General features: G+C 30.6%; 11 protein-coding genes across 23 annotated transcripts; 9 read left to right on the top strand and 2 right to left on the bottom strand.

Annotated features, from left to right (window-relative positions):
* Positions 1-2,500: 2,500 nt before the first annotated feature.
* Positions 2,501-5,864, bottom strand: LOC124941147 (putative disease resistance protein RGA3). Of its 4 annotated transcripts, XR_007099604.1 has the most exons (3): positions 2,977-5,863; positions 2,764-2,894; positions 2,501-2,661 (listed from the first exon to the last, which is right to left on the bottom strand). XR_007099604.1 is itself a non-coding variant. In XM_047481413.1 (2 exons), exon 1 carries the CDS (start codon positions 5,812-5,814, stop codon positions 2,773-2,775), a length of 3,042 nt encoding a protein of 1,013 aa, XP_047337369.1. In that variant the 5' UTR covers positions 5,815-5,864; the 3' UTR covers positions 2,501-2,657; positions 2,764-2,772. The 4 variants fall into 4 exon arrangements, 3 of the variants coding, with proteins under 3 accessions (XP_047337369.1, XP_047337368.1, XP_047337370.1); XM_047481413.1 differs by having other exon boundaries at positions 2,501-2,657; positions 2,764-5,864; XM_047481412.1 differs by having other exon boundaries at positions 2,764-5,864.
* Positions 5,865-7,873: 2,009 nt separating this feature from the next.
* Positions 7,874-13,221, bottom strand: LOC124944129 (putative disease resistance protein RGA4). 2 transcript variants are annotated; one of them, XR_007099801.1, is made up of 3 exons: positions 9,879-13,221; positions 9,693-9,735; positions 7,874-8,215 (listed from the first exon to the last, which is right to left on the bottom strand). XR_007099801.1 is itself a non-coding variant. In XM_047484603.1 (2 exons), exon 1 carries the CDS (start codon positions 13,119-13,121, stop codon positions 9,888-9,890), a length of 3,234 nt encoding a protein of 1,077 aa, XP_047340559.1. In that variant the 5' UTR covers positions 13,122-13,221; the 3' UTR covers positions 9,520-9,735; positions 9,879-9,887. The 2 variants fall into 2 exon arrangements, 1 of the variants encoding a protein (XP_047340559.1); XM_047484603.1 differs by lacking the exon at positions 7,874-8,215 and having other exon boundaries at positions 9,520-9,735.
* Positions 13,222-23,488: 10,267 nt separating this feature from the next.
* Positions 23,489-26,977, top strand: LOC124942957 (F-box protein CPR1-like). The gene is made up of 5 exons (XM_047483525.1): positions 23,489-24,639; positions 24,727-24,757; positions 25,053-25,124; positions 26,668-26,726; positions 26,794-26,977. The coding sequence occupies exons 1-5, from the start codon at positions 23,489-23,491 to the stop codon at positions 26,975-26,977; spliced, it is 1,497 nt and encodes a 498-aa protein (XP_047339481.1).
* An 11,893-nt stretch (positions 26,978-38,870) lies between these two features.
* Positions 38,871-40,013, top strand: LOC124942958 (F-box protein CPR1-like). The gene has a single exon (XM_047483526.1). It carries the CDS (start codon positions 38,871-38,873, stop codon positions 40,011-40,013), a length of 1,143 nt encoding a protein of 380 aa, XP_047339482.1.
* A 1,754-nt stretch (positions 40,014-41,767) lies between these two features.
* Positions 41,768-44,160, top strand: LOC124942959 (putative disease resistance protein RGA3). The gene is made up of 2 exons (XM_047483527.1): positions 41,768-44,099; positions 44,156-44,160. Exons 1-2 carry the CDS (start codon positions 41,768-41,770, stop codon positions 44,158-44,160), a joined length of 2,337 nt encoding a protein of 778 aa, XP_047339483.1.
* On the top strand, positions 44,142-51,212 carry LOC124941168. 9 transcript variants are annotated; one of them, XM_047481454.1, is made up of 13 exons: positions 44,142-45,367; positions 45,502-45,809; positions 45,890-45,941; positions 46,309-46,401; positions 46,482-46,533; positions 47,748-48,148; positions 48,358-48,892; positions 48,975-49,026; positions 49,462-49,807; positions 49,947-50,058; positions 50,145-50,609; positions 50,737-50,808; positions 50,910-51,212. In XM_047481454.1, the coding sequence occupies exon 1, from the start codon at positions 44,210-44,212 to the stop codon at positions 45,356-45,358; it is 1,149 nt and encodes a 382-aa protein (XP_047337410.1). In that variant the 5' UTR covers positions 44,142-44,209; the 3' UTR covers positions 45,359-45,367; positions 45,502-45,809; positions 45,890-45,941; positions 46,309-46,401; positions 46,482-46,533; positions 47,748-48,148; positions 48,358-48,892; positions 48,975-49,026; positions 49,462-49,807; positions 49,947-50,058; positions 50,145-50,609; positions 50,737-50,808; positions 50,910-51,212. The 9 variants fall into 9 exon arrangements, with proteins under 9 accessions (XP_047337410.1, XP_047337407.1, XP_047337403.1 ...); XM_047481451.1 differs by having other exon boundaries at positions 49,462-49,581; positions 49,725-49,807; positions 49,947-50,609; XM_047481447.1 differs by having other exon boundaries at positions 49,947-50,609.
* Positions 51,213-72,550: 21,338 nt separating this feature from the next.
* Positions 72,551-99,777, top strand: LOC124942960 (F-box protein CPR1-like). Its single transcript, XM_047483528.1, has 6 exons — positions 72,551-73,550; positions 73,605-73,705; positions 91,924-92,001; positions 92,282-92,338; positions 93,388-93,817; positions 99,743-99,777. The coding sequence occupies exons 1-6, from the start codon at positions 72,551-72,553 to the stop codon at positions 99,775-99,777; spliced, it is 1,701 nt and encodes a 566-aa protein (XP_047339484.1).
* A 4,697-nt stretch (positions 99,778-104,474) lies between these two features.
* Positions 104,475-105,373, top strand: LOC124942961 (F-box protein CPR1-like). The gene is made up of 2 exons (XM_047483529.1): positions 104,475-104,830; positions 104,932-105,373. Exons 1-2 carry the CDS (start codon positions 104,475-104,477, stop codon positions 105,371-105,373), a joined length of 798 nt encoding a protein of 265 aa, XP_047339485.1.
* A 6,963-nt stretch (positions 105,374-112,336) lies between these two features.
* Positions 112,337-115,813, top strand: LOC124942962 (putative disease resistance protein RGA3). Its single transcript, XM_047483530.1, has one exon. It carries the CDS (start codon positions 112,337-112,339, stop codon positions 115,811-115,813), a length of 3,477 nt encoding a protein of 1,158 aa, XP_047339486.1.
* Positions 115,814-122,303: 6,490 nt separating this feature from the next.
* LOC124944043 (putative disease resistance protein RGA1) lies at positions 122,304-125,687 on the top strand. The gene has a single exon (XM_047484499.1). The coding sequence runs from the start codon at positions 122,334-122,336 to the stop codon at positions 125,502-125,504; it is 3,171 nt and encodes a 1,056-aa protein (XP_047340455.1). The 5' UTR covers positions 122,304-122,333; the 3' UTR covers positions 125,505-125,687.
* Positions 125,688-126,399: 712 nt separating this feature from the next.
* LOC124942964 (disease resistance protein RGA2-like) lies at positions 126,400-127,961 on the top strand. Its single transcript, XM_047483531.1, has 2 exons — positions 126,400-126,817; positions 127,258-127,961. Exons 1-2 carry the CDS (start codon positions 126,400-126,402, stop codon positions 127,959-127,961), a joined length of 1,122 nt encoding a protein of 373 aa, XP_047339487.1.
* The last annotated feature ends 16,218 nt before the right edge of the window (positions 127,962-144,179 follow it).

Here is a 144,179-nt window from a genome sequence, read left to right on the forward strand (position 1 = left end):
GACATGAAGAATTAAGTATAAATTAATGTTGATTTATAATTTTATTTAATACCAAATATCAACATCTTACTAGTTAAAATCTGGAATGACGAAAATGCCATTACCAAAATCACCTAGTCTTTAGTGACATGTGCAAGCAAAGACTTTAAAGGTGGTGTGAGAAACATTAAGATGAATGAAGATAGATAAGAAGTCACAATTTATTATTCATTTAAATGAAAAAGTCTTTGTCAAAAAATAAAACAATTGACTACTTTAAATAACTAATAAATTTATATTCCAATTCTGTTCGAGATATTAAACGATCTTTCACATATAGGAAATGTTTAAATTTAAGTTAAAAAATATTGGTCAAATACTTTTTTTTTTTTTTTTTTTTGTCATATTAGGAATTTAGGAGGCACCTCTTTGTTGACCCGTTCAAATTTAATTAGGTATACCATGTCCATAGCAAGACTTTCTCTTTTTTTTCAATTACAATATTAGCTTTCATAGTACATTTATATTTTGTCTCAAATAATTTATTTTCACAAAATATATATATATCATCTTTTATTAATTGTTTCATTAGTTACTTTATAGTATCTAACAAAATAAGAAACTTATAGTTTACATAACAATAAAATCAATACAACCGACTTGTAAGTTGTAAGAACCAAATAACTACGATTTTAATTGATTTAAACATTTTTGAGCGACTTACAAAGTCATGTTACTAATATGTAGCAGATTTTGCGCATCAAATTGCAATGGATTTTAGAGACTAAATTTGCAACTAGTATGGTTAGCCATTTCACAACCGGTTTTACTGATTGCAAATAGAACTAGTACGGATTTTACAACTTTTTGTTACAACTTTCTTTTGTATAAAAATGGCTCGGATGTGTGAAGTCGGCTCGAAGCCATAAATTTCTGAACAAATGTTTTTTCACTCTACCTAGAGTCTTCCATCAACATCTTTCAAATATTATTCCTACTAAAAGTTTTCTAACTCACAATAAAGTTTTAAAGGTCTAACTGAAAATAAAACATGTTTAGGAACTCGTATAATAAAAAAATACTTATTTATATTTTTCTCTCAATTTAAGACCAAGAAATAGACAATACTCTTTGTAGAAAAAATAAATTGCAATGCATAAAATGTTTGTATGAGACAAATATAAGTCTAAACAAAAGTTTACTAACACTCAATAAAATTGTAAAGGCCTAACTTATATAAAAGCAAAGTTGTGGAGCTTGTATGATAAAACATAATTATTGAAGTTTTCCCTAAATTCAGTGCTAGTGCTGCATGTGTGGACCAAGAAATGGACAACAATCTTATTAGAAAAAATGAAATTTAAATTTATAAACGTTTGATACATAAATTTGTTCTTGTGTGCAATAATATACATTTCTAAGAAGTGGATGGTCATTTCTATTATATTTTGATAGGTGATATAAATGAAACCCAATATAAGAATTTTTTGAAACAAAATGAAAACTTTCCAAAATACTTAGAACAAAATCTCATCCCGGAAAATAATTCACTAATTATAAATCTCATTGTGATCTTGAAAATATATCTTCAAAATTCAAATTGTCTTTCCAAAACTATAAGTCATGTATCCAATTTGGATCAATCTTTCTTTTTCAGTTTCACTGTTATTGGGAAATATTCTCTAATGAGATATTGTTTCCGCGACTAACATGTTAATGAAATTGTTTTATCATTTTCTTAAAAAAATTATCTTTTGGAAATACCAACATAACTACATAATAAATTTTTTTTATAAGAGAGATGATAATAACTTAACCTTACATAGGAAAAGTTGTTATTTCTTTTTTTTTTTTAATTTTCATATGGGACATCTCCCCTTTATTGATATCTTCTATTCATCTGGATCATTTTAGATCCCAAACTAAAAGAACATTTACATTTTCTAGCTAGTTTTTTTGTGTGCCCTTTTAAAAATATGGGTTGGGCCTGTCTTGGACGGCTCTGGTGCACATCGAGGTGGACTCATGCAGTCATGTACTGATCCTTAGCACAATACTAAATACAATTTAACTTTCTCTTGGGACTCTTTGGTTTAGGGTTCTTGGTCAATCCAAAGATCAAGATTGAATTTGTTCACATTTTTCTCTGATTTGATTTACTTTGTGCATTGTCCTGTCTGTACAAAATGTCTCCGTTGCCGGATGAGATTCTAAATGACATTCTTTGTCGGTGCCTGTTAAAGTGTCTGCTTTGTTAAGGTGCGTTTCTAAATTTTGCTTTCTCTAATTGAATTATAATCGAATTGTATTGGAGATATTAAATGATATTCACATATAAAAATTGTTTAGGAACTTCTCATGTAATAATGAAAAAAATATTTATTTATGATTTTTCTTCAATTCAATGCAACCACAATGTGAACAAGAGTACTCTTATAGAGAAAATAAATGACAATGTATAAAACATTTGAATTCAAGACTTTTCATAACAATAATATGAATAATATTAAGATAACAACCTATTTATTTCAATCAATCATAAATCAATCAAATCCATCATAATAACAATCCAAAAGAAAGTTCTCAATAAACATCTTTTGATCAATAGATAGAATTGATTATATATAACATTGTAAATAACTTACCCACTTTCTATAAGCAGAAGATGCCTGAATTTTCTTCCTGATGCAAAAGATCAGAACATAAATATTTTAGTAATAAATATTTGGTTACAAAGAAATCAGAATCAGAGAAAGAAAACTACGTAGTTGTTTGGTTACGTACCAAATTTGCTTATATGGCCACTATGCTCTGTTCCTCCTCTTTCACATCCAATAGAATATCTACTGTGAACTTCTCGCGACCAAGTCTGGTTCGAAGGGAACGTAGGAGTGTCATAACATCGTCCACTTCTTCTGAAGACACCAACTTAGGACAATCAGTAATCCACAATCTCTGTAGTGAATTATTAATATTGAAGTTTTCAAATTCCTCAACTGATATCATCAACTCCGGACAATTCAAAATACGCAATTCCGTGAGAGAGTTCATGAGTCCTTGTTGGTTCTCGCAGCCACTAATCTTTAATGTCTCTTTCATTCCCTCATCAAACAAACGCCTTAACTTGCGGCAATGCACAATATGGAGACATTGAAGAGTTTGGAAAGTTGAACGTACTCCTAATTGTGCTTCATTATTATTGTCCGCAAGTGTTGACGATGATGGAAATAAAACACTTCTTTTATTGATATAATCAACATAGAGATGCGTGAGAACACTAAGATTTGAGATGCTATGTAACAATTCATCCGAACATTCACCAAACACTCTTACTTGTTTGAGTGCTGCGAGATGCGGTGGTAATGCCCCTAGGTTTGGGCAAGAAGATATATTCAGCTTGCATAGATTAGGGAATGCTCCTGGACTAAGAGACACCAATTCCCTCAAATTCCCCATGTTACCAATAGTAAGTTCCTCTAGCAAAGGGAATGGAAAAGGAGATGACATTCCCACCCATTTAGGGGGATTCACACCTTTGTAACCACTCATTCTCAATTTCTTCAGACTCTCAGTTGAAACCTCTAGAGCTTCACCTATTTTCTCATGTCTATTACTCTTAGTCTGATTATCATCATATTCATAGTGCCATATCAACTCCAACTCATTGATATTCGACTTTTTAGCCATACTTATCCCTCTTGTAATAGATGCATCGCTAACTCTTTCAAGGTTCTTAATTTTCAATGTTCCGCGGATATCCAATTCTTTTATTTCATCTAGTTGGCCATCTCTTTTCTTGTTGCCTATCACAAACAAGCTTAACGTCTTGAGATGTTTCAATTGTCCCATCCCTCTAGGCATATATTTTAGTCCATCACAATCCTCCAAATAAAGATGACGTAGGTTAATAAGGTCTCTCATATTTCTAGGCAAACTTTGAAGCTCAGAACAATTATTGAGTTTCAGAGTCTGTAAGTTTAAGAGATTACAAATACTATTAGGCAAGGTTGTTATCCAACTATTGGAAATGTCCAAATATTTAAGATGTTTGAGACATTTTCCATAACTCAAATATTCATATTGCACATGGCCTTTTAATTCAAGGACACGTAAATACGGGAATCCTTTCCCGACACTAAAGATCTCCTTTGTGACACATGGATCATAATATTTGCCAATGAGAATTATTGATTGCAATCCTCCAGTTTCTTTAAAAGAACGAACTGAGGTTTTGAATAACTTATCAACAAGTACTGTTAGATGACGAATTTTACGTCCTAAACCATCACTTGAACTATTAGCATTCATCATATAACATTCATCTTTCATAACTGATTGGGTAAGATCGTGCATAAGGTCATGCATCTTACATGTTTCATAAATTTCATACCGATCTGATTTCTCGTCTTGAAAAAAAGATCTCCAACACAACTCCTTCCAAATTGTATTCCCAACATCTTCCACTTCTTGGTTTTTAACTGCAGGAATTAAACCATGGGCCATCCACAATTGAATTAATCTCTCCTTTTCAATTACAGTATCCTTGGGAAATACAGCACAAAACACAAAACATCTTCTCAAATGATAAGAAAGGTCATAGTAACTCAACCTTAGAATAGACAAAATTGATTTTTCATTTTGTGAAATCTCCCATATCTCGCTATCTCTTATTCTGCGCCATTCCTTTTCGTCACTTGTGAACCCCAATTGACTTGCCAATGTCTTGGCAACTAAAGGAACACCCTTACATTTTTTAGCTATTTCTTTTCCAATATCAATCAACTTTGGAGGTTTTGGTGTTTCAGGCATGAATGAACGTTGTTCAAATAATAGCCAACAATCATCGTCAGAGAGGGACAATAACTCAAAATGTGTAATCGTTTTCATAATTCTTGCCACATTTCTTTTACGTGTCGTGGTAAGGATAAAAGCACCATTTGATCCACAATCTAATACAGATCTCAGCTGAGCCCATGCCTCTTCATCTTCGTTCCACACATCATCCAATACAATCAAATATTTTTTCCCACTCAATTTTTTTTTCTGCAATTCTTCTAAGCAAGGTTCTCCCTTTTCTTCTAAGATGGATTTGATCACCAACTTAATATTAAATTCATCAGAAACACAAACCCAAATTTTGGGATCAAAATGCTTAGAAACCTTCTCGTCATTGAAAACCATTTGGGCAAGTGTTGTTTTACCAAGACCCCCAATTCCAACAATGGGAAGAACAGATAGTTCCTTAGAAACATTAATAGTACTAGATGTATTATTATTGAGTAGAATATCAATAATCTGTTTCTTCTCCTTATCTCTCCCATATACTTTACTACTAGAAAGAGACATGGTTTCACGCCAATTACTAGTAAATTTGTCTATTTTTGAGTCATGAATAGATTCACGCAAATGTAACTTTTGGCGCTCGGAAGAAATTTGGTCTAACTTCTCTTGAACATCTTTAATTTTGTGACCAATTTTGAGACGCATCTTAGTATTGCTAAAAGGATGGGTGATAAAGTTGGTTACCTGAATCCGGGTTGAAGAGGAGGCATTACGCCTTTTTACTTGAAGACGAAGATCTTCAAAGGTGCACTCATCCATGATGTCTCGAGCCTCATATGCCACATGTTTGAGTTTCCGCAACCAATCTTCCGTTTGTTTGTCCTTCTCCCGTATGTTCTTTCTCTCAGCATCCTCAAGTAAGGCACTAATTGAAGATAGTGTGCTCGATAGCTTTTGAAACTCATTCTCAAATCTCCAAAACAACGAGAACTCATCCTTAATTAGAGGTACCAAGTTTGAAAGCAAACCGTTTATTAGAGCTGCATCAACCATAGTGATTTCTCTCTCAATCGATCAGATTTTTCGCTCTCAAAAATTGAAATAGATCGCATACAAATTTGACTGCACTTTCCGTGTGGACCATAGCTTGCATCACCCACAATTTCTTTTGAAATTTCTGAGAATTAGATTGACAGATCTTAACTAAGTTAACAATGTTACTTTATTAATTAATCTAAACTTATGTAACCATTTTAGATAACTTATTGCATAGAAAGAAAACATTTCACAATTATATATTCACTTCAACTTTTTTATGAGAGTAATGAAAAATATTCATGAAATTGTAGCATACATAACAACATCATGAAATTAATAGCTAAAGATTTATACTCATGACTTTGTCGATATGGGTTTTACATTTTACGACGTAGCTATGGCCTATGAGTCTCCGAACACCATCTTTCATTCCTACTCGACTCTAGCACTCCCCCTTTTGTGTGGATTTTTTTTTTGTCTAAACCAAAGATTTTGTAACTCACAATAATGCTTTAAGGGCCTAACGAGTAATATGAAAACAATGTTAAGGAACTTGTATAATAAAATAATACTTATTTGTAGTTTTCCCTCAAGTCAATGCGACCACATGTCAAGTGGTCCAAATAATGGACAAAACTCTTGTAGATAAATTAAATTACAATGTATAAAGCCTTTGAAATCCGAAACTTATGATAGCAATATGAATAAAAACTTTGTTTGACATACGACTTTTTCTTCGAAACCTATTGCGTATAGAGTGGTTCATGCCCTCTTCTTCCATGACTTATTGGGAATCCTTTGATCCATGCAAGGAATGATATCTAGAAATATTATAAGAATAGAAACTAGAAACACCATGCTTGATTCATCAACTGAATATTTTGTAATATTTAACTTTGTTTATCGAGACATGTGTCTGCAAAAGTGCAAATATAACACAAAAAATAAATAAAAGATAAATGGGAAAGTTCTTCCTAAACATATTTTCTTAGAACTTTTATCTTTAATAGAAATTTCAGATCTCAGAAGTTAGAGAGTTGTGATCAATTCTTAAAATAAAAAATCATTTGAAAGATTTTCTCTCTCAAATATCAGGATTTTAAATAGATTTGTGGAACATACTAGATTGGAATAAACCACATCCAATGGACCACACCTTCCGTGTGGACCATACAAAAATAAACCACAATTTCTTTTGAAATATCTGAAAATGAATGATTTCCAGATCTCAAGAGAATCTTAATATTTGTATTAAAATTATAATTATAATCTATTCTTATATGAAGAATTAAGTATAAATGAATATTGGTACCAAATCTCAACAACTTACTAGTTAAAATCTGGAAGGAAAAAAAAATCATTGCGAAAATCACCTACTTTAGTGATTTGTAAGCAAAGACTTTAAAAATGTTGTGAGAAACATTAAGATGAAGAGAAATAAGAAGTCACAATTTTATTATTCATTATAAATGAAAAGTCTATGCCAAGAAATAAAACAATTGACTACTTTAAATAACTACTAAATTTATATTCTAATTTTATTGGAGATATTAATGATCTTCACATATAAGGAAATGTTTAAATATAAGTTAAAAAATATAACACTATTGTTAACTGGTCAAATACTTATTTTACTTTCTTTTCTTCTTCTTTTTTATCGGTATCATGAATTTAGGAGGCACCTCTTTGTTGACCCTTTCAAATTTAATTAGGTATACCATGCCCATCAGTCTAAGACGTCTACTTTTTCAATAACATTAGTATTCATAGAACATTTATGTTTAGCTTAATTTGTCCACTAAACATGTGTACGATGTAGTTGTCTCAAATCATATATTACCTTCATCTTTTATAAATTGTTTCATATTTTTACTTCATAATGTCTAACGAAATAAGAAACTTATAGCTTACATAACAATAAAATATGAATACAACCGACTTGTAAGTTAAATTTAATTGATGTTACAACATTTCTTGAGAAACTTACTAAGCCATGTTACTAATATGTAGTGGATTTTGCGCATCAAATTGCAATGAATTTTAGGGACCAAATTTGCAACTAGTAAAATTAAGTCATTTCGCAGCTGTGGTTAGAGCGATTGCAAATAAAACCATTATGGATTTTGCAACAAACCTAAGGAACTTGTCTTCCCATTTCAAATCACTCAAAATACTAACTATTGTTCCAATGAACTGTTATATAGCATCTCAAATAATCTTAGTGATCTTATATTGAAGAAATGGATGAAAGAAGTGTTTTTTTCAGCTGATAAAGCATTAATGTTTGATCATGATGAGATACCATCATCATCCCTTCGAGCAAGACTTGATGTGCCCTTTCCAGAGTATGGTATGCAAGATATTCTTGAATTACACATTTTCTTAGAAAGTCTTGTCTCTGTCGATGTTGCAGCAGCTGTAACAATGCTAAGATAATTAGAAGAATCTTCAAGGAAAAGAGAAAAAGAATTTGTGAGTAAATAGTTATATGTAAAATTTTACAAATAAAATCGTTTTTTTTTATACCCAGATTTTGGTTTTCCAGTAAAGATTTCCTATCAAAGGGGTTCAAACTGGTGCTATAATATTCCTACAAGGTAGATAAATTAGCAATACTATTTGCTCATATGTTTTGTTATTGAGAAAGTGTCTGAAATTTGATTATAAAGCTACAATCTGTTGATGCATGATTTGGAAACAACTTTTCAGTTGCTCCCATTTTAAAAATTTATTGACAAATTCTCATTCAGAACCAGTGTTTATATGTTCGATACTTAGACTTATTGCGGGTTAGACAACACAAGCCAAGATTTGAGGGTTTGAGTCTGAATTCAAAATGTGTGTCGTACATTGGAGGGAGGTGGATTTTTGCGATGAAGAAACAAATCAAATATTAGCTATCAGATAAGAACACGATCTACCATCAGAAAATGACTGATCTACAATTGATTGAACTTGGTTAACTAGTAAACTCCCCACCTTCACAAAACATTAACATTTTCCAAACATGTTTTAAGAAAAAGAAATAAAAAAAGGTTCAAAATTAAACCCTAAGTTAAAGTGAGGGTCATAAGTGTGGATGGTCGTGCTAATTTCTTAAATTCAAAAAGAAAAAAAAGGCAATAGTGACAGTTTGTTCAAATCATTACAACACACTTACACATTCATTTAAACATACCACTTAAGTAGCTGTTTTTCAGGCTCTTATGATTGGAATAAATTGTTTTTTTCAAATCTAGGATTTCTTTTCTTTGATAATTATGTTGTTCAGAGCATTTCTAATGAATGTATGTTCTGTTTCTTGCTCAAGACTGTTTAATATGGTCTTTGATTTCTAAAGTGAATGTTTCTACTATTATTGTTTCAGTCAGTCTAGAAAGGTATGTTGGATTCGTACCGCGGGTAAGCCAGAATAAAGGAGTCACTAAATAACATACTCTGCACATAACATCATATGTAGCATTTTTAGAACAATGGGTATTTAAAAAAGAGCATCATATCAGTACCATTAACATCTGAAAATATAACACATTTCTGTAAATTTTATCATAACTGAATTTCTAAAGTCGTATAAAAATGACCACAATCCAATTTTATGCTCACAAATAGAAAAACATCCCAAATCATTTAAGATCTAACAGTCTAAATTTGTACATATATGAAACTAAATAAAACATAAATTTTAGATGTTCTATCAATCATTTAATCAAGAGTCCCAATAACAACAGCCCATTTACATCCTTCACAAAACAAGTGTTCTAACTCAACAAACTGTAGACATTTTCTGATCAACAAGTAGATATAACTATATATGCATCAAATCAAATATGTAAAAGTAAAATTGAAATCCAATTAAACCTGCTGCAAAGAAAAGATCAAAAGTGTAAACTTACGCGGTTTGAGGTTTGGCTGTACCGACAATAACTTGCCCATTTTCTACAAGCAGAAGATTAGAACATATATGTTATATGATTAGCCATAAGTTTAAAGGATATATAATGCAAACCAGATAGTAATAAATATTTGGTTAAAAATAAATGATAGAAAGAAAGAGAGCTCTGCAATGGAAGAATATGTACCAATTTTGCTTATGAGGACACTATGCTCTGCTCTGTTCTCTGTCTTCCTTTATGCAATAGAATATCTACATGGAACATCATAGGATCAAGTCTTGCTCGAAGGGAACGTAAGAGTTCCATAACATCGTCCGCTTCATTTGAGGACACCAACTTAGGACAATCCTTGATAAACAATCTCTGTAGTGAATTATTAATATTGAGGTTTCCAAATTCCTCAACTGATATCATCAACTCCGGACAAAAATGAATATCCAAATCATTGAGAGAGTTGATGAGGTTGATGACAGGTCTTGTTCTTTCTGTTTGTTGTCCTTGAAGTAGTTGATGCTTTTGTTGGTTCTGGCAAGCACTAATCTTTAATGTCTCTTGCATTATCATTCCCTCATCCAACAAACGCCTTAACTTCTTGCAGCCCCAGATAGACAATGATTGAAGAGATTGGAAAGTTGAGCGTATCTCATCATCAAACATTAATGCCTTACCAGCCCGAAATAAAACACATCTTTCTTCCATATGCTGAATAGAGAGATGAGTGAGAGCACTAAGATTTGAGATGCTATATAACAACTCATCCGAACAATCACCCCAAACAATTACATGTTTGAGGGCTTTGAGATGCGGTGGCAAGGCCCCTAGCTTTGGGCAATAAGATATCTGCAGTGTGCATAGATTAGGGAATGCTCCAGGACTATGAATAGTAGGAGACACCAATTCCCTCAAATTCTTCATGTTACTAATAGTAAGTACCTTTAAGAAAGGGAATGACAGTACTACTTCAATTCCATTCATGTCATGGCTAGTAGCAATATTATTCACATTGTCCAAGCCCTTAAGTACAAGGCGTGTTAGAGAAGGAGATGGCTTTCTCACCCATTTAGGGATATTCACACCTTTGTAACCATACATTCTCAATATCTTTAGCCTTGTAGTTGAAATCTCTAGAGCTTCGCCTATTTTCTCATGTCTAGTACTCTTGCTCTGATTATCACCGGCTTCATCATCAGATGTCCATTCCAACTTCAATGAATTGATACTCGACTTTGTAGCCATACTTATCCCTCTTGTAATAGATTCATCCCTAACTCTTCCAAGATTCTTAATTGTCAAAGATCCTCCGATATCCAATTCTTTTATTTCATCTAGTTGACAATCTCTTTTCTCATTGCCTATCACAAACAAGCTTAACCTATTGAGATATTTCAATTGCCCCATACCTCTAGGCATATATTTTAATCCATTACAACCCTCCAAATAGAGATGTCTCAGGTTAATAAGGTCCATCATATTTCTAGGCAAACTTTCAAGCTTAAAACAGTTATTGAGTTTCAGAGTCTGTAAGTTCAAGAGATCACAAATACTATTAGGCAATGAGGTCATCTGACTATAGGAAATGTCTAGGTATCTAAGATGTTTTAGACATCCCACATTACTCAAATCTTCATATTGCACATGACGTCTTACTTCAATGACACGTAAAGACGAGAGTTCCTTCAAGACACTCCAAATATCCTTTGTGGAAGTTACACTCCAAATATCCTTTGTGGCATTACAATAACTGCTTTTGAACATTATTGATTGCAACCCTCGAATTTTCTTAAGAGAACAAATTGATGTTTTGTCTAACTTATGAACCATTATTGTTACATGATGAATTTCTTGTCTTAAGTCATCACTTGAGCTATTAGCATCTATTGTATAAGATTCATCTCTCATAATAGATTGCGCAAGATCGTGCATAAGATCATGGATCTTACAAGTTGTATAAACTGTATCATACCAATCTTTGTTATCATTTTCATCTTGAAAAAATGATCTCCAGCACAACTCCTTCCAAATTGTATTCCCAACATCTTCCATTTCTTGGTTTTTAACTTTAGGAATTAAACCATGGGCCATCCACAATTGGATTAATGTCTCCTTTTCAATTTTAGTATCTTTGGGAAATATAGCACAAAGTACGAAACATCTTCTCAAATAATAAGGGAGGTCATAGTAACTCAACCTTAGAATAGGCAAGAGATTAGATTCTTCATTTTGGGATATCTCCCATATCTCGCTATCTCTTATTCTGCACCATTCCTTTTCGTCACCCTTGAACCCCAATTGACTTCCCAATGTCTTGGCTGCTAAGGGAACACCCTTACATTTTTTAGCTATTTCTTTACCAATATTAATGAAGTTTGGAGGTTTTGGTTTTCCATGCTCAAATGCACGTTCTTCGAATAATAACCAACAATCATCTTCAGATAGTGATGATAATTCAAAATGTGGAATGCTTTGGTTTTTCATTATTTTTGCCACATTTCCTTTACGTGTGGTGGTAAGGACAAACGCACCGTTTGATCCACAATCTAATATAGATCTCAATTGATTCCATGCATCTTCGTTTTCATTCCAAACATCATCCAATACAATCAAATATCTTTTCCCTCTCAATTTATCTTGAATCATTTTCTGCAATATCTCCAAGGAAGTTTCATTATTTGCTCCTATGATGGCTTTGATGATCAACTTAATATCAAATTCATCAGAAACACAAACCCAGATTTTGGGATCAAAATGCTTAGAAACATGGTCATCGTTGAAGACCATTTGGGAAAGTGTTGTTTTACCTAGACCCCCAATTCCAACAATAGGCAAAACAGATAGTTCTGTAGCAACACTAACACTAGATGTATTATTGAGTAGAATATCAATAATCTGTTTCTTCTCCTTTTCTCTCCCATATACTTTACTAGAACTAGGAAGAGACATGGTTTCACGCCAACTACTAGTAAGATTGTCTATTTTTGAGTCATGAATAGATTCACGAAAATGTAACTTTTGGCGCTCTGAAGAAATTTGGTCTAACTTCTCTTGAACATCCTTAATTTTGTGACCAATTTTGAGACGCATCTTAGTATTGCTAAAAGGATGGGTGATAAAATTGGTTACCTTGATCCGGGTTGAAGAGAAGGCATTACGCCTTTTGACTTGAAGACGAAGATCTTCAAATCTGCAATCATCTATGATGTCCCGAACTTCATACAATACATCTTTAAGTTTTCGCAACCAATCTTCCGTTTGTTCGTCCTTCTCCCGCACGGTCTTTCGCTCAGCATCATTGAGTACGGCATTAATTGCAGATAGAGTGCTCGATAGCTTTTGAACCTCCTTCTTAAAACTCCAAAACAAAGAGAATTCATCATTAATCAGAGGTGCCAAATTTGAAACCAAACCACTAATTAGAGCTGCATCAACCATGGTGATTTCTCTCTCAATCAATCAGATGAATAAACTTCTCACAAATGTTATTTTGGTACTCACGTATATCTGTGTCTACTGAAGAACATAAATTGAAAAAAATCACATACAAATTTGACTACACTTTCTGTGTGGTGCCTACTGAGACTTATCACATACAAAATGGACCACACTTTCCGCGTGGACCATCATAGCCTGCATGACCCATAGCACATTTTTTTTGAAATTTAAGAAGTAATGATTGAAAGATCTTAATTAAGTGAACTAAGTTATTTTTATATTAGCACAAATTAATCTATTCTCACATGAAGAATTAAGTATAAATTAATATTAATGCTTTATAATTTTATTTCAAAACAAATATAAACTATTTACTGCTTAAACTCTTTAGGGACGAAACTAAGATTGTTTAAAGTAGTACTGACATGTAAGATGTCTAATTCTATTTAATAACTATTTTTATTGTGTTTTAATAACTACTAAATTTATATTCTAGTGGACATATTAAATTATCTTCATATATAGAAAACATTTTAATACTATTTTACATCTTTTTTTGTTGTCATGTTAGGAATTTAGGAGGCATCTCTTTGTTGACCCTTTCAAATTTAATTAGGTATGTTACGACATCGTTTTTTAATAACATTAATTTTCACCGTACATTTATGTTTAGGTTGATTTGTCCAATAAACTTGTGTAACAGTATGAGATAACTTATTTCGTAAAAGAAAAAACTTTTTGCAATCATATATTCACTTTCTCTTTTATTAATTGTTTCACCTTCATAGTGTAAGGAAATAAGGAATTGTAGCTTACAATAATAACATTATGAAAAAGTTAATAATATATAAGGGTTTTTAGCAATGTGAATGTTCGAACTCATTTGTGTAGATATTAATTTTTACGCTCTACCACCTAACTATGAGTTTCTCTTCATCATCTTTGATTTCTATTTGACTCTAATTCTTCTTTTGTGTAGATTTTTCTTTGTAATAATGAAAAAAATACTTATTTATGATTTTTCTTCAATTCATTGCAATCACAATGTGAACAAGAGGACTCTCACAATAAAAAATGACAGTGTATAAAACATTTGAAATCCGAGACTTATGATAACAATGATATGAATAAGAGCTTGGTGTGGGTCATGTCTTCTATCTTCGGCCATAGAAATCATGTTGCAAGGGCCATTACTAAATTGTGGATGGCCATCCCCAATTCCTTTATTTTAATATTTTTCGAGCTCGAGTTTGAGTACAACACTACTCGGACTCGACTCGTTTTCTTAGGTGGTCCCTTTAGCTTCATTTCCACACGGCAATTGTATCATGTGAATCTTTTCAAATTAATTAATTTGTGGTGTCAAAAAAATAGAATATATAAATCAAATCGAAAGAGATATTGTCAGAAAACAATTACAAGGATATTTACACATGATCTAAAGTCGAAATTTTCCTAACCCAAACAACTGAGAGTATCTGTCTTTTTATTTTGTGCTCATATTTTTCACAACTATAATAAATCATATTATTCTACCCAAAAAAAAAAAACAAAAATATGCTCTAGTTAATTTCTAATTAATATGAAAAAAGAGGGGGCAGAAGTTTACAATGAAAGTTTATATTTAATTTTTCTTTTCTCTCTTTGAATGATCATCAATAAAAACCACAAAATATAAGCCACAACTAAGTGTCATTAAGTGTCATTGTTTTCATATGACCACACATCATAATATAATAAATCAAGTATACTTGGTTTTTGCGAGTGAGGAACATTCTTGAAGGAAATTCTTGTCTGCTTCTCTATTAAACAATTAGTACACTTCTTCAAAGAACCATTCTTCACTTCATAGAAAAGACTTTTCTTAGCCAATATCATCAAGCATTTTTCGCTCATATGACTAAGTCTATTTGTCAAAGCTCAATGTTTTCTTCATCATCAATTGCATTGAATGAAGAATCGACAATCATTTCCTACGTCGTATACAATTAGGAGCATTTTTTCTCTTTTCCAATATCAATGAGCCTTTAGTAAACTTCCATTTCCCGTCACGAAAAGTATTGCAAAAGTCTTCATCAACGAGCTTTCCATTGGACATCAAATTCATGTGCTTCACATTCTTCAAAACCAGTGTATTTCCATTTTCAAGCTTTAGGCACCCATTTTCAAAACCAATAACTTTGGCAATGCCATCGTTACCAATCCTAACCCTTCCACAATCACTGGAAGTGTAGGATGTGAAGAAATCCTTCCGCGATGTGGCATTTATTGAAGCACTCACCCGACTAGTCTTTTGGAAAATGAGATTAACATCATTGTCATACAAACTAAAGAAATCATTGGTGGTCACACTTATTTTCTCATGTTTGTCATTGTCATCGATTTTCCTTTCTTTATCATTTTATTTATGTTCTCTCTTAGGAATGTTCGGTAAAATTTCTTGATATGACCATTTTTTCCACAATGATAACACTCAGTATTAATATTATTATCAGATCTACTTTTACTTCTACTTTTCTCATTCGGGCCTCTACTCTCAGTCCTCCATTTATTTCAGTAAGTAGGACATTAAAATGCGAAGAAGTTGAGATTTTATTCTCATCTCTTCATTAAGGACACTACTCTTCACTACCTCCATAGTACACATACTATTTGTAGCTGAGTTAGATAATGACGTTTTGAACTTCTCTCTAGGGCTGCAAATGAGCTAAGTCGAGCTCGAACAAGCTTGAGCTCGAGCTCCACTCGATTTAGTATTTATTTGCTCGACTCGAACTCGAGCTCGAATGAGTTTATAAATTTGAGCTCGAGTTTGAGCTCGACTATTAACCTACAAGCTCGGCTCGACTCGAAAAGTTTGAACTAAAATTAAATTTTCAAACTCAAGCTCGAGCTCGAACTCAAACTAAAATTTATTTTCGAAATGAAAATAACAAACTTTCATACATATTCAACTTTTAAAACATGATATTTCAAAATAAAAATATGAAAAAATCATAAATATTCAAAATTTAAAAAATGATAATCCAAAAGCATCAAACCACCATTACTAATCAAAATTCTAAAACATAAAATTTCAAAATTAAAATACAAAATATTATAAATTGTTTGAACATTCAATATATTAATCTTTTTTAAATTTATAAACACGTACTTACCTACCGTCAATAATATTAAATGTTTAAGCTTAAAAATAATTAATATAAAAATACATGTTAGAAAAATATTTAAAAATTAACTTATACATTAAAAAGTAGATACTGCCAAAAAAAAATATATTAGACAAGTTTTATATTAAATTTTATTATATATATTTAAATTATTTGGGTTCAAATATAACAAAAATTTATTAACTTATTTATAGCTAGAATCTATTAATTTTTTTATACATTATAATATATTATTAATCTTATAAATTCATTTTTTCTCTCATCATTTTATATGTAATATATATACTATCATTTTTTTATCCCTTCATATTATTTATAAAATATATAATAACATTATTTTAATTTTTATTATATATAATATATTAACATTTTTTTATCTCTTTCAATATTATATATAATATATTAACCTTTTTTATATCCTTTAATATTATATAATATTATATATAATATAATAATTATATCCTTATCTATGCATTTATTCTATCATTAATTCAACCCTAATATAAATTGAAAATCATACATAAGATTCTATATTTATTCAACCTCTAATATAATTTCACATATATATATATATATATATATATATATATATATATATATATATATATATATATATTTGAGGGAGGGAATAGGGGAGAGAATGATATGGCGCAATTTGTAATTTGATTAGCCAAAAAAATTACAAAATTTCTCTATCTTCTCTCCCTCCTCACCTTTTATCATTTTTCCAACCAACCATGATGTAGTGACACATCAATCCCTCCCCATTTCCTCCCTCAAATTCTCTCCCCCTATCACTCCTCATATATATAATAGTCTTTTTCTATATTCATCCTATAACATAAGCTTCTCATAATACAAAAAGAAATAAAATAGTGAAAATAGACAGATTTTAATTTACCTTGTAAGCCTTGTGAATGAATGAGAGAAATATTGTAGATGAAATATAATATAAAAAATTGAATCAACCTATTATTAATGAGTAAAAGAAATAGTGAAGACGGAAAAATAAGAAGAAGATGAAATGGTGAAAAGAATAAGAAGATAAGAAGATGATGAAATGGTGAAGAAGAAGAAGAAATGTCGATAAAGAAGAAGAAAAATATTGTGAAGACAGAAGAGAAAGAAGTAAAAGAGACGAAGAGTCATGTAGATTGATACGCTAAGAATTATGATTTTTTTTAGATAATATAATATAATAATATGGATTGGGCCTATTATATGAGTTTTGAAAAGAGAGAAAAAAGAAAAAATATATTGTTTTAAATTTTAATATGAAATAAATAAATAAATAAATTATATTATTAGACTCGAAAAAGCTCGACAAGTCATTGAGTAAGCATTATATGAGCTCGAGTTCAGCTCGAGCTTGGCTCGAACTCAATCAAAGTCAAGCTCAAGTCGAGTTTTGACCGAGCGGCTTGCGAGTATCTCATGAGCGACTTGACTCATTTACATCCATACGTCTCTCATGAGTCCGATATTATACCAAGAAGTCATAATCCTTTCACTTCATCATCAAACTTATACTCATTCTAGCTAGCTGATTAATAATCCCCTGAAATGTATTCAAGTGATCGGACATGGTGTTTCCATCATGGAATTTCAAGCCCATCATATGTTTAAGAAGAATCAGTTTGTTGTTACCAGTCTTCCGAGCATATAATTTAAGTTTTCTTCTTAGACCCTTCGCGTGTATCTCTTCACTGACATGGTTGAGAACATTATCATCCACCCATTGCATAATGTAGCTACACACTTGACGATGAATCAAAGTTCATTGCTCATCAGTTTTGTCTTCTGTATTTCATTAGCAAACACATATAAATAATAATTTTTGACATAAAGATGATCTTCCATATTTCATTTTCACACATTATAGTTAGACTTATTAAGAATAATCATTCTACTCGTATTACTCTTCATTATTATAAATATCACAATGATTACAACATGCTCTAATATCACTTGTAGATAAAAAGAATCTAATGTGGAAAGATTCTTTTTGTTTTAGTTTTATGTTTATAACCTATCAGTCTTTATTCAACCAAACAAACAACCAAAGAAAGAGACGCAATATTTAACATGAAAAATCCTTCAACAATATTAAAATCATGGGACCCTTATGCCGTTTAAATCATCCACTATAATATCATTTATAATGGATAATACAAAGTTTTTACAAAATAATGTTTACTATCAGAAAGATTACCTAAACCTTTTAAAACTATCTAGAAAGAGAAAAGAAAATAATTGAAAAAAAAAGTTTTTCGTCTTGACGCATGTCTTTGTCCTGCTCTCTCTGTCTTGTTTTCATCAAACTTGTGTGTCTTGATTGGAAATTCTTGCTATGTATTATATGGTATAGAATACCATATAATAATATAGTATATCATACATTATTATAATATATAACATATCATTATAATATGTAATAATATATAATATATATTATTAGTCCAAGCCCGATGGGCCAGACAAGTGTCCACACTCTATGGTTGATTTGTCTACCAATTTTGAATACTTCTTTCTTAGCCTATCGTATAATCAATGATTTACACTTTCTCGCTGAATATCAAAAGCATACTTTTGTTTATGCATTTACCTTAAAAGTTTGTCTATGTCTATGTCGATGTTCCAGCCCAATGCGAAGAATCTTCATGAAGAAGAGAAAATGAATCGATGAGTAGACTAGATAGATATATGTTATAAATAGAAAATGGTGTTTGTTCTAATCTCAAGATTTTGGATTTTGCAAGAATAATTTCATATCAAAGAGGTTCAAGTTGATGTTATAATTCTTAAAAGATAGATTAATGAACAAATATATGTTTTTTCAGTATGTAACAAATCACCTTTTTTATTTTCGAATGTTTATTCGCTTGCAATTCTAGATTATGGTTGATATTGATTTTTTTTTGTCATGTTAGACAATTTGAATTAAGATAAAGACGGGTTTGAATCTGAATTCAAGATTTATGTTTTTTTTGTGATTGAATTGATGCAGGGAACTGAATTGAATGGATGAAGAAATGGATCAAATGTTGAATGGATTTGACAATGAATCTATGAAATCCTTGCATACAAAAAATAGTGTTTTCAATTTTCTCCATTTGGTTTTAAATTGGAATATTTAAGGTTAACTCTTCCTTTAGATTATCCTTAAATTTCCACCTTTTATTTTATACTCTATTATAATAAAAGTAAAGTTTTTTTCATTTGCAAGTAAAAAATAATTAACTTTATTATTTTTTTATTATCCATATATTTTATACTATTTTACTTCTATTCTCACTTGTACTCAAGTTTATTATATAATATTTTTTGAAAAAACGACATAATGTCATTAAATAAAAAGACCCGAAAAGAGTAAAAAATTACAAAAGGTTCAAGATTCAGGCATAACAAGTTTTTGCCAAAAATGAATTAACCAATAAGATGAAAATAGAAAAAACAACCAAAATGAGAACAAAAGTGAATGAAAAAACAATGAAGTTTAGAGTGCCTTGAAATCAGAAGTAATTGTGATTTTCTCATATGCAATACTCCATCTTTGACAAATCAACCAATTTCTTTCACAATTGGGAATTCTCCACCACGTTCAAATGAGTGAGTTTTCATAAAATATAATTTTATTCCAAACAAACTCCACATCATTTCAAACCGTTGAAAATGATCTTGTGTTCCTCTCCATCCAAATATGATAAACATTATTTTCAAAGAAGCACTTGAAGACATTTGAACTAAAGTCATTACCTTTTATCTTGATGATTGTCATTTCCTTGATATCAGCCCATTTTTTTTGGGAAGTTAAAGAGACTCATTGGTGTTGAGAACTTACCCCATAGCAAAGAAGCAAATGGATAGTCCCCAAAGTGGTGGTCAATGGTCTCCTCATTTCTCATACAAAGAAGGCAGTTGAGATCCGAGATATTCATATACTTCTTAATTCGACTGCGCATGTTAAGTCTTTCACGAAAGACAAACCATAAAATGAATCGAACTTATCAAAACTGTGATCATTGGCATAGTTGGCTATTGGGCGCAGCAGATGGTCATTCCGAAGAATATAATGAAGGAGCTCGACACGCTGATGAGGAAATAAAGTCAAATGGACCGCTCTCTGCAAACCGAAGGACGAGGGATAGGGATGTAAATGAACCTAGCTGCTCTCGATCTATTCGAATCTCGGCTCGACAAAAAGCTCGTTCGAGCTCGTTCGTTAGTCTTAACGAGCCGAGCTCAAGCTCGTTTAAAAGCTCAAAAATTTAAACGAGCCGAGCTTGAACTTCTCGATATTCGGCTCGTAAGCTCACAAACATGTTCGTTTATAGGCTCGCTTATAAGCTCGCGAACAAGTTCGTTTATAGGATCACGAACACGTTCTATTATAATATTGTTTAAATATAATTTGTAAATTATTAAAAAAATAGTAATATATAAATATATATTATAATAATTAATATTATTACATGATTATATTTATATTAATATAATAATAACCTATAAAGCTAAACGAGCTTTAAACGAGATTTCTAAACGAGATTTCTAAATGAGCTAAACGAGCTTTAAACGAGCCAAGAACGAGCGGCTCGTGAGCTCAAATAAATCCATACAAGCCGAGCTCGAGCTCAATTGTAAAAGCTCGAAACAAGCTCGAGCCAAGCTCGAACCCGAATATATACTAGACGAGCCGAGCTCGAGCATGATACTATTCGGCTCGGCTCGGCTCATTTACATCCCTAACGAGGGAGGAATCGACTTGAAGAACTATATCGAGTGGAACAAAGCTCTCACCTTCAAGCATCTGTGGGCTTGGGAGCGCAATCAGGAGTCACTATTGATCAAATGAGTGCATACAAGGTTTATGAAATACGAAACCAACATCTGGACATGAAAAATTCATGAAGGTATGAGCTGGTCTCTAAAAAAGATTCTTAATCTAAGAAGCGAAATTGTAGATCTTTATGACATCCGGCTAGGGGATAGAAAATACACTCTATTCTGGCACAACCCTTGGTTCGAAAACCATTCTATCATCCACAAGGAGGAGTTTCAAAATACTCGTATCAGAAAGGGACTATGTAGAAGTGAAAATCAAAGACATTAAAGACGGGAATTGAGACTTACTCTTGATAAGAAATCTAGAAGGACAGATGATATTTGATCATATAAGTAACATACAACTACACGATAGACCGGATATTCATGAATGAAAAGATGAGGACAATGGGAAGCTGGTATCGAAGAAAATATGGGAGGTAACCCAGGAAAAAGCGCAGAAAGTAGAATGAACTCCTCTTGTATGGTCAACGAAAATTATCCCTCGACACTAGTTCATCATATGACTCGCCTTCTGGGAAAGACTCAACACTCGTGATAGTATTAGTAAATATATGAGCATTCCGGACGCGAGCTGTCTTCTATGCAGAGGAAATAAAGAAACCATAGATCACCTATTTGGGAGCTATTGTATTGTTTCGGAGCTTTGAAATAGATTCTATAAAAACCTAGAGCTGATCAGTTTCCTGAGCGAATGTAATGAATTCAAAGAAGCGACACTACTCAAATCCAAGGGAAATAGATTTGCAACAAGCGTGTTCAAGTGCGGCTTTGGAGTAGTGGTGTATAACATTTGACAAGAACGAAATGCAAGAGTAAATGACAGAACCCACAGGAGCGTTGAAGAGTTATGGAAAGATATTGTATTGTATCGGATTGCAGTGCCCTCGCGAGAATATGGAGAAGAATTCCAAACACGGAGCAGAACTGGAATATCGGCAGGAACTGAAATTTACCATTTTTTGAATTCATTAGAATTGAAAGCATTGTAATTAGATAATTCATTTATGTTTTTAGCTTTTTAACTTTTATTCAGATTGTTACGACTTCAAAATAATTTTAGGCCTGTCTAGAATGATCTCTTAAACTCATGGTTTTTTTTCTTCCGTTTTTGGGAATTTTTAATGAAATGACACTAAATCAGTCCCCCCAAAAAAATGAATTGTTGTCTAGAAATAGCCTCATTGGACAACACTAAATGGGACTATGGAACCACCTCCCTTGTATCGTGAACAATATTCCATGTCGATCTCGAGTCAAACCTACCTTCATTTTCACAATTATTAAAGTGATAGAAAGACAAAATATTGAGGATCCTTGTACCTTCTAGATTTCCCCTGAGAAGGTTATTTCATTCCCGTTTTGATTTGGTTTTGATTTGTTTGATAGTAGCCAATTAAAATTTGGTTGAATAAGAGAGAATACACTATTATTAATGTAATAATGTGATTTGTTTATAGTGACAAAGAGTATCAATGTGATTAAAAATTCTAAGGTATCATTAATTTTACTTTCTTGATGTGAATCTAGAACAATCAATAATGAAGTGAGCTAGATAGGAATACTTAGTGGATAAAGGAAATGATATACTATTTCTCTATACTTCATTTATTGAATTCAAAGGAGTTTGTCTAATAGTATTGCATAATATTTGCATCAATTATTGAATTCTAAGGAGTTTGTCTAGTATCACATCATTCAAGTCCAGTGTTGTTTATATGTCTTTTCAATCTATATATTTAATTTAATCAACTCTAAGGAGTTTTCATATTAATATTTAAGTACAAATTTGTGTGAAGTAAAATATTGTATATTTTATATTTTTCAATATTATAAAATAATAAAATATGTGTTTTGAATTTTCTTTTAATAAAAACAAAATTAAAAGTAAAATTGAGCAAATTAAAATTTAATATTTTTAAACTAATATTTGGTTACCAACACAATCATATTATTTTGAAAATGGTTAAAGTGAAAAGTGAAATTACTTTTTTTTTATTCATTAGAAAAGATAAATTAATTAAATTAAAAATTAAATAATGGATAAAAAATATTTTTTTGATAAATTTTTAGATAAAGTTACATAATTATTTTTTATCAAACTTAATTGATTTTAATTTTTAACAAAAAAAAAATATTTTAACAAATAAGCATTTGTTAAAATAAATTATTTATTATGTCAAAATCAAAAACACAAAGTCAAAGCATTTTCTTTTCTCCTTCTGCAAAACCCTACTCCCAGCTTCTGCGGAAAACCAAGGTAGTTGAAACCCTATTCGTATGCCTGTTTGGTGAGAAGTGTTAATTCTTCTAATCTGATTTCATTTTCTTCTTGCATTGTACAGTCTGCAGAAGATGTCGCCGTTTCCGGATGAGATTATAGCAAACATTCTTTCTCGATTGCCTGTTAAGTGTCTGCTCCGTTCAAGGTGTGTATCTAAACCCTGGCTTGCCTTAATCAGTACTTCCTATTTCGTTAAATTGCATCTGAACCGATCAGTCCAAACCAAGAGCAACCTCGACCTCCTCCTGTGGGACGGCGATACCTATAGGGTGGACTTTGATTCCTTAGACAACGACGTTATTCAACCTATAGATGTTGATAACCATCCGTTGAGGTGTTATAAGAATTACGAGACCCTTTGGGGCTCCTGTGATGGCTTGCTCTGCATGTCGAATCCCAATGGAGATGTCATTTTATGGAATCCTTCAACCAGGAAGTCTATAAAATTGCCTTACACACCAACTGAAATTGCCAGTGAGAAGAAAGTCTTTGGAAATACTCGACGAGAGCGAGTTTATCAACTTGGTTACGATAACATAAATGGCGATTACAAGGTGGTGAGACTTGTGGTACTTTATGGGAGCGATTTTCAAGATTTTGAGGTTAAGGTTTATAGTTTAAAATCAAATTCCTGGCATAAGTCAGAGAATTGTCTTCACTGTCCGGACTTTAACAGAACTGGAAATTCAATAGCCGGGGGAGCTGTGCACTGGATCTCAGATGTGATGTTGGATTCAAAAAAAGAAAGCTCAATTGTTGCCTTTGATATTAGGACTGAGAAATATAGAGTAATTCCACCACCAGAGTTTTGTGGTATTGATTCTGGTTTATATTTGGATAATTTAGAAGGATGTCTTTCGTTAAGTTATCAATACCAATCAACGAGTGTAGATGTATTTTTGTTGAAGGAATATGGCGGGAAAAGTGAATATTGGTCAAAATTTGTTACAATATCACCAACAATTCAATTTCCTTCCGTTTACGCTGTGAAACCTATTGCCTATTCAAAAAGTGGTAAGAAAGTACTCTTAGACCTTAATTTTAAGATACTTGTTTGGTATAATTTAGAGCAGGATTCATTTGAGGAAATTTGGGTTGATGGTATGAATAAATTCCTTGATGTTCTCACTTGCGTGGAAAGTCTCGTCTCCGTCGATGTTGCAGCAGCTGTAACCAATTCCAATGCTAAGAAGAATCTTCATAAAAAAGAGGAAAATAACATGTGAGTAGACTAGATACATATATGTTAAGTTTGATTTAGAAGTTGGAGATGGGTTTCTCTAAAATGTCTAGATTTTTGTTTTTGCAGGAACAATTTTTTATCAAAGGGGTTCAAGTTGGTGCTCTAATTCATACAAGGTATCTAGATTAATGATCAAATATGTGCACTTTTCTATGTATACTATTTGCTAATTTGATAATGTGTTATTTGGAAACGCCTTTTATATCATATTTATTGCGTGGATCTCCAAATTTGCGTACTATACAAGTCACTTAATTCCCTTTAATATGTATATTCACTCGCGATTTTAGAATATGATTGATACTGAGATCATTTTCAGGGTTAGACAACATGAACCAAGATTAGAATAGGGTTTGAGTCTGAATTCAAGATTTGTGTTTTTTTTGTGACAGAAAAGACGGGGAGGTGGTGGAGTGATGCAGAGAATTGATGAAGAGTTTCAGATCATAATGGTAGAAGCTAAAGTAAATGACTGCTTAATGATGTTTTGGATTCAATGGTGCATTGCAATTGCATACTAAAAATAATGGGAATTTTGAATTAGAATAAGTTTTGAATGACAGTGAGAAAGACCATTTCAAGATCTATAACTCATCTTAGATTGGAAACTATTATATTTTATGGTACATTTTCATTTTGACATTGCAATCTCAATTCTTTCTCCATTTCTGAAATATTATTAGCTGTTGTAGCCATAAATTAGGGATTTCTTAACTGATTGTCTCCTTAAAAGGCACTAAACCAGATGGTGAGTTTTTTTTTTTTACTTTTCTATTTGCTAAAAAGGAATATATATAATCAAAGAGGCATTTCGCCATTAGTTTGAAAACATTTTTTGGTTTTGGATGAGAAATTATGTTCTTTTTTCAAATTTGATCTTATATAGAAAACATGAAAATTGTTTTCAGATTTCCATTTAGTCTGTCTTTAAATCATAATATTGAAAGTAAATGTTTTTCTTTTACATTAGCTATATATATTTTTAATAGAGTAAAATTATGTATATTTGGGGTGACCGTAATGCAAAGTTTTTTCATACTAGTACAATTTAATAAGCGACTTGTCAATCAAATGTGCCTAATTCGAAATTTAGAAGTTTATTGGATTACAAGTGAAGATGCAATTTTCTATTCATTTCAATATTTGTAGTCTTTTGTATTGATGTCAATACATTATTCAACTATTCTTAATAAAATAAAACCAGTGATCACAATATGCATATATCAAGATATTCTTACTCGACTATTAAGTTAATGAACATTAACATTATTATTATCCATATTTTTTAGATTGTAACAAGTTGATAATTATTATGATCTAGTTTTGATTGAAGGGAACATAGGAGTGCCATAATATGACATGTTTTTTTTTACAAGCACACAAATTTAACACATTTATTGAATTATTGAAATTATAATTTAAAGAATGTTAAATTTCTAATTATTCAATTAATATTTTGTCGCAATTAATATTTTGTACCTGACATTTTTTTAGTTTTATATTTGGATAATTTATTAAGACATACACAGTAATTCCACAGATTGAGTACTTGGTCCTCATTTATGTTTATATTTGAATAATTTAGGTGGATGCCTTTCGATAAGTTGTCATTACGACGACTCTTTGTGGATGTATTTTTGCTGAAGGAATATGGTGGTGAAAATGAATATGGGTCGAAATTGATTACAATATCACGGACAAATCATTTTGTATCTCTGTGAAATGTGAAACCTATTTCTTATTCAAAATGTAACCAGAAAGTACTATTGAACATTGATTTTCAGTGAGCCTTATTTGGTATAATTTAGAACAACAGTCATTTGAGAAAATTAGGGTTCATGGTATGAATGATTTAACTGAAGTACACATTTACCTTGAAAGTCTCGTCTCAGTCGTGTTCCTATTACTAAGAATCATCAAGAAGAAGAGAAAGTGAATATGTGAGTAAACTAGATAAATTTGATTTACAAATACAAAAATGTTTTCTCTTTAATGTCCAGATTTTAGGTTTTGCAGGAACAATTACTTATAAAAGAGGTTCAAGTTGGTGCTATAATTCCCATAAGGTATCTAGATTTCGCTGGCAATTCTAGAAAATGATTGATATTGAGAACTTTTTGCGGGTTGGATCAGACAGCATGAAGCAAGATATGAAGAGGGGTTGAGTCTGAATTCAAGATTTGTGTTTTTTCTGTCACAGAAAAGGGGTGGAGGTGGTGGACTGCTGCAGAAAGTTGATGAAGAGACAGATCAAATGTTAGAGGCTTTTGGATTCATGGTGTATTGCTATTGCATAATGAAAATAATGGAATTTTGAATTTGAATCAATTTTGAATGGCAGTGAAAAAATCCATTTCAAGATCTATAATTTATCTTAGTTTAGAGATTAATATATCTTATGGATTCACATTGCAATCTCAATTGTTTTTTTCTGTATCTGAAGTATTATTAGTTGTTTCTTGCTGCTGAAGTTAGGGGTGTCTAAACTAAATGAAAATGATGTTTATTTTTCTATTTTCTATCCCACTAGAATCAAGAGCCAATTTTGGCATTAGTTTGGCTATGCCTATTTGAAAACATTTTCTATTTCTGGATGAGAATTTGGATTCCGAAGTTGATACACTCGTAGTAAATCAAGCTTGTGATGTTTCTGATTTCTCTCAATATAAAGTTGTCCATGGAGTTTTTGTTTGGACTTGTTATGGAACTCTAAGGTGCCTACTAATATTTCGTTCTTTGGTTGGAGTTCTATTCATGGAGGTATTTTAACAAATGACAAAATTAAGTGTAAGGGTTTATTATGGCAAGTCAATGTTGATGTCTTAAGGCGGTGGAGACAGTTTTGCACCTCCTCTTGCATTGTGAGTCCGTGGTTGGGGGTTTGGAGCCTTCTTTGAATTTGACTAGGGTTCAACTAATAGTTGTTGGAAAATTTGAGTGGAGGCAGTCAAATTAGCTAGTCTAAAACGGTAGGCTTTTATTCCAGTTATTTTGTGGGGGATTATTTGGCTTGAGCGGAACTGAAGAACCTTGAAAACTATAGACGAACATTGAGGTCCATTCAAAATGTTATTATCATGACAATGGCTAAGGTGAAATCCGGTAAGAACGTGGACTCAACGAGTGATCTCATTGCTCTTTTGGAAGATCTTCTTGCTCGGTGATTTTGCATTTTTATTTTTCTCGTTTTGTTTTTTATTATTCTCTGCATTTTTCTTCATGTAACACATTTGTCGTGTTGCATTAACGTCACTTTAAGTTTCATGGATCATTTTCAAAATGAAAATAAAAATGAGGAGTGGAGTGGAGTGGAGTGATGTAGAGAATTGAATTGAATGGAAGAAGAAATGGATCAAATGATGAATGGATTTGGTAATGGATCATTTTTGCATACTAAAAATAGTGTTTTCAAATTTCTTCATTTGGTCTTTAAATTGGAATATTGAAGGTTAAGTCTCTTCCTTTAGATTATCCTCAAATTTCCACCTTTTATTTTCAAGTCTCTCCTATTGTAATAAAAGTAAAGTTTTTTTCAGATGCAAGTAAAAAATGACTAATTCTATTACTTTTTATTATTTTACTTTTATTCTAACTTGTACTAAAGTTATCTATATAGATTTAATCTTCTTTGGAATTATTTATAGTAAAGAATGTGATTAAAAATTCTAAGGTATCATTAATTTTGGTTTCTTGATGTGAATATTGAACAATCAATAATGAAGTGGGCTAGTTAGGTATACTTTAGTGGATAGAGGAAATGATATACAATATGTCTTCTTCAATTATATACTCAATTCATTGAATTCTAAGGAGTTTGTCGGATAATATTGCATCATCTTTAGATTATCGTCATCCTCAATGTTATAACGATATAATTTGTCTTTTTCATGTATATACTTAATTTATTCAAGTCTAAGGAGTTTGTCGTATTCGACATCTTGTTTGGATCCTCATCATTAATGTCTTGATCGTTTTCTCATACAAAACCACATCATTGGATATTGGCCCACATCAACATCATCCACCACATTTGGCGACGCTGACCATTGATAATTGATTTCATTTCTCAATTGACTTTCTACATATTCTTTACATCATCCAACTAGTAGCGGAGAAGAAGACTAGTAGCATACGACTCGATCTCTAACCAACAACAATGAAGACGACTCGATCTTAAATCGGGAGTCGACTTCGGTTTGTCCTTTTCCGCCCACTTCCAAATTAGGAGTCAGCTATTTTAGAAGCTCCTTTTCTTGTTCTCGGGTTGGATTTCGTCGCTTCTCACGATATTCATCTTCTTCCGTCAAGAGCCTCCGCGAAACATTTCAGAAGAGGGAGAAACAAAATATAATAATAGAATTAGGTTAAATTCAAATATCTATATATTTAGTTTCATAAAAAATTCTAAAATATTAATATAATATAATATAATATAATATAATATAATATAATATAATATAATATAATACTTCATTTATTTTTAGTTTATATATATTAAAATAATGAAATAAAATATTTTTAAAGTTAAAAATATTAAAATTTTAAGTGACTAAATTATAAGGTTGACAACAAGTATATATCAAAATAACAATAATAATAAAGGTTGTTAGCATATAATTTAAAGGTGGGCAAAACTCTTTTTCTCATAACTTTTACCCACGTTTAATATGTGTCAGCATATAAGCGTCGCTGAAACTATATTTTGTTGAAGTACTTGTTTTGTGAAGGATGTAAATGGGCTTATTGATTTATGATTGATAACATTAAACTATAAACTATAGACGACTATTGAGGTCCATTCATGTGAAAATTTTTAAACTATAAAATTTTAAGGTATCTTTCATTTTGGTTCATTGATGTGAATCTTGAACAATCAATAATGATGTAGGCTAGCTAGGTATACTTTATTGGATAGAGGAAATTATATATACAATTTATCTTATTCAATTACGTACTTTATTTATTGAATTTTAAGAAGTTTGTCGTATAATATCGCATCATCTTTGGATCATCGTCATCCTCAAGTGTTGTTACGATACAATTTGTCTCTTTCATGTATATACTTGATTTATTCAATTCTAAGTAGTTTGTCCTATTTGCATCTTGTTTGGATCCTCGTCATTAATGTCTTGAGCGTTGTCTCATACAAAACTGCATCATTGGATATTGACCCACGTCAACATCATCCACCACATTTTCCGGCACTGACCATTGATGATTCATTTCATTTCTCAATTCACTTTTTACATTTTCTCTAACTTAAATTAAAAAAAATCTTTATGTGAAGATATTTTAATTTCTCCAATAGAATTGGAATATAAAGTTAGTAGTTATTAAAACACAATATAGATATTTATATTAATCCACCAAAATAACTTTTAGTGTTAAAGAGTTGTGTTTACAAAACTATTTTCAAGTACCTTAAATTGAAACTTATCCAAAACTTTCTAAATATATATATAAATAACAAGTTGCTCTATCATTTACCTTTGTTACTATTCCATCATACAAGTACTCCAACAGCTATAAATAGCAAGATAATTTCATTGTCATTGCTACTACTAGCAAAGGGAATAACACTACTTCACATTTTCAAATCCAAAGTCTTAATGATGAATAATAATTCATTCGAATAATCACCCCAAGCACTCAAAGATCTAAGTGTTGAAAGTGAATGTTCGAATGAATGGTTATATATATAGCATCTCAAATCTTAGTGGTCTCACCCACCTCAATCTAGGTCTCATTATTTCTTTCAAAATAATCATTTGGTAACGTCTCAAAGCACTCAAGGATCTAAGTGTCGAAGGTGAATGTTTGGATAAATTGTTATGTAGCATCTCGAATCTTAGTGGTCTCACCCATATCATTCTAGGTCGTATGGATGAAGTGTTTTATTTCCAGCTACATTAATATTAATATTTGATGATGATGATGAGATATATCATTTTTTCTTTCAGCACATCTGGTTTGCATTATATATCTTTCAACATATTCATTCGGTAACATATGTGTTATAATCTTTTGCATCAGAAAAATTCAGGCATCTTCTTGTTCTAGAAAGTGAGGAAGTTATTTATAAAGTTATTGTCTATACCAGAAAACTTGCTGCATACCTCACATTCTGATTCAACGACCGCCAAATCTCAAACCGTGAAAGCGCAAAATTAATCAATCACACCTTTCAAGCCAAATGTTCTATAAACAGATTTGATCTTTTCATTCGATAACCTGCAGCTTTTGGATTTCAATTTTATTTATTGTGATTCTCTTTATTTGGGTGATATTTGGACTATAATATGTAAAATTTCCTATAAAATTTGGTGATGTTTGTCAATTATGTTCTGATCTAAAATGAACCACGGTTGAAATCAATGAAATCGGGCTTATCATTTATTTTACTCAACTCATATTTACTTGATATGAAAAGTGATATGATGAAATAAATAATTAAGCCCATGAATTATAATTCACTACAGAGATTGTATATTGAGAATCATAATTCACTACAGAGAGGAAAATCTTTATTTTGATTTATCTATTTATAAAAATAACAGTGTCATTTAGTGGCGCATAAAGAGACGCTTTGCGCATTAGTTGCTATTTTAGCATCGGTACAATTTGACTCATAAGCCTCCACCGTCGTTAATATTTTCGTCACTAAAATTCCTGGCATTATTTTTTATATTAAATCAATTTCATTTTCTGGAAAAATAATCTAATCCATCAACCAAAGTCTTTTTCAATTCATTCATTCATAAGCATAAATTTTAAAAAATCATGCATTCAAAGTCAAAAACCTAGCATGCATTTCTCAAGCCATCTTCAAAATTTGATTTCAAATTTCAATCATTTTTGGAACATTTGGTCTATTTAAGGTATATCATGATGAACAAAATTCCTCTTCTTTGATACCTTGGCTATCATTTAACAAATATTTAGCTTAGCTTAAAAGGATTTGCTTTGAATAAGTTTAATATCATGCAAAGGAGACTAGATAGTAAGGCCTATGAAATCATTGCAATTCTTATTCAAAATAGTTTTGAATTTTTTTTATATTTTCTTGTCTTGTTTGAAGAGAATTTTTCTATAACACTATCCAAACCCATTTTTATCATTTTTATCCAAAAAATCTCATTTGAGCTTCAAAATCACTTTGTTTGAACACATAAGTTGTTCTTAAGAAGTTCAACTACAAATCACCTTCGAACCTATATATTACTGGTGATTCCAAATATAATCATGATGGTTATTTTGGTAAGCTGATCAGAACAACTAAATTAAGTATATATATAAAACTATACAAAGAACAATCATGAATGAGAAATAAAGAAGCATTAATACAATTCTCAACTCAATAAAAGTAAGTAAAAAATGTAATATTAAGTAAAATGTATGTATGTTGGGAATAATTGAAAATAGCTAGTAAAACAACCAATTAATGATAATGAGTTGATTGTATAGTCATATCTAATAACCAAGAAAATAATTATATTAAATAATAAAAAAATTTGCGAGAATGAGAAAAATCTAAATTCATAAATATTTGTACAAAGGTTTGCAAGAAAACTAATTTTAATTTTTTATGCTACATTTTCAGGCTTGTTCGGTATAATTTAGAGCAGGAGTCAGTTGAAGAAATTAGGGTTCATGGTATGAATCTATTCATTCAAGTTCTCACCTGCGTGGAAAGTCTGTCTCCGTCGATGTTGCTGCATTTGTAACCAATGCTAATGCTAAAAGAATCTTCATGAAAAAGAGGAAAATAATATGTGAGTAAATTAGATACATATATGTTAAATTTGATTTAGAAGCTGAAGATGAATTTCTCTTAAATCTCCAGATTTTGTTTTTTGCAGGAACAATTTTTTTTATCAAAGGGGTTCAAGTTGGTGTTATAATTCCTACAAGTTATCTAGAATAATTATTAATTTGTACATTTTTCTCTGTATACTATTTTAGAATATGATTGATACTTGAGATCTATTTGCGGGTTAGACAACATGAATCAAGATTTGAGGAAGATTTGAGTCAAAATTCAAGTTTTGTGTTTTTTTTTTGTGACGGTAAAGGGGGAGTGTTACAGAGAAATTGAATTTGAATTGATGAATCTGAAAAATGCTTGCTTTTTTTTTCATGGTGTATTACTATTGCATACCGAAAATAATGGAATTTTCAATTGCAATAAGTTTTGAATGGCAGTGACAAAGACGATTTAATGATTTATAACTTATCTTAGATTATTATATCTTGTGTCTTCACATTGTCATTAGTTTGAAAACATTTTCTGTTTTCAAATTTGATATTATATAGAAAACATGAAAAGTGTTTTCAAATCTCCATTTAGTCTTTAAACCAGAATATTCAAGGTAAATTCTTTTCTTTTACATTATCTATATGTTTTTACTAACTGGATCAAAGGAAGATTTTTTTAATATTTAAAAGAGTATTAAAAAAATTCAAATGGAACTCATGAAATGATGTATGGGTGATCGTAATTCAAATTATTTTCATTTTCAGTACAATTTAAAAGAAGTTGTAAATCAAATTTGTCTAATTCGAAGTTTAGAAGTTTATTGGACTACAAGTGAAGATGCAATTTTCTATTCTCAAGATTTCTATAGTCATTTGTATTGATCTAATAGTCAAGGCATTATTCAACTATTTTTAATACAATAAGACCAGTGGTCCATTATGCATTAATCAAAATATTTTTGGACCACCAAACAAATATTATTGTAGAAAAGTGACATGATTCTATTTTTCTAATTTCTTTTAATTTAATTTAATTCATTATTTATTTCTTTAATGCAATTTGTGGAAGTAAATCAACTATTTAGAGCAATGATGAATTGTTTTTGTGTTACTCATGCACAAATACTCTCTAATTTAGTTTGATTAATTCTCACAAATTACTTGTACAAGTTAAATAGTTAAAAAAAAAAGACTATTAGATTAACAAGTATTAACATTATATTTTGCATGATTTTTTTATTTTTAATAAGTCAAGAATTATTATGACTTAGTTTTGACGAAGAGTGACATAATATGATATTTTTTTTATAAGGACACAAACTTAACAAATTTATTGAATTATTGAGATTTTAATATATTTTTTTGGGAAAAACAATTTAGAATCATTTCATTAAAAAATCTCAAATTCTGTCATACTAGACAAGACAGCCCTAGACATGATTTGTAAGGAAAACGTATTAAAAGTCTACGAGCAATGAATTATTACAAACACACTTTAAAAGTTCTATTTCGCCTTTAAGTTCTCTATTTGGGTGACTTCGTTCTAAGAGATCTTCCAGCTTTGACATAAACTCCAATTTTGCTCACTTGCAGGAACACGTCTCCATGTTTGCATAATTGAGATACAATCAAACACAATATCTTCCCAGGTCTCATCAATGCTTCTACGGATTCTTGAAAATGTTGTTGCATTCTGTTCCAACAAAATATGATAGACAATTGAACTGAAGCCGCACTTGAACATAATTGAGTGGAATATTTTACCGTTTTCCTAGAGCAAAGCGACTTCCTTTACATCCCCACATTCCCTTGGAAAGCTAGCCAATTCCATATTCTTAGGAATTTTTTTCCATAGTTTCGGAGCAAATGGGCATAAACCAAATAAGTGATCAATCGTCTCCTCACTCCCTCACACAATAGGCAACTCACATCCGGAATCTCCATATACTTCCTTATTCGATCCCTAGTGTTTAATCTTTTCCGAAATGTAAGCTAAAGAATGAATTGATGTCTCGGAATCACCTTAGACGACCAAACCAAATGAGCCCATATCCAAAAACCTGCTCCCTATTCTGAATAGCATTCCACACCTTCATTGAAATTAGCTTCCCGTCTTCTCATCCTCCCACGAATATATGTCGGCTCTGTCGTGAAATTGAATGTTGTTGATGTGTTCAAGAATCCGATGCCCTTCCGTTATTCGCCTTAGGAGCGAACTCCATTGTCTGTTTCTTACATCTCTAACCGTGACCGCCAAGAAGTCTCTCCTTATACGTACCCCTCGGAATTCCTCCTTGAGAATTAGTGACTGATTTTCAAACCAAGGGTCGTGCCAAAATAACATGCCTCTTCCATCCCCAAACGTGGGAGGGTAAAGAATCAAAATTAGACAAACTCTAGCTATGATTAAAGAATTACAATCAAAACATCATAAAAAAAACTAATTAGTAACATTCTCAAAAACAAACAATAGAAATTACAAACGAAAGTAATACAATCAAAAACAAATTCTAACTACTCCAATTATTTTACAATAAATAAATGAAGAAACCATTCAAAAGTGATTTTAAAACTTTAATAGTCACATATGTCAATACAATCAAATGACATAGATTAAACATAGGTGAGTAGTGTGGATTAACATGTAGTGTGATCTTTAACATTCTAATTACAAACTGGTCCTCCTTTATTCCTTATAGAGACCAATCTAAATAACTTTATATTATTGATTTCTTTAAAAATGAATCTTAAATTTATTTAAAAATTGATTCTTTTTAATGTGCACATAAATTCCAAATTATATCTATACAAGCATCCCAATACAAACTCCCACTAAAACTGTATATCATCGAAGTATGCAATATCCATATGAACAATATGTTCATGAAATACCTTGGAGAGCAAATATTTAGAAAACTAATACGTAATTTTAGAGTTTGTCCAAATATGCTCAATAGATAACTAAACATTCTGAATTTTTTATTTTCCAAATAGTTCGACTTAGTCGAACTCATATTACTCTTAAAGTAAAATACTGTATATTATTATCCTGTAATATCTTTAGTGATCTTTCTATATCATTCATAATTTGCAATCCCGTGACAAAACTTTGTAGTCATATTCTTTAATTGGATGTCACAAAACACATAATAAATCATGTCATCATGTTGAAATAATTCGAATGTCTGCTTAACACTCTTACAAAAATTAATTCTTTAAATTAATAATTAAACTAAAATTATGTGACACGAATTTTCGATTATTTTGGTATCCAACAAAATTCGAATCAAAATACCAAATGATCTCTATCTGATTCGATTTCACTATATGATTATGTAATGTTTTGTTCTTAAAATGTCACATTACTTGTTTGGTTGCTTTCTTAATGATCCAAACTAGGATCTTTCAAATATTTGTCCAACATCATAAATATACTTAATTTCTTGGTTCATATAATCTTGAGCATACATTAGACTCTTGTTTAAAGAGTCTTTTGTATTTATTTATTTTTCAAGGCTAATTTTGAAATACTTATGAGACTAAATTTGTCTCTAGACCTTTTAAAATATTCAACAATTAACATTTAATAATTCTTTAGTCCAATTTATTTTTTTAATCTATAAGGCCTAACCTTAACTAGACAACCACAAAATAATTTATTAATTTGTAGTTCCTTAATTATTCTCTCCAAATAAATTTATTATATGGAGATATGTCTTAAATGTTTGTTTCTAAATACAAAGTTTCTGAAATTGTTCCTTAGTTCTTTATCTTTAATTTGAATTGTCATTGTTCATGTCGATGTTTCTTTCACCATCAATTTACTTTTAACAACTAACTCAACCATACATCAACACACTCACTTTAGATAGTAACACCTAAGTTCTCATCAAATATGTCTGAGTAGTGAAGTTTAATTACTCTTAGAACAAAAAAAAACTGTAATATGTATTTTTTTATGCACCACTTTCTTTAGTAATTTTCTTTTAGGTGCAATAACTATAATTCTACAACTTCATTACTTTATTATATTTTAAGATATTTTCTAAATGAACACTATTTATGTTATTTTTTGTTTCAATCTTTTATATTCTTATACACAATATGATGTGAGTTACTGAGTTCATATAGAGACTAGCTAAGTCTCCCTTTATACAACTGCAATTCACATCAATTAACTTAAGTGTGAATAAAAAAAATTCAAATTATATGCATGAGAATACGTTAGTAAAACACTAACTTTAATGTATTTAATTTTGAAACAAAATAAAACATATATTATAGTGTATTTCTTATGATATCTTTAGTTTAATAATACCCTTAGCAATTTTAACCCTTTTAGATATAATTCTTAAAAATAACAAATTCTAGATACGCCTTCAAAACTTTATCATATAAAATGAACTTAAGATTTCGACAAGAAAAAAACGTATAAGCAGAAATGTTAACTTAATTAGATAACAAAACAAATGAACAACCATACTCACAAAAAAATTAATAATCACAATTCAAAATAATGGTACGTCTCATCATAAGATACGTAACGCAACATTAATATTTAGTCTTTGGACATTAAATATGAACTTACAAACGATACTCTTTTTGCAGTAATCAAATATTAACAATAAGTCATGTCAAACAATTGGTTATCTTTGGATAGTCCAATTATTCACATGGCACGCCGTATAATTGTTACATATTTATTACCACATTTGCATAATGTTATTCTGACCAATTATTTATCATCTTTTGGGCCGATTGTATAATGGCATAAATTACATACACACTACCTTCTTAATTTATAAAACATATTAACCTACACAAGAGAGCTTACTTTGGTAGGATGTTGCTTCAATTAATTGATTTAATAAATTAATAACTTATGTCCATACTTTAAGTACGTGTAACTCGACCAATTATTAAACTTCCTTTTGTCCATTTAATAACGACATAATTACAAACACAACCGTCTTAATCTTATAAAATATAATATGTTTTATAATTTAATAATTTTTACATTATTTAAATTTGTAAACCTACCAATTATTAATCTTCTTTGGGCCCGATTAACAACCGTATAATTACAAATTTAAGTGGGCTTTAAAAGTGTACCAAATTTTGAATGAGTTATTAATACTAAAATTCTGAATGTAGTTTTATGTATTAAAATCGCATAAATTCTATATGCCTGTAACACAAAATAAATAATTGTGATTTTACTCCTAACCCAAATACTTCTTAATATATATAAAAACCGGTAAATATATATATCCAAATTTGTAATATAACAATATTGATAATTCATCCTAATATAATAATAAAAATAATTAATTAATTATATACGGATGAGAGGATTATATGGTAAAATTCTAAATTTATCAATTATTATAGGTTAATTGATTTCCTTAATTCTTGATAAATAAGTTATTAATATTCTTTATTTATTCTTTTACTGTATATTATTATTAATAATAAAATAATATATTTTTTTATATTTATTTTTATTGACTTTTTCTTAATTTCTGAATATATTCCTATAAATAATTAATACATCAATTAAGTCATAAATTAAATATATATAATTTCATCTGTTTTTATATTAATCCATTAAATATATTCTAATATTTAAATTTTAATATGTACTTATATTATAATGTAATCAATATTTATAAAATATTATAAATATGTTACGTAACTATAAATATGTATATTTTCTATTTAATTCTCGAATATATACACATACATAATAGTTTATATATTAAATTTCATAATTCCTAATCTTAATTTCCATAAAATATTTTAACTTTATTCTTAATTATATAGGAATGTATTAATATATTAACAGTTCTTTTAGGATAAATATTATTTAATTTTTAACTAATTAAAATACTTATTATCATTATTTTATTAATAATTAGTCATAATTAATTATTATTTTTAAATCTGAATTCTTAATTAATTATAATAATTAACTATTATTCGAATTCCTTAATTCCTTTATTAATTAGAATGATAATAAATTATTATTTTAAAATTCACTTTCCTTAATTAAGTTAGTTAAGGTTCTTATAATTATTATGAATTCTTAAATTCATAAAATAATTATGAATATATATAACTTCAAATAATATATATATATATAACGAAATATATATAATATATTAATTAATATCTCTTTAATTATCTATATATCTAATAATAATTAATAATAAAGAATATCAATTTGACAAATTCTTTTAAAAAATGTTAAAAATTAAAAAAATAGCCCAAACATCTCTAACCACCATTTACTCTTTCTTTTTTATCTTATCATTCACGCTTAATATTTTTGTTCTTGTTCTTGAATTCTTCCAATGCCCAACCTTCGTTCTTCAACTTGGTGAGAAGTGTTATAGTACAAGTAAATTGTTCTTCTCTGATTTCGTTTTCTTCTTACATTGTTTAGTCTGTAGAAGATGGTGCAATTACCGGATGAGATTCTAGAAGAGATTTTTTGTCGATTGCCTGTTAAGGATCTGTTCCGTTTAAGATGTGTATCTAAATCCTGGTTTGCCCTAATAAGTAGCCCCTATTTCATCAAATTACATCTGAACCGATCAGTTCAAACCAAGAGTAACCTTAGCCTCTTCATGAGGGATTACAATCACTTCCGGGTGGATTTTGATTCCCTCAATGACGACGTTCGACCGGTAGAGATAGATTACATTACATCGAGGTATCCAAAACATGAAATTTCGATTTGCGGTTCCTGTAATGGCTTGCTTTGCATGACAATAGTCGGTATTATGGACTATGTCTTTTTATGGAATCCATCGACGAAAAAGTCTATAATATTGCCTTCTGCAACTACTGCTGGCGAATATTTTTATGAGATCTTAAGATCGTGGGCTTATCGATTTGGTTATGACAACACCAATAACGATTACAAGGTGGTGAAACTTATGTATTTTAAAGTAAGAGAAAACCTTGATTATAAGATTAAGATTTATAGTTTGAAATCAAATTCGTGGCATAGTCCAAAGAAGTTTCCTTACCGTCCAAAGTTGAGGAGCATTGGAGATTCCATAACTGGAGGAGCTATGCATTGGATCTCAGGTATGGGATCTGATTCAAAAAGTAAAAGATCGGTTGTTGCCTTTGATCTCGGGACAGAGAAATATAGAGTAATTCCACAGCCTGAGTTAAGTGGTTCTCATTTCTGTTTATATTTGGATAATTTAGAAGGATGCCTTTCCGCGACTTGTCATTATCACTCGTCGAATGTGGATATATTTTTGTTGAAGGAATACGGTGGGAAGAACGAACATTGGTCAAAATTTATTTCAATTTCACAAACAATATCTACCCGGGTCTTTCATACTGTGAAAGCTATTGCTTATTCAAAATGTGGTAAGAAAGTACTGTTTCTGATGGATTATGAGAGGCTAGTTTGGTATAATTTAGAACAGAAATCAGATGAAGAAATTAGGGTTCATGGTATGGATGGCTATAGTGAAGTATACACTTGCATGGAGAGTATTGTCTCTCTTGATGTTCCAGCAGCGGTACGTAAACCAAATCCAAGAAGAATCTCTAAGAAAAAGAAAAAATTAGTTTGAGTAGATATAGATAGATGGTTCAATTTGATTTACAAATTATAAAAGGGATTTTTTTTTTAATTCTTTAGATTTTGAGTTTTGTAGGAATAATTTCATATCAAAGTGATTCAAGTTGCAAACTTTTGCATTAGTACTTTTTTTATGATTCTTTTCTTCTTAATTTCTCATTCAAGTTAAGATTGTTCCTCGTATCGCCTAGTTTTATGGGCTTAATTTCGTTGTTCTGATCATGAATATAACCTCTCTTATTCATGTTCAAATCATTACAACACACTTAGCCATTCATTTAAACCTACCACTTCACTTAATTGCAGACGGTTAGGATTGTCATTAAATTATCTTCAAATCTAAAGATTTGTTTGCTAATTATGTCTATCAGAATAAAATCATATGACTTAAATATAAATTTTTTACTTAACCGGAGTGTGTTCGGGTGAATTGATTCATATTCTAAAGAATATCCGGGCTTGCTAGTTTTTCAGTTTTGGTAGCTCTTCTTGTTTTTGTCCTTTTTTTGTTTCGGTTATTTTAGTTTTAAGTAATTTCTCGCCTTTAGAAAATTGGAATCTTAAACACTTTAACTTTAAACCCAAAATAGTTATAAAATATTATTAGCAAATCATAATTAATCTTGTAAGGTATTTTTAAATATTTGAAGTATCACCTTCATACCGATTTTACAATTATTCATTTTCTTAGAGTGATATATGATTATTCCGATGTTACAAATTTTCTTCACTATAAATTATTCCTTTTATTTGTCCTTAATTGCAAGTCTCATATTGTTTCCAACTTAACATAATGCTCAAAGTTGGTGTCCAACTTGAGAACCACTCAAGATTTCCACAAATGTGATTGGAACAACTTTAATCAAAAAAACCCGCACATTGTCTTCCTTGTACTTTTCTAGCATCATTTTTTTCGAAAGATGTCATCGGCAACACCTCCTCATTGTCAGCAAAATTCACTTCATTCTTCAAGTTTTTATTTATTATGCTATATTTTCCAAGGAAAGATTGATTCAAATGTGGATGACCCATGGTTTGATTCCGACAAATGAAAACCAAGTAGTATAAGAAGATGTTAAAAATACAATTTGTAATGAGTTGTGTTAGAAATATTTATAAGATAGATTTTTTAATTGAAAAAAAATCAGTCACCTAAATATGTTATCAACAAGAAAATACATAATCGTGCAAAATTTTGGGCGTGAGGAAACTGAATACATAATCAATGTAAGGTTTTTTTTATCAAACTAAAAGATCTTAAATACTTTTCGTTCTACAAATTCATATTAAGAACATTTATGTTGTCTATGAGAACAATATTATAAACAACCATATTCATCAAACATTAGGTGCTAAAAAATAATAGAGAAGTCAGGCGTAAATTTGGACCTCAGTTATAAGCTTTTAGTCCATGTGAGAATAGGATTCCTTTCATACCATTATTAAAGTAACTTTATTCTCTTAATGCATGCTATGAGATACCTTTATTTTATTTACTGTAAAGTGCGGTCCATTTTGTATTTGATTTATGTTCTTTATTAGTACTATAGTCCTTGCCCGAAGTTTGAGATGCCTAGACAAGAAACAAATTATTGTTTAGTAAAAAAAATAGTTTAGGGTACCCGGGGAAGGGTGGCCCTAGGCAGCCAGTTGGCACAAATATATTAAAAGTTAGAGTTCCAAAATATCATTTGAGAGAACTTTATTCATCTGATTGATAGATTGAGAGAGAAATCAATTACCACCATGATTAATGCAGCTCTAATAAGTGGTTTGCTTTCAAATTTGGCACCTCTGATTAAGGATGAATTCTCGTTGTTTTGGAATTTTAAGGAAGATGTTCTAAAGCTATCAAGCACACTATCTTCAATTAATGCTGTACTTGAGGATGCTGAGAGAAAGACCGTGCGGGAGAAGGACAAACAAACGGAAGATTGGTTGCGGAAACTCGGAAATGTATTGTATGAGGTTCGAGACATCATGGATGATTGCACCTTTAAAGATCTTCGTCTTCAAGTCAAAAGGCTTAATGCCTCCTCTTCAACCCGGATCCAGGTAACCAACTCAATAACCCATCCTTTTAGCAATATTTGGATGCGTCGAGAAATTGGTCAAAAAATTAAGGAGGTTCAAAAGAAACTAGACCAAATTTCTTCGGAGCGCCAAAAGTTACATTTGCGTGAATCTATTCATGACTCAAAAATAGACAAGTTTACTAGTAGTTGGCGTGAAACCATGTCTCTTCCTAGTTCTACTAAAGTATATGGGAGAGACAAGGAGAAGAAACAGATTATCGATATTCTACTCAATAAAACATCTTCTAGTATTAATGTTGCCAAAGGACTATCTGTTCTTCCCCTTGTTGGAATCGGGGGTCTTGGTAAAACAACATTTTCCCAAATGGTCTTCAATGACGAGGAGATTGCTAACCATTTTGATACCAAAATCTGGGTTTGTGTTTCTGATGAATTTGATATTAAGTTGGTCATCAAAGCCATCATAGAAGACAAGGCAGAAGCTTGCTTAGAAGATTTGCAGAAAAAAGTTAGGGATAAGTTGAAAGGAAAAAAATATTTGATTATATTGGATGATGTTTGGAATGAAAATGTTGAGGCATGGGATCAGTTGAGATCTATCTTGGATTGTGGATCAAGTGGTGCGTTCGTCCTTACAACGACACGTAAAAGAAATGTGGCAAGAATCATGGAAACAATTCAACATTTTGAGTTATCATTGCTCTCTAACGATGATTGTTGGCTACTTTTTGAGCAACGTGCATTTATGTGTGGAACACCAAAATCTTCAAACTTTGTTGATATTGGAAAAGAAATAGCTAGAAAATGTAAGGGTGTTCCTTTAGTTGCCAAAACATTAGGAAGTCAATTGGGCTTTAAGAGTGATATACATGAATGGTGTAAAATAAGAGATAGTGAGATATGGGAGATATCCCAAAATGAAGAATCTGATCTCTTGCCTATTCTAAGGTTGAGTTACTATGACCTCCCTTATCATTTGAGAAGATGCTTTGTGTTTTGTGCTATATTTCCAAAAGATACTGATATTAAAAAGGAGAGATTAATCAAATTGTGGATAGCCCATGATTTAGTTCCTACAAATAAAAATCAAGAACTTGAAGATATTGGGAATACAATTTGGAAGGAGTTGTGTTGGAGATCCTTTTTTCAAGATGAAAAAACTAATTATTATACAAGATGTAAGATTCACGATCTTATGCACGATCTTGCCAAATCAGTTATGAAAAAAGAGTGTTATAGGCTGGATGCTAGTAGCTCAAGTGATGGTTTAGGACATGAAATTCGTCATGTAACAATAATGTTTCACTGGTCAGCCAAAACACCAGTCTATTCTCTTAAAAAAATGCGAGGATTGCAATCAATAATGCTCTATGGAAGAGATAATGGAGAAGGAGCAATGGAGATTTTGAGTGTCTTGAAGAAATTTCCGTCTTTACGTGTCCTTGAAGTAAGCAACGATATGAAATATCTTGGTATGTCTTATTTGCAATGTCAAGATTTGCGTCTTGTGGGATGTCTAAAACATCTTAGATACTTAGACATTTCCTATAGTAGGATAATAGCATTACCCAATAGTATTTGTAATCTTTTGAACTTGCAGACTCTACAACTCAATTCTTGTTGTCAGCTTGAACGATTGCCTAGAAACACAAAAAACCTTATTAGCCTGAGACATCTTTATTTGGAGGGTTGTAGTAGATTAATCTACATGCCTGGAGGGATGGGGCAATTGAAACTTCTCAAGACGCTAAGCTTGTTTGTGATAGGTGAGAAGAAGAGTGACTGTCAACTAGATGAATTAAAAAAATTGGATATCGGTGGATCATTGAAAATTAAACGCCTTGGAAGAGTTAGTGATGCATCTATTGCAAGAGGGATAAGTATGGCTAAAATGTCGAGTATCAATAAATTGGATCTGGAATGGACATCTAACAATGAAGTCGATGATAATGAGACAAATAGTACTAGAGATGAGAAAATTGGTGAAGCTCTGGAGGTTTCAACTACAATGCTGCAGGAATTACAAATGAGTGGTTACAAAGGTGTGAATCTCCCTAAATGGGTGGGAAATTCATTTCCTTTTCTAACATTCCTCAAGTTTAACGACTTGGACAATGTGAATACTATTTTTAGTAGTTGCGATGACAATGAAATGATAGTACTATTCCCTTTGTTAGAGCAACTTGTTATTGATAGCATGAAGAATTTGAGGAAATTAGTGTCTTCTAGCAGTTGGAGTACTGGAGCATTCCCTAATCTATGCACGCTGAATATATCTGATTGCCCAAAACTAGGGAGGTTGCCTCCACATCTCAAAGCACTCAAGCATCTAACTGTTGAAGGTAATCAATGTTCCGATGAATTGTTATATAGCATCTCGAATCTTAATGGGCTAACAGATCTAAGAGTTTATGGTTTCGAAAATGTGAAGTACATATTCACAGTAAACAACATGAATACTAGTGGCGATGACATGAATGGAATTGAAGTAGTATTATTCCCTTTCTTGAAGGAGCTTCGTATTTCTGACATGAAGAATTTGAGGGAATTTGTGTCTCCTACTATTCCTAGTCCTAGTTGTTGCGGTAGTGCTATTACTGGAACATTTCCTAATCTATGGAAGATAATCATAACTCATTGCCCAAAGTTAGGGGCCTTGCCACCGCATCTCAAATCACTCGCAGATGTAGCTATTCGGGGTGAATGTTCGGATGAGCTGTTATATAGCATCTCAAATCTTAGTGGTCTCACTCATCTCTGCATTGAAGAAATGAATGAAAGAAGTGTTTTATTTCCATCTGCATTAAGGTTTGGTAATGATGATGAGATACCATCCTCAACCTTTACAGACAATAATGAAGCACAAGGAAGACAGTCAACTTTCCAATCTCTTCGGCATCTGAAAATTTACAATTGCTCGAAGTTAAGGCGTTTGTTTAATGAGGGAATGATAATGCAAGAGACATTAACGATTAGTGGCTGTCAGAACCAACAAAATCATCTCCAAGGACAAACAAAAAGAACAAGTGGTCTCACCAACCTCATGAACTCCCTCAAGGAATTGTTAATTCGTAATTGTCCCAAGTTGATGATATCACTTGAGGAATTCGGAAACCTCAATATTAATAATTCATTGCAGAGTTTGAATATTAAATACTTTCCTAAGTTGGTGTCTTCAGAAGAAGCGGACGATTTTATGGCACTCCTGCGTTCCCTCCGAACAAGAATTGGTCGTCAGAAGTTCACAGTAGATTTTCTATTGGATGTGGAAGAGGAAGAACAGAGCAAAGTTGCCATATAAGCAAATTTGGTAATATATATTCTTCAGCTTTCTTTCAATGATTTCATTTTAACCAAATATTTATTATAAAGATAATTCTAACTTTCTCTCAAAATATATATCCTTCAAACTTATGATGATTTATTTCTAATCTTTTGCATCAGGAAGTTATTGTGCCAAAGTGCGCGCAGACCACATTGAAATCAAATTCCTGGAATAAGTCAGAGAAGTGTTTTACTCAATAGCCTATTGAATTCTAAACTGGATCTCAGCCGTGGAAACGTATTCAGACAGGAAAAGCTCAGTTTTAACTTTGATCTCGGGACAGAAAAATACAGAGTAATTCAACAGTCAGAATACCGTGGACTAATTTAGGAGGATTCCTATCATGAAGTTGTCATTACTACTCATCAATGGTGGATCCAGATTGATTACACTGTCACCAACAATTCTTTCTATACCTTTTCCAATTGTAAGTATATATAAATGTTAAATTTGATTTATAAATAGAAAATATTATTTTTTTTAATCTCCAGATTTTGGGTTTTGCAGGATCAATTTCCTATCAGAGGGGTTTAAGTTGGTGCAATCATTCCTCTGTTAGGTAAATAAATTTAATTGCTGCTCTATGTTTATCAAATACTATTTGCAAATATGTTTTGACAATGAGAAGTTTCTGGATTTTTATTATGAAGCTAATCTTCAATTGTATAATTTGAAATCACCATTTTTGTCATATTTATCTTAATCATGATGTGAATCCTGATGAGATCACATTTGGAAATTGAACTATGTCGGATTTTATATTTATTTAGAGTTTATCATTCGGATTCTGATTCATATCCAAAAACAGAAGTATTTCCAATATTACATTAAAAGACTAAAATCCATCAAACAATATATACAGAGTTTTCATTTCAGTCTTGTATTCTTATACTAAGGACACTAACAATGGTCCTTATACCGTTCAGATTCCTATCATGAAGTTGTCATTACTACTCATCAACGGTGGATCCAGATTGATTAAACTGTCACCAACAATTCCTTCTATACCTTTTCTGATTGTGAGTAGATATAGATGTTAAATTTGATTTATAAATAGAAAATATTACTTTTTTTAATCTCCAGATTTTGGGTTTTGCAGGATCAATTTCCTATCAGAGGGGAATAAGTTGGTGCAATCATTCCTCTATAAGGTAGATAAATTTACTTGCTGCTCTATGTTTATCAAATACTATTTGCTCATATGTTTTGATAATAGGAAGTTTTTTGGTTTGATTATGAAGCTAATCTTTTGCATAATTTGGAAACACCATTCTTGTCATATTTATCTTGATCTTGATGTGAATCCCAATGATATCACATTTGGAAATTGAACTAAGTTGGATTCGATATTTATTTAGAGTTTTTCATTCGGATTCTGATTCATATCCAGTAACAGAACTTTTTCCAATATTACATCAAAAGAGTGAAATTACATTCAAAGACTAAATACATCAAACAGTATATACAGAGTTTTCATTTCAGTCTTGTATTCCTATAATAAGGACACCAACTTAGGATAACTAAAGAACCTGCAATCATCAAACATATCATCACAATGTAGACAACTATAACGACAATGAAGAAAATAACTGATTCTCATAAAACAAAATATCATTTTCATTATATGACATTAATCATCTGTTATGAGACTGAAATAACAAGTTCTCAAACAATAATTTAATTGAAATGAAATACATATTGTACAAAGAAGGTTGAGATGAGTTTCTTCTGCATCAAAATGAAAAAAAGCTGAAATAGTGAAGGAAAAAAAAACAAAAGGAGAAGGAAGGGGATTTAAAATATGTAGTAGTATGTTCATGTCAAAGTGTATAACACAGACATGAAATAATTCAGATTCAGATCTTTTTCATGCCAGGTATGTAGGATCCATATGTAGGAGTCCTCTCAGGTGAAAGATTGTTGATATTTTAGTCAATACATCGATCTAGTGTTTCTGTTAAAGAACTATATGTCCTGCCAATTGTTGGGATTAGGGATCTAGGTAAAACAACACTTTCCCAAATGGTCTTCAATGATGACAATGTTACTAAGCAGACGAATTTGATGATACCATTTGAGGTATTTGGAAACCTCAATATTAATAATTCACTACAGAGATTGATTTTCATGGATTGTCGTAAGTTGGTGTCCTTAAAAGAAGAAGAAGACGATGTTATTCCATATTGAGGATAGCACAGCATAGTGGCCATTTAAGCAAATTTGGTACGTAGAGAAATAATTACATATTCTTCCATTGCGGAGCTCTCTTTCTATGAATTTTTTCCAACCAAATATTTATTATAATGATTTTTCTAATTATATGATGCCCATATTCAGTAACATTTGTTATAATCTTTTGCATCAGGAAATTCAGGCATCTCTTGGTTATATAGAAAGTGGGGAAGTTTTTGTTGATGTGCCAAACTATGAATCACAACAGTTATAGCCAAATGTTCTATAAGAGTATTTGATCTAATTTTCTTTGCATCTTTAATTGGATTTCAACTCTCTCACGGAATTGAGAATTGAAGGATGCCCAGAGTTGATGATATCACTTGAGGATTTTGGAAACCTCAATATTGATAATTCACTACAGAGATTGCATATCTGGGGATGTCCTAAGTTGGTGTCTTCAGAAGAAGAGGACGATACTATCGCACTCCTACGTTCCCTTCGAACAAGACTTGGGAACTTCTATGTAGATACTCTATTGGAAAAGGAAGACGGTGAGCAGAGCAGCGCATAGTGGCCATATAAGCAAATTTGGTACGTATCGAAAGAACTACATATTCTTCCATTGTTTCATTGAGCTCTGTTTCTATGATTTCTTTTTAAGCAATATTTATTACTAAAACATAATTCTAACTTTCTCTCCAATATGAATATATTTCAACATATCTGGTTTCCATTATATATCCTTCAAACTTATGGCTAATTATATAACATATACTGTATGTTCTAATCTTTTGCGTCAGGAAAATTCATGCATCTTGTACTTGTAGAATGCCAGGAAGTTATTGTGCAAAAGTGCATGCAGACCACATCGATGTTAAGGTTTATAGTTTGAAATCAAATTCCTGGAATAAATCTGAGAAATTCAATAGCCTAAAGAGCTCTCCACTGGATCTCAGCTGTGGAAACGGATTCAGACAGGGAAAGCTCCATTTTTACATTTGATCTCGGGACAGAGAAATACAGAGAGTCCTCATACTATTTATATGCTGGCAATTTAGGAGGATGCCTATCATGAAATTGTCATTACTACTCATCAATGGTGGATCGAGATTGATTACACTGTCACCAACAATTCCTCTGAATGTGAAACCATTTACTTATTCAAAATGTGGTAAGAAAGTACTATTGAAAATGGATTATGTGAACAGGACTCAGTTGAGAAAACTAGGGTTCATGATATGGAAGATTTAAACAATGTACACACTTGCATGGAATAGTCTCATCTCTTGCTATAACCAATGTTATGAAGAATCTTCAATAAATAGAGAAAAAAATGTGAGTAGATATAGATGTTAAATTTGATTTATAAATAGAAAATGGTATTTTCTTTTAATCTCCTGATTTTTGGGTTTTGTAGGATCAATTTCCTATCAAAGGGGTTTAAGTTGGTGCAATCATTCCTCTATAAGGTAGATATATTTATTTGGAAGTTTATCAAATACTATTTTCTCATATGTTTTGATAATGAGAAGTTTCTGGATTTTGATTATGAAGCTAATCTTAAATTGCATAACTATAAAGATGATGAAGAAAATAACTGATTCTCATAAAACAAAAATATCATTTTCTTTTTATGACATCAATCATCTGTTATGAGACTGAAAAATTAAGTTCTCAAACAATAATTAAATTGAAATGAAATACATATTGTTCAAAGAGGGTTGAGATGAGTTTCTTCTACATCAAAATTTTTAAAAAAAAAAAAAAACTTCATCTTGAAGTTTTTATTCACTGAAATAGTGAAGGAAAAAAAAACGAAAGGAGAAGGCAGGGGATTTAAAATATTTAGTAGTATGTTCATGTCAAAGTGTTATAACACAGACTTGAAATAAATCAGATTTCAGATATTTTTCTACAGAAGTCATCTCAGGTGAAAGATTGGTTGATATTTGAGACAATACATCGATCTAGTGTTGCTGTTAAAGAACTATATGTCCTACCAATTGTTGGGATTGGGGATCTAGGTAAAACAACACTTGACCAAATGGTCTTCAATGATGACAATGTTACTAAGCAGACGAATTTGATGTTATCACTTGAGGAATTTGGAAACCTCAGTATTAATAATTCACTACAGAGATTGATTTTCATGGATTGTCATAAGTAGGTGTCCTCAAAAGAAGAAGAAGACGATGTTATCGGGTTGTCAGATATTATTCCATATTGAGGATAGCAGAGCAAAGTGAATATGTAAGCAAATTTGGTACATAGTGAAATTATTACATATTCTTCACTTTCATAGATCTCTTTCTATGAGTATTTTCATAAAGATTATTCTAATTATATAATTCTCATTTTCAGTAACATATGTTGTAATCTTTTGCATCAGAAAAATTCAGGCATCTTCTGCTTCTAGTAACATATCGCCCAAACCTACGGGCCCTTCCACCACATTTCAAAGCACTCAAAGATGTAACTGTTCAGGGTGAATGTTCAGATGAGTTGTTATATAGCCTCTCAAATCTAAGTGCTCTCACTCATCTCTTTCTTCGTGATATGAATGAAAGAAGTGTTTTATTTCCAGCAGCACAATTAGGAGTACGGTTAACTTTCCAATCTCTTCAACTTCTGAACATTGAGAATTGCAAGAAGTTAAGGCGTTTGTTTGATGAGGGAATGATAATGCAAGATACATTAAAGATTTGTGGCTGCGAGAAGCAACAAAATCATCATCATCATCTTCAAGGACAAACAGTAAGAACAAGATGTGTCACCAATCTCATGAACTCTATCACGAAAATGGAATTGAGTGGTGCCCCGAGTTGATGATATCAGTTGAGAAATTTGAAAACCTCAATAATAATAATTCACTCCAGAGATTGATTATCAGGGATTGTCCTAAGTTGGTGTCTTCAGAAGAAGCGGACCATTTTATTACACTCATGCGTTCCCTTCGAGCAAAACTTGTTCCTATCAACTTCGATGTAGATATTCTATTGCATAAAGGAAGACGAGAACAAAGCAGGGCATAGTGGCCACATAAGGAAATTTGGTACATACCCAAAATAACTACATATTATTCTATCAAATATTTTTAACCAAATATTTATTACTAAACCATAATTCTAACTCTCCAATATATATATGATGCATGTTTCTTCAATCTATCCGGTCGTCAGAAGATCACAGTAGATTTTCTATTGGATGTGGAAGAGGATGAACAGAGCATAGTGGCCTTATAAGAAAATTTGGTACATATTCTTCAACTCTGTTAACCAATATTTACTACTAAAATGATAAATCAAACTTATGTATAATTATATAACATATATGTTCTAATCTTTTGCATCAGAAAAATTCAGCCATCTTCTGCTTCTAGAAAATGGAGGGAAGTTATTTATAAAGCTATTGTCTATACCCCCAAATTGCAGACCTCCCATTCTGATTAAGTAATACAGCCAAATCTCAAACCGTGAAAGCGCGCAATCAATCACTCACACCCTTCAAGCCAAATGTTATATAAAAGTATTTGATCTATTTTTCTTTGCAGTTTTAATTGGATTTCAATATTATTTACATATTTGATGCATATATAGTTAGATCTATCTTTTGATCAGAAAATTGTTTTAGAATACTTGTTTTGTGAAGGATGTAAATGGGCTGGTTTTTTGGACTCTTGATTTATGATTAATAGTCATTAAACTCTTATAACTAAAATATATTTCTGATTATTTAGTTTGGGATCTGTAAAAGTTTGAACATGGACTGCTTAAGACTTTCTAGAGGGTTTTCTGTTCGTTCTGTTTTGGTTATATTATTATGTTGGTTTGTTTTAGTACTATTGAATTATCTTATTTTGGTATCAAGTTTTCTTTAGTTATTTTGAGTCTCTTTTCAGGTTATTATTACAAGAATTAGTAAAATTAAAAATGAATCGAACCAGTAGTTTGAAAAGACTGGCAAAAGCATATTTTAACCTTTAGCGACAATTTATTAACTGGCGGATAACTGTCGCTATTGAACTTACCGACAGGAAACTGAGAATTGCCGACGTTTTATCCGTCGCTATGGTCCTCACTTATATCAGTGGAATATGAGTTTAAGATAAAGTTTTTAGCATAATAATACTAATGTATTTATATAATACTAATATGAGTTCAAGATTAAATCTTTTAGCATAATAATACTAATGTATTTTTTTTTTGGAAAACGGCAAATTATCATTTCATTAAATACCCCAAAAATGAAAAAACGGACATAAGTTTTTAAATCAAACTAGACAAACCCTAGTTTGATTTTAAAGAAAATATGAGTAATAAACAACTGATTACATACAAACTACAAATAACACAAGTCTACTAACTCGCCTTATATAAACATAAATCGGTGACTTTTTCAAATATAATACCCCATTCTCAACAAAGTATCCCATTCTCCAGAGTGATAGGAATACGCTTCCATGTATGTATTAGTGCTTGTCCATCAAAGATGATATCGTTCCAAACTTACACCTCATTTCTCCTAATCCTTAAGAAGAATCTAGCTTTTCTTTCTATCCATGTTTGATACACATCCGCCCCGAAGTAACACTTCATGATATTAACGAAAAATGTGTTGCCCTGATACTTTCCAATTATGAATTCTTTTATTTGAATTCAATGAAGGGGAAAATCAAGCAAGCCCATAGCATTAGCAAACCACCTCCACAATTTTTATTATGAAGCTAATTTGGAAACACATTTTTTTGTCATATTAGATTATATTTGGAACTGAACTAAGTCGGATCCATATTCAATATTTATTACTGTTTATCCAAAAACATAAGTTTTTCCAAAATGCATAAGAAACAGAAGTTTTTCCAAAATGCCCATTGTTGTGTTATCGATACTTAGTTCTTTTTATTTTTATTTTTGTTCTCGCTTGAGAATTAAGATTATGATTGAGGAGGGTTTGAGTTTGACAATAAGACAATTTATATATATATATATATATATATATATATATATATACATCAACATCATTGGGTGTCGGTAATGGTTGTCTGGTTGGTTCATTGAGCAGCATCCCAATGTGCCTTCCACTTGTGCTGTCATTGATCTCTTCTCATTTACTTTCTATAAGATCAATAGGGATTACAATCTGACAAAACTTCTGATTTTCACATTTTTCATGTTTGTTCGAGTAAGGAGAATTGATTTCATGTTTGGTCTAGTGGTGTTCAAATGCTATTTGATTTGATTAACGAAATTTTGTTTACATCCTTGTATATGTTTAGATGACTTTTATAAGGGTTAGTTCTTATTTTCTCCTTTACAACCATTTTTTATTAACTATTTTTCATTGTATCACTAAGTTTTATATGTCTATTTTGTTTTTATCACTTGTATGGAAATTCTATCATTTCCATAATAGTCAGTGAAGTTATGGGGTCAGATTCAGAAAAGAAAAACTATATTGTTGCCTAATTAGATCTTGGGACAGGGAAATTCCAATGCCAGAGTCTTTTGGTCTTGATTCTTTTTTAAATTTGGATAATTTAGGAGGATTCTTTTTGTTAAGTTGTCAATACCAATCCATGATTGTTGGTATTTCTGCTGAAGGAATATGGCAAGATTATAGAATATTAGTCGAAATTGATTACAATTTCACCATTAATTCCTTTGGAACCTTTTTACTATGTGAAACCTATTGGTTATTCAAAATGTGGTAAGAAAGTACTATTGAAAATGAAATACTATTTGGTATAATTTAGAACATAAGTCAGTTGAGGAAATTATGTTTAATGGTATTGAACACTTACTTGTATACACACAAGTACTAAGAAGAAAAGAATATGTGAGTAGACTAGATAGATATATGTTATATTTGATTTAGAAATTGGAGATGGATTTCTCTTAAATCTCAAATTTTTTGATTTTGCAGGAATAATTTTTTTATAAGATGAGTTCAAGCTGGTGGTATAATTACCACAGGGTATCTAGATTAATGATCAAATATGTGTATATTTTTTATACTATTTGTTTACAATGGTGTATTGGTATAAAGATAAAGTTGTTGAATTTTGATTACGAAGCAAAGCTAATCTGAATGTGTTATTTGAAAACACATTTTCTTTATCATATTTATTGCTTGGATCTCCAAATTTGCATGCTATACAAGTCACTTAATTCCCTTTAATATGTCTCTTCCCTTTAATACTAGATTTTTGGGCGGGTTAGACAACTCTAACCAAGATTAGAGGAGGGTTTGAGTCTGAATTCAAGATTTGTGTTTTTTTGGTCACAGAAAAGGGGAGGGAAACAGATCAAAATGTGTTTTTTATTGGAAAAACGGCTTATTTTGCCAATTATATTAAAATCTAAAAAGAGAAAGAAAAATCAACATTGGTTCATTTGTATCATTGTAGACAAAGCCTAGAATTGATAGTTTTGAAAACAAATGAAACAATCCATAAACACACATGAGTAACAACACACTTTTAAACAACTAAAGCACCTTATACAAATCTAATTTTGTGACATCCCTCGAAATTGATTTCCCATTCCTGACATAGCTCCCAATTCCTCGGTGGGATTGGAATACGCCTCCACGTGTGAATTAGAGAGTGGCTGTCAAAGATAATATCATTCCAAACTTGCTTTCCGGTTCTTCTAGCTCTCGAAAAGACCCTAACATTCATTTCCATCCATACTCGATATACAACCGCCACGAAATAGCACTACATACGTTAACTAAAAACGAGCTGCCCTTAGCCTTTTCGATCATTATACCCTTTATTTGGTGCCAATATATAGAGAAATTCAGAAGCCCCATAACTTTAGCAAACTATATCCACATTTTAGCAATAAACAGACAATCACCAAACAAATGATTTATAGATTCTTCCTCCTTTGAGCATAAAACGCAGCAAGTAATCGAAATTGGCATATGCTTACTAATTTGATCCCTAGTCGAAAGACGGTTACGGAAAGAAATGTTGGAATTTTTAAACTAATTCTATAAATTCCATTAATGAATGAAAATTAGAATGTGGGTAATAAAATTAAATCAAATTCACATAAAATTCAAACGTGAATTAAAGGGTGAAATTTGATCCAAATGTTTGAATTAATTAATTTAAATTAATTAATTAAAATGCCTTGATGACCAATTAACAAAATGTTGTTAATTTGTAGCGTGACTTACATGAGTTTGTTATTATAATTAATCGTTATGATAATTTAATATTATTATTAACAGATTAAAAAAACCATGTAACGTGAGTATTGCAAAATAAATGTCTTCATTAATTTTGGCAAACAATTACCCTTCATTAAGAAGAAATATTAAGGCAAATGAAGAGGCAAGCAATGCCAACCGTTGGATCAATTGATGATTTAATTAAGTGTTTATTATTTCAACAATCTAAATAGTCATTCTATCCCACACCATCCTATGAACAAAAAAATCACATACTTCATCCTTCATCTTTCTCACTCTAGAATTCCAAAAGGCCTTCTTCTTGTCTTGTGAGTGTTTCTTCGAGTTCTTCGCTCGATATTTTCTGTTGAAACCCGGTGATAGTTCAGGTATTTTGTCAAGCTCGTTGTGTAGTGATTCCGGTGCTGAATCACTACTAGATTCGTTGTACCCTGGGAGACAGCCATCTGTGACAAGCTCTAGCACACGGGGAGACGGTGGAACTGTTTTAAGGGAAATGTGTCTAACACATGCCTCGAATCAACATTTTATCTGGTGATTTCGTTCTTTGTAACATTGTATTTATTTAATTTGTTTGTAACATCGTTTATATATATATTTCTGTTATTTTTCAAGACAAGATTTCTAACAATCTTAAAACAGTTCCGTGTGCTAAGTTATTTTGTAGCTTTTTCCGTCGAAAATCTTTGTCTTTGATGTTTCAGAAATATGAGTCACGATGTTGCAAAGGAGATGATGGCTTATTTTGATAAGATAAAGTTGTTCATCTAAAGGAATAAAAGAATCTACAAATAAAGATAAGTTTTTATTGTATATATATATATAATGTTAATTATTATTAATATTATTTGTATGAAAGCTTACATTTATAAGCTAATATTCTAAAGAAAAATGATGTATATTTATTATACAAACGTTTTCTAGAAAATAAATTAGAAAACAATAATTTATTTTATTTTTAAATAAATATTTGTTGGTTATTAAAATTATTAATAATAAGGAATAAAAATAAGAAAGTAACTAATATGTTAGCTTTCAATTTTCAGAAAATTAATGGTGTTAAAATTAATTATAATTGAAACATATGGTTTCAGTTTTAAAATAATTAATTATTATATATATACATTCTTAAATTAATTAAGTTTGATAATTAAAAGAATGTGATATTAAAATTAATAACTAAGAAGAGATAATATATTTATTTATATAAGTATATATATTGTCTTATATATTTACCGTTTGATTATGATACTAAGTTATCAATTTTGTTTGACAGAGTTTAAGTCAAAAATAAGAGAAAAATAAGTTTATTTAAAGAGAAGACAAAAGGTCTTAAACAGTAATACAACAATAAAAGGGTGCATTGGCACCGTGGTTTAAAGTTCAAATGCAAGGGTGTGAGGAGGCGAAAGGTCCCTAGTTCGAATCTCATTTAGCCAATGATTTCTTTGATGGAACCATTCAAATTTTTTTTTATAGAAATTATTAGATGAATGGAGCCAATGATTTCTTTCATAAGAAATCTTATGTTATAAAATGACACTAGTCATTTATGTTGAAACCATTCCAATTTCTTGTGTAGAAATTATGAGATGAATGGGTAGTCAATGATTTCTTGGTAGAAATCAGATTTGTTAAAGTCATTGATTTTTAAACCATTCTAATTTCTTGTGTAGAAATTATGAGATGAATGGGTAGTCAGACATGAGTCTTGGTGTGAAAATCATTATAATTTTCTTGTGTAAAAATTATGAGATTAATGAGTTCATAATGATTTTTATAAAATATATATATAAATATATAATATGATTTGTCTAAATGACATTAATCATGAACATTGAAATCATTATAATTTCTTATGTAGAAATTATGAAATGAATTGGGTATCTTAATGATTTCTTTTATAGAAATTATGTGATTCATAATGACAGAAAATGAAGGTCATATGTATAATGAGATTAAATAAGTTATTTGTCTTATAACTTATTCTAATCATGCATTGAAAGAGACAATTATGTAAGTCGATATATTTTCGCAAGAATTATCTCGGTAAGAATGATCCACCTAGATTTGTTTTGAGCATTGTTGCTTCACGTGGATTATCGTTCATAACACGATAATGTAATTACTTCGATTAAGACATGAGGTACGTTTGTAGTTATGTTTTATTTGATTATATTGCTAAGTGATTATTTATATATATCATGCATATTAGCTAATAATATGATGATTCATGTTATTCATAATAAGTATGATTATCTAGAAATTTATATATATACAAATTAAGATTTATTTCCTATCTATTTTTATTTTAATAGATAATTTTGAAATTTGTCACATGAGTTCTTTGATTGACAAAGATTTGTTATAGAATATTAAAAGTCACCTAATTAATTAAGAAATGAATAATTGATGACATGAATATTTTTTATATAATTAGGTAGTTTTATATTTAATTAAAGATAAATGATCAACATTCTAATTAAGTGTAATAATTAATATTTTAATTATTTATCATGTATGTTTAATGATAAATGAAGTTGTATATATATTTATTTAATAATATATATGACATATTATTTATCTGATTACGTTTCTATGTTATTGACTATATATATTATAGTTGTTTTGTCATTGTGGTGACTAAAATGAAAGAAGCAATAATATATAATATCATATATATGGATATATTAATTTTGGTTTAATATAATATATTTGATATACATTGTTCAATTGCATCATTAAGACTTACTTAATTTGATAATCTTGAAATCAAATAATTACAAGGAAAGTCTTGTTTGATTTGAGAATAATATGGCAAACGTGCCGATATTGCGGTATGCAAACGTGCAACCGAAAATAAATGTTTAAGCGACTTCGGTCAAAGATGCTTGAAACATTATGATTTCTTTTGTAGAAATCATGTGATATGGTGAATATTTATTTGATTAAATATTCTAATTTCTTTTATAGAAATTAAATGTTGAAATAAATATTTTAATTGATTAAATATTTTAATTTCTTATGTAGAGATTATGTGAAGAATGATTTATATATGAATAAACATTCTAATCTCTTGTATAGAAATTATATTTTATTCAATTAAATATTTATGATATAGTTATCTTATTCATTGTATGATAAGTATAACAAAAAGAAATTTGTAAAAGAATTATGTGACAATTTCTTGATTAGAAAATCATTGATTTAAATCATATAAGTGTGTGATTTAAAAAAGGTAACAACACGAATGTGGGGGCAAATATTTTTATTGATTATAACACAAAAATAATTGTGTATATTATGATAAATAAAAAGATAATTTATTATTAGAGAAATATGTTCTCTATAAAAGATAAAGTTGCGCAACTTTACAAAAAGAAAGAAAATAACAAGAAAATGTCTTGTTTATATTTGCTGAGTTGGTGTTCAAATCGATATTTTAGATTTGAGGATTTTGAAATCAAGAAACGTGTCATATTTTGACATTATTTTCATAAAACTTTGAAGAACCAATGTCTTCAAAAGGATTCTATGAAATAAATGAAAAAGAAAGTTTATAAAGTCTTGATATGACTTATAACAAATTTTATAATAATGATATAAAAATTTGATCATACTTTTATTAAAAAGTGGATGTGACAATTATATATATCATGAAGACAATGAAAATTATTTCATTACGTGTCTTTTGTATGATATTTTTATCGTTGAAAATTACGATAAAAATGATTAAATCCATAAAGGATATGAATTGCACTAAACGAAATATCATGTTGTTATCAAATGATATATTGATATTATTAAATGAAAGACTTTACGTCTTAAAGTGAATATGTTTACACTTAGAAGTGCAATCTACGTATGGAAATCTTCTAAGAAATTTATGATGGATAGATTAAACGTTATAATCTATATTTTTGACTTATGTCAAAAAATAAAATATTTTATGTAAAATATATAATCGTTTACACGAAGGCAGAATAGTTCAAAGACATTTTGTCTACTAGTTAGCCAAGTAAACAATATTTTCATAAAAAATTAAATGATAAGCATGTACGAATGACTATGCTTCTTATTAGAAGATGTTCCAAGGTTAACTAAGAATGTACCCACATAAATTTCTAATTATTGTGATAGTAATTAGAAATTGGACAAGCTTAGAGTCAGTGACAAGTCTAGACATACACGTCTTAGACATAATGTCATTAGACTATACTCTCTAATGGAGTTATCAAATTTGACTATGTAAGTCAAAGATAACATTGTGGATCCACTAATCAGATTATTGAATAGAGAGATAGTTTGAAGTCTTTTGAGACATCAGCCTACTATAAGTTGGTATGAAGGAAAACCCAACCTATGCAGACTGGAGATCCCAAGAACTAGGTTCAATGGGACAACCTAATTGTACTGACTTGGAAAGTTATTGTTGAGGATTAATCCTATAACGAAACAATATATATTTTGACGAGGATAAGCATATCGCTTTTAATGATTCTTTGTGAGCAAAGAGATCACCTATGTGAGGGAGAAGTGGGGCCGCTTCGAAAGAATTGCACGGCTCAATTCTAGACCCTCTCACAGAACCAGGCGCGTGTTCCATGGCCAAAACGGACACAACCATGAGAGCTTGACATGTATTAGGGAGAATTTTATGTGAAAGTGTGTAATCGTTTACACAAAAGGCAGAATAGTTCAAGGACATCGAGTCTACTAATCAGCTAGTAAAGTTATATGCTTTCACAAGGGAAGGTTCAAAGGGTTACACTTACCTATCCTATGTAGAATTCAACTGTTGAACCTTTCACCGGGTTAATCTTTCAATTTCCATTAATGTGGGGGATTGTTGGAATTTTTAAACTAATTCTATAAATTCCATTAATGAATGAAAATTAGAATGTGGGTAATAAAATTAAATCAAATTCACATAAAATTCAAACGTGAATTAAAGGGTGAAATTTGATCCAAATGTTTGAATTAATTAATTTAAATTAATTAATTAAAATGCCTTGATGACCAATTAACAAAATGTTGTTAATTTGTAGCGTGACTTACATGAGTTTGTTATTATAATTAATCGTTATGATAATTTAATATTATTATTAACAGATTAAAAAAACCATGTAACGTGAGTATTGCAAAATAAATGTCTTCATTAATTTTGGCAAACAATTACCCTTCATTAAGAAGAAATATTAAGGCAAATGAAGAGGCAAGCAATGCCAACCGTTGGATCAATTGATGATTTAATTAAGTGTTTATTATTTCAACAATCTAAATAGTCATTCTATCCCACACCATCCTATGAACAAAAAAATCACATACTTCATCCTTCATCTTTCTCACTCTAGAATTCCAAAAGGCCTTCTTCTTGTCTTGTGAGTGTTTCTTCGAGTTCTTCGCTCGATATTTTCTGTTGAAACCCGGTGATAGTTCAGGTATTTTGTCAAGCTCGTTGTGTAGTGATTCCGGTGCTGAATCACTACTAGATTCGTTGTACCCTGGGAGACAGCCATCTGTGACAAGCTCTAGCACACGGGGAGACGGTGGAACTGTTTTAAGGGAAATGTGTCTAACACATGCCTCGAATCAACATTTTATCTGGTGATTTCGTTCTTTGTAACATTGTATTTATTTAATTTGTTTGTAACATCGTTTATATATATATTTCTGTTATTTTTCAAGACAAGATTTCTAACAAGAAAGCCATAGGATGAATCAATGACGCGAGATGATCTTGGAGGACCACACCACGTGCGCCCACTCTACAACCAGCCCCCTCTCTCGGATTACATCCCACATTTCACTAGATTTTAGTCTTCCGTCCTCCTTGGTTTCCCATGAGTACAAGTCAACTCTATCCTGAAACTGGATACTATTAAGGTGCTCGAGTACTCGCCTCCCATCCGGAATAAGTCCTAGAGGTGAGTTCCAATTCCTGTCTCTAATTTCCTTAATCGTCGCAGCCATGCAATCCCTTTTAATTCGAACGTTTTCGAATTTCTCCTTAAGTATGATTGGCTAGTTTTTGAATCACGGGTCATTCCAGAACAGCGTGCCCCGAATGTCAAATAATGAAGTAATGCTGCTTTTGAGTTTTAAAAAACAGATAAAATGTTAGAGGCTAAAGTAAAATGGTTGCTTTGAGAATGAATTTGCTTGATTTTTGGGTTCATGGTGTTTGCATACTAAAAAGAATTGAATTTTGAATTAAAATAGGTTTTGAATGGCAGTGGCAAAGATCATTTCAAGATGTATAACTCATCTTAGACTGGAGACTATTATATCATGTGGTACATTTTCATTTTCACATTGCAATCTCAAATCTTTCTCCATTTCTGAAATATTACAAACTTAACACATTTATTGAATTATTGAGATTTTAATCTTAACACATTTATTAAATTATTGAGAACTAAGTTTAAGTTTCTAAACTATTCAATTAGTATTTTGTTCAACCTTCTAATTTCTTTTTCGAGTATATAAGATTAAACTATATTTTTATTTTGTCTTATTATTAAAATAAATTATTATTTCTGTATGTGATTTGTATTTGTAGATAGTTGATGTGTAAAAAATATTTGCAGATAATATTTCATATATCTTTAAGTAATTGTGATTTTTAGTAAATTTATAATCTTAATATTTTTATTAATAAAAGATATACAAATCAATAAAAAATATATAAACAAATGGGTGATTATTTCCATATATGTTATTTATTATATGCGGATTAAATTTTATCAATTTAGAAAAATAATAATAATAATAATAATAATAATTTTATTACAAAATCCAAATATACATTTCATTATACAAAATATTTTTCTTACTTCTTTAACTTTGAGCAGTGAGAAACCCTAATAAAAACTTTGAGCCTGCAGTGAAACCCTAATACAAACTTTGAGCCTGAAGTGAGAAACCCTATTACAAACTTTGTTCATCCCTTTGACTTTGAGCCTGCAGTGAGAAACCCTAATACAAACTTTGAGCCTGTAGTGAAACACTAATACAAACTTTGAGCCTGAAGATGTCGTTGTTGCCAGATGATATTCTACCTGACATTCTTTCTCAGTTGCCGGTTAAGAGTCTGCTCCGTTTTAGGTGCGTATCTAAATACTGGCTTTCCCTAATCAGTAGACCTGATTTCGTTAAATTGGATAATTTAAGTGGACACCTTTCATTGAGTTTTTATTAGGAGTCATTGGTTGTGGATGTATTTTTGCTGAAAGAATATGGTGGGGAAAATGAACATTGGTTGAAATTGATTACAATATCACCGACAAATCCTTTTGCAGTTTTTTACACTGTGAAACCAGTTACTTATTCAAAATGTGGTAAGAAAGTACTCTTGAACATTAATTCAATTCTTATTTGGTATAATTTAGACCAACATTCATTTGAGGAAGTTAGGGTTCGTGGTATGGAAGATTTAACTCAAGTACAAACTTGCCTTGAAAGTCTCGTCTCTGTCAATTTTCCACCAGCTGTGTGTATCTCATACTAAGAATCATGGAGAAGAAGAGAAAATGAATCTGTGAGTAACTAGATTAATTTGATTTACAAATAGAAAATGAGTTTCTCTTTAATCTCCAGATTTTGGGTTTTACAGGAACAATTCCTGGTTGAAGGGTTCAAATTGGCGCTATAATTCCTACAAGGTATCTAGATTAATGATTAAATATGTGTATTTTTCATTGGATACTATTTTGTTCATTATGTTTACAATGGTTGATTAGTATAAAAAGAGTTTTTGAATTTTAATGATTAAGCTAATATGATTATGTATTATTTGGAAACACCTTATTGTCGTATTTATTGTACATGGATCCAAATGAGATCATAAAGAGAAGTATTTCAAGAAATGATCATTGTCGTGTTATACAAGTGATCACTTAATTCCCTTAACATGTCTTTTCGCTCGCAATTTTAGAATATGATTTGAGCAGTGTTCTAAACGGCGGTAGGCGGCGGCGGTGCGGTTAGTGACTGTCTACTGCCTCAGGTGCCTAGGCGGTGCGAAATGCCTAATTTACAATTGACACATAAGTCTATAATACTCCGTCTCTTACGGTCCGTCCATGCATCGGTCATTATTGAGAACCCATTTTTCAACCACTCTTCTTCATGTATCTTTAGAGATAACTTAGTGTTCTCAACTTCTTGCTTCAAAAGTGGCTCTCTAAGAAGATACTGACTTGGAGTTTTGTAGTCTGGGCCAAATTGTCCAACCGCTTCTATAAACTGTGGAAAACTTGAATTGTCTATTGAATGGAAGGGTACCCCGACCTCATAAACTCATCTAGCAAGATATGCATGCACATCATTTGAAAATTTCAACTTCAGTGCATCATTTATACTCTGTTGCCTTACTTTTGTTGGATCAATGGTGGACGTCCACTTATCAATAGGCCCAAGATGCTTAGACTTTTTCCTTACAAAATTTGTCTCCACCAAATCATCTTCAATATCTATATTAACTTCATCTCTCTCTTCTTTTAGCTCTTTAGCATTTGCACGTTTTTTATCCTTAGTCTTTTCAAGAAAATCTTTGACTCTCCTTCTATCATCGTTAGATGCTTTAGGACATGCTTCAACCTATCCAACAATGCCAACAATATGGTGCTTTATTCTATGAACACCTCCCTTAATAAGTTTTTTACATAACTTGCAAGTGATCCAATCCCGCTTCTCTTTGGAAAATAACACTCCATAATCCCAAGCAATATCCTTAGAGTTTCTTTTCAATTCCACTTGAACACTTTCTAACTGTTTATCATTTTCCGCCATTCAAATAACCTAATATATAGCAAAATCTAAATAAACAAGTATACTACACATAGATTCAAATAATTAATAAAATGAAGAAAAGATATTGACCTGAAAAGAGGTAGACGAGCTGAAGAAGAGATAGACTGCCTGAAGAAGAGATAGATGAGTTGAAGAAGAGGTAGACGGGCTGAAGAAGAGATAGACGAGCTGCTGAAGAAGACATAGATGATCGAAGAAGAAGAAGACAAGAAATGGAAAAGAAGAAGAGAAATGAATTGATAACGGTAAAGAAGAGAAATGAATATGATAAATGAATTGGAAATTGGAATGTAAAGAGTCATTTTAAAATTTAAACAAAAATATTGGGGGAGTTAAAGAGTTTTTTTATTAATATTAGTAATTAATTAATTAAAAATAATAAACAATTAAATTATTAAATTATCAGACCGCCACATGTAAAAGCGGAGCGGTGTTGGACCGCCTACCGCCTAGGCGCCGCCTAGGCGCCGCCTAGGCGGCCGAGGCCGGCCGCCATTTAGAACACTGGAATTGAGAATTACTCTTTGTGGGTTAGACAACATGAAGCAAGATTTGACGAGGTTGAGTCTGAATTCAATGTTTATGTTTTTCTATGTCACAGAAAAAAAGGTGGAGGTGCTGGAGCGCTGAAGAAAATTGATGAAAAAACAGATGACATGTTAGAGGCTAAACTCTAAAGTAAAGTAAATGTCTGTTTAATATTTGCTTTTAGATTCTTAGTGTATTGCTAATGCATACTGAAAAATGGAATTTTGAATTTGAAGATCATTTCAAGATCTACAACTTATCTTAGATTGGAGATTAATATATCTTCACATTGCAATCTCAATTTTTTTATTTTCTGTTTCTGAAATATTATTAGTTGTTGCTGCTGAAATTAGGGGTGTCTAAACTGATCATTTCTGTAAAAGGCACAAAAGTACCACACTAAAGGGGAAGATGTTTATCTTTCTATTTGCTATCCCATTAGAATCAAGAACCAATTTTTTCATTAGTTCTTTTTCTGGATGAGAATTTGGATTCTGATGTTAATACCCTCATAGTAATGCTTTTTGAAATGATACCCTAGTCAAGTTTGGGGCGGTTCCGATTGCTCCTCAATATAAAATCTCTTGATCTCATTTTTATAAAATAAAAGAAATCTTCTTAGACAAGATGATTCACCAATATTTTCTTTAGATCTAGTATTATATATTGTAACTGGTGTGAAAAAAAAATCAAGTATGCCTATCATCCAGTTTGAGTCAACTCGCCCTGCTAAGTTTCTTGATAGAGGATGAGTAACTCATTTGATTTAGTCCATTTACACTTATGATTTATGAAAACAATTTCCTCAAGCATAAGAAGTTCACTATACAACGAGTTCACATTCATCTTGAAGTTGGGTGCATAATCGGCATTTCATTTTTGTTCTATTTTTTAGGATCTTCATTTTAGTGGTCAATTAAAAAGAATTTGGAACCAAGAAAATCTAAAAGGTCTAGGATTAGTAATTTATGTCCATCCGCAGCTTGCTTAGATTCCTATCTCTTGCGCATGCCAATGGTTTACATCCATATCTTATTCATGATTTTTCACTTTATCATTATGTTTTACATGCCAAATGGTAATTGTAATTGTGTCATTTCCATAGTAGATGCTTGATGATATAAGGTGGTTTCAATCAAATTGTATTTGTTTGAAAATGAAAAATGTATATATTTTTTTTAAATTAAGATTTTTTCCTCAAGATGACCAAAAACTTCATTTTTCAAGTGTTGTTAGTAAAAATATTATATATTTATGATAAAAAATTAAGATAAAATATTGTGTATTTCAAATCATCTTAAGTGTCTTCTCCATTTAAGGTGTATCTAAATTCTGGCTTGCCTTAATTCATAGCTCCTATTTGGTCAAATTGCATCAAAACAAGATTAACTTTAGTCTTCATAAGGAAATGTAGGAGTGTGATAACATTGCCATCTTCTTCTTCTTCCAAGGACAGTTATTTATATACAAACTGTGTAGTGAATTATTAATAACTTGAGTCTCTAAGCTTAAGCTTAAGAGATCACAACTTTCTTAATTATTTTAAGAAAATAATAATTATGCATGTTGCTATGTGTTTTGGACATGTGTAGCTCTTATTTATTTATTTGAACTTCTTCTTCTTTTTTTATTAGAGAAATACAATATTATAGACAAAAAAAAAAGAAACCCCAAAACAACATAAAGAAAGTAATGCTTTATTTTCATTTAAAGTGACCTCTTTTTTATACAAAAGAGACATCGTCCCTTTTGTATAACAGCGAGGTCTCTTTCGTATAACAACGATGTCACTTTCGCTGTTCGAGTCGCTCCCCAAAGTCGTGCTCCCAATCATTTTTCATATTGTTTTAAGTGATTGAGTGGTTTGGTTTGTATTATTATTATTACAAGTATCTAATTTCAAATGCTTATAAATTGTATTGATGTGGTTTGATAGCTATATTCTGGATTATTGTTTTGTTTGTATTATTATTAAAAGTAGCGAATTCAAATGATTATAAAAGTTATTGTGTGTCATACTATGAATGGATATAGTCAAATGTTCTATAAAAGTACTTGATCTAAATTTTTTTTGCAGCTTTAATTGGATTTCAATTTAATTTTTACATATTTATTTGATTAATATATATAGTTAGATCAGAAAATGTCTACAGTTTGGTAAGTTATAATTCTTGTTTAGGGAAGGATGTATTGGGACTCTTGATTTATGATTGATAACCATCAAACTTTTAGAATATTTAAAATTTATGGTTATTTAGCTTTAGAGCTGTAAAACACTGTAAATGATTTGGGATGTTTTATATCTCAGAGCATAAAATCGGACAACTTTAGACATTCAGATATGCTAGATTTTCAAATATTAATGGGACTGATATGATGCTCTTTATTTATGTGATATTTGGACTATAATATGTCGGATTTTCTAGCAAAGAAAGGGAAATGGTGATGTATTATATGTTCTTATCTAAAAATGATTTTTACTTGTTCAAACCTGCCATTGATATACAATGATTGTGGTTCAATGTACATTTGAAATAATAAAATCTGGCAATGAATCCTTACATACTAAAAATAGTTTTTTAAAATTTCTTCATTTGGTCTTTAAATTGGAATATTGAAGGTTAACTCTCTTCCTTTAGATTATCCTCAAATTTCCACCTTTTATTTTCTAGACTGTATTATAATAAAAGTAAACTTGTTTTCATATGCAAGTAAAAAATGACTAAATCTATTATTTTTTAATATCCATATATTTTTTACTATATATTTTTTTTACTTTTATTCTCACTTGTACTAAAGTTATCTATATATAAATTTAATTTTCTTGAAATTATTTATGGTAAATAACAAAGTGATTTAAAATTCTAAAGTATCATTAATTTTAGTTTCTTCGTGTGAACCTTGAACAATCAATATCAATAATGAAGTGAACTGGGTGGGGACATTAGTTGATAGAGGAAATGATTTTAGTGAATATTGGTCGAAATTTGTTACAATGTGTAATGTGTTAAACTTGAAACTATAACTTAACTTTATGAGTTCTTGATTTAAGAAACGTGTTCTTGATTGATGGAACCGAGCATGGAATTCTTTTAATCAAGCGCAGCGGATATATGTGATAAGAGAATTCGAGGTTAAAAAGAGAAGAAACTGGGGCGAGAAGAGAATACTACTAGAATGCACCTAATAGTCCAAGATAGAGGTTCAAGGCCGAGAGAATAACTTAGAGTAACAACTTTCACAAGCTTCAATTAATAGCCCCAAAAGTGGGATGGGCATCATCATTTATAGTGGCTGAATTACCCAAAAGTATTCGGTTACCAACTTGTTACAACAATTTTAAAAATAACAGAATTCGGTTTGAGAGAAATATAAGAGAAGGGAAACAAAACAGAATTATTAAACGAAAAACATAACCTGACCCATGTGCACCATAGGACTGAAAAAAAGGTGCCGGAAATATTCTAGGACCGAGGCCTTGATGCGTAGACCTAACACAATGTCACCAACAATTCCTATTGCCTATTCAAAATGTGGTAAGGAAGTACTCTTGGAAGTTGATTTTGGCTTATTTGGTATAACTTAGAGAATGGGTCATTTGAGGAAATTAGGATTGATGATATAGATCGATTATTCTTTGAAGTTCTCACTTGCATGGAAAGTCTCATTTTCGTCGATGTTGCAGCACCTGTTTTTGCAAGTAGCTGTAACCAATGCAAGTTCTAAGAAGAATCTTCATGAAAAAGAGGAAAATAATATGTAAGTAGACTATATACATATATGTTCAATTTGATTTAGAAGTTGGAGATGAGTTTCTCTTTGTGTTTTGTTTTTTATTATTATTACAAGTATCGAATTTCAAATGCTTATGCACACTACGAATCGCAACCGATAAAGCCAAATGTTCTATAAAAGGGTTTGATCTAATTTTTTTTGTAGCTTTAATTGGATTTCAATTTTATTTTTACATATTTGATTTGATGCATATATAGTTAGTATCTTTTGATCAGAAAATGTAGAAGTTAGATTTATTGTTTTGTGAAGGATGTAAATGGGATTCTAAATTTATGATTGATAACCATTAAACTATAGACGACGGTTGAGGTCCATTCAAAATGTTATTATCATGACATTGGCATCTGGTAAGAACGTGGACTCGACGGGTGATCTCTTTACTCTTTTGGAACATCTTCGTGCTCGGTGATTTTACATTTTTATTTTTCTTGTTTTGTTTTTCATTTTTACTGAATTTTTCATGTAACAGGTTTTTTTTATTTTAATGATACTTTCATTTTCATAGATCATTTAAAAAAAAGGAAAGAAATGAGGGAGGCAGTGGAGTGATGCAGAGAATTGAATTGAATAGATGAAGAAATGGATAAAATGATTAATGGTGTTTATATTTGCATACTAGGAAATCCTTATATATTTGCATGCTAGTGTTTTCAAATTTCTTTATTTGGTCTTTAAATTGGAATATTGAAGTTTAGGTCTCTTCCTTTAGATTATCCTCAAATTTCCACCTTTTATTTTCTAGTCTCTTTATTGTAATAAAAGTAAAGTTGTTTTCATATGCAAGTACAAAATGACTAATTCTATTATTTTTTATTTTTTACTTTTATTCTAACTTGTACTAAAGTTATCTGTATAGATTTAATCTTCTTTGAAATTATTTATAGTAACAAAAAGTACCAATGTGATTAAAAAATCTAAGGTATCATTAATTTTGGTTTCTTGATGTGAATTTTGAACAATCGATAATGAAGTGGGCGCTAAGTATATACAATTTGTCTTCTTCAATTATATACTTAATTTATTACATTCTAAGGAGTTTGTCAAATAATATAGCACCATCTTTGGATAATTGTCATGCTCAAGTGTTGTTACGATACAATTTAACTTTTTCATGTAAATATATTTTAATGAATAATTTAACTTGAAAATTGATAATGAGTGTTAAAAAAAAATTGAATACTATTCCAAAATATCTATAAAAGCGTTTCGAACCAAACGACAAACATATATTCAAATAATGAAGGTTTGATTGTTTCCTTTGATATCCTATGGTTTGACAGTTTATATTTGGATAATATAGGTAGATCCCTTTTGTTAATTGACATTACAAGTAATTGATTTTGGATGTATTTTTGCTGAAGGAATACGCTGGGAAGAATAAACATTGGTCGAGATTGATTACAATGTCACCAACAACTCATTTCGAGATTTAACCTGTGAAACCTATTGTTTATTCGAAAAGTTGTAAGAAAATACTGTTGGAAATGGATTATGACATGCTTATTTGGTATAATTTAATTAGAAAAAGGAGTCAGGTTAAAGTATCTTGAAATCAATAAATTGAGTGACTTTTTCATAGGGGAGGCACCAACTTTGAAATATTAACCAATTTCTTTGGTACGTGGGTATTCGCCTCCACATTCAATTGAGTGCATTTCCATCGAAAATGATGTTCCTCCAATAATATTCAACGCCACTTCGAACTCTAAAAAAAGCTATGGCGTTCCGCTCCAAAAAATATGATAAACAATAGCGGCAAAGAAACACTTAAAAGACGTGTGAAGTGAATACATCACCCTTGACTTTGATGAGAGCAACATCTTATGGGCAGCCCAAAGAAGGTGATCTATGGTCTCCTCATTTTCCACACATAAAATACAAATTGAATTCGGAATGTTCATGCATGTACCTCTTAATTCGATAATGTGTATTAAGTCTTTCACAAAACGTCAACCACAAGATGAATTGATTTCTAGGAATAAGTTTTGAAGACCATACCAAATCAAACCATGGTACTGAGTTGATGTTATAAAGATCAAATATATGTTTTTTCAGTAGGTAACAAATCACCTTAATTCATTTTGGTATGTTTTTTCCCTGTAATTTTAGAATATGGTTGATACAGTTACATTTCTTTGTGTTAGACAATTTGAACTAGGATAAGGAAAGGTTTGAGTCTGAATTCAAGATTTGTGTTTTCCTGTGATTGAATTGAATGAATGAAGAAATGGATCAAATGTAGAATGTATTTGGCAATGAATCTAGGAAATCTTGAACAATCAATATCAATAATGAAGTGAGCTAGTTTGGAATACTTTACATGATAGAGGAAATGTTATACAATTTTTCTACTTTAATTATATACTTAATTTATTGATTCTAAAGAGTTTGTTGGATAATGTCCAATCATGTTTGGATTCTCGTGGTTAATGTCCTCGATACAATTTGTTTCTTCATGTATATACTTAATTTATTCAACTCTAAGTAGTTTGTCATATTCACATCTTGTTTGCATCATATACATTAATGTCTCGAGTTTGTCTCATAAAAAAACGTATAATTGGATTCCCCTCTCACCGGCAAATGTGGTTGCGCTGATCAAGGCTTTCAAAATCGAGAGTTTACATAGAATCGTTAGCCAGTTGTAAACTCGTAAAATCTAGAGTTTACGTGAAATCGTAAGAGTTTAATTTGAAAAAATAATAGTTATATATTATTATTATTTATATATATAATTAAGTATTTTATACTTAACCAATTTAAAAAAATTATGAGGAGGGAATTTAGTGAGGGAATTTGGTGAGAGAATGACGTGGCATCACCTTCATTGGTTGAAAAATGTAAAAGTGGGAGGAAAGAGGGAAAATGGAGAAATTATTTGATTTTTTCAGTGAATAAGATTATGCCACGTCATTCCCTCACTTAATCATTTCTCAAAAATTATATACTTTAATATAAAATTAATTAAAAAATAATATTAAATAAATAACACTATAAAAAATTATAATTACAAAATTAGTTATATTAATTAATTAATTTAAATAAATAATAACTTTATTTTTTAATTTTTAAATATAAATTTAATTATTTTAAAATAAAATCGTATAAAATCGTAAAATCGAAATTATTTATAAACTCGTAAAATTGTAAAATCTTATTATCGTAAATATATAATCGTAAGAGTTTACCTATTTAAGAGTTTACTTAAAATCAGACTCGTTAACCTAACGTGAAATCGTAAAATCGTAAGATTTTAAGAGTTAACTTGAGATTTTAACAGCGTTGGTGCTAATAATTGATTATTGATTCCCTTTCACAATTATGTATTTTCTACATTTTCTCTTACAAGAGAAGAAGCTAAAAGCAAACTCCAACTTTGACATGAATTAGGATTCCAAAATTATTAAACTTCCACTATGATAGAGAAATATCTCAGTTTCCATACTAATTTGTACAAAGGTTTGCGCTGTTTTTTCTATGTTACACATTCTCCTTCAATTTTATGAAATCTTTAATTTTGGAGTTTTTTTATAATATAAGAACTTCAATTTAAAACAGATTTAGTGAAAACTAAACACAAGACATTTAACGTATTAAACATTATTTTTAGCGTTTGAATAATTTATCATTTAATTTAATTGCATATGTTTTCATGACTTCTAATTCTAATTAGGGGTGTTCAATATTTGGTATATATTTCCATATTGTCGTCGTCAACACAATTTTACTTCCGTCGTTCAATTGCCGAATATTGACGGTATTTTTTTATAATTTAAGTAGATAAGATATCTTTAACAACTTTTTTATTTTGTTAACTCTTTTAAGAAAAATTCTTTAATCTTATATGTAGATGATGTTCAATATTTGGTCTGAATCGACCAAATTCGAATCGAATTCGAATTTATTCAAATCGGTTCGATTTCCGAATTTTCTTAAAAAATAAAATTCAAAAAATTCGAACCGAAAACCGAACCGATGAACACCCTACTTCTAATCGGTTAAAAAATTGTATAACGTTTCTTCTACTTTTTCTCTTTTACATTTATTTTATTTTTAATTTTTCATTGTTACAATTTTTTTAAAATTATGTATATATTGTTTTATTATTGGACAATTTTCATAGAAGATATCTGATAATATAATGATGGTTTTGAAAATTATACTTTTACAAAAACATAACTTACAAAAAATAATTAAGGTTTGTTTCTTAAAAGAAATTAACTTACAACTATATTTAAAGCCATTAATAATAAAAATATTATGTATTCAAGTACAAATTTGTTTGAAATAAAATATTGTATACTTTTAAATATTATAAAATAATAAAAGATGTCATTTGAACGAGAGTAAAAAGACATAAAGACAAAATTAAAAATAAAAATTGGGCAAATTAAAATTAAATATGTGTAAACTAGTATTCTTTTGAAGGTCGTAACTTTTGAGCCCGCAGTTGAACTTGAAACCCTAGTTATGCCTATTTGGTGAGGAGTCTCTGTAGAAGATATCTCTGTTGCCGGAATGAGTGTCGGCTCCGTTTAAGGGTGTGTATCTAAATCCTGAGCCTGCAGTGAGAAACCCTAATACAAACTATAGCTACTATAGTGAGAAACCCTAGTACAAACTATAGCTGTTCTTTCATTGTCCGATCTGTAGAAGATGTCTTTGTTGCCGGATGAGATTCTAGCTGACATTCTTTGCCGGTTGCCTGTCAAGTGTCTGCTCCGTTTAAGGTGTGTATCTAAATTCTGGCTTTCCCTAATCAGTAGCTCCCATTTCGTTAAATTGCATCTGAGCCGATCAGTTCAAACCAAGAACAACCTCCGTATTTTTATGTGGAAAGACAATATTTATCGGGTGGATTTTGATCCCCTCAACGAAGGCTTTCTTCAACCGGCGGCGGTCGATTACCTTCCGTTGAGTTGTCCTGTGATGTCTTTGATTATGGAAATGCGTTTTTCAGATTATGATTATGATGGTGGAATTTTGCTTTGCGGGTCTTGTGATGGTTTACTCTGCGTGTCAAATGCCATTTCCATTAACACTGTCTTATTATGGAATCCATCAACGAGAAAATCTATAAAATTGCCTTACCCATTTGTTGATCTCCGAGATAAGTATGACATTGTCTACAACTGTATTTATCGATTCGGCTACGATAACACCAACGATGATTACAAGGTTGTGAGAATTGTGTTTCATTTAAACATTTTTAAAGCACTCATCTGTACCGATTATGAGTTGAATGTTTATAGCTTGAAATCAAATTTGTGGCATACGTCAGAGACGTTTCCTCACTGTCCGAAGTTGGAGAGCTTCGGAGATTCAATAGTTAGTGGAGCTCTGCACTGGATCTCGATCTCGTCTGTGGAATCGGATACAGAAAAGAAAATCTTGATTGTTGCCTTTAATCTTGGGACAGAGAAATACCGAGTAATTCCACCGCCAGAGTTTGTTGGACCTCATTTTCGTTTAAATTTGGATAATTTAAATGGATGTCTTTCGCTAAGTTGTCATTACGAGTCATCGTTTGTGGATGTATTTTTGCTAAAGGAATATGGTGGGGGAAATGAATATTGGTCGAAATTGATTACAATATCACCAACAAATCATTTTGTATCTTTTCACACTGTGAAACCTATTACTTATTCAAAATGTGGTAAGAAAGTACTCTTGAACATTGATTTTCTGAGATTTATTTGGTATAATTTAGAACAACAGTCATTCAAGGAAATTAAGGATCATGGTATGGAAGATTTATCAGAAGTACACATTTGCCTTGAAAGTTTCGTCTCTGTCGATGTTCCACCAGCTGTGTGCATCTAATACTAAAAATCATCAAGAAGAAGAGAAAATGAATCTGTGAGTAAACTAAATTAATTTGATTTACAAATAGAAAATGAGTTTCTCTTTAATCTCTAGATTATGGGTTTTGTAGGAACAATTACTTATCAAAGGGTTCAAGTTGGTTCTATAATTTCTACAAGGTATCTAGATTAATAATCAAATATATGTATTTTATACTATTTTGCTCATTATCTTTACAATGGTGGATTAGTATAAAGAGAAAGTTTTTGAATTTTGATGATTAAGCTAATATGATTATTTATTATTTGTAAACACATTTTTGGTCGTATTTATCGTATATTTAACACGTGGATTCAGACGAGATCCATAAAGAGAAGTATTTCCAAATATGCTCATTGTCGTGCTTAATTCCCTTTATCATGTCTTTTCGTTCGCGATTTTAGAATATTGAGAACTTTTTGCGGGTCAGACAACATTAAGCAAGATTTGATGAGGGGTTGAGTCTAAATTCAATATTTGTTTTTTTGTCACAGAAAAGGATGGATGTGCTGGAGTGCTGAAGAAAATTGATGAAGAAACAGATTAAATGTTAGAGGCTTTAAAGTAAAGTTAAGTAAATGTTTGCTTAATGCTTGTTTTTGGATTCATGGTGTATTGTTAGTGTATACTAAAAACATTGGAATCTTGAATTAGAATAAGTTTGAATGGCAGTGGCAAAGACCATTTTAAGATCTATAACTTATATTAGATTGGAGACTATTATCTTATGGTAAATTTACATTTTCACATTGCAATTTCAAATCTTTCTTCATTTCTGAAATATTAATAGCTGTTGCAGCCAGAAGGTTTTATTTATTTTTTTGGAAAATTACTTTTAGTCAATTAATTAATAAAACTCAATGGGAGAAAGTAAGTACAAGAGTTTTTTTATTAGGACAAGAACAGACTTTTATCCTAATTTTAATCAAACAATAGAATAACCAAAAAAACCAGCAAACTAAAATGTGAAACAACATTACATCAAGCAATTTCACTTCATCTCGCCCTATACGTTTGACTTTTTTTGACTTCCTCGAATGTGATTTTCCATTGTTGACATAGTTCCCAATTAGCCGAAGTTATAGGGATGCTTCGCCATGTGTGAATTAGGGTTGGGCCATCAAAGACAATATCATTCCAGATCTATTCTTCATTCCTTCTAGCCCTTGAAAATATTCTAGAGTTTCTTTCAGCCCAGATTTGATACACTTTCCCCATATAAACATATGAATACATTAACTTTGAAGATATGTCCTTTATAGTCTTCCTTAGCACAACCTCCTTAATAAGATTCCAATCTTTGAAAAAGCTACAGAAACTGAAATTATTAGTAAATTTCTTCCAAAGTACCTTAGTATATATATACATTTCCCGAGGATATGAGCTATTGTTTCCTCGTTGTTCGAACAGAGTACACATCTTGTACATGGAATGGTCATAAACTTGCTGATCCTATCTTGTTTCATGAGTCTTTGTTTAAACGCCAGCGATAGGACAATTCGAAGCTGGGGTATAATTTTAGAAGACCAAACACAATGAGCCCACTCCACCAACTGTCATATGCTTCGTATAAGCTTCAATGCTAGCCCAGTAATGAACCTGCTATTAACAACCACCTTCAACACATGCAAATCAATCCAATCGTTAAACGTGATTCGATTGATTTTATTAAGTATCCTTACCCCTTCTGGAATAAACCTCAAAAGGTCGTTACATTCATTATCCTTCCCTCTATTAACAGTTATATCAAGGTATTCTCTTCTAATTCTAAAATTTTCGTTTCATACCTTTTAAGGATTGGTGTTGCTTCATACCATGGATCATACCAGAATCTTGTCTTCCTCCCATCTCCAAATCGAACTTGAAACATAGACCATGCATGCTGATTCAGTTTGAAGATAATTTTCAAAAGTTAGGTTTGTGTGAATTGGTCATTTCTTTAAAAGGCACCAAACCAAATGGATTGAAAGCTTATTTTTCTATTTGCTATCTTACTAGAATCAAGAGGCATTTCTCCATTAGTTTGGAATTGGACTATTTGAAAACATATTGTTTTCTTGATGAGAATCTGGATTCCAATGTTAGAATCTATGTCTCATTAAGTTTTGTCTATAAATTTGATTTGATGTAGATTTACATCATATATATTTGAAAAAAAAAACTTCTCAAATCTACCTTTGATCTTTAAACTGGAATGTTTAATGTTAATTTTCTTCCTTTATTATGCGACGTTTTGTTGACTTGTCAATAATGAAAAGATTTTTACATTTCATGCTTGAGTTCCAAATTTAAAGATTGTTCTATTAGTATTTTTTTTTTTTTAATGAAATATTATTAAATTGCAAATTTATGAAAAAATTCAAACCTTAGCCAATTGAGGAAATATAGAAGGTAAAAATTTTTAATAGACGCCTTGTTGATAAATGGTTTCTTTTTTAAATTTTTCTGTAATCCAATTGGTTATGCAAGAGATCGTCATTATGACTATTGAAAGACATAGATTAAGACGACTAAATGTGAGATCCGGTAAGAACGTGGACTCGACGTCGAGTGATGTCATTGCTCTTTTGGAAGATTTTTGTGCTGGATGATTTTACATTTTTATTTTTCTCGTTTCACATTTGTCATTAATTTAACGACACTTTAATTTTAATGAATCATTTAAAAAAAATGAGGGAGGCAGTGGTGATGTAAAGAATTGAAATGAATGGATTTGGCAATGAATCTTGGAAATCCTTACATATTTGTATACTAAAAATAGTGTTTTCAAATTTCTTCCTTTGGTCTTTAAATTGGAATATTGAAGGTTAAGTCTCTTCCTTTAGATTTTCCTCAAATTTCCACCTTTTATTTTCTAGTCTTTTTTGTAATAAGTAAAGTTTTTTTTCATATGCTAGTAAAAAATGACTAATTCTATTGCTTTTTATTATCCATATATTTTTTATTATTTTACTTTTATTCTAACTTTTACCAAAGTTATCTTATATAGATTTAATCTTCTTTGTTTATAGTAACAAAGAGTACCAATGTGATTAAAAATTTTAAGGTATCAATAATTTTGGTTTCTTGATGTGAATCTTGAACAATCAATAATGAAGTGGGGTAAGCTAGGTATACTTTAGTGGATAGAGGAAATGATATACAATTTGTCTTCTTTAATTATGTACTTAATTTATTGAATTCTAAGGAGTTTATCGGATAATATCGCATCATCTTTGGATCATCGTCATCCTTAAGTGTTGTTACGATACAATTTGTCTTTTTCATGTATATATTTAATTTATTCAACTCTAACGATTTTTTTGTATTCTTATTTGTACCCAAGTTATCTATATAGATTTAATCTTCTTTGGAATTATTTATAGTAACAAAGAGTACCAATGTGATTAAAAATTCTAAGGTATCATTAATTTTTGTTTCTTGATGTGAATCTTGAACAATCAATAATGAAGTGGTTAGCTAGGTACACTTTAGTGGACAGAGGAAATGATATACAATTTGTCTCTTCAATTATATACTTAATTTATTGAATTCTAAGTGTTGAATAATATATATCGCGTCATCTTTGGATCATCACTATCCTCAATTGTTGTTACGATATAATTTTTTTTTTCATGTGTATGTATATACTTAATTTATTCAACTCTAAAGAGTTTGTCGTATTCACACCTTGTTTGGATCCTCATCATTAATGTCTTGAGATACAAAACCGCAATATTTGATTTTGACCCACTTCAACATCATCCACCACACTTGGCAGCGCTGACTATTGATGATTGATTTTATTTCTCAACTGACTTTCAACATTTTATCTAAAGAGCTAGACCAAAATCTAACATTGAAATGAATTAGGAATTAATTTGATTCATTTTCTCAATTTTTTACACTCCTATTATTACTGAGAAAACAATTATATCAAATAATGAATAAAAACTAATTACTATTGTTTATGCTACATTTTCAGAGGCTTGTTCGGTATAATTTAGAGTAGGAGTCAGTTGAGGAAATTAGGGTTCATGGTATGGATCTATTCATTAAAATCTTTCTCCATTTCTGAAATATTATTAGCTGTTGCAGCCCATAAGTTAGGGTTGTCTAAACCGATCATCTCCTTAAAAGGCACCAAATCAAATGGAGAGAATGCTTATTTTTCTATTTGCTGTACCACTAGAATCAATAGGTAGCCATTAGTTTGGTATTTGGAAATATATATATTTTTTTATGAGAATCTGGATTCCTATATTAAATCTTGATTTGATGACAAATTTCTGTTTTCGGATTTTTGACAATAACCAAAAATAAAAATAAAAATGTTTTCAAATCTCCATAATTTGGTTTTTAAATTGGAATCTTGAATGTCAATTCTCTTCCATAACATTATCTCAACACATTTTCACCTTTTATGACTCTAGACTCTACAATAATAGAAGTAAATTTGTTTTTCTAATGAAAGTTAAAACCATTAAACTCTACTTTACTTTTAAATGTTAGAACTATTTATAGGAACAAATATAAGTTAAAACATTTTTTTTGGAAAGGGGAAAATCTACATGAGTTTAGAGATTAAGGCAAAAACAAAGATTTGTCTTAAATTAGATGAAAAATTAGATAACAATTAGAAATAAAAATACAACGAATTACAAATAACCAATTACACTACCAATAGAAATATAAAGAGCCTTGAAATCAATAGATTGAGTGACTTCTTGGGGATGCATCATCTTTGACATATCAACCAATTTATTTCGCAAGTGAGTTTTCGCCTTCTGTTTCGAATTAGTACATTTTCATCCAAAATCATGGCCCTCCACTTCGAACTCTAGAAAATGAATATGTGAGTAAACTAAATTAATTTATTTACAAATAGAAAATGAGTTTCTCTTTAATATCCAGATTATGGGTTGTGTAGGAACAATTATTTATCAAAGGGTTCAAGTTGGTTGTATAATTCCTACAAGGTATCTAGATTAATAATCAAATTTATGTATTTTATACTATTTTGCTCATTATCTTTACAATGGTGGATTAGTATAAAGAGAAAGTTTTTGAATTTTGATGATTAAGCCTAATATGATTATGTATTATTTGTACACACATTTTTTTGTCGTATTTATCGTATATTTACCACGTGGATCCAGATGAGATCCATATATAGAAGTATTTCTAAATATGGTCATTGTCGTGCTATACAAGCCACTTCATTCCCTTTAACATGTCTTTTCGTTCGCGATTTTAGAATATTGAGAACTTTTTGCGGGTCAGACAACATTAAACAAGATTTGATGAGGGGTTGAGTCTGAATTCAATATTTGTGTTTTTTTGTCACAGAAAAGGATGGGTGTGCTGGAGTGCTGAAGAAAATTGATGAAGAAACAGATTAAATGTTAGAGGCTTTAAAGTAAAGTTAAGTAAATGTTTGCTTAATGCTTGCTTTTTGATTCATGGTGTATTGTTAGTGCATACTAAAAACATTGGAATTTTGAATTAGAATAAGTTTGAATGGCAGTGGCAAAGACCATTTCAAGATCTATAACTTATATTAGATTGGAGACTATTATTTTACATTTTCACATTGCAATCTCAAATCTTTCTCCATTTCTGAAATATTATTAGCTGTTGCCGCCAGAAGGTTTTTTTTTTTTTTGTAAAACTACTTTTAGTCAATTATTTAATAAAATTAAATGGGAGAAAGTGAGTACAAAAGTTTTTTATTAGGACAAAAACAGACTTTTATCCTAATTTGAATCAAAGAATAGAATAACCAAAAAACCATTAACTAAAACATTACATTAGCATGAAATAAAATCAACAAGCAATTTCACTTCATCTCGCCCTATACGTTTGAATTTTTATGATTTCCTCGAATGCAATTTTCCATTGTTGACATAGTTCCCAATTAGCCGAAGTTATAGGGATGCTTCGCCATGTGTGAATTAGGGTTGGGCCATCAAAGACAACATCATTCCAGATCTATTCTTCATTCCTTCTGACCCTTGAAAATATTCTAGGATTTCTTTCCACCCAGATTTGATACACTTTTCCCCATATAAACATATGAATACATTAACTTTGAAGATCCTTTAGTCTTCCTTAGCATAACCTCCTTTATAAGATTCTAATCTTTGGGAAAGCTACAGTAAATTTCTTCCAAAGTACCTTAGTATATATATTCCCCGAGGATATGAGCTATTGTTTTCTCGTTGTTCGAACAGAGTACACATCTTGTACATGGAATGGTCATAAACTTGTTGATCTTATCCCTTTTCACGAGTCTTTGTTTAAACGCCAGCCAAAAGACAATTCGATGCTGGGTATAATTTTAGAAGACCAAACACAATGAGCCCACTCCACCAACTGCCCCCTGCTTCGTTTAAGCTACCATGCTAGCCCAGTAATAAACCTACTATTAACAACCACATGCAAATTAATCTGATCATTAAACGTGATTGTATTCGATTGATTTCATTAAGTATCCTTACCCCTTCTGGAATAAGCCTCAAAAGGTCATTACATTCATCATCCTTCCCTCTATTAACAGTTATATCAAGGTAATCTCTTCTAATTCTAACATTTTTGTTTCATACCTTTTAAGGATTGGTGTTGCTTCATACTATGGATCATACCAGAATTTTGTCTTCCTCCCATCTCCAAATTGAACTTGAAACATAGACCTTGCATATGATCCATTTCTGAAATATTATTAGCTGTTGCAGCCAGAAGGTTTTTTTTTTTTTGAAAATGACTTTTAGTCATTTATTTAATAAATCTCAATGGGAGGAAGTTAGTACAAGAGTTTTTATAAGTTAAAAAAGTCTTGTTTAAGTGACTAAAAGTTTTTTCACCATGAATGTCTTATATTAAAGTTGGGCTAATAAATGAAGGGTTTAAAAATAAACTATGATTTTAAAAAGTAATTGAACAAAGTTAAACACATTTTACCAAGATTAGTCGACTTATATAATTTTAATGACTAAGACTTCAATATTGAATTGATAATAGATGAATTGGTCAACTTAATTGGTAATTCATGTCAAAAAAATTAATTACTTATCTCATTTTCTCTCCATTAATCTATTCTATCTAAATTATTATAATATTAATAATCATGATTCATCTCCATATATATATATATATATAATATTTCATTATTTCCACAAATTTAACGGTAAAATTAGAGAGAATAATGTGTAAATTTATATTGGGATCTCAAACTCATCGTTTTATCATTTAGTTAGTTGAGATAAAGTTAAATGTTTTAAAGATTAAGGAGGTTTAAATATTCGAGATCTTATTTTCTTTAACAAGGCTCTTTTATGAAAATAGTGTTATAGATTTGCAACATAATCGAATAGTCTTTGATCATCGATGATCAAATGTAAGTATGACTACGATTGGTCTGATGGTTCACAAAATGTCTAATTATCCAATGGAGTGTAGCATTTGGAGGAAAAATTATTCTATGTGGAATAGTTTTCGTGAGCAATCTAGATTCATTGTGAGGAATATTTTCGATCGGTGTTTTGGACGACAATTGGTGTTATATCAAAAGTTTAGCTACGATGTATCCTGAGTTTGCTTTCATTGTTATATGTAGAAGTCACACAGTTAAGGACATGTTTGATCATGGATCAAGTGGTTTCGCTAGCCGAATTAGATATATAATGAGAATAAACATTATGGAGAGTTCGTCTCATAATAGAATTTTACTTTTTGTAGGACACAAACAAGTGTCCCCGTTTGAACAAGATATTATGCGTTGGCAAGACATTGATAGTTTTTATGTGGGGCATTGTTACAAGTTTTTCACTAAGACGAGTTCATATAATTTTTGTTGGGAAAAACTTTAGGAGTCAAAGATTCCAACCAAGATCTTGTTCTTTGGATGGAGCATTATTCGCGGTGGAATTCTTACAGATGATATGTACATGAAAAATGTTGTATTATGGTTAGTTGTATGTGTCATGAGGAGATTGAATCAGCAACTTACTTACTTTTGCATTGTCGATGGGTGACTAGTATCTAGAGACTTTTGTGGAGTATCATTGTGATTCATTGGATGATGTCCGAGTCTTTGGGTAGTTGTTGAGAATTTTGGATTGATGCGGCTAATATGGAAGACATAAATAATTAGGTTATATCATCCTAATTAATTTTTGGTGGATTATCTGGTTGGAGAGAAATTGTCGAATTTTCATTGATCGTAGTCGTCTAATGTGTATTAATTATAATGTTATTATTATGATGTTTTCTGATATTTATTCTGGAAAGTCGGTAGAGTCCTTCGGGAGTTAATTGTTCTTCTCGAGTACTTACGAGCTCGATAACTTACTAATCAACATTTTTATTTTTTATATTTATTTTTTATCTTTTTCTTATCATGTTATTTTTTATTTTTATTTTTTTCGTTGTGCTCAAATAATTTTCATAATTTTTAATATAGATGGACTTTTAAAACATATTAATAATGATGATTTCAAACTATACTAAATAATGATTAATTATATATAATTGGATTAAAAAATATTCTCTCATTGATTTATTACATTAAGTTTTTAGATTTTTGGAAAATAAAGAGAAGAAAAAAACAAGAAAGAGAATTAATTAATTTGAGTAAAAAATCAAATAATAAATTTTGTAATTTGATTTTTTTTTTCATTATATATATTTATAATTTAATATATATTTTTAAGAATATATTTATATCGTTTGTTAATTTATTTATTCACCATCATTATTATTACTAATTTTAAAAATATTTAATTAATTAATTAACTCAAAATTATGTATTTAAAAATTAACAAGATAATAAAGATAAACAATGAATGAGTTGAAATAAATTTAATAAATTTATATTTAATTTATTATATATATATATATATCAACCATTTTTTATTTTAAAAGTTTTTTCCAAATGAACAGTACTATTTTAATTTTAATTGAGGTACATCATTTTATTTAATTGCCACTTAACGTACTATTTTTGACTTTTGAAATTTTTTCTTATATCAAATTGTTCTTTTCTTAAACCTCATTTTCTTATTCCATCTTCTTCTCTTCAAAGAACCACCCTCCATCTTATTTGTTCGATCGAAGACAAGCTTTGTGACCTCTGATCTCTGACCTCGGACCTCTGTTATTTCTATTGATCCATTTCAACCAATCATTTAATGATCGATGACAACTCTCTATATCGCGAATTCGACCGACCATGGATTGATTAAAGTATTTAGATTTATTTATGTAATTTATTAGTTTAATATCGTTAGTTTAATTTATGCTTGGATTGATATTACAAAGTTTTCTTTTTTTCATTTTTAAATTGTTTTATATGATTTGTGTAACACCTTTTATGAAACAAAGAAATAAAAACAATATAATAAGCAATAAGATTTTTTTTTTGAAATATCAATCCAATCCTAAATCAATTTAAAGAACAAAAATTATAATTGAAATGATCTTCCGCAAATTTGATTTGCGACATGAAGAGTTGTTGGTCGGGAAAAGAGTGGTTAAAATAGGGAGATAGAACAATAGCGGTATCGAGGTGCGGACAAGCTAGCCAGTTCGTTGTAGGTCGAACGGATGAAATGGAGGGTGGTTATTTGAAAGAGAAGATAGAAGATGAAATAAGAAAATGGAGGAGAAGCTCAAAGAAGAATGCGGAGGAAGATGAATTTAATATAAAAACAATATTAATTTCTAGAATTCAGTTAACACCTTAAGGTGACAATTAAATAAAAATAAAATAATGGTAAGTCAATTAAAATGTGAAAAAAAAAATGATAAAAGGTTGATAGTTCGAACCAATTGGCTCAACTCAAAATTAGAACTTATTTGATAAAAATGTCTTCAGTTTTTTAATCTCAAAGAATAGTTCGTCGTTTTTAGTGAGTGAAACTTAAATTTGAATTGCACATGAAATTAATTATCATAATTTTAGTAATTTAATAATTTCATACAAACAAATTAAAGTTTGTCTTTTTAATTTAACATAATACTTTATTTTCATAATTAATTTATCACATCAATATAAATAAAATAACAATTTTTACTTTTTTTTCTCTTGATATTTTCAATTATTCTTACATTACACATTTTTTAAAGACATTTAAAATTATATTGAAAAAAATATTATTTTTAACTAAAATATTTCATAATTGATAAACATATACAAAATTATGTCGTTATAAAAATTTTAAAAATATTGATACAAAATCTTTCTTTATTCAATTTTTTTCAAATCTTTTCTAACCTTACACATTTTGAGTTCTCAAACCAACTTTCACAAATTATAATGCGTTAATCTCGAAAATAATACTTAATTTTTTTAAAATATATTCAAATTGTTTTTAAATATTATTTAATTAAAAGAATGTGATAAATTAATTTGTAAATTTTGAATTCATATAATTAGTCGATTACTTTTAGAGCTAGTTTGATGTGGCGTTTTGGATTTGAGTTTTATCAAAAGTTGTTTAACTTAAATAAAAAATATATATATATATATAGGTTTTTTTATTTTTTCTTCTTATTATAACCTCTTATATATAATATAAATTATAATTAATAGTATTTTTATATAAATAATTTAATTTATATTAAAATAAATTTTAAAATATAGTATGGAACTAAATTTTAGTTTTAACACATTTATAATATTTTTTTACTTGTTTAAGATATTTTTGGCTCGTTTAAGTTAAACACATTTTTTATCGTTTAACAATTATTTGATTTATTTTTCCCGTTTAATACCTTTTTTACTTGATCAACACTTGTTTTACTCGTTTAACCAATATTTGCTTCGTTTGACCCGTTTAATAATTATTTAATTTGTTTTGAACTTTTTAATATCTCGTTGACCCGTTTAATATTTGTTTTGACCCGTTTAACACACTTTTGACACATTTACCACGTTTTGGTTCATTTAACACATTTATGAAATGTTTAATAAATTTTTATATCCGTTTGATATTTTGATTAATAAATTAATCGATGAAATAACAGGTAGAACTAATAAACAAGATATTAATTATAATAAAGATATGTGTTATTAATTGATTGTCTATGTTTTAACAATTGTGAACTGTTTTTTATATGTATACAATAAATATATTATTAATAAGTTTTAAAACAAATATTTTTTTATCCCTACTTTGAGTGTAGTTCCACCCATTGTTTCTTTGCTAAGTAATGAGGAGATCGTGAATAAGAAAAACACCTAAATTTTGTAAATTAATTAAATATAAAATAATTAAATTTATTTAATTTGGGTAATTTGAATATCTCTAACCCAAATCAACCCATATGATAATCTGTTCATTTGGAAAATTTAAACTGAACCATGGTTATACTTATTTTGTTATTATCAACGAATCAATGAAATAATAGGTAGAACTAATAAACAAGATATTAATTATGTATTAATGTGTGTGCATATACTCCGATTATCATACTATGGATTAGTAGTTTGAGTTTAGTTACAAAAGTGTAGACTATTATTTTATTCACTAACTCGGTACGTACATATTTCGAATTGTTTGTATAATTGTTGAAATGTTCTTGTCTATCCCGAAAATTATGTTAACTTATACGCAGAAAGATTTCTTGTCTTAATTTTGAATTAAATATTTTGATTGAATGCTTCTTATTAGTGTGATATTAATGGAAAGAATCCCGCAATTGTTTGTATTTGTTTTCAACCGAAAGAATGAATGGAGATATAGATAAATCTTGAGGTCTAACCAGGAACTATTTTTTATCTACTAAACTTTTATTCACTTTTTTTTCTAATATATTTCGTCTTTATTTATTTTCCTAAAATATATACTTACATTTTCTCTCTAAATTCATAATTAACTAATTAATTACATATTTTATAATAATTAAAAATTCTTAAATAAATATTAATATATTCTATCGGTATAATTAAATTAATAATACTTAAATAATTTAAATTAAATAAATTTAAATATTATATATTAAAATAAAATATATATTATATAAATATTAAAATTAAAATTACACTTATTTTGTCTTTACTTAATTTTATAATTATAATTTATACAATTAAAATTAGACATATTAAATAATTTAATAAATATACACTATATAAACCTTAAAATAAAGTTATATAACTCCACCAAAGTAGTCCAGTGATAAAAATCGACTTTGTTAATAGACCGAAATATTACATTTTGATTCTATCTAGAAATATTCGAGTTTAAGCAAGATCATAGTTATGAGTATCATTTTAATTTTTATGTAAACTATATATATATATATATATATATATATATAATATATTTTTTTAATATTTAAATAAGCTATTTTATTTTAATTTATAACATCTATTTAAATTATTTAATTGAAATTACATCCATCATTCTTAATTAACTAATTAACGATAAATTTTACAATATTTAATTTTAATTATATATTATATTTGTAAAATTATATAAAAATAAAAATTTAAATAAATATACATTATATAAATATTAAAATAAAATATATAAAAATAAATTAAATTGTATAATAAAATTTAATTATATGATCATAGCCACTTAAAAAGAATTAATATTTTGTAATAAAATTAAATGAAGATAAAAATAAATAATTCAAGTAAAAATATAATACAGTACATATAAATATAAATTAATCAAACAATATTTATAATTACATGTATTTTATCTACATAGTGTTGTACTTAAACTTTAAAACCAAAATGTATAAAGATAAAATAAATTTGTAAGAATAAAATAAAATTTATAAAAATAAAATAAAATTTATAAAATAAAATAAAATATATTTATTTTTTTTATATTTTATATGATATATTTTATTTTAATTTATAATATTTATTTGAATTATTTAATTTTAATTTATAATATTTATTTGAATTATTTAATTTAATATGTTTAATTTTTGTATGCCTATTATATTAATGAAATTAAATAAAGATAAAATATATTAAAATTTATTTAATATATTTTAATATTTATATAATATATTTTATTTTAATATATAATATTTAAATTTGATTTTAATTATTTAATAAAGTATTATTAATTATATATATATATATATATATATATATATATATATATATATATATATATATATTATGTTTATGAAATTAAGTAACATTGAAAGAAATGTGTGCATATATTAAAAAAAAAAAAGTGAATAAAAAGTTGAGTGGACAAGGAATCGTTCTCAAAACCAGTTGAAGATTACAGCACGATCATGACCTGAATTTAAATGTCCCTCCTTTTTATACTTTATTATTATTATATTTTTAATATATATATATATGATCATTGACCACAAATCACACGCATAATTATATATATAAAAAACAAAATCAATATTATATACATAAAGTAAATTACATGATGGGTAATGATAGTTTTGACAGGATTGGTAACTGAGCCTACTGTTTTAAGTCTTTCGACAGAATGGGTAACATTAATTTTGGGTAATGATAGTTTTGGCAGGTTTGGTAACTGACCCTACTGTTTTGAGTCTTTCGACAGGATGGGGAACATTAATTTCAACCGGCCATCTATATTTATATATTTTTATTATAAAATAAACAAATAATATATATATATATATATATATATATATATATATATATAAATATGTGATATTTGAATTTTTTTTAAAACTCCTTCCAAACTAATTTTATAATAAATAACTTCTCAACAATAAATTACTCATTTTATTAATTAAAATATTAAAATATTAAAATATTTTATATTTTAAATTATTATTTTATATTTTATTTATATATATATTAATATTTTTTAAGTCTTTTTTACCAAAAATAATCATAATCTCCTCAAAATCATTAACGGTTATTATTTTTTTTTCTCTTTAGATTTTAAAAACCTCAATCCAAACAAGGCCTATGATATTTTTATTACTTTTTATTATTAAATATATATCTATAAACATAATATAATATATATACTTCATTTAAGTTTCATTTTTATCTTATTATTTAAATTAATATAGAAATAATTGTTGAAGAGAATTTGAGAAAAAAATGATTTTATTGGTTGAAAATATATAATAATTTATATATTTTTTTTTCAATTAATAATGTCATATCATTCACTTTCTCAAAATTTTCTTTAATTTTCTCTTTCAAATTTCTTCCCCTATCACTACTCTTAAATTAATATGATTTTTTTTTTTTTAAATATTATTAGATTTATCTAGTTTACGCATATTCACAAGTATTTATATTTGAGATTCAACTTTTTTTTTTTTTTACAATAACATAGACGCGTGCCATATGAACAACTCAAATTATCTTTAGACGCATGCCTTAAGAATTGACATATAAGGCGTAAAATAAAAAATTTTAAATGGAATAAAACATAAAATAAAGACGTTAATATGACAAGTACGTGAGACATAGCGTGAGAGACCTTTCTCACGTGTAACCAACTACCGAACCAATAATAGAATCTAAATCGCATTTGAAGAAGCAAAATATTTTTCTTTCCTAATTTTTGGAGTAGTAATTAGATGAAGACTCTAAAAAGTATAAATTGATATTTTTAAATCATCATAAGATTATTTGAAATCATCATAAAAAAATGTTTTCTTAAAAAAATAAAGTAATTTGTTCATTTGGAAACTTTAAATTGAACCATGGTTATTCTGTTATTATCGACGAATCGAATGGTATTATCGATTTCAATGTTAACTTATACATAGAAAGATTTCTATTAGTGTGATTTCAATGTCTTCTTGTTTCCAACGGAAAGAATGAAATGTTTGTTTCTAATTGGAGATGAGGTCTAACCAGTTGAGTCCAAAGCGCGATAATGACCAGAATTTGAATGTGCCTCTTTTTTTATACTATTTTATTGTTATATTTTTAATATCATTAGTATAAAGTATATGGGAAGTATACGCATAATTATAATTATAATTATATATATATTATATATAAAGTAAAATACATGATGGGTAATTATAGTTTTGGCAGGTTTGGTAACTGAGCATACTATTTTGAGTCTTTCGACAGGATGGGTAATAATAATTTCAACCGGCGATCTATATTTATATATATCTTTTTATTGGGAAATTTGATGAAATGGCCCCCATAACAGGGGAAATTCCAAAAAGGGCCTCCGCCTACTAAAGTTGGCAAAAAGGGCCCTTTTGCCCTGCGAAATGTCGGAAATACCCCTTCGGCGCCAGTTTTTACGCTCAAAGACGCGAATTACCAATCACGCGATTTAATCTAAATCGCGTGAGTTCATCACCGCGATTTAGAAGAAACGCGTGATTGGTAATTCGCGTTTTTAAATGTACGTGAATTACCAGCCACGCGTTTCATCTAAATCGCGGTGATGAACTCACGCGATTCAGATTAAATCGCGTGCATGATAAATCGCGTCTTTAGTCGTATATATAATTTTTCGGCCCTAATTTTAAACAAAACCACCCCGATTCTCCCTCCCACTCCGACTTCCAAAACCACGTCTTCTCAACTGCCGACTTCCTTCAACATCGATCAAGATCATCGTTCACTCAACATCGTTCCTCGTTCAACGTCATCGACTTTCCACTCTATTCGACATCATCGTCTTTTTCCGCCGTCTATTCGACATATTCCGGTAAGTTTAGGGCTTTCAGTGTTAGGGTTTAGGGTTTAGAAGTGTATTATGCCGTCTATATTGATTTATATTGATGTATTTAGGGTTTAGGGTTTGGTTCTCGTTTCGTTGATGTGTGTAAATGCTTTTAGTGTGTATATGACGAGTATTGTATGAATGTTCTTATTCTGCATGCATGCATTTCACGCTTATTCATTCATTTCTCGTTTAAGAAATGACATTTCCGTGTTTGTTATGTTCTTGTGAAGAAATGGTATTTCTGTGTTTTCTTTGACTGTGTAGGCTTAGGGTTTATCTGTTTTGTTGTTTTATTGCTTCATTTTCATCTGTTCTTATTCTGCTTTACTGCTTTACGTTTAATAGAATGCCAATGAGACAGGATGAGTTGTTGATCTAAGAAATGACACATCATATGCTTAATGTCTTTAGAACTGTCCATTACTGCACCTTAATGTATTACTGCACCTTTACTGCACCTTAATCTATTAAGAAATTTGCAATCATTTCTCAATGGTTAATTCGATTTGCTTATTCCCATCTTCTTCCTTGTTTTGTAGATGGAGTCCACTACAATACCCGAGTTTGCTGGGAGGGTATCCTGGAAAACCAATATGGGAAATATTGCTGCCAAGTTTGCCAAGATGAATCTAACTGAAAGGGTAGAGGAAACCCAATTCAGATTCTTATTCAAAGGGCACCCGTTACTGCGTTTCTCAGGAATGATTATACACCACATGCTCCTCAGGAAGTCCAGCTCAAATTCTATGGAGATGAAGTTCCTTGTGAATGGAGAAGAGCTGTGCTTCGGGATGAGGGAGTTTGCATTGGTTACAGGTCTCAATTTTGGGAGATTCCCTACTGAGCAAACAATTTCCAACCAGGTTGAAGAATCTCCAACTTTGGTTCTTAAATATTTTAAACGTATTCCACTTATTAGAATAGGAGACCTTCATTCAAAATTCCTGTCCTGCTCTGATAGGGAAGATGCATGGAAATTGGGGCTGGTATACCTTGTTTCCCATTATCTCTTTGCCCTTGACCCGAGGAGGATAATAAATATGAAACTCTTCAGCATGGTCGATGACATCGACACCTTCCTCAATTTTCCATGGGGAAAGGTGGCCTTTAGAGCAACCATGAAGGGTTTGACCAAAGACATTGATCGCTACAGGAAGCTGTATCTGCAGAAGAAGGATGCCGCCTCGGGGAAGAAGAACAAAGACAAAGACAAAGATGTCGATGTTTCTTATACCGTATATGGGTTCGCACTAGCCTTACAAGTGTGGACTTATGAGGTGATCCAAACGTTTGTCCCCAATCTTGCAATTAAAACGACGCTTCAAACTGAAGAGCCTGTCTGCCCAAGAATAATACAGTACAAATCAAAGAGGAAGAGCACTGCCTCTGATCTTCACACTGCCCTGCAAGGCACGATTGTTAAGAAAATGGAATTGTCTGAAGAAGAGAAGATCTTATATGCTGGGGATGACTTTGAAGATATGGGAGGTAATGTTTATGATGTCTTTTTTGATCTTGACTGCAGAAAGAGGAAATTTGGAGATATTGACGATGGAGTTCCTCATAAAAAAACTGTCATGAGGAAGAAAAGACAAATTACTTCAGCCAAAGCCAAACCTTCCACAAGAAGAAGAACCCGCAACCCTACCCCCAGCACCAGCACCAGCACCAGCAGCTCTTATTCTGTCGAGAGCGCCACGAGTAGAAAAGACGACGAAGAAGAAGAAGACGAAGACGAAGACGAAGACGAAGAATCCTCTCCCCCAACTCCAACAGCAACAACTCCCCACGATAGATGTAGATTGGATCAACTTTCGAAGGAGCTAAATGAATTCAAAACTGTAATGAGAAACGAAATGACTCTCTTCAAAACTGAAATGAGAAATGAAATAAGTCTCATCAAAACCGAAATGAGAGATGACATAATTCTCATTAAACGGATGTTAAAGCAACTACAGCAAGGGGAGAAAAAGAAGGAGAATGAAGAAGAAAAGGACGAGGGGGATTTTGAGGTGAACACTGAGGACAATGATGTGGTGATTTTGGAGAAAGACAATGATGTGCTTGTGGAGGAGAATGAAGTTGAGGTATGTATTTCTTGTATTTCCTTGAATTTGGATAATTGGTGCATTTCTTGCATTTCGACTAATTGAAGGCTTTTCTGTTTATTGTAGGATGGACAGGAGGAAGACAATGATGTGCTGATTTTGGAGAAAGACAATGTTGGACTTGTGGAGGATAATGAAGTTGAGGTATGTATTTCTTGCATTTCCTTGCATTTGTATAATTGGTGCATTTCTTGCATTTCGACTTATTGAAGGCTTTTCTGTTTATTGTAGGATGGACAGGAGGAAGACAATGTTGGGCTTGTGGAGAAAAACAATGTTGAGGAGGACAATGAAAATGAAGAGAAGACAGTTGAAGATGGTGTTAAAAATACTGAGGTATGCATTTCTTGCATTTGGTGCAATTCGCGCACTTTTCCTAATTCTTGCATTTGGACTAATTGAAGGGCTTTTTTGTTTATTGTAGGATGGACAGGAAAAAGACATTGTTGGGCTCTTGGAGAAAACCACTGTTGGGGAGGACAATGAAAATGAAGAGAAGACAGTTAAAGATGGGAAAAAAATTTCGAGGTATGCATTTCTTGCATTTGGTGCAATTCGCGCACTTTTCCTATTTCTTGCATTTGGACTAATTGAAGGGTTTTTCTGGTTTTTGTAGGATGGGCCGTTGTTGGAGATGGAGAATGTTGGGAATTTGGAGGAGAAGACAGTTGAAGATGAGCAAAAAAATTTCGAGGTATGCATTTCTTGCATTTGGTGCAATTCGCGCACTTTTCCTATTTCTTGCATTTGGACTAATTGAAGTGCTTTTCTGGTTTTTGTAGGATGGGCTTTTGATGGAGATGGAGAAGATAGTTCAAGATGGGGAAAAAAATTTCGAGGTATGCATTTCTTGCATTTGGTGCAATTCGCGCACTTTGCCTATTTCTTGCTTTTGGACTAATTGAAGGGCTTTTCTGGTTTTTGTAGGAAATGGAGAATGTTGGGAATTTGGAAATGGAGAAGACAGTTCAAGATGGGGAAAACAATACTGAGGTATGCATGTCATGCATTTGGTGCAATTCGCGCACTTTGCCCATTTCTTGCTTTTGGACTAATTGAAGTGCTTTTCTGGTTTTTGTAGGATGGGCTTTTGTTGGAAATGGAGAAGACAGATCAAGATGGGGAAAACAATACTGAGGTATGCATTTCTTGCATTTGGTGCAATTCGCGCACTTTGCCTATTTCTTGCATTTGGACTAATTGAAGTGCTTTTCTGGTTTTTGTAGGAAATGGAGAATGTTGGGAATTTGGAGGAGAAGGTGGAGGAGCAGGTGGAGGAGCAGGTGGAGGAGCAGGTGGAGAAGCAGATGGAAGATAATGAAGATGATGTTGAAGAGAAGGTGGAAGAGGAGGTGGAAGAGGAGGTGGAAGAGGAGGTGGAAGAGAAGGTTGAAGAGAAGGTGGAAGAGAAGGTGGAAGAGAAGGTGGAGGATAATGAAGATGAGGTATGCAATTCTTGAATTTGGACTAATTGAAAGGCTTTTGTTGCCTAATTCAATGATTTCTTTGTAGGTGGACGATGATTTCGTTGTGCAGAGGGGTAGGAAGGGGGTGCAGAGGGGTAGGAGGGGGGTGCAGAGGGTGGAGGATAATGAAGATGAGGTATGCAATTCTTGCATTTGGACTAATTGAAGGGCTTTTGTTGCCTAATTCAATGATTTCTTTGTAGGTGGACGATGATTTCGTTGTGCAGAGGGGTAGGAAGGGGGTGCATAGGGGTAGGAGGGGGGTGCAGAGGGGTAGGAAGGGGGTGCAGAGGGGTAGGAGGGTGGTGCAGAAGAAGGTGGACGATCATTTCGTTGTGCAGAAGAAGGAAGAGAAGAAGGAGGACAAGCGGATAGATGAGGATGTGGTGGTACTGGAAGATGCATCCCACATCCTATTTAAGAGAAAGAGGACGGCGTCGAAAGCTTTACTTAGTCCCTACATCGTCCCTCGTCCAAGAAAGAAGACGATTGTTCTCGATCCTATGTCGACTTGTAATGAGCAACTGAGGAAAGAGTTCAAGAAAGAATTTGCGAAAGGGGCTAGATTTAAAAATGTTCAACTCTCTGATGGCATTGGAGACCTTAAGTTCTTCACTACAATTCTGAGGTTAAATAAGTGGCTAACTGATGTGGAGATGAATGCAGCAATTTGTCTGCTAAGAGCAAGAGCATTCGCCTACCCTAAGTCGTACCCGGCGGATTTCACCATCTTAGATTGCCAGTTTGGCCCTTTGATTACTTCATACTATGACGATTTTGTTGCTGACTCGGTTGATCCAGAAAAACCAGCTGGCCATACTTTCTCTGAAGTCATTTACCACTACCACTGGGGTAGAGAAGATAAACATATGCCCGGTTGGAGCAGTGTTGATGTTATTTACTTCCCCCTCAACCTCAACAACCTACACTGGGTACTGTGTGTTATTCGATTGCAAATAATCTAAAGTAAACCTTGAGCAGAACTCATAGGCATCCAATCTATGGGTACGGGAAGCAGCCAGGGCATGAGTGCAAGGAAGACCAGATACATCAAATACCCTACAACTACAACTCATTCCTCTCAAGTCAACTTTATAATCAGATTCACCGTCATGGACATAAAACTCGAAACGGTTAAGTGGATGAACGTTATATAATATGGCCTTCTCAGCTTGATCACGTAAGAACTTTTCATAATAAGAAGATAAACGTTCATTGTGATTGGAAGCTTTTTCTCTTCGACTGTTAAACCAATCTTGTAATGTGAATCTTAAATAATCAGCTAAGATTGATATGGGATACTTTCTAGCTTCCCTACTTTGACTATTGAAGCTCTCAGCGTAATTGCTTGTCATTTGATTGTATCGTTTACCCGGAAAAAATGCACGACTTCATCTCTCAAACCCAATATCTGCCAAATACATAGCAATACGAGGGTCCTTAGCATTGATCTTGTCAAAATGCTGATTAAACTTCAAGATTGTGTATGCTTGAGAAGCCAAACCAAACTCGGCGTGGCAGTGATCGGTTTTGAATTTGGCCATAATATTCATCTTGATGTGATATGTGCACGCACCGTGGTCAGCTTCTGGAAAAACAGCACACAAGGCATTGGCGATGCTTGGGTGTCTATCAGATACAAACACGAGATCATCAACCAATCCAATTGCATCTCTAAGTTTTTGCATGAAATAAGTCCAGGAGTTGTTATTTTCAGAATCAACAACGCCGAATGCAACAGGATAGAGTTGTTCATTCGCATCTAATGCTATCGCCACCAATAGTTGACCTCCAACCTTGTGCTTAAGAAAAATGGCATCGACGCACAATACTGGACGACAACAGTTTTTGAAACCCCTAATTGAGCAGCCTAAGGACATGAACATATACCTGAAATGACCGTGCTCATCCGTCTGGATGTCTGTTATGGTACCCGGATTGTTCTTCTCCAACATGTACAGGTATGATGGCAATTTACCGTAAGAATCTTCTACAATTCCTCGCACCGCCATTAGGGCCTTTTCTCTAGACCGTCAAGTCTTATTATAAGACAATTTTATTCCATAAGTAGTCTGTATGTCTTCCATTATTTTCTTGGGCATGTGGTCATGGTGATGGTCCATGTACTTGCTCTTCATGCATTCGCCAAACACCCATGCTGGTGCTGGCCTTTGATTCTCTTGCCTCGTCACAATTGAACAGGTATGATCTTTTACGAATTTACGAATCTCAAACATTTCCGAGGAATTTACTCTGACAGCACGCAGTCTCCACTTGCAATTCTTATCCAAACATTTCACAACCCAAAGTTCTTTTTTTGACTTCACCACTTTGAATTCAAAATGATTAGTCATGGCATATTTATATAACCTCAGCTGAAGTTCTTTTTTATTCTCAAACAAAGAACCGACTTCCAATCCGATTCCGGTACTTACTGCCTCATGTAAAGGATTTTCACTACTTGGTATGCTACTAGCAACCCATTCACTGCAGCTTGGTTGAGTACGAACAACAACATTGTTTTGTTGTGTACTAGGAACCCAAGAACCGCTTGGATTTGGATTGGTACTAGGAACCCAATCAGAACTACTAGGTTGGGTAATAGGAACCCAATCATCATCAGCATCATCCCCCACATTCAGACGCAAATGTTCATCTTCAATGTCATTTTCAAAGAAAACCTCACGCTGCATCGGGAAGACGTCGGGGTCATCAATTTCTGGAACCGCTACACTTTCTTGAGTTGGTAGTGACTTCTCTACTAAGGATACACACAATGGAGTGCGGTTGTGGACTGAAACTACTTCATGTAAAAAGAACTCCACATCCACATCTTTTTTTATATCAGTTATATAAGAAAATTTGGCAATCATGCCAGGAGCATTATATTTGGCTTGAAGCAATAAATCATATCTAGATTTGTCAACATCGGTAGCAGAATAAATTTGATCAACTAATTGGGCATAAGTAGAATTTTGGGGAACAATCATACCGCTGTTTGACTTTGCAGAAAAATGAGTAAGATCATCCGTAATTTTCCACTCTCCATCAAAGTAAAGAAGTACAGGTACTTGAGCTGCAATTGAAAACAGTTCAACAACATCACAAGAATTGAAAACAGTTCAACAACATCACAAGAATTGAAAAAAGTTCAACAACATTACCATAACCGAGGAGAGTTTGCTCGTAGAGTTTCAGGAAATCCAATGCCGCAACTTTTTACCATAAGTTTGCTTCAATGAATCTAATGGGATAAGAGCTCCCTATCTAATAGGTCCATTGAAGCAAACTTGTGGTTAATTCTTGGAATATTGTATCTCCACGAAACATACCAGTAAACTCTACCTCAATACTAGAATAACAAGATAGTATTGAGTGAAATCAGCTACACTATGCCAGCATGCAAACCCTAAACCTTAATACTAGAATAACAAGATAACTCAAGAACTGTGGAACTTAAACAAAAAGGTCTTGTAACTATAAGAACTGTGGAACTTAAACAACGTACTGATAAACAAATTCCAAGACAATAACTCAATAAGACTTTCTATGAACTAAAACAAAGCTAATACCCAAATCAAGGCCTCGTTTGAGGAAGGGTTATTTAGATTTAATCAAATCATTTCAATCATCCACAAATTACCCTTACTTTATTTGAATAGCATTTTAAATATTAAATAAACATACCCATTTTGAGAACGAAGAATAGTGGGTAAGCTGCTGCTGCTCGTGGTCGAGTTCTTCAGGGGAGGGTCGAGTCGGAGTGGCGAAAGCGAGAGAAGAGAGAAGGGGAAATTAAGGATTCGTGGTTTTGTTATAAATTAGGGCACAAAAATAATATATACGATGAAAGACGTGAATTGTTATTCACGTGTTTCATCTAAAACACGTGAATAAACTCACGCGTTTTAATGTGAAATGCATTCACGCGTTTCATCTAAAACGCGTGAGTTTATTCACGCGTTTTAGATGAAACACGTGAATAGCAACATTGTTCCTTGTTCCTTGTTGTTTGAGTTATGTGGCGAATATGCGTGAATAACAACATTGTTCCTTGTTGTTTGAGTTATGTGGCGAATAACAACATTGTTTCTTGTTCCTTGTTGTTTGATTATACACAATACGCGTGAGTTATGAGGATAAGTTATGATATTGTTAACATAAGTAATAAAGCATAAATAGAAGAATATTCAGTAATATAAACCACCATAAATCATAAATATCCAAATTAAGTATTGTTATAAACCATAAATATCATAAATAACCCATAAATAGAAGAAGAACAATAAGTCTAAACAACTCCAAATTAAGTAAGCAAATGCTGCAAATCACAAGCAGCAACAGATTGAAGCAACTTTGTATGAGGAACAACATGTTCATCCAATATGCATGACATAGCAGCCACTGTCTCAAAAAGCCAATTGTCGGGGAGAACATCAAAATCCTTTTCAATTGATCGATACCTGCTGTCTATCTCGAAGTATACTATTATAGTTTTCGCATCCCTTGGCTCAGCAAATGGATAATCTGGATTATCCGATTCTTTAATACTACCACCTCCAGCAACTATTAACTCAATGAGATCATGTTTGTAAAGTGTGTTGAAATTCCCTACAAATATAAAAATGTAACCGTCGAACAGTTTCGAACGCTGAAAAACCAACAAAGAAGATAATTTCAGTTATCATGCAAAATAAGAAAAAGTACAGATAGGAGGAATAATACCAAACTCACATTATTCAACAACAGAAGTCTGCCTTTTCTAGGACCACCTTGGGCTCCATGATTATCATGTTTAACCTCATAAGGTTCCTCATCAACACAGTTTTCGGTTTTCAATGATGATTTTATCCCTAAACAAAACAATTTTTAAACTAATTTAACAGACATATGTATGAAAATAATCGTGTTAACAGAGACTCACAATCAATAGTAAGGACCCATTTCCCGTTCAGAATTGTCTTCAATACTTTTTGAGTTCGGCCGCATGCACCATTGGGATCAGTGTAAACAATAACATGAGTTACATCTTCTCTCCACTTCGGAGACACCCTTGCACCAAAAGTGCGAGCAAATTCAACTATCAACAACTGTGTAAAACAATAATATAATGGTTATTACATACAAAACTAGTTAATATGGACATAGTAGAGAGAATAGAACATACATTATTTTCAGGTGATAATTGATTGGGACATAAGGTCATAACAGTGTTTGTTGCCTGCATATTATAAAAAAAAGGAGTTGAACGAACTGAGAAAACCATTTTATTAACAACCATTTTATTACATACCATTTTGTTGAACGAACTGAGAAAACCACAACGACAGCTCCTGATCTAAATATTATAATATCCATCATTACAAACAGCAGAATATACATCAATAGCTAACCATACAATATTCATGTAATTGAAAATCAACAATCAATCAGTATATATAGGAAAACCAACAATCAATCAGTATATATGAAACGGCATAATATACATCAAAACCAAACCTTTAACCCTAAATACAACAATATCCATGAATATAAATGGCAGAATATACATCGAAACCTAACCCTAAACATAAATACTATAATATCTATCAATATAAAAGGCAAAATATACATCGAAACCTAACCCTAAACCTAAATACATCAATATCCATTATAAACGGCATAATATACATCAAAACCAAACCCTAAACCTAAATACATCCATATAAATGGCAGAATATACATCGAAACCTAACCCTAAACCCAAATACTTAGATATACATAGGAAACAGCATAATATACATCAAAAACAAACCTTTAACCCTAAATACACCAATATCCATGAATATAAACGGTATAATATACATCGAAACCTAACCATAAACCCAAAAACTTCGATATACATAGGAAACGGCATAATATACATCAAAAACAAACCTTTAACCCTAAATACATCCATATACATGAATATAAACGGTAAATATACATCAAAACCTAAGTCTAAACCTTAAGCCCTAAACTGACCTGATGATGTTGAAGAACGATGATGTTGGAAGGATCCCGATGATGTTGAGGAACGATGATGTTGAGGAACGCTGATGTTGATGAACGATGATCTTGATGGATGTGGGAATGGAAAGTCGGCCGCAGTCGGAGTGGGAGGGAGAATCGGGGAGGTTTTGTTTAAAATTAGGGGCGAAAAATTATATATACGACTAAAGACGCGATTTACCATGCACGCGATTTAATCTGAATCGCGTGAGTTCATCACCGCGATTTAGATGAAACGCGTGGCTGGTAATTCACGTACATTTAAAAACGCAAATTACCAATCACGCGTTTCTTCTAAATCGCGGTGATGAACTCACGCGATTTAGATTAAATCGCGTGATTGGTAATTCGCGTCTTTGAGTGTAAAAACTGGCGCCGAAGGAGTATTTCCGACATTTCGCAGGGCAAAAGGGCCCTTTTTGCCAACTTTAGTAGGCGGGGGCCCTTTTTGGAATTTCCCATGTTATGGGGGCCATTTCATCAAATTTCCCCTTTTTATTTATTTATTATAAATTAAATAATTAATATATATATATATATATATATATATATATATATATATATATATATATATATATATATATATATATATATATATATAATATGCTACTATACTGATCATTTTTATGATTATTAAATATATATATGATCATTGATCACAAGTCACACGCATAATTATATATATAAAACAAAATCAATATTATATATAAAGTAAAATTTAATGATGGATAATGATAGTTTTGACAGGTTTGGTAACTGAGCCTGCTGTTTTGAGACTCTAGACAGGACGGATAACATTAATTTCAACCGGCAATCTATATTTATATATATCTTTTTTATTATAAAATAAATAGAGAAATAATTGGGAGATAAACTTGTGAGGGAGAATTTTAAAGGATTGACGTGGCGTAATTTGATTGGCCGAAAAAATAATAAAATTTATCTTTTCTTTCTCCTCATTAGGTATAGCAATGCGGCGGTTCCAGACAATGAATGCATTTACCATCCCCACCGTTTCTATTTCGGGAATTTTTTTAATATAATCTCCGCCCCGTTTGATTTTTTCGGTTTCGGGGATCCCCGCGGGTCACCGTTTTAAAATAAAAAATTAAAAAAATTAAAAATTTCAATTTTTTTTATATAAATCGATTTTTAATATAATATATATTATAATATATTGAAATTTTATATTATTATAAAGAAATAAACTTACACCTCTTATAAAATACCTCTTATAAAATATAGTAAAAAAATAAATATATTAATAATTTAATATATTTAATTATGTTTTATAGTGTTCGTGGTATAGTCGGGGTGATATCGGGGCGGGGTACACAAATATCATCCCCGTTCGGTTTTGAAGAGAAACTAGTGATATAATGACACATCATTCTCTCTCATTTTCCCTCTCATATCACTACTCAAATAAACAATTAATATATCAATATATATATAAATATGTGATATATTATTAAATATAGGCTTTGTTCGATGGGAGTTATTTAAATAACTTAGGCCTTGTTCTCCTTGGGTTATTTAAAAAACCCAACCCAAATCACTTTTTCAATCAATCACTTCTCAACAATCACATCACTCATTTTATTAACTAAAATACTAAAATACCCTCTAATTTAAATTATTATTTTATATTTTATTTATATATATCAATACCTTTTAAGTCTTTTTACCCAAAATAATCATTACCTCCTTAAAATCATCACCCATCAATCATTTTTTCTCTCTCTTGGTTTTTTAAAAAACCTTTAACCGAACAAGGCCTTAGAGAGGGAAAAAATAATGATGATTGATTATTTTGAGAAAGTGATGATTATTTTTGATAAAATGACTTGAAATGTATTGATTTATATAAATAAATTAAAAAATAATAATTTTAAATAAAGTATATTTTAGTATTTTGGTTAATGAAATTAGTGATGTAAGATAAGTTATTTAAAAAACCTAAGGCCTTGTTCTTCAAAGATTTTTTATTTAATCTATACGAAATCAGTTTTTCAATCAATCACTTCTCACCAATCACATTACTCATTTTATTAACCAAAATACTAAAATACCCTCTACTTTAAATTATTATTTTTATTTTATTTTTATATATCAATACCTTTTAAGTCATTTTTCCAAATATAATCATTACCTTCTCAAAATCATCGACCGTTGTTATTTTTTTCTTTTTCTAGGTTATTCAAATAATAAGAAGAACAAGGCCATATATAAACATAATATATAAATATTTTTATTTTATATTTTATTTTGATCTCATTATTTAGATTAATAGCGTTTTTTATTTTAATATTTTCAGGTGGGTCTAGTTTACACCTAATTATAGGTATTATATAAGAATATAATAATATAAAACTAGACACATATTTATTTATGTTTTAATTTCTTTAAAGGAATGTCTAATGATTAGACTAATCAGGTGTCAAATAATAATTTTTAAAATGATTAAAAGCTTTAAGTATGGACTATCAAAAGCTTAAAGTATAGACTGTAATATAATAAATCGTGAGAAATAAACCGATTTTTAATATAATATATATGGTAATATATTGAAATTTTATATTATTATAAAAAAATAAACTTATACCTCTTATAAATATATCTTATCAAATATAGTGAAAAAATAAATATATTAATAATTTAATATATTTAATTATGTTTTATAGTGTTCGGGGTATAGTCGGGGTGATATCAGGGCGGGGGACACAAATACCATTTCCGCCTCATCCCCGTTCGGTTTTGAGGAGAAACCAGTGATATAATGACACATCATTCTCTCTTTTTCAATTTTCTATCACTACTCAAATAAATAATTAATATATCAATATATATAAATATGTGATATATTACTAAATATAGGCATTGTTCGGATTTGGTTATTTAAATAACTTAGAGAGGGAAAAAATAATCATCAACGATGATTGATGATTTTGAGAAAATAATGATTATTTTTGGTAAAATGACTTAAAGATTATTGATTTATATAAATAAAATAAAAAATAATAATTTTAAATAGAGGGTATTTTAGTATTTTGGTTAATGAAATGAGTGATGTGATTGGTGGAAGTGATTGATTGGAAAATTGGTTTTGTATAAGTTATTTAAAAAACTTAAGGGCATCTCCAACCGGACGCCAAACGCAAACACAAACGCAAATTTTACTCCAACCGGACGCCAAACGCAATCCCGTAATAGGAATTCACACCCTCTCTAAAAAAACCCATATATGCAGTATTACTATACATTTACACCATTTTTTTTTGTTATTTTAAAAAAATGACCCTTAGACTTATTTTTTTAATAACTTTTAATTTCTATTCATATAAATTAATTCTTAAACTTATATTTTTTATTTTTAAGATAGAAAATTATAATATTTTTTAAATATATAATTAAATTATTAAATTTATTATACTTAAAATTTTATCTAATTTATTTTATAATTCATTTTATATTTTTACGTTATATTTGATAATTTAAATTTTATAAATTATAAATTATAAATTTTTAATTATAAATTATACAAATAAACATAGAAAATACTTAATATGTTTGTTTTAATATAATATGTTTGTTTATTTAATTGTATTATTGAATTATTTTATTGTTTATGAATTATTGATATATATATTTAATTTTATTTTAATATTATTAAATGAATGAAAAAAGATTGAGATTAAATATGTAAAATTGATAAATATATAAATAATATTAATAAGGTTAAAAAGTTAGTGTAAGAAAAGAATATCTAAGAATATTCTTCTAGGTTTGAAAATGAGTTTTTGAGTTGGAGATGAATTACTGTTTGATGTGACGTTTACTGTATTTTGGGTTTGAGAATAAGTTTGTGGGTTGGAGATGGTCTAAGAAGAACAAGGCCATATATAAACATAATATATAAATATATAAATATCTTTATTTTATATTTCATTTTGATCTCATTATTTAAATTAATAGTGTTTTTTATTTTAATTTACACTTAATTATATGTATTTCTTTAATTTCCTTAGGCCTTGTTTGATCTTTGGGTTATTGGGGTTTATCCCAATAACCTTGTTTGATGAAATTAAGAAAAAACCAGTTTTTTATTTTTTATTTCCAAAAATACCCCTACTTCTCTTCTCCTCACTCTCTCAATAAATTTTAAAAATATATTAATTTAATTTATATTTAAATAAAATTTAAAATATAATATAATAATATAATAAAATAAATATTAAAAATTATAGATATAATAATATTAACTTTTATTAATACATCAATTAAAATTAAAATAAATACTAATTTTATAATTATAATTTAAATATTATATAAGATAATATAATATATTATAATTTTATTTATATTGTGTATTTATTTTTATTTAATATAATAACATAAAATTTTAAATAAAATAAATTTTATAATATAATAATCAAAAATCAAACAAATCTATTATAGTATTTATTTAGAAAAATAATTTAAAGTTAGTTTATACCAAAAAAAATAATAATAATAAATTTCTTTATAAATATTTAATTTAAATGAGATATATTTATAAATTAAATAATATTTTTTATTTAAATATATTTAACTTTATTTTCTAGTATAATTATTTATTAAAATAAATTTAAATTATAAATGGTATATTAGATAATATAGTTGGTTAGAATTTAAATTATATAAAAATAAATTTTATAATGTAATAAAATAAATATAATATATATGTATATATTAATATTATTTTTTAATAATATAAAATAAAATATTTAATTAAAGGGTAATTTTGTTATTTTAATTTATAAAATGATTGATTTGATTTGGGATGTGATGGTTGGGTTTTGGGATAAAACCTGGGTTTTATCCCAATAACACAAAGATCAAACGAGGCCTAATAAGGTGTCAAATAATAATTTGTAAAATGATTAAAAGCTTAAAGTATAGACCGTAATATAATAATTCGGAGAAATTATACTAGAATCATTTCTCACGTGTAATCAAACACCAAATTAATACCATAATCTCTAAAAACATGTTTAAATAAGTAAAATATTATTTTTTATAACTTTTCGAATAGTAAATTAATAAGAATAACTTTTGTTCGACTAAAAATAAATTTAATTTGTCTTGTTACTAAAATAAATTAATTTTTTTTTATGTGATTTGTAGTTATAGATTTCCCAAAAAAAACATTTTGTAAACTATATTTTATATTTTTGTAAAGCAATTGTGATATTTAATAAATATATAATATTTATATTTTTTACATTTGTGAATAATATTTTATCAATTTAGCAAAATAATAATGATAATAATTTTATTACAAAATCTAAAAATATGTTTTATTATATAAAACATTTTTCTTACTTTTATAACTTCGAGACTGCATGCATGAGAAACCCCAACACAAGCTATATCCATGTACTGCTTTTGTTTTTCTCTAATTTCATCCCTTCTTTCATTGTCCGATCTATAGTAAAAGATGTCGCTGTTGCCAGATGAGATTCTGGCTCAGATTCTTTCTCGGTTGCCTGTTAAGACTCTTCTCCGTTTTAGATGCGTATCTAAATCCTGGTGTATCCTAATCAGAAGTTCCCATTTCGTAAAATTGCATCTGAACCGAGCAGTTCAAACCAGGATCAACCTCCGTCTTTTTCTGTGGACAAACAATCTTTATCATGCGGATTTTGATTCTCTCAACGAAGGTGTTCTTCAACGTGTGGCGGTCGATTACATTCCGTCGAAATGTCCTTTGATGGCTTTGATTATGAAATTGCGCTATGCTGATTATGTTTGTGGAATTACGTTTTGTGGGTCCTGTGATGGATTACTCTGCGTGTCAGATGTCAATTCAATTGACGATATCTTTTTGTGGAATCCTCTATAAAATTGCCTTCTGCATCGATTGATCTCTCAAATAAGAACAAATTTTACTACAGCTTTACTTGTCGATTCGGTTACGATAGCACTAATGATGATTATAAGGTTGTGAGACTTGTGTTTCCTCTAATAGATGCTCATTTTAAAAGATACATTACATCTTATGAAGTGAAGGTTTATAGTTTCAAATCAAATTCGTGGCATAGGTCTGAAACGTCTCCTGACCATCCGAAGTTGGAGAGCATTGGAGATTCAATAGTTTGTGGAGCAATGCACTGGATCTCGGATGTGGAATTGAATTCAGAAAGGAAAAGTTCGATTGTTGCCTTTGATCTCGGGACTGAGAAATATCGAATAATTCCACATCCAGAGTACATTGGTCCTCATTTCGGTTTAAAGTTGGACAACTTAGGTGGATGCCTTTCGCTAAGTTGTCATTACGAGTCATCGTTTGTGGATGTATTTTTGCTTAAGGAATATGGTGGGAAAAATGAATATTGATCAAAATTGATTACATTATCACCGACATGTGATTTTGTATCTTTCAACACATTGAAACCTATTGCTTATTCAAAATGTGGTAAAAAAGTACTCTTAAACATTGATTGTCGAAGACTTGTTTGGTATAATTTAGAAGGGGGGCCATTTCAGAACATTTGGGTTTATGGTATGGACTTAACTGAAGTACACACTTGCCTTGAAAGTCTGGTCTCTCTATGAAACATCAACAAGAAGAGAAAATCAATCTGTGAGTAAACTAGATAAATTTGATATACAAGTAGGAAATGGGTTTCTCATTAATTTCCAAATTTTGGGTTTTGCAGGAACAAGTTGGTGCTATAATTTCTATAAGGTATCTATATTAATGATTAAATGTGTATTTTTCTCATTTATCTTCAAAATGGTGGATTGGTACAAAGAGAAAGTTTTTGAATTCTGATAATGAAGCTAATATGATTATGTATTATTTGGAAACACCCTTTTTTACATGGATCCAAATGAGATCATAAAGAGAAGTGTTTCAAGGTGTTTAGTCTGAATTCAATATTTGTATTTTTCTTCTGTCACAGAAAAGGGGAGTGGAGTGGAGGTGCTGCAGAGAATTGATGAGAATGAATCTGTCTGCTTTTTGGGTTCATGGTGTATTGCTATATATTGCATATTAAAATATTTGAATTTTGAATTAGAATATGTTTTGAATGGCATTGGCAAAGACCATTTCAAGATCTATAACTCATCTTAAGATTGGAGAATATATATATTATGGTACATTTTCATTTTCACATTGCAATCTCAAAATTTTCTCCATTTCTGAAATACTATTAGCTGTTGCAGCCAGAAGTTAGGGTTGTCTAAACTGGTCATCAAACCAAATGGAGAGAATGCTTATTTGTCTATTTGTTATCCCACTAGAATCAATAGACATTTCTCCATTAGTTTGGAATTGGACTATTTGAAAACATATTCTTTTTTTCGATGAGAATCTGGATTCCGATGTTAGAATCTATGCTCATTAATTTTTGTTTATAAATTTGATTTGATATATATTTACATCAGATATTTTGATCTTTTAAATGATAATTTTCTCCTTTATTTCCAAATTTAGCATAGGTAAAGTAAATTAAGAAAAATAAAAATTTTCACTTTCTCCTTCCCTTCTCTTGTTTCCCTCCCTCTTTTCAACTCTCCCCCTCCTCCGAAGACGACCGATCCTGCCCTCCTTCTCCCCGACGACGAAAAGTCCCCGAAACATCGACGACGATTCAAATGCACGTAACCCTTCCTCTCCCCCGACCCCCGATGAGCCCCCGACGAGAAGCAGAACGACTATCCATTGAAGGTGAGTTTAGAGTTTTATCTTCCATGTTTTCCCCGTTTTCTATCGTTTATATTCCATGCATGCTGAAATGGAAGAATGATTTAGTGTTTAGTGTTTAGGTTTATGTTTATTCGCTGACTGAATCGTTTTGGGTTTAAATTGCATCTGTCGAAGGCGCGCATTTGTCGCAGATTCCTGTCATATTTTTAATTTAAATATTTTAAAAAATCTGCAATTTTAAAATATACAACAATTAATTACTTAATTAACAAGCTTTCCCCTGTATAATAAAACAGGGAAACTGGGCTTCTTGAGGTGTAACCCCTAGTCTAGTCTTGAGTACAGACCCAAGTTTCTTAATGACCCAATCCAGCCTACTCTTCCAGAATTCAGACATAATCATCTTCTTCCCATTCTTGTTCTTACACTAACATCTTGATCTATGAGTGTCATTATACATGCCTGAGTTTGGTGTTGGTGAGGAGTGTTATAAGTAAATTGTTCTTCGCCGATTGCAATATCTGAGGAAGTTACTTTTGCTTTGATGGATTCCATACAATGATAATATTTAATATATCAATTCATATATTTGAATATCTACGCTGAAGACTTTTAGAATTAATATATTTGAACTCTCTAAATTTTAGACCTAATCATTCCTGGTTCTTCGGTTCCCCAGGTATCATTTCTTACTAACTTATCATTTTGATCCATTATACATAAAACATTGTTTCTATTTATGTTAATAGGACTTGGAATTAGGTTAAATGTTCTGTTTGTTTTCAATATACATGGGAGATCCATGCCTGTGTTTGGTGTTGGTAAGGAGTGTTATGATACAAGTTAATTGTTCTTCTCTGATTTCATTTTCTTCTTGACGTTTAGTCAAATTGCATCTATTAGTCCAAACCAAGAACAATCTTTGCCCCTGTCCAAAGGAACTATGATTTATTTTGTGTTTACTTATTTTACAAGCAGTATAAAAATATTGTTAGAGTTAGAGGATATTCTTATTTGGTATAAAGTTTTAATTTTGTGTAACTTGTTTGACCAATCTAAATATCACATTTGATTTTGATAAACTTTGAGCCCAAAAATTACTTGTTGTCATTAATGAATCACTTGTTATAATTTTTTTTTCTTTTATTATATTTATTTCGGTGATTTTGTCTTGAATTTGTGATAATCTAATATAGATTAATTATTTCGGTTTGAATTTAAATTGAAATTGACTGATTTTTTAATTCGGATTTGACTAAATTTGTATTTGATTAAGATTATTGAAACAAAAATATATTTTATTTTTTTTACTATATATATTTTTTATTCAATATTTTTTTTTTAATATTTTATGAATTGTATTAATTTTAGTAAAAATTAATTTATATTTATTATTGGACAAAATTAAAAACAGATTTATTGACTAACTCATCTTACATTATTATAAATATATAAAAGTTAACTATAATCAAAATATAAATTTAACAATTTTTGTTTGTTGAATTAAATTCTTTATAAAAAGATATAATTATTATACATAAATGAGTTTATCTTCAAAATAATTTTATACTATTTGTATGTTTTATTAAATTAAATTTATAAAAGTTTAATATATAGTTAAAAATAAAGGGATCCACTTAAACCCACACCAGCCTCTAAATATATGAATATTCATTAAATATTCATTAAATATTCATAAAGTAATTTTGAAATTGAGAAATGATTAGAGAGGATTTGAAATGAGAAATTTGAAAGAGGATTTGAAATGAGAAATTTGAGAAGTTAATTCTTTGAAAAAATAACAAATTTTATCATTCATTTTTTTTATAATGTTATCTCTTTCATTAATATTATGAATAGTCATTCACTCCCTAAATTTCTTCTTCCTTCAAATTACTTTCAAACTATTATCTAATTGTTTTTACTCCATATTGTTATGTTATGTATATTTTTTTCCTTCAGATTTTCTTACTATTTAACATTATTTATTTTCAAAATATATCTCATTGTTTTGAATGAAGGATTACTGTAAGCTTAAAGCATATAAATTGTTTTAAGAGGTAAGCACATCTGGAGTCTGGACACAATTACTTATGACCCAATCCCAAAAATAAAAAGATTAGGCCCAATATCTGTAACCCACTTACTCTTTATTTAAATTTGTTTATTTTTATCATTTACGCCTATTTTTCTTGTTCTTTCAATTTTTCAAATTTACATAAATTTATTATGCAGTTATAAATTTAGAGTTACTTATTTTTAAGAGTTTAATTTAAAAAATATTAATGTTATATTATTATTATTATTTATACATAAAATTAATTATTTATATATAAAATTAAATATTTAAATATAAATTAATTAAAAAATAATAATAAATAAAACACACTATAAAAAATTATATTAAAAACTTAGTTATATTAATTAAATAATTTGAATAAATAATATATATATATTTTTAATTTATAAAAATAAATTTATTTTTGTTTAATATAAAATATTATAAAATTGTAAAATTGAAATTATTTATAAACTTGTCAAATCGTAAAATCTTATTATCGTTAATTTAAAATTATAAGAATTTACTTATTCAAAAGTTTACTTAAAATCAAATTTGTTAACATTTTATTAAATCATAAGATTTTAAAACTCGAGATTTTAAAATTCGAGATTTTAACTATTTTGGTGAGGTGTGTTATAAGTTAATTGTCCTTCTTTGTTTCGGTTATTTCAGTAAGTAACTCCACCACCTAGAGGAATGTAAAAACTGGTCAGATATTATTATTTTTTTTTCTTAGAGCTGTATATGATTATTCTGATATTACAAAATTTCTTCATTATAATTCTTGGAGGAGGTAAGGAATTGTATGTTATGTTTTAATTAAAATTATATCTATATAGAGTGCGATTCATTAATAATATCAAACATCCCAAATCATTTAAGATCATAATCCAACCCTTCAGAAATTCTAAACAGTCCATGTTCAAACGGTTTAAAGTTTGACATCATTGTCAAATTTAAATATATATATATATATATATATATATATATATATATATTTCAGATTAATTATTATTTTTATTTTAGAGATTTTAAATTTTAAAATTTTAATTATAATGGAAAACATGTTAATTTTTTCTTTCAAGTTTAATGGTTAATCATGATATTTCAATGTGATTGTTGATACTATATATCATTATATCTAAATTATAAAAGACTTAATTTGTCTGCATTTATAATTTATAATTATTTATTAATATTAAAAAATAAAGTATAATTCTCTATTTCGATTATTGTTTTGTTGGATTATTTGGCTCGAGAGGAACGGTAAAATTTTCAGTGATCGCTATCGAAAGATGCGTTTACTCAACAATACTATTATTATAACAATATAAGAGATTTCTTCTAAAAAATTTATGGAGGTTCTTGAAAATCTTTGAACTCGTTAACGTTAATTAAATTTTATGATATGTTTATTCGTTGGTGAACATTTTTTTTTTATCAAAAAGGTTAATCTTGTTACGTTACACGGATGTGTTGGGTGACAATGTATATACTTTTACAAAAAGTAGCTAATTCATTTGTGACAATATTTAACTAACAAAAAAGTATCCACAAAATGCAAGCTAAATAAAAATTGTTTTTTTTTTAAGATAATTAATTTTAGAACATCACAAAATTTATAATGGTTTCACCAAAATGCATACATCAACTCTCAAAAGTAAAAGAGTTTATTTTTTCCTCATAGAGAATGTTATAATTAATTGTAATGAAATGCTTATTTTTTTTTGTTCATTGTTATTTCTTTTGCTAAAAAATCTTCATTGTTAATGATCATATCAATGTTATAGTTGATAACTGAAATATATAAATCTTTATCTTACTTATAAATATTTAGTTTGTATGTATAATTTATAAATTATAGTTATTGTATTGGTATTAAAAAAAATTGTTTTTTTTAAAACAATATCATAAACGTCGGAAATATTGAAAATGTAATAAAATTAGCTAATTCATTTGTTGCTCACTAACTGGGTCAAATATGTGTCTAAAAACGGACGTATGATTTAAAAAGCGACGCAAAATGATTTAATTTTTTTCAGCGCCAGAAACTATTGGCGACGCTTGTTTGTGCCGGTAAATACATTTCTTTGTGTCGGTAATAGTATGCTATATATGTCAAAGTCATTGTCAACAAAGAAACATCTATGAAACATTTTTTTAAATAATATAGAGATATATAATATTTAAACGTTAATATTATAAAAAATAACTTGGTTGTTTAGTTATATTTTAATACTTTATTAGTATAAATAAATGATTCAGACCTTGAAAATAATCTTCTTTTTTTACGTGGTTCTTTTGAGGGTATGACCCTATGTTAATGCATAAATTGTATCACCTAAGTGCTATTATTACATATTTTTCATTGCAGAGCTCTCTTTCTATGAATATTTTTCAACCAAATATTTATTATACAGAATATTCTAATTATATAATGCACATATTTAGTAACATTTGTTGTAATCCTTTGCATCAGGAAATTCAGGCATCTTCTTCTTGTATAGAAAGTGGGAAAGTATTTGATCTAATTTTCTTTGCAGATTTAATTGGATTTCAATTTTATATTTTACATAATTGATTTGATGCATATATAGTTAGATCTATCTGTTGATCAGAAAATGTCTAGAGTATGGTGAGTTAGAATTCTTCTTTTGTCAAGGATGTAAATGGGCTGTTATTGGAACTCTTGATTCATGATTGATAGCCATGAATCTTTTAGAACATCTAAAATTTATAGTTATTTAGTTTCAGATCTGTAAAATCAGACTGTGTTCCAAATATACAAACTGTTGTTAAAAAAAAGTTAATCTATTTTTGCATACTTTAAATCTCCATTGTTCTAAAAATGCTAAATATGATGTTATGTGAAAAGTTTGATTCAAACTTTCCGAAGATTGATTGATCTTAATCAACTCATAAGTTATCATTTCAAGTTTCAATCAAATTATAAGTTCAGCCAGATCAGGAAATAATAATAATAAATAAATAAATAAATAAATACAAGCTTGAACGAACCTCTTTGGTCTTTTGGGTGGGTGAATTGAATAAAAGTCGTCTGGGCACATGTTCACTTCTATTAAAAAAAGAGTCAAATCACATCGACTAAATATTAAAAAAGTTTATAATTGATTTGACCCTGCATTTCCGCACCTGCAAATTATAGTTTAAGTAGTTATTTAATTTGTTTTCTTTTTCAGTATATACAAATTTAAACAAAAAAATAATTTGTCTAAATATGTTTATATAATTTGATCAATATTGTTTAGCAGTTAACATCTATGATCTATAACATAAAGTTTGAGATCACTCTATCATCTCTAAACACATCTCAACACATAAAACTCATATGTATATAGATCATATGTGTCTCGGATTTCAAATTCTCGTGCATTGCAGTTTAATTTTCTTTGGGTCCACAATCTATTTAATTTATTCATTTTTGTCTCTACTGTCATGCTCAATACAGGCAAGTAAAAAATGCTGCATCAGCACATGCTTACATGTTACAAAGTGCGGCCATTTTGTATGGATTTATTTCAACTTTGACTCCGATCAGATTTCATTTGAGAGAGAAACCACCATGGTTGATGCAGCTCTAATCAGTGGTTTGCTTTCAAACTTGATACCTCTGATTAAGGATGAATTCAAGTTGATTTTGAGTTTTAAGAAGGAGGTTGAAAAGCTATCCAGCACGCTATCTACAATTAAGGCCGTACTTGAGGATGCTGAGAGAAAGAACGTGCGGGAGAAGGACAAACAAACGGAAGATTGGTTGCGGAAACTCAAAGATGTAGCGTATGAGGTTCGAGACATTATGGATGAGTGCATATTTGAAGATCTTCGTCTTCAAGTCAACAGACTTAATGCCTCCTCTTCAACCCGGATCCAGGTAACCAACTTTATCACCCATCATTTTATCAATAATAAGACGCGTCTCAAAATTGGTCACAAAATTAAGGATGTTCAAGAGAAACTAGACCAAATTTCTTCCGAACGACAAATGTTACATATGCGTGACTCAAAAATAATAGACAAGTTGACTAGTAGCTGTCGTGAAACCATGTCTCTTTCTAGTTGTACTACAGTATATGGAAGAGATGTGGAAAAGAAAAGGATTATTGATATTCTAGTCAATACATCTAGTGTTAATGTTGCCAAAAAACTATCTGTTCTTCCCATTGTTGGAATTGGGGGTCTTGGTAAAACAACACTTGCCCAAATGATCTTCAATGACGAGAAGGTTTCAAATCATTTTAATACTAAAATCTGGGTTTGTGTTTCTGATGAATTTGATATTAAGTTGGTCATCAAAGCAATCATAGGAACAAATAATGAAACTTCCTTGGAGATATTGCAGCAAATGATTCAAGATAAATTGAGAGGGAAAAGATATTTGATTGTATTGGATGATGTTTGGAATGAAAACGAAGATGCATGGAATCAGTTGAGATCTATATTAGATTGTGGATCAAATGGTGCGTTCATCATTACCACGACACGTAAAAGAAATGTGGCAAAAATCATGGAAACTGTTCAGCATTTTGAGTTATCATCTCTATCTGAAAATGATTGTTTGTTATTATTCGAGGAACGTGCATTTGTGCATGGAAAATCAAAAGCTCCAAACTTTATTAAGATTGGTAAAGAAATAGCTAGAAAATGTAAGGGTGTTCCCTTAATTGCAAAGACATTGGGAAGTCAACTGTGGTTCAAAGATGACGAAAAAGAATGGTGCAGAATAAGAGATAGCGAGATATGGGAGATATCCCAAGATGAAGAATCTAATCTCTTGTCTATTCTAAGGTTGAGTTACTATGACCTCCCTTATCATTTGAGAAGATGCTTTGTGTTTTGTGCTATATTTCCCAAAGATACTGAAATTAAAAAGGAGATATTAATTCAATTGTGGATGGCCCATGGATTAATACTTACAGTTAAAAACCAAGAAGTTGAAGAGATTGGGAATACAATTTGGAAGGAGTTGTGTTGGAGATCCTTTTTTCAAGATGAAAAAGAGGGAGTAAGATGGCCATGGGATGATAGAGTTTATACAACATGTAAGATGCACGATCTTATGCACGATCTTGCCCATTCTATTATTAAAGATGAATGTTATACTATGGATGCTAAGAGCTCAAGTGATGGTTTAGGACGACAAATTCGTCATGTTACAGTAATGGTAGACGAGTTAGACAAAACATCAGTTTGTTCTCTTAAGAAAATTGGAGGGCTGCAATCAATAATGTTCAAAAGCAGAGTTTATAGTAAAGTCACAAAGGAGATTTTGATTGTCTTGAAGGAAATTCCCTCTTTACGTGTTCTTGAAGTAAGCCTTGATGTGCAATATCAAGATTTGCATTATGTGAAATGTCTAAAACATCTTAGATACTTGGACATTTCCAATAGCAAGATAACAACATTGCCTAATAGTATTTGTGATCTTTTAAACTTACAAACTCTGAAACTCAATTATTGTTCTAAGCTTGAAAGTTTGTCTAGAAATACGAGGAATCTTATTAACTTGAGACATCTTTATTTGGAGGGTTGTAATGGTTTAAGTTATATGCCTAGAGGGATGAGGCAATTGAAACATCTCAAGACGTTAAGCTTGCTTGTGATAGGCAGGGAGGAGAGAGACTGTCAACTAGATGAAATAAAAGAATTGGATATTGGCGGATATTTGAAAATTAAGAACATTGGAAAAGTTAGTGATGCATCTATTACAAGAGGGATAAGTATGGCTAAAAAGTCGAGTATCAATGAGTTGGAGTTGGAATGGACATCAAAGAATGAAGTTGATGATAATCAGACCAAAACTAGACATGAGAAAATAGGTGAAGCTCTAGAGGTTTCAACTGCGAGGCTGAAGATATTGAAAATGAGTGATTACAAAGGTGTGAATCTCCCTAAATGGGTGGGAAAGTCATCTTCTTCTCTAACATTCCTTGAGATTAAGGGCTCGGACAATGTGAATACTATTGTTAGTAGTAGTGATGACAATGAAATGATAGTACTATTCCCTTTGTTAGAGAAACTTGTTATTGAAAGCTTGAAGAATTTGAGGCAATTGGTGTCTGGTAGTGGTAGGAGTACTGTAGCATTCCCTAATCTATGCAATCTGAAGATATTTAATTGCCCAAAGCTAGGGAAGTTGCCACCACATCTCAAAGCACTCAAAGATGTAACTGTTTCCGGTGAATGTTCGGATGAATTGTTATATAGCATCTTGAATCTTAATGGTCTCACTCGTCTCGAACTATGGTCATTGAATAATAATGTGGATCACATATTCCTTGTCAACAACATTAATGGAATTGAAGTAGTGTTATTCCCTTTGCTAAAGGAATTTTTTATTTATTGCATGAAGAATTTGAGGGAATTGGTGTTTCCTACTATTTCTAGTGCCGGAGCATTCCCTAATCTATCACAGATTCAGATATCTTGTTGCCCAAAGCTAGGGGCCTTGCCACCTCATCTCAAAGCACTCAAATATGTAAGTGTTTGGGATGAATGTTCTGATGAGTTGTTAGATAGCATTTCAAATCTTAGTGCTCTCACTCATCTCACTCTTCAGTCTATGAAAGAAAGAAGTGTTTTATTTCGAGCGGATAAGTCATTAATGTTTGATGAGATACCATCATCATCAACCCTTGAAGACAATAATGAAGTACAATTTGGAGTACGCTTAACTTTCCAATCTCTTCGATCTCTGACTATTGTGAATTGCCGCAAGTTAAGGCGTTTGTTTGATGAGGGAATGATAAGGCAAGATACATTAAACATTATTGGCTGCGAGAACCAACAAAAGCATCATCTTCAAGGACAAACAAACCTCATGAACTCTCTCACGGAATTGACTATTCTTAATTGTCCCGAGTTGACGATATCACTTGAGGAATTTGAAAACCTCGATATTGTTAATTCACTACAGAGATTGTGGATTGATACTTGTCCTAAGTTGGTGTCTTCAGAAGAAGTAGACGATGTTATCGCACTTCTACGTTCCCTTAAAACAAGAATTGGTCGTGAGAAGTTCTCATTAGATATTCTATTGTAAAAGGAAGACGGAGAGCATAGAGTGGCCACAAAAGCAAATTTGGTAATCTTTCAACATATCTGGTTTCCACTAATCTTATGATGCCTTATATTCATTCGGTAACATATATGTTATAATCTTTTGCATCAGGTATTTTCTACTTCTTCTAGAAACTGAGGAAGTTCTATGTAGATATCATAATTGAATAGCAGAAGAAAGAAGAGTCAGATAGAAGGTAAATACAAAAATAATAATTATATTTATCCATCCATTGCATCTATTATTAATTATCTGCTTTTAATTTGTTTAAATGTAGGTATATTAACCTAAACGAGTAGCAGACTCAACAAGGTTAGTACTACCTATATAACTAGAGAAATAATTATATTGATTTTGTAATGGTTTCTTATTTCTTATTTTTAATTATTTGGCTCTCATCTTTTATTTGATTGTTTTCACTCCAAATACATTACCTTACCTCCATATCAATTAATATAATAGTTTCTTTCTTAATTTTGATCACAATATTTTTTTTAATATATATTTTCCTAAGCTCTTTACTTTGTAGAGGTTGAGGAGAGTTTTAATTCTGATTGATCGGACTATTAAAATTGTAATATTGATGACATCATTGCAGGTGATGGAATATGTGGTGGTGAAAATGAATATTGATTGAAATTGATTACAATATCACGGACAAATCATTTTGTATCTTTGTGAAATGTGAAACTTATTGCTTATTCAAAATGTGTCAAGAAAGTACTATTGGACATTGATTTTCAGTGAGCCTTAATTGGTATAATTTAGAACAGCAGTCATTTGAGAAAATTAGGTTTCATGGTATGAAAGATTTAACTGAAGTACACACTTACCTTGAAAGTCTTGTCTCAGTCGTGTTCTTATTGCTAAGAATCATCAAGAAGAAGAGAAAATGAATATGTGAGTAAACTAGATAAATTTGATTTACAAATACAAAATTGTTTTCTCTTTAATCTCCAGATTTTGGGTTTTGCAGGAACAATTACTTATAAAAGGGGTTCAAGTTGGTGCTATAATTTCTCTGGCAATTTTAGAAAATGATTGATATTGAGAACTTTTTGCGGGTAGACAACATGAAGCAAGATTTGAAGAGGGGTTGAGTCTGAATTCAAGATTTGTGTTTTTTCTGTCACAGAAATGGGGCGGAGGTGATGGACTGGTGCATAAAATTGATGAAGAGACAGATCAAATGTTAGAGGCTTTTGGATTCATGGTGTATTGCTATTGCATAATGAAAATAATGGAATTTTGAATTTGAATAAGTTTTGAATGGCAGTGAAAAAATCCATTTCAAGATCTATAATTTATCTTAGTTTGGAGATTAATATATCTTATGGATTCACATTGCAATCTCAATTGTTTTTTTTCTGTATCTGAAATATTATTAGCTGTTTCTTGCTGCTGAAGTTAAGGGTGTCTAAACTAAATGAAGAGGATGTTTATTTTTCTATTTGCTATCCCACTAGAATCAAGAGCCATTTTTTCCATTAGTTTGGCTATGCCTATTTGAAAACATTTTCTATTCATGGAGGTATTTTAACAGATGACAAATTTATTATGGCAAGTCAATGTTGATGTCTTAAGGCGGAGGGGACAGTTTCGCACCTCCTCTTGCATTGTGAGTCCGTGGTTTGGGGTTTGGAGCTTCTTTGGACTTTGAATAGGGTTCAACTAATGGTTGTTGGAAAGTTTGGGTGGAGGCATGAATAGGGTTCAACTAAACTAATGGTTGTTGGAAAGTTTGGGTGGAGGCAGTCAAATTGGCTGGTCTAAAATGGTAGGCTTTTATTCCCGTTATTTTGTGGAGGATTATTTGGCTTGAGCGGAACTGAAGAACCTTCAAAAATTTTAGACGAACGTTGAGGTCCATTCAAAATGTTATTATCATGACATTGGCTAAGGTGAAATCCGGTAAGAACGTGGACTCAACGAGTGAACTAGCTCATTGCTCTTTTGGAAGATCTTCGTGCTCGATGATTTTACATTTTTATTTTTCTCCTTTTGTTTTTTATTTTTCTCTGCATTTTTCATGTAACAAATTTGTCGTTGCATTAACGTCACTTTAATTTTCATGGATCATTTTCAAAATGAAAATAAAAAATGAGGAAGTCAATGGAGTGGAGTGATGTTGAGAATTGAATTGAATGGAAGAAGAAATGGATCAAACTATGAATGGATTTGGTAATGAATCTAGGAAATCCTTACATATTTGCATACTAAAAATAGTGTTTTCAAATTTCTTCATTTGGTCTTTAAATTGGAATATTGAAGGTTAAGTCTCTTCCTTTAGATTATCCTCAAATTTCCTCTTTTTATTTTCAAGTCTCTCTATTGTAATAAAAGTAAAGTTGTTTTCATATGCAAGTAAAAAATGACTAATTCTATTACTTTTTATTATTTTACTTTTATTCTAACTTGTACTAAAGATATTTATATAGATTTAATCTTCTTTGGAATTATTTATAGTAACAAAGTGTACCAATGTGATTAAAAATTCTAAGGTATCATTAATTTTGGTTTCTTGATGTGAATATTGAACAATCAATAATGAAGTGGGCTAGTTAGGTATACTTTAGTGGATAGAGGAAATGATATACAATTTGTGTTCTTCAATTCTATACTTAATTTATTGAATTCTAAGGAGTTTGTTAGATAATATTGCATCATCTTTGGATTATCGTCATCCTCAATATTATAACGATACAATTTGTCTTTTTGATGTATATACTTAATTTATTCAACTCTAAGGAGTTTGTTGTATTCGCATCTTGTTTGGATCCTCATCATTAATGTCTTGAGCGTTGTCTCATACAAAACCACATCATTGGATATTGGTCCACATCAACATCATCCACCACATTGGCGATGCTGACCATTGATGATTAATTTCATTTCTCAATTGACTTTTTACATTTTCACTAACTTAAATTAAAAAAATCTTTATGTTAAAGATAATTTAGTATATCCTATAGAATTGGAATATAAATTTAGTAGTTATTAAAACAGTGTAATTTATGTTTACAAAACTATTTTCAAATACAATTGAAACTATATGCAAAACTTTCTAAATATATAAATAGCAAGCTGCTCTATCATTTACCTTTGTTACTATTCCATCATACAAGTTCTCCAACAACTAGGTGACATCATCATCGTGTTATAAATAGCAAGTTGCTTTATCGTTTCATTTTCATCGCTACTACTAGCAAAGGGAATAACACTACTTCACATTTTCAAATCCATAGTCTTAGATGATGAATAACAATTCATTCGAACAATCACCCCAAGCCTCAAGCCTCAAAGATCTAAGTATTGAAAGTGAATGTTCGGATGAATTGTCTCACCCATCTCATTCTAGGTGTTATGATGATGAAATATCATTATTTCTTTTCAACATATTCATTCCGTAACATCTCAAATCACTCAAGGATCTAAGTGTTGAAGGTGAATGTTTGGATTCGGATTCATCAAAAGACTGAAATTACTTTAAATCCTTCAAACAATATATACAGAGTTTTCATTTCAGTCTTGTATTTTTATACTAAGGACACCAACTTAGGATAGCGACGATGAAGAAAATAACTGATTCTCATAAAACAAAAATATCATTTCTTTTTATGACATCGATCATCTGTTATGAGACTGAAAAATCAAGTTCTCAAACAATAATTAAATTGAAATGAAATACATATTGTACAAAGAGGGTTGAGATGAGTTTCTTCTACATCAAAATGAAAAAAACTTCATCTTGAAGTTTTTACTCACTGAAAGATTGAAGGAAAAAAAAAACGAAAGGAGAAGGCAGTGGATTTAAAATATGTAGTAGTATGTTCATGTCAAAGTGTTATAACACAAACTCGAAATAAATCAGATTTCAGATCTTTTTCAACAGGAGTCATCTCAGGTGAAAGATTGTTGATATTGGAGTCAATACATTTATCTAGTGTTGCTGTTAAAGAACAATATGTCCTGCCAATTGTTGGGATTGGGGATCTAGGTAAAACAACACTTGTCCCAATGGTCTTCAATGATGACATGTTACTAAGAAGACGAATTTGATGATATCAGTTGAGGAATTTGGAAACCTCAATATTAATAATTCACTACAGAGATTGATTTTCATGGATTGTCATAAGTTGGTGTCCTCAAAAGAAGAAGAAGAAGACGATGTTATCGGGTCATCAGATTATTCAGATATTCTTCCATATTGAGGATAGCACAGCATTGTGGCCATATAAGCAAATTTGGTACGTAGATAAATAATTACATATTCTTCCATTGCAGAGCTCTCTTCTATGAATTTTTTCCAACCAAATATTTATTAGAAATATTATTCTAATTATATGATGCCCATATTCAGTAACATATGCTATAATCTTTTGCATCAGAAAATTCAGGCATCTTTTGCTTATATAGAAAGTGGGGAAGTTATTGTTGATGTCCTAAGTTGGTGTCTTCAGAAGAAGCCGACGATTCTATTGCACTCCTGCGTTCCCTTCGAACAAGACTTGGGAATTTCTATGTAGATATTCTATTGGAAAAGGATACCATGGGCAGAGCAGAGCATAGTGGCCATATAAGCAAATTTGGCAAGTAGCAAAAGAACTACATATTCTTCCATTGTTTCTATGATTTCTTTTCAACCAAATATTTATTACTACAAGATAATTCAAACATACTCTACAATATATATAAGTTGTTTCTTTCAACATATCTAGTTTCCTTTATATATCCTTCAAACTTATGTTCTATCTTTTGCATCAGGAAAATTCAGGCCTCTTCTGCTTGTAGAAAACGGAGAAGTTATTGTGACAAAGTGCGCACAGACAACATCGATTACGAGGTTAAGGTTTATAGATTTCAATCAAATTCCAGGAATAAGTCAGAGAAGTTTCCGGACTTAGACAAAACTGGAAATTCAATAGCCTATGAAGCTCTGCGCTGGATCTCAGCCGTGGAAACATATTCAGAAAGGAAAAGCTCCATTTTTACTTTGATCTCGGGACAGAGTAATTCAACTGTCAGAATAAATAAGGGAGGGGATTTAAAATATGTAGTAATATGTTCATGTCAATGTGTTATAACACAGATTTGAAATAAATAAGATTTCAGATCTTTTTCAACAGGAGTCATCTCTGTTTCTATGATTTCTTTTTTAACCAAATATTTATTATTAAAAAGATAATTCAAACTTTCTCTCCAATATATATGTTGTTTCATTCACTGTCCAGACTTAGATAAAACTGGAAATTCAATAGCATTTTAAACATATTCATTTTTACTTTGATCTCGGGGCTGAGAAATACAGAGTAATTCAACAGTCAGATTACCATGGTCCTCTACTGTTCATATGTGGATAATTTAGGAGGATGCCTATCATGAAGTTGTCATTACTACTCATCAATGGTGGATCGAGATTGATTATACTGTCACCAACAATTCCTTCTATACCTTTCCGATTGTGAGTAAGATATACATGCTAAATTTGGTTTATAAATAGAAAATATTATTTTCTTTTAATCTCCAGAGGGGTTTTGCAGGATCAATTTCCTATCAGAGGGGTTTAAGTTGGTGCAATCATTCCTCTATAAGGTAGATAAATTTACTTACTTCTCTATTTATCAAATACTATTTGCTCATATGTTTTGATAATAGGAAGTTTTTGGTTTGATTATGAAGATAATCTTTAATTGCATAATTAGGAAACACCATTCTTGTCATATTTATCTTGATCTTGATGTGAATCCTGATGAGACCACATTTGGAAATTGAACTAAGTCGATTCGATATTAATTTAGAGTTTCTCATTCGGATTCTGATTCATATCCATTATATACAGAGTCTTCATTTCAGACTTGTATTCTTATACTAAGGAGTAAGGACACCAACTTAGGTTAAGTAAAGAACCTGCAATCATCAAACATACCATCAAAATGTAGACAACTATATAATGATGATGAAGAAAATAACTGATTCTCATAAAACAAAATTATCAAAATTTCTTTTTATGACATTGATCATCTGTTATGAGACTGAAATATCAACCAAGATATAACATATATATATTCCAATTATTAAACAATAGCAATTCATTTTAAATGAAATTTTCAAATCACATCATTTAATACAAAATACAAATCTCGATGTCTTGATGGATGTAAAAGGGTAAAATATTATTATTTGACAAGTTAACAATAGTTAGTTTAGAATTTGATAACCAAATTACTCAACCATAATTATTGTAGAGAAAAGAATAAAAAAATTAGATTGAAAATGTCAACTTTGGTTGTGGGGCCTAATTAATGCCATCACGAGGATATGGGGATTGGGTTGGTTCTGATGAGACCATATAAGTGCTTTGGTCCACACATGGCAGTGTGGTCCAATTTTTATTTTTTATTTTGTATGTGATATATTTTCTTTATAGTCAAAATGATCCTGTTTAAAATCATTCAAGATAACACAAGTTAGAATTTGATCTAATTGATAGAGAGAAACCACCATGGTTGATGCAGCACTAATCAGTGGTATGCTTTTAAACTTGGCACCACTGATTAATGATGAGTTCTCATTGTTTTGGAGTTTTAAGAAGGAGGTTCAAAAGCTATTGAGCACGCTATCTTCAATTAATGCCGTACTTGAGGATGCTGAGATAAAGAACATGCGGGAGAAGGACAAACAAATGGAAGATTGGTTGCGAAAACTCAAAGTTGTAGCATATGAGGTTCGGGACATTATGGATGAGTGCAGATTTGAAGATCTTCGTCTACAAGTCAAAAGACTTAATGCCTCCTCCTCTTCAACCCGGATGCAGGTAACCTACTCTATCACCCAACCTTTTAGCAATACTTGGACGCGTCTAAAAATTGGTCACAAAATTAAGGATGTTCAAGAGAAACTAGACCAAATTTCTTCTGAGCGTGAAAGGTTACATTTGCGTGAATATATTCACAGATCAAATACAAAGACGTATAGTGATAGTTGGCGTGAATCCATATCGGTTTCTACATGTAGCCAACTATATGGAAGAGATAGCGAGAAAAAAAAGATTGTTGATATGTTAGTCAATACATTTAGTGTTGCTGCTAAAAACTTATCTGTCATGCCCATTGTTGGGATTGGGGGTCTAGGTAAAACAACATTGGCCCAAATGGTCTTTAATGACGACGAGGTTACTAAGCATTTCCATCCAAAAATTTGGGTATGTGTTTCTGAGGAATTTGATATAAAGTTGGTGCTCAAAGCTATCATAGATGAAAAAACAAAAACTTCCTTAGAAGAATTGCAGAAAAAAGTAAGACTTCAATTGAAAGGAAAAAGATATTTGATTGTATTGGATGATGTGTGGAGTGAAGATAGAGAGGCATGGGATAGTTTGAGATCTATATTAGATTGTGGATCAAATGGTGCGTTTGTCCTCACCACAACACGTAAAAAATATGTCGCAGAAATAATGAAAACGACTCAATATTTTGAGTTATCACCTATCTCTGACCACGATTGTTGGTTATTATTCGAAGAACGTGCATTTATGAATGAGGCATCAAAAACTCCAAACTTGATTGATATTGGAAAAGAAATAGTTAGAAGTTGTAAGGGTGTTCCTTTAGTTTCAAAGACATTGGGAGGTCAATTGAGGTTCAAAAGTGATGAAAAAGAATGGTGCATAATAAGAGACAGTGAGATATGGGAGATGTCCCAAAACGAAAAATCTTTATTGCCTATTCTAAGGCTGAGTTATTATGACCTCCCTTATCATTTGAGAAGATGCTTTGCTTATTGTGCTATATTTCCCAAGGACACTATCATTCAAAAAGAAAGATTGATCCAGATGTGGATGGCCCATGGTTTAATTCCCACAAATGAAAATCAAGAAGTAGAAGATGTTGGAAATACAATCTGGAATGAGTTGCATTGGAGATCTTTTTTTCAAGAAAATGAATTAGATTTGGAAGGACTTCGTACAATATGTAAGATGCACGATCTTATGCATGATCTTGCCCAATCTGTAATGAAAGAGGAATGCTATATAATTGATGCTAAGAGCTGCAATGTCGGTTTTCGACGAGGAATTTGTCACGTAACAATAATGGTTAAGAAATTTGACAAAGAAAAATTTGGTTTTCTTAAGGAAAGTGGAGGCTTGCAATCAATAGTACACCATCCCACAAATTATGGAAATGTCTCAAAGGAGATTTTGAATGTCCTGAAGGAATTTCCTTCTTTACGTGTCTTTGAAATAAGTCGCAATGTGCAATATCAAGATTTGCGCAATGTGAGAGGTCTAAAACATCTCAGATACTTAAATCTTTCCGGTATAATCAGCGTAACAACATTGCCTAATAGTATTTGTGATCTCTTGAACTTACAAACTCTGAACCTCAATTATTGTTCTAAGCTTGAAAGTTTGCCAAGAAATCTGAAAGACCTTATTAACCTGCGGCATCTTTATATAGAGGGTTGTAATGGATTAAAATATATGCCTAGAGGGATGGGGCAATTGAAACATCTCAAGACGTTAAGCTTGTTTGTGATAGGCAAGACGGAAAGAGAGGGTCAACTAGATGAATTAAAAGAATTGGATATCGGCGGATCTTTGGTTATTAAAAACCTTGAAAGAGTTAGTGATGCATCTATTGCTAAAGGGGTGAGTATGGCTAGAAAATCGAGTATCAATAAGTTGGAGTTGGAATGGAAATCTAATGAGAAAGTTGATGATAATCAGACCAATACCAGATATGAGGAAATAGGCGAAGCTCTGGAGGTGTCAACAACAAGTCTTAAGATATTGAAAATGCGCGGTTACAAAGGTGTAAATCTCCCCAAATGGGTGGGAAAGTTATATGATTCTTCTCTAACACGCCTTGAGCTTGTAGACTTTGACAATGTGAAGCACATATTTGCCATCAACAACCTGAATGGTATATCTTTGTTAGAGGAACTTACTGTTGGGGCCATGATGAATTTGAGGGAATTGGTGTCTCCTATTCCTGGAAGTACTACTAATGAAGCATTTCCTCACCTCTCCACTATTCAGATACTCCATTGCCCAAACCTGCATAGGGTTCCCCCGTCGCATTTTAAATCTCTCAATGATCTAACTCTTTGGGGCGAATGTTGCAATGAGTTGTTATATAGCATCTCAAATTTAAGTGGTCTCACTCGACTCTCTCTTAATCATATGGGCGAAAGAAGTGTTTTATTTCCAGCTGATAAGGCATTAATGGTTGATCATGATAATAACAATATTGAAACACAAGGTGGACGATCAAGTTTCCAATCACTTCGTTATCTGAAAATTCATAACTGCGACAAGTTAATTTGTTTGTTTGATGAGGGAACGATAATTCAATTCCCTTCGCTACAGATCCTAAAGATATATAGTTGTCCTAAATTAGGAGAACTAGGAGGAAGAACAGCTAGAGGTGTCATGATGAACTTCAATTCTCTCATGGAATTGCATATTAACGATTGCCCTGAGTTGATGATATCACTGAAGGACCTCGATATTAATTTACTGCAATATTTGTATATCTCGGATTGTCCTAAGTTGGTGTCCTCTGAAGAAGCAGATGATGTTACCGCACTCCTACGTTCCCTTCGAGCAAGACTTGATCAGGAGAAATTCTGTGTAGATATCTTAAACGAAGAGGAAGAGCTGAAAGAGGAATGACAGAGTCATAGTGGACATATAAGCAAATGTACTTAGATTATTTTTCATAATTTAAGCTAGAGAATTCCAGACACCAGCTACTACAAATGAATGAGTGTAATTATTGTCTGCATTGTGATGGTATTTATGTTTGCTTCATAATGTTTTCGAACTACTTTGTTGAATTTCAGGTATGTTAGTTGATGTTTGGGTTTTAGCTTTGATAATTATATCTCTTTCAAACAAATGTTTCATTGGATTGGATGATTTAATAACAAGAAACTAACTAAAATAATTATAATAAAATATAATATGAGTCTTTTTTTTAAGAGAAAAATCAGATAAAATATATGATTGAATTGTCAAATTAGGGCTCCTTATTCGGGGAAATTGGTATTCCGGACCACTTTTTTCAAACCTCGCAATTTGGGACTTATTTTGTTAAAATTATACAAAACAAGGTTTCATCTCAACCGTCTCAAACGCCGTTTCAAAATGTACGTTACATTCATTATTCCTTCTTTCACGAAGAAGATGTCGTCGTTGCTGGATGAGATTCTATAAGATGTTCTTTGCCAGTTGCCTGTTGAGTCCCTTTTCTGTTTAAAGGAATCTTCAAGAAAAAAAGAAAAAAAAGTCCAATTAATAAAGCTTGAATGGACTATAGGCTAAATGTTTGTAATAAAAAAAAAATAATTAAAATTTGGTAGAACAAATGTTTAGTCTCTTCCTTATGCTAGCTTTCAAGGTTTATTTTTTATATTTTTTATTTTATATCAAATTTAATTTCTGTAAAAGTTAACTCTCCTATATATCTATTGGCTTATCGCTATATTAATATCTTGAAAACATTTGATTTGGCTTCGATGACTATGAATGGAAATACTAAAACTTTTTTTATGGGATGTAAATAGCGATGAATTTGGATTATAATGAGATATGGGAGATATCCCTAAATGAAGAATCTATCTTACCCATTCTAAAGTTGAGTTATTATGACCTTCCTTATTGTGCTATATTTCCCAAGGATACTGTCATTCAAAAAGAGAAATTGGTTCAAATGTGGATGGCCCATGGTTTAATTCCTACTAATGAAAACCAAGAAGTAGAAGATGTTGGAAATGCAATTTGGAATGAACTGTGTTGGAGATCCTTTTTTGAAGATGAAAGAAATAATTTATATCGGTATGAAATTCTTACAACATGTAAGATGCACGATCTTATGCATGATCTTTCTCAATCTGTTATGAAAGATAAGATGGATGTTATATTATGGAAACTAAGAGCTCAAGTGATGGCTTTGGACAAGAAATTCGTCACATGTGGCAGTAATGGTTGATGGATTTGAGAAAACATCACCTAACTTTGTTAAACAGATAGGAGGTTTGCAATCAATAATACTCTGTCCCACCAATTATGAAAATGTCTCAAAGGGGATTTTGAGTGTTTTGAAAGATGTTCCATCTTTACGTGTATTTGAAGTAAGCCGTGATATGCAATATCAAGATTTACGTGACGTGGGATGTCTAAAACATCTTAGATACTTAAATCTTTCTCATATGAAGGTAAGAACATTACCTAATAGTATTTGCGATCTCTTGAACTTAAAGACTTTCAATCTCGTTTATTGTAGCAATCTTGAAAGTTTTCCCAGAAATACTAAAGACCTTATTAACCTGCGATATCTTTATTTGAAAGGTTGTAATAGATTACAATACATGCCAAGAGGAATGCGGAGATTGAAATATCTTAAGATGAAGTTTGTTTGTGATAGGTAAGAAGGAGAGACACTGCCAATTAGATGAATTAAAAGCATTGGATATTGGCGGATCATTGAAAATTAAGAACCTTGGAAGAGTTAGTGATACATCTATTGCAAGAGGGGTAAGTATGGCTAAAAAGTCGAGTACCAATAAATTGGAACTGGAATGGACATCTGATGATAATGAGAGCAAGAGTATTTGCCATGATAAAATAGGGGAAGCTCTAGAGGTTTCAACTACAATGCTTAAGATTTTGAGAATGCATGGTTACAAAGGTGTGAATCTCCCCAAATGGATGGGAGACTCATCTAATTCTCTAATACACCTTGACCTTTATGACATGGAAAATGTGAAGCACATATTCACCATCAACCACCACATGAATACTAGTGCTAATAGTGATGACAATGGAATGACAGTGTTATTCCTTTTGTTAGAGATATTGGGAGTTTCTCACATGATAAATTTGAGGGAATTGGTGTCTCCTCCTATTCCTAGTATTGCAGCATTCCCTAATCTATGTAAAATGTATATAAATAATTGTCCAAACCTAAGGACCTTGTTGCCACATCTCAAATCATTAAAAGATCTAATGGTCAGTGGTAAATGTTCGGATGAGTTGTTATATAGCATCTCAAATCTTAGTGGTCTCACTCGTCTCTCTTGTTGGATGGAAGGAAAGAAGTGTTTTATTTGTAGATCATGCAATGCTTGATCATGAAATACATTCATCAATCCTTGTAGAGAATAATACTGCAACACAAGAAGGGTGTTTGACTTTTCAATCTCTTCAAGATCTGCGTATTTCGTTGTGCCCCGAGTTAATCCGTTTGTTTGATGAGGGAAAAATAATGAACCTCAATTCTCTCACGACGTTGAGTATTATGGATTGTCCCGAGTTGACTATGTCATATGAGGAATATAAATACCTCAATATTAATTCACTAATGAGTTTTTCCACAACAAATTGTCCCAAGTTGTTTACCTAATAAGAAGAAGCAGAAGATGTCATGTCACTCCTACTACTTTCCTTCGAGCAAGACTGAATGAACATGAGATCGAACTTCCATGCACGTAGATATTCTAAAGGGAGAGGAATAGCAATATGAAGAAGAAAGTAAAGGTATGTAGTGAAAGAATTAATTATATCTTGGTCATTCATATCCATCAATTTCATCTCTTAATTAAACAATTATCAGCCTCAACCTCTACCTGCTGAATCGCAATCTGTTTTTCTAGACGATGACGCTTTCTTCAACTAGATGAGGCCAATAACCATCCGTTGATGTGTCCAACTTATGGGATTGCGCTTTGGGGGCCAGCTGTGGAATCGGATTCATAAAAGGAAAGCCTCTTTGTTGCATTTGATCTCGGGACAGAGAAATACAGAGTAATTTCACAACCAGAGTACCGCGGTAATAGTAGATGTGTTTTTTGCTGAAAAAATATTGTGGGAATAATGAATATTGGTCGAGATTGATTATACCTTTTCCGATTGTGAAACAGATTGCTTATTCAAAATGTGGTAAGAAAGTATTACTTATTCAAAATAAGGTAAGAAAGTACTGTTGAAAATGGATTTTGTCACAAACTTATTTGGTATAATTTAAAACAGGACTCTGTTGAGAAAACTAGGGTTCATGATATGGATGATTTAACTAATGTACACAGTAGCTATAACCATAACCGATGCTACGTAGAATCTTCAAGAAATAGAGAAAAATAATGTGAGTAGATATAGATGTTAAATTTGATTTATAAATAGAAAATTGTATGTTTTTTTGTTAATCTCGAGATTTTGGGTTTTGCAGGAACAATTTACGGTTTAAGTTGGTGCAATAATTCATCTACAAGGTAGATAAATTTACAATCTGCTCATATGTTTTGATGATGGGAAAGTTTCTGAATTTTTATTATGAAGCTAATTTGGAAACACATATTTTTGTCATATTATATTATATTTGGAACTGAACTAAGTCGGATCCATATTCAATATTTATTACTGTTTAAATTCTTTCAGAAACAATATTTATTACTGTTTAAATTCTTTCAGAAACAGAAGTTTTTCTAAAATGCCCATTGTTGTGTTATCCTAGTCACTTAGTTCTTTTTTATTTTTAGTTTTGTTCTCGTCGCTTTCAAATTAAAATTTGGGACAGATTTTCTAAAAGCCTGAAGCTAATCAGTTTCCCGAAGAAATGGAAAGAAATCAAAAAAGCAACACTACTAAAAGATAAAAGAAACAGATTCGCAACAAACGTATTCCAGTGCAGTTTTGGAGCAGTAGTTTACAACATTTGGTAGGAACATAATGCGAGAGTCTATGGAAGAACCCGCATAAGTGTTGAAGAATTATGGAGAGACACAGTCTCGGATTGAGGCGCACTTGCGGGAATGTGTAGAAATGCTCCAACTACAGAGCATAATTGGAATATCAGCAGAAATTGGAATTTATCGTTTACTGAAATAATTAGAAACGAAAACATTGTAATCAGATAGTTCATTTACGTTTTTGATTTTATTCAAAATGATACAATTTCAAAATCATTCTAGGTTTGTATAGAATGATCTCTTAAACTCGTGGGTTTTTATCCCATTTTTGGGAATTTTTAATGAAATGACGCTAAGTCATTTTTTTTTAAAAAAAAAATTATGATTGAGTAGGGTTTGAGCTTGACAATGAGACATTTTTTATATATAAAAAAAATACATCAACAACATTGGGTGTCGCTAACGGTTGTCTCGTTGGTTCATTGAGCAGCACCCCGAGGTGCCTTCCACTTGTGCATCCCACTAATGATTGATCTCTTCTCATTTACTTTCCGTGAGATCAAACGAGACGTCAATCGGGATTACAAATGATACAACTTCTGATTTTCACAATTTTCATGTTTGTTTGAGTAAGGATCGAGATTTGATTTCATGTTTGGTCTAGTGGTGTTCAAATGCTATTTGATTTGATTAATAAAATTTTGTTTACATCCTTGTATATGTTTAGATGACTTTTATTAGGTTAGCTCTTATTTTCACCTTTACAACCCTTTTTTATTCACTATTTTTCATTGTATCACTATTTTTTATATGTCTATTTTGTTTTTATCACTTGTATGATAATTCTATCATTTCCATAAGGGCTTGTTTGAGGAAAGTGTTTTTTGGGGTTTACCTGGGTTTTATCCTAAAAACCCTTGTTTGGTAAAAATTAGAAAAAAAAAGGTTTTTAAAATTTGAAGAACTAATTTACCCTTTGACTTTAGAAGATAGGTGTAAGTGAGAGAATGATGATTTAGAGAGAGATGATAAAATTAGAGGGTAATTTTCGTATTTAAATGATAAATTATTTGATTTAATGGTTATAAGATGTTTGAGTTTTGAGATAAAAACTAGATTTTATCCCAAAACCTCTTTCATCAAACGAGCTCTAATAGTCAGTGAAGCTATGCACTGGATCTCAGTTATGGGGTCAGATTCAGAAAAGAAAAACTCGATTGTTGCCTTAGATCTTGGGACAGGGAAATATAAAGTAATTCACTACCATAGTCTTTTAGCCTTTATTCTGTTTTTTTTTGGAAAAACGACTTAGGCGTCATTTCATTAAAAATTCCTAAAAATGAAAAAAAACCCACGATTTTAAGAGATCATTCTAGACAGGCCTAGAATGATTTTGAAGTCGTAACATTCTGAATAAAAGCTAAAAACGTAAATGAATTATCTGATTACAATGCTTTCAATTCTAGTGAGTTTAAAAAACGGTAAATTCCAGTTCCAACAGATATTCCAGTTCTGCTCCGTGCTTGGAATTCTTGTCCACGTTCCCGCAAGGGCGTTGCAATCCGATACAATATATTTCTATAACTCTTCAACGCTCCTGCGGGTTCTACCATATACTTTTGTATTCCGTTCTTGTCAAATGTTATACACCACTGCTCCAAAGCCGCACTTGAACACGCTTGTTGCAAATCTATTTCCCTTGGCTTTGAGTAGTGCTGCATCTTTGATTTCATTCCATTCGCTCGGGAAACTGATCAGCTCCAGGCTTTTATAGAATTTTTCCCAAAGCTCTGAAGCAATACAGAAGCTCCCGAATAGGTGATCTATTGATTCTTCATTTCCTCTACATAGAAAACAGCTCGTGTCAGAGATGCTCATATATTTGTTGATACGATCACGAGTGTTGAGTCTTTCCCAGAAGGCGAGCCATAGAATGAACTGGTGTCTAGGGATAATCTTCGTTGACCATACAAGAGGAGCCAATTTTACTTTCTGTGTTTTTTCTCGGGTTACCTCCCATATTTTCTCTGCCTTGATTCTTTTTTTAAATTTGGATAATTTAGGAGAATGCCTTTAGTTAGGTTTTCAATACCAATCGATGATTGTTGATGTATTTTTGCTGAAGTAATATGGAAAGATTAGTGAATATTGGTTGAAATTTATTACAATTTAACCATTATATCCTTTTGAACCTTTGTACTATGTGAAACCTATTGGTTTTGAAAAATGTGGTAAGAAAGTACTATTGAGAATGAATTATATGGTATAATTTAGAACATGAGTCAGTTGAGGAAATTATGGTTAATGGTATTGAACATTTACTTGAAGTACACACAAGTACTAAGAAGAAAAGAATATGTGAGTAGACTAGATAGATATATGTTATATTTGATCTAGATTAATGATCAAATGTGTGTATTTTTCTGTATACTATTTGTTTACAATGGTGTATTAGTATAAAGATAAAGTTGTTGAATTTTGATTACCAAGCCAAGCTAATATGAATGTGTTATTTGAAAACACATTTTTTTTTATCATACTTATTGCTTAGATCTCCAAATTTTCGTGCTATACGAGTCACTAATTCCCTTTAATACTAGATTTAATTCCCTTTAATACTAGATTTTTGGGTGCGTTAGACAACTCTAACCAAGATTAGAGGAGGGTTAGAGTCTGAATTCAAGATTTGTGTTTGTTCTGTCACAGAAAAGGGGAGGGAAACAGATCAATTGTATTTTTTATTTTTATTTTTAGAAAAATGGTTTATTTTCCATTTTTATTAAAAACCAAAAAAGAAAGAAAAATCAACATGGGTTCGTTTGTATCATTCTAGACAAACCCTAGAATTGATACTTATGAAAACAAATGAAACAATTCATAAACACACATGAGTAAATAAAAATTACAACTACACACTTAAACAACTAAAGCGCCTTATATAAATCTAATTTTGTGACTTACTCGAACTTGAATTTCCATTCCCGACATAGCTCACAAGGTGTGATTGGAATTGTCACGCCCCGAACCAAGGCATGAGGCGTGTAGACGCCGCATGTCATTACCCAAATATAACATGCTAGGCTAAACCATTCTTACTAATAAAATAAACACATAATTTATCCAAATCCATCTTCCATTACAACTATTATGGTCAATCCATCTCTAGTTCATAACAGATCATGACTCTCATTTTTACCAAAAACTTTCCTTACATATTACATACTTTCTATACATTCATACTAATACAAAAAGAGTAACTCTTTACCGGCTAGTCTATACTACTATAGTCTTTCGTCTCTTAATCCCTTTGACTAGTTGTTGTTCTTATTTGAAAAAAAAATCATTTAAAAAGGATGAGTAAACACGCTCAGTAAGAAAATCAAACTCTTCTATAACTGGATCAAGAAGTCAAAGATAGGTTAACCAACTATTAAGTAATTAAGATTCTCATTCAACGTAAAATAATATACTTTAGTAATAACTCTGGGATCAAGATAAAGTCTGAATTATCATAATAACTTAATAAGCCATCTATCAAGACCTTTAAGTCTTGCATAGATGCATTAGCCATCAACCAAGACATAAGCGTCTTGCGTTGACGCACTATCAATAAAGACATAGGTCTTGCATTAACGCATGGGCCATCAACCAAGACATAAGTGTCTTGCGTTGACGCATTTAACCGGTGTAAGTGACACTCGAGGCACACATAGTTCATTATTAGACAAACAATACAAAATAATTTCTAGTCTAATAAAAATAGACATATCTTCAAAATCGTTTATAAGACAAATCTTTTAAGTTCAGATATACCAATTTCCATTTCAATGTCGAAATAAAAGCAATATTAAACTGTTAGAAAACAGTTTATTCCCAAATCATCATTTTCACAAAATTATTTCAGAATCATCCTTTATAAACTAAAGACTATTTAAAATCAAGTTTCATAAATCATCATCATAAACCATTATTTCTTCATCAAAATCTGCATGCATTCTTGATTCATAAATTTATAAATCCATTTAACAATAAATTTGTTTACCCTAAAATCTGTTGGATGAAAACCAACCTCTTATACCCAAAATACTTATACATATATATTTTTTTAAAACTAAAACTGTAGAAGAATAAATTTCCTTACTTAATTTCCAATAAGCTCTTATTTATCTTTCTTCACTTCAACCAAACCCAAATCTATAAGCCCTGATTCTCTCTATGTAGCTAAAGAGTAAAAATAAATGATCTCTTAGTTTAGGACTACCTGCATTGAAAGGTTAATAGTTAATGACATTTGTCATTTACCTAGTATCTCAAACCCATTTTCCAATTCTCTCTCTTTTAGAATAGTCCAAGTGTCATTCATGCTCTGTTCCACTTATTTCCTTTAAAGTAAAGCATGTGTCACCTACATATTAAGCCACTATGATTAAAATATGAAGTCTTTTACTTTTTTTTTAAATTTGGATATTATAGGAATAATATCCACGTGTGAATTAGAGTGTGACCGTCAAAGATAATATCATTCCAAACTTGCTCTTCTGTTCTTCTAACTCTCGAAAAGACCCTAGCATTCCTTTCTGTCCATACTTGATATATAATCGCTGCGAAATAGCACGACATTAACTAAAAATGAGCTGCCCTTAGCCTTTTCAATCATTAAATCCTTTATTTCGTGCCAATATATAAGGAAATCCAGCAGCCCCATAACTTTAGCGAACTATCTCCACATTTTAGCAAATTTTAGCAATAAATGGACAATCATCAAACAAATAATTTATAGATTCTTCCTTCCTTGAGCATAAAACGCAGCAAGTACTCGAAATTGATATATACTTACTAATCCAATCCCTAGTCAAAAGACGTACTGTTACGGAAACAAGCCATATGATGAATTGATGACGCGAGATGATCTTGAAGGACCACACCACTTGCACCCACTTTACAACCGCCTCCTCTCTCAGATTACATCCCACACTTCGCTGAATTTTAGTCTTCCGTCCTCTTAGTACATCTGAGAATTCTTAATTGGCTAGTTGGAAATAGCCCTAGGGCTACTTTTGCACAACTTAAAATAAAAACAGTACTCCATAGACCAACATGATGGTTCCCTAAGGAGGCCTCTTCTTCGTTAGCATTTTTAAAATAATGTTCGGCTCAAACCGAATGGTCAAAGCAAGTCAAAGTTATAATCTAGAAGTATTATGCAAATGAGACTATCCTAAGAGATCTTAAACTTCTGAAAACTGCGCGAAACGATCATAAGGGTTTATGTACAAAAAGAACGGGCAAACCTTTAAGTAATTATATATATATTGAGTTTATTTAAACGGAGCCTGAATACTTTATTTTATTAGTGCAACCAAGACAACCATAAATTCAATTAATTGAAAATAATCTGAAATTCCCCCCCAAAAAAGTATGAGTGCAAGTCAACTTTCGTGAAACTAGATACTATTAAGGTGTTCGAGTACTCGTCTCCTGTCCGGAATACATCAAAGAAGTGAGTTCCAATTCCCGTCTCTAATTTCCTTGACCATGGCAGCCATACACTCCCTTTAATTCGAACGTTTCGGAATTCCTCCTTGAGTATGATTTTTTTGGTTTTCGAACCACGAGTCATGCCAAAACAGTGTACCCGACCCGTGCCCCAACCGAATGTCAAATAACGAAGTATTGCTAATTTTTAGTTTTAAAAAACAGATCAAATGTTAGAGGCTAAAGTAAAGTAAAGTAAAATGGTTGTATTGAGAATGAATTTGCTTGCATTTTGGGTTCATGGTATATTGAATACTAAACAGAATTGAATTTTGAATTAGAATAAGTTTTAAATGGCAGTGGCAAAGACCATTTCAATATGTATAACTCATCTTAGACTGCAGGCTATTATATAATGAGGTACATTTTCATTTTCACATTGCAATTTCAAATCTTTCTCCATTTCTTAAATATTATAAACTTAACACATTTATTAAATTATTGAGAACTAAGTTTACATTTCTAAACTATTCAATTAATATTTTGTCCAACCTTCTAATTTCATTTTCGTGTATATATAGGACTAAACTATATTTTTAATTTGTCTTATTATTAAAATATTATTATTTTGTATGTGATTTGTAGTTGTAAATAATTCACGTGTAACAACATTTGCAGATAATATTTCATATATTTTTTTAAGTAATTATGATTTTTTTTAGTAAACATATAATATTAAAAAAATTATTAATAAAGATGTACGAATCAATACAAAATATATAAACAAAAGAGTGTAAAATTAAATGGATATTATTTCCATATATGTTATTTAATATATGCGGATTGAATTTCATCAATTTAGCAAAATAATAATAATAATAATAATTTTATTACAAAATCAATAAAAAAATTCTTTACTTCTTTAACTTTGAGCCTGCAATGAGAAACCCTAATACAAACTTTGAACCAGTGAGAAACCCTAATACAAACTATAGCTGCTGCAGTGAGAAACCTTAATTTATTTTTCTTTCATTGTCCGATCTGTGAAGATGTCGCTGTTGCCTGATGATATTCTACCTGACATTCTTTCTCGGCTGCCTGTTAAGAGTCTACTCCGTTTTAGGTCTAAATTGATTACAATATCACCACCAAATCCTTTTGTATTTTTTCACACTGTGAAACCTATTACTTATTCAAAGTGTGATAAGAAAGTACTCTTGAACATTAATTAAGCCTTATTTGGTATAGTTTAGAACAACAGTCATTTGAGGAAGATAGGGTTCGTGGTATGGATAATTTAACTCAAGTACACAATTGCCTTGAAAGTCTCATCTCTGTCGATGTTCCACCAGCTGCGAGTATCTCATACTAAGAAACATCGAGAAGAAGAAAAAATGAATTTGTGAGTAACACTAGATTAATTTGATTTACAAAAATAGAAAATGAGTTTCTCTTTAATCTCCAGATTTTGGGTTTTGCAGGAACAATTACTTATTAAAGGGTTCAAGTTGGCGCTATAATTCCTACAAGGTTTCTAGATTAATGATTAAATATGTGTATTTATCTCTGTATACTAATTTGCTCATTATGTTTACAATGGTGGATTGGTATAAAGAGAAAGTTTTTGAATCTTGATAATTAAGTTAATATGATTATGTATTATTTGGAAACACTTTTTTGTCGTATTTATTGTACATGGATCCAAATGAGATCACAAAGAGGAGTATTTCAAGAAATGATCATTGTCGTGCTATACAAGTGATCACTTAATTCCCTTTAATATGTCTTTTCACTCACAATTTTAGAATATGAATGGAGAATTACTCTTTGTGGTTTAGACAACATGAAGCAAGATTTGATGAGGGGTTGAGTCTGAACTCAATATTTGTGTTTATCTATGTCACATAAATGAGGTTGAGGTGCTGGAGCGCTGAAGAAAACTGATGAAGAAACAGATGAAATGTTAGTCTAAAGTAAGTAAATGGATGTTTAGTACTTGCTTTTGGATTCATGGTGTATTGCTAATGCATACTGAAAAATGGAATTTTGAATTTCAAGATCTACAACTTATCTTAGATGGGAGATTAATATATCTTCACATTGCAATCTCAATTTTCTTATTTTCTGTTTCTGAAATATTATTAGTTGTTGCTGCTGAAATTAGGGGTGTCTAAACTGAACATTTCTGTAAAAGGCACAAAATTACCACACTAAATGGGACAATGTTTCTATTTCTATTTTCTATCCCACTAGAATCAAGAACCATTTCTTACATTAGTTTGGCTATGCCTATTTGAAAACATTTTTTTTTCTGGATGAGAATTTGGATTCTGATGTGGAGACCCTCATAGTAATGCTTTTTGAAATGATACCCTAGTCATGTTTGGGGCAGTTCCGATTGCTCCTCAATATAAAATCTCTTGATCTCATTTTTTTCAAAAAAAATCTTCTTAGACAAGTTGATTAACCAATATTTTCTTTAGATCTAGTACTGTAACTGGTGTGAAAAAAAAATCAAGTATGCCTATCACCCAGTTTGAGTCAACTCGCCCTGCTAAGTTTCTTGATAGAGGATGAGTAACTCATTTGATTTAGTTAAGTTAATTATTGACCATTTACACTCATGATTTATGAAATTTTTCCTCAAGCATAAGAAGTTCACTATACAATGAGTTCACATTCATCTTGAAGTTGGGTGCATAATCGGCATTCCAATTTTGTTCTATTTTTTATGCTCTTCATTTTAGTGGTCAATTAAAAAGAATTTGGAACCTAGAAAATCTAAAAGGTCTAGGATTAGTAATTTATGTCCCTCCGCAGGTTGCTTAGATTCCTATCTCGTGCGCATGCCAATGGGTTACATCCATATCTTATTCATGATTTTTCACTTTATAGTAATTGTAATTGTATCATTTCCATAGTAGATGCTTGATGATATAGGGTGGTTTCAATCAAATTGTATTTGTTTGAAAATTAAAAATGTATTTTTTTTTTAAATTAAGATTTGTTTCATCAAGATGACCAAAATCTTCATTTTTCAAGTGTTTTTAGTAAAAATATTATATAATTATGATAAAAAAGTTAAGGTAAAATATTGTGTATTCAAATAATCTTAAGTGTTTTCTCCATTTAAGGTGTATCTAAATTCTGGCTTGCCCTAATTCATAGCTCCTATTTGGTCAAATTGCATCAAACCAAGATTAACTTTAGTCTTCATAAGGAAATGTAGAAGTGTGATAACATTGCCATCTTCTTCAACCTAGATCATGATGTTTTCCTTATAAAGTCATTTGCTGTCAAATCTAGTTTTTGTGCCAATGGTTTACATCCATATCTTATTCATGATTTTTCACTTTATCATTATGTTTTACATGCCTATTTTGATTGTATCACTTATATGGTATTTGTAATTGTATCATTTCCATAGTAGATGCTTGATGATATAGGGTGCATAGTTTCAATCAAATTGTATTTGTTTGTAAAATAAAAATGTATTTTTTTTAAATTAAGATTTGTTTCCTCGAGATGACCAAAAACTTCATTTTTCAAGTGTTGTTAGTAAAAATATTATATATTTATGATAAAAAATTAAGGTAAAATATTGTGTATTTCAAATAATCTTAAGTGTCTTCTCCATTTAAGGTGTATCTAAATTCTGGCTTGCCTTAATTCATAACTCCTATTTGGTCAAATTACATCAAAACAAGATTAACTTTAGTCTTCATAAGGAAATGTAGGAGTGTGATAACATTGCCATCTTCTTCTTCGTCTAAGGACAATTATTTATATACAAACTGTGTAGTGAATTCTTAATAACTTTAGTCTCTAAGCTTAAGCTTAAGAGATCACAAATACTATATCTTTCTATCTTAATTATTTTAAGCAAATAATAATTATGCATGTTGCTATGTGTTTTGGACATGTGTAGCTCTTATTTATTTATTTGAACTTCTTCTTCTCTTTTTATTAGAGAAATACAATATTATAGACAAAAAAAAAAGCCCCAAAACAACATAAAGAAAGTAATGCTTTATTTTCATTTAAAGTAATTTGCTGCTTTAACTTGTTTGAAGGGTATATATTGTTTTATGTGATTGAGTGGTTTAGTTTCTTTTAAAAGTTATATTCCTTGAGTGTAGTGTTTTGGTTTGTATTATTATTATTACAAGTATCTGATTTGAAATGCTTATAAACTGTATTGATGTGGTTTGATAGCTATATTCTGGATTATTGTTTTGTTTGTATTATTATTAAAAGTAGTGAATTCAAATGATTATAAAAGTTATTGTTTGTGTCATACTATGAATGGATATAGTCAAATGTTCTATAAAAGTACTTTATCTAATTTTCTTTGCAGCTTTAATTGGATTGCAATTTTATTTTTACATATTTATTTGATGAATATATATAGTTAGATCTATCTGTTGATCAGAAAATTTCTACAGTTTGGTAAGTTAGAATTATTGTTTAGGGAAGGATGTATTGGGACTCTTGATTTATGATTGATAAAAATCAAACTTTTAGAACATTTAAAATTTATGGTTATTTAGTTTTAGGGCTGTAAAACACTATAAAAGATTTGGGATGTTTTATATGTCTGAGCATAAAATCGGACAACTTTAGAGAATCAGATATGCTAGATTTTTAGATATAATGGGACTGATCATATGATGCTCTTTATTTGTGTAATATTTGGACTAAATATGTCGGATTTTCTAGAAAAGCAAGAGAAATGGTGATGTTTTTCAATATATGTTCTTATCTAAAAATGATTTTTACTTGTTCAAACCTGCAATCGGATATACAATGATTGTGGTTACATTTGAAATAATAAAATCTAGCAATGAATCCTTACATACTAAAAATAGTGTTTTCAAATTTCTTCATTTGGTCTTTAAATTGGAATATTGAAGGTTAACTTTCTTCCTTTAGATTATCCTCAAATTTCCACCTTTTATTTTCTAGACTGTATTATAATAAAAGTAAACTTGTTTTCATATGCAAGTAAAAATGACCAACTCTATTATTTTTTATTATCCATTAAATTTTTACTATTTTATTTTACTTTTATTCTCACTTTCCTCAAATTATCTATATATATAAATTTAATTTTATTGTTGGGTATTGGTTGACCCAAGATTTGAGATTGCAATGTGAAAGTAAAAATGTACCATATCATATAATACTCGATACTCGTGATCGGATCAAAACGTACATGAGCATCCCGGATCCTAATTGCCTCATTTACTTGAGAAATAAGGAGTCCATTGAACACCTCTTTTGGAACTGCCATTTCGCCTTCTTGCTTTGGTGCACATTCTCTGCATCAATAGGTCTCCTCAGCTTCCCAAATGAATGGACTGACATCAAAGACCTCGTCATCACCAAGACCAAGGGCAATGACTTCAGCTCCTATACCTTTAAGTGTTTCTTCATCAACATTTTGTTGATCACATTTGGATGGAGAGGAACGTTAGATCCTTCTCACGTGTTTGCAACAATGCAGATACAATCTGGAATAATATCATCACCGACGACAACTCTCTCATCGGAACGTGGATGCGTATTCCATTTGTCATTTGTTATCTGTTGAATTTTATTATTATCCTTCATTTAGTTTGTTTTTACTCTGATTTTCCTTGAACTATGTAATTCATTTTCCCTTTTGTGCCTTTTTATTTAAGTGACGCTACGTCGTCATTCACAAAAAATAAAAATAAAAAAATAGTCTCAATCTAAGAATATACATCTTGAAATAGTCTTTGACACTGTCATTCTAATCTGGACTAATGTAAAAATGACTAATTCTATTATATTTTATTATTTCTTTCATTCTAATCTGTACTAAAGTTATCTATAAAGATTTAATCTTCTTTGGAATTATTTATAGAGTAACAAAGAGTACCTGTGATTAAAAATTCTAAGGTATCATTAATTTTGGTTCATTGATGTGAATCTTGAACAATCAATAATGAAGTAGGCTAGCTAGGTATACTTTAGTGGATAGAGGAAATGATATACAATTTGTCTTCTTCAATTATATACTTAATTTATTGAATTCTAAGGAGTTTGTTTGGATCCTCATCATTAATGTCTTTAGTGTTGTCTCATACAAAATTGCATCATTGGATATTGGCCCACATCAACATCATCCACCACATTTGGCCGCACTGACCATTGATGATTGATTTAATTTATCAATTGACTTTCTACATTTTCTCTAACGAGTTATACCAAAATCTAACTTTTACATGAATTAGGAATTAAGTTGATCCATTTTCTGAAATAATTTTTTTAACACTCATATTATAACCAAGAAAAAAATTATATCAAATAATAATGTTTTGGTGAGAATGAGAAAGAAAAATCTCAATTAATACAAGAAAACAAATTTTAATTCTATTGTGAGCTTCCTCTTTGACTACTCTTATTATGCTTTATAATTCCAATCTGCATTACTGATAATTCTCGAATTCCAGTGATTATATTCATATTGCATCCTCACATGTTTGACTCTAGAATTTACTATTGGTGATAGAAATGTTGCATATGATGTATGTTTGTTAATTGTGTTTACATCTTTCATTTGAGTTAACTTTTACTTTAGTTGAACCAAAACTTATTTGATAAGAAGTTTTGTTTTAGTATTTCAGAAATTTCACATTTACTTGATTTTTCATAATTTTCTAGTTCTTTTTTCTTTCATTCATTGGCTTCAACTTTGTTTGAGTTGCTTCGATATATTTTTATAGTCTTCTTCACTTCCCACCACTATTTTTTATCACTTTAATTTTCTAATTTTGCATTACTTTCATCTATTCTTCATTTTTCCCCTCTGATTCTTCTTTATTTTCATTCTCTAATTCTTCTTCTTTATCTAATTTTTTATATTTTCTTCCCTCTAAATCTTCAATATTTTCATCTTTTACTTCTCTATCTTTAATTTTCTCTAGATGTTTTTCAGTTCTTAATTCTCCAGTTTCATTTTTCTGAGATTTCTTATTTTGTTTCTGAACTACTAAACTTTCTGAATTTCTTGTCTATCTTCATCAATTGTTGAGAATAATAAAAAATTACTAGTAAAACAACCAATTAATGATAATGAGTTGATTTTATAGAATCATAGATATATGTAATATTTTGGAAACTCCTTGTTCCATTGTCTTGAGTCCTCTTTTTGTCATAAAGACTCATTTTTAATTAACAGACTTTAAAAAAAATTAAAGTTTTTTCCTTAAAAGAAATTAACTTACAACTATATTTAAGGCTATTAATAATAAAAATATCATTTATTTAAGTACAAATTTGTTTGAAGTAAAATATTGTATATTTTTAAATATTATAAAATAATAATAGTGTCATTTAAACCAGAGTAAAAAGACTTAAAAATAAATAAAGACAAAATTAAGAAATTAAAATTAAATGTGTAAACTAGTATTCTTTTGAAGGTAGTACCTTTTGAGCCCGTAGTTGAACTTGAATCCCTAGGTATGTCTATGCCTATTTGGTGAGGAGTGTTAATTCTTTTTGTTTCATAGTCCGATCTGTAGAAGATATCTCTGTTGCCGGATGAGATTCTAGCTGACATTCTTTGTCGATTGCCTGTTAAGTGTCTGCTCCGCTCCATTTAAGGTGGGTATCTAAATCCTGGTTTACCCTAATCAGTAGCTCTCATTTCGTTAAATTGCATCTGAGCCAATGTTAGGATCGGGGACGCCCTTGGAGGACCGGGGTGTTTCCGGTTTCAGGAAGGGTGGCCTCTTATAACATGCAACACACTTTGGTGATAGTCCGGTTAGAGACTATGACCGTTCTCAGCACTTCGCAAACTGTCACAGACTTTTGAACCGGGTTCAAGGGCGGAAATGTATGTTTCGTCTGAAGCAACGTATGCGACTTAGTTTGATGAGATTAACAAGGAGTCGGTTAGATGAAGTTTATAGACCGGTTTGATTATGGATTATGTTTAGGTTGGTGATAGTTCGGTTTTTATGAGTAGGTAATCAAGAAATAAAGAAAAAGACACGAGACATGATTTTTTATGGATGTTCGGAGTAAACCCTCCTACGTCACCCCTTCTTCTCAGGTTATGAGAAGGAACTACACTAACTTTCAAAGTTACAACACTTACAATGTCGGTCGAGCCCAACTCGCTACTCGCCGGTTACACCAACTCACTCTTGATGTAATACACAAATACAACACAAACATACACAAACAAAACTTCCGGTTAATGACACAACGGTTTTAGATCGCGCGTAAGATTTCTTTATCTCTCTAAGATTTTCGTAACTTGTGTCGCCATTAATGAGGTCGTTTCGTCTTCCTTTTATAGTAAGGCTGATCCCAACGGTCACTTTCTTCTCTCACCGTGGGATTGGTTAATCCAGCGTCATGCCGGTGCAGGGAGGTTGCTTGCACGTTTCACCTTCCTCAACACTTGACAAGCATGCAGACACTCCTCAGGTAAAGATGACGTTGCCAGTTTGCAGATTCGGACACGTGTCAGGCATGCACCTTCCGGCTGTCGAAGTCGGATCAGTAAATCATCATTGTTTTCCTCGCATGCTTCTGATCGGATCTTATCTTCGTTTATCCCTTCGAGACACGTCTATTTCATCATATTACGGCATCTCTGCAGATTGTAGTTTCCGATTGTTTCTTACACAGTATAGTCCGGCTGGAATGTAAACTTGTCTTTGCTGGCCGGTCTCTTGAGAGAGTTAAAACCGGTTCCTCTGATCTTGACTTGATCACTTGGAACTGAATTTCTTTGAAGTGTTCTTCAGCCGGTTTATGAGGCTCCAGCCAGTTTATACAATTCGATATGTTCCTGCACATAGAAGTTAATAGTTGTTTAGTTTTTCTGGCCGGTTCCAAAAATTAACTTTACTTAATTTTTCTATCAATTTCTCTCTTTTTGATTATTTAGAATAAATATTCAAAAATTGTAATGTATGGCCGGTTTGAAAATTAACTTACTTAATTTTTCTATCAGCCAATCAGTTCAAACCAAGAACAACCTCCATATTTTTATGTGGAAAGACAATCTTTATCGGGTGGATTTTGATCCCTCAATGAAGGCTTTCCAAAAAAAACATTATAATAAGATAGTTCATTTACGTTTTTGCTTTCAAAATCATTCTAAGTCTTTCTAGAATGATCTCTTAAACTTGTGATTTTTCCC

This window comes from Impatiens glandulifera, chromosome 6 (assembly GCF_907164915.1).
Source record: "Impatiens glandulifera chromosome 6, dImpGla2.1, whole genome shotgun sequence".
In the NCBI taxonomy this organism is placed as follows: Eukaryota; Viridiplantae; Streptophyta; class Magnoliopsida; order Ericales; family Balsaminaceae; genus Impatiens; species Impatiens glandulifera.

Coding starts and splice junctions, on each gene's coding strand:
- LOC124941147 (XM_047481413.1), bottom strand. CDS start 5,814: ATGGTTGATGCAGCTCTAATAAACGGTTTGCTTTCAAACTTGGTACCT.
- LOC124944129 (XM_047484603.1), bottom strand. CDS start 13,121: ATGGTTGATGCAGCTCTAATTAGTGGTTTGGTTTCAAATTTGGCACCT.
- LOC124942957 (XM_047483525.1), top strand. CDS start 23,489: ATGTCGCCGTTTCCGGATGAGATTATAGCAAACATTCTTTCTCGATTG. Junction 24,758..25,052: donor TATCAAAGGGGTTCAAGTTG/GTGCTCTAATTC, acceptor TTTTTGTGACAG/AAAAGACGGGGAGGTGGTGG. Junction 25,125..26,667: donor TCATAATGGTAGAAGCTAAA/GTAAATGACTGC, acceptor TCCAGATTTTAG/GTTTTGCAGGAACAATTACT.
- LOC124942958 (XM_047483526.1), top strand. CDS start 38,871: ATGGTGCAATTACCGGATGAGATTCTAGAAGAGATTTTTTGTCGATTG.
- LOC124942959 (XM_047483527.1), top strand. CDS start 41,768: ATGATTAATGCAGCTCTAATAAGTGGTTTGCTTTCAAATTTGGCACCT.
- LOC124941168 (XM_047481447.1), top strand. CDS start 44,210: ATGATAGTACTATTCCCTTTGTTAGAGCAACTTGTTATTGATAGCATG.
- LOC124942960 (XM_047483528.1), top strand. CDS start 72,551: ATGTCTTTGTTGCCGGATGAGATTCTAGCTGACATTCTTTGCCGGTTG. Junction 73,706..91,923: donor CTGTCGATGTTCCACCAGCT/GTGTGCATCTAA, acceptor TGTTTATTGTAG/GATGGACAGGAAAAAGACAT. Junction 92,002..92,281: donor ATGAAAATGAAGAGAAGACA/GTTAAAGATGGG, acceptor TGGTTTTTGTAG/GATGGGCTTTTGATGGAGAT.
- LOC124942961 (XM_047483529.1), top strand. CDS start 104,475: ATGTCGCTGTTGCCAGATGAGATTCTGGCTCAGATTCTTTCTCGGTTG. Junction 104,831..104,931: donor TGTGATGGATTACTCTGCGT/GTCAGATGTCAA, acceptor ATTTTACTACAG/CTTTACTTGTCGATTCGGTT.
- LOC124942962 (XM_047483530.1), top strand. CDS start 112,337: ATGGTTGATGCAGCTCTAATCAGTGGTTTGCTTTCAAACTTGATACCT.
- LOC124944043 (XM_047484499.1), top strand. CDS start 122,334: ATGGTTGATGCAGCACTAATCAGTGGTATGCTTTTAAACTTGGCACCA.
- LOC124942964 (XM_047483531.1), top strand. CDS start 126,400: ATGAATTTGGATTATAATGAGATATGGGAGATATCCCTAAATGAAGAA. Junction 126,818..127,257: donor CGTCACATGTGGCAGTAATG/GTTGATGGATTT, acceptor TGTTTGTGATAG/GTAAGAAGGAGAGACACTGC.